The 144,179-nt window shown below is 44.2% G+C and overlaps 6 protein-coding genes and 1 long non-coding RNA gene across 7 annotated transcripts; 2 read left to right on the forward strand and 5 right to left on the reverse strand.

Moving 5' to 3' along the window:
• Nucleotides 1-20,527: 20,527 nt before the first annotated feature.
• On the forward strand, nt 20,528-21,547 carry LOC123170437 (ervatamin-B-like). Its single transcript, XM_044588303.1, has one exon. It carries the CDS (start codon nt 20,528-20,530, stop codon nt 21,545-21,547), a length of 1,020 nt encoding a protein of 339 aa, XP_044444238.1.
• A 4,776-nt stretch (nt 21,548-26,323) lies between these two features.
• Nucleotides 26,324-29,793, forward strand: LOC123169226 (acyl transferase 1-like). The gene is made up of 2 exons (XM_044587063.1): nt 26,324-26,849; nt 28,695-29,793. The coding sequence occupies exons 1-2, from the start codon at nt 26,397-26,399 to the stop codon at nt 29,622-29,624; spliced, it is 1,383 nt and encodes a 460-aa protein (XP_044442998.1). The 5' UTR covers nt 26,324-26,396; the 3' UTR covers nt 29,625-29,793.
• Nucleotides 29,794-58,098: 28,305 nt separating this feature from the next.
• On the reverse strand, nt 58,099-59,178 carry LOC123164239 (uncharacterized). Its single transcript, XR_006482244.1, has 3 exons — nt 58,899-59,178; nt 58,590-58,685; nt 58,099-58,477 (listed from the first exon to the last, which is right to left on the reverse strand). It is a non-coding gene; the product is annotated as an uncharacterized lncRNA (long non-coding RNA).
• Nucleotides 59,179-63,145: 3,967 nt separating this feature from the next.
• Nucleotides 63,146-65,596, reverse strand: LOC123166866 (SKP1-like protein 1). The gene is made up of 2 exons (XM_044584675.1): nt 65,324-65,596; nt 63,146-63,457 (listed from the first exon to the last, which is right to left on the reverse strand). The coding sequence occupies exons 1-2, from the start codon at nt 65,594-65,596 to the stop codon at nt 63,299-63,301; spliced, it is 432 nt and encodes a 143-aa protein (XP_044440610.1). The 3' UTR covers nt 63,146-63,298.
• Nucleotides 65,597-71,485: 5,889 nt separating this feature from the next.
• Nucleotides 71,486-74,163, reverse strand: LOC123164114 (SKP1-like protein 1). Its single transcript, XM_044581534.1, has 2 exons — nt 73,714-74,163; nt 71,486-71,848 (listed from the first exon to the last, which is right to left on the reverse strand). The coding sequence occupies exons 1-2, from the start codon at nt 73,984-73,986 to the stop codon at nt 71,690-71,692; spliced, it is 432 nt and encodes a 143-aa protein (XP_044437469.1). The 5' UTR covers nt 73,987-74,163; the 3' UTR covers nt 71,486-71,689.
• Nucleotides 74,164-87,494: 13,331 nt separating this feature from the next.
• LOC123165399 (AT-hook motif nuclear-localized protein 9) lies at nt 87,495-91,034 on the reverse strand. Its single transcript, XM_044583034.1, has 5 exons — nt 90,359-91,034; nt 90,201-90,268; nt 88,944-89,075; nt 88,194-88,355; nt 87,495-88,083 (listed from the first exon to the last, which is right to left on the reverse strand). The coding sequence occupies exons 1-5, from the start codon at nt 90,804-90,806 to the stop codon at nt 87,790-87,792; spliced, it is 1,104 nt and encodes a 367-aa protein (XP_044438969.1). The 5' UTR covers nt 90,807-91,034; the 3' UTR covers nt 87,495-87,789.
• A 1,238-nt stretch (nt 91,035-92,272) lies between these two features.
• Nucleotides 92,273-106,486, reverse strand: LOC123165398 (lysine-specific demethylase 5B). Its single transcript, XM_044583033.1, has 32 exons — nt 104,938-106,486; nt 104,640-104,697; nt 104,116-104,238; nt 103,953-104,010; nt 103,736-103,872; nt 103,204-103,362; nt 102,637-102,804; nt 102,202-102,354; nt 101,917-102,108; nt 101,767-101,832; nt 101,552-101,647; nt 101,338-101,424; nt 101,099-101,215; nt 100,799-101,006; nt 100,648-100,712; nt 100,062-100,120; nt 99,847-99,978; nt 99,621-99,777; nt 99,202-99,531; nt 97,999-98,181; nt 97,843-97,904; nt 95,697-95,772; nt 95,251-95,400; nt 95,033-95,160; nt 94,594-94,714; nt 94,446-94,519; nt 94,223-94,367; nt 93,937-94,086; nt 93,679-93,774; nt 93,497-93,592; nt 93,203-93,414; nt 92,273-92,903 (listed from the first exon to the last, which is right to left on the reverse strand). The coding sequence occupies exons 1-32, from the start codon at nt 106,449-106,451 to the stop codon at nt 92,639-92,641; spliced, it is 5,637 nt and encodes a 1,878-aa protein (XP_044438968.1). The 5' UTR covers nt 106,452-106,486; the 3' UTR covers nt 92,273-92,638.
• Between the last annotated feature and the right edge of the window lie 37,693 nt (nt 106,487-144,179).

Below are 144,179 nucleotides of genomic sequence, written 5' to 3' on the forward strand. Positions count from 1 at the left end.
GTTTGTAAAACTCTAAATGAATTATGAAAATAAATACAGACGGCAATACACCGATGGAAGGTATAGTAACATTTACTATGTTCCCTGTGTATACCTTAACCTCATTTCTGGCTAGTCTTTTTAGGCCACAGTAGCTCTTACAGTGATTCGCAATTGAATGCAATCGAGCGGGTATCTTTGTGATTAACTCACAATACCCAAGAATTAGTGATTAACATGTTTAACCATAATTCCCAAGAACTATATCTTTGAACAGCCTACTATACATCAAAAACTTGTATGACATTCATACATGAGCTGGATATTCCAGTCATCTTTCTTTCTGCCTTTATACTTCTAACAGTTTAACTTTTAGTATTTCTCCTACTCGCAAAAGAAGCACCCAACTTAAGAGTGGCGTTAGCCCCGAACTTCCTAGGCGTGTAAGTCATACTAACACCCTTTGGACACTTCCTTTCTCTTTAAGTTGTTGTTTTATTCACCTTTCATTATATGACAGGCGTTCTTCTGGATCCCTTTCCCAACAGTCAAATGCATAGTAAACACTTTTACTAATACTTGCAAACAAACATTGCTTTGTTTGTATCTGAAAATAATTTTCAGTTCCATGAATATCATATAACTATCCCAACTTTCGAAGTTTGGGTTTCATGGAAGCAAACATATTGCACTTGACTGAAACGGAATTATAGCTTTTGGATCGAAGGACGAGAGTCACATGATCCATAGCATTAGCGGGAGGATACGGAAAGCATGCGATAGGACAAAGTCCTTCTCGGCACTTTTGAGGACAATCCTCATATTACGTTACCAATCGTAAAGTTTTAACCAGATATTTAACAGCTATTCAATTTTAATAGGGAAGGTGGAAACGCGAGCCATTATTCTACAACTATTTTGCAAGAAACACTTAGACAGTGTTCATAATTAATTGCACTAAGAATTAAACATGTTAATTCAACAGTGCGCTCCCACTCAAATCAATATCTCTCAAAATTGATTGTGAGTGATACAAGACCCACATTTCAATTGTTCGCCATTGGTGTAACACCACTGATGATGAAAAATCTCAACCGGTAGGCCAACTTGCCAATCACATCTCTATGTGACTCTTGTTCATCTTTCGATGCGTGTGTTCCGAGCTCATGACGGTCATGCCTGAACGTCAAGACAACCAAGTGATCTCGCTGCGAGGTCTCAACTCACCCGCCTCACACTTCTCTAATCGTTCGTACCCGTGTGACACGGCGCACCTCGAAAAGATAGGTGCCGTGACGGTGCTACACTTGGGAGAACACTAACTACTTGGTATTTTTGTGAGAGATCACCCTAATAAAAAGCGACTACCGCGCAATCAAGAAGGGTGCAACATAAGGGATAAACATCTCAGGCAATTCATAATAGCATGATATGGTATAGCCCTTTCTGACGGAGAAGTATTTCATTTCTTCGTCTTCGGCATTCGTGTTGGTGTTCACCTTCGCGAAGATTGCCACCACCTTGTCGATGCACCAGATAATATTGCTATCTCCATAGCGTATAAAATTAATGCATTACTTAAGGTTGACACGCAGGTCATTAAAGTGCAATCATATGGCTCCAGCCATCATGCCGAACCATGACACGCAGGTCATGTTAATCAAATTACATCATATAGTCATCTCATACATAATCGAATTAGTATGAGCACTGCTATACCACATCACATGCACATCCTGCAAAACCAAGTTAGACACCTCTAATCGGTTTATGCAAAATTTTATTTTACGTGGCTTCTAAGGTTTTGACTTAAACCGCAGCTACCAACGTTTTATCATCAAGTATGATTATTCAAGTTGCTAGATTAACATCTCGGGGTGTATGAAACACGAGATAATTAAATCTCGAGCCCCATACTAAACTTCGTCATACGCATGACCCCCGTGCAGATAATATCTGCAATGCCCTTTCATCTGCGAATTTCATCTTTCTTTTGACTACGGCAGAACCCAAAGAACTGATAGCACTTCCATGATCAATCAGGATCACGGATTGCCAGAACTTTGTCAAATTCCACCATGCTGTCTCGAGATTGAGCAAACGCAAATTCTAGGGAAGCAACAAGAACGTCGGGTAACAGATTTCATCTGTCACCCGCATAAATAATTTTCAGCAATAGATCTCATCTACTACCTAATTATATTATGCAATACCCATACATCTCCATGTATTCTAGATCGAAACCTGCATCTACGCATAGCACGGCTCTTGATGCCACTGTAGGGTAACGTAGCAGAAAACAAAAAATTTCTGACCTACGCACCAGCCCAGGACCACTATGGAGACTGCATACAAGGTTTGATCTTTTTCGTTACCGACTCGTAGCGCAGCGGGAAGTAGAGTCGATGACGATCGGCGGTGCAGATCCCCGCAGCTAGGATTTACAACCTCCCAACCGCGAGGATGAATACCCTCATCCGCCATACGGACAGCCCTCCGGGAGGCGGTCGAACAGTCCCCCGGACGGTGTCGCGGACAGCCCTTCGGGAGGACCTTCGAAACTCGAACGGTCACTCGGACAGCCCTCCGGGAGGACCCACAGAACTCGGACCGTCACTTGGACAGCCCTTCGGGAGGCACTCTCGAACAGCCCCTCAGGGCACTAAGATCGAAACTACGACCTCTCTACAGAGTTGCACACATACGGTGTCAGCTATCCGGCAGGGCTTCGCCGTCCAGAACTAGTTCCTGCCGGAACCCAGACAGCCTTTCGGCTCTACGAAACTATTTCGCTGGGAGGGAGAGAAGAAGCCAGATCATTGCAATGGCATGTATGTGAGAAGGGATGATCCTTTAGGCAGCCCCCTCCACCCCTATTTATAGGCCAAGCCCAAGGGTGGCTTCTCCAAGAAGCCAAGGGGGGAAATACCAAAAAGGCCCTCAAGGTGGCTTCTCCAAGAAGCCAAGCAAAAAGCACTTTCACTATTCATGACGACATTTTTCAGCGTCCGTTCGAATTGAAAATATTTATGTGGGCTCAGAACATTTCCAGTACCCACTAAAATAATTTTCAACGCGTTCCGAAACAATTTCGGTTTAGTGATTTTCATCTGCGAAAAGCAAACAAGAATGCGTTTTCACTATTCATGAAGACAATTTTTCGCGTCCACTAAATCCGAAAATATTTCTGTGGGTCTTAGAATAATTCCAGTACCCACTAAAATGATTTTGGATTCGTTCTGAAACAATTTCAGATTAGTGAATTTCATCTGCGAAAAACAGCCAAAGCGGTACCGGCAGCTCCGAAACATTTTCGGTTTTTATTTCTGAAAATTCCAAAAAGTTTCCAGAATGATTCTGGCACCCTCCAAGAATTATCAGGCATGTGCCGAAACCATTTTGACTTAATGGCATACCCCGAAACAACTTTTTCGGTTTCACCGAAACTCATCCGGTGACCTCTCTCTGCGGTACGATTCCGCTGTCCGAAACTTTTCGGTGTCCGAAACTTTTTCGGTGATTTTCTCTCAGACTCCCTGTCTAGTATTCAGCAGATAGATGACCCTTAAGCGTGTGACCCTATAGGTTCGGTGAAGTATAGACATGACCTGGAACCCCTTCCGATCAATGATCAACATCGGAGCCGTGGACACCCATATTGACCCCTATACCCACACGAATGAATATTCGAGTGAACCTCCAGTTGAGGTGAGCTATTCCTGTTGCTTCACGATATATCACAAACACCTGAGGTGAGATTTATTGCATCCCCGTGGGCCAACACTTTGTCCACTATGCAAGTTACCTCGTTACCGGTTTTGTTCTCTTTTCTCGTTTCGTGTTCCGGCATCCCCGTGATCGAATCACAAAGTGTCTGGCCAGACGATGATGGACACCGTAACACCGAGTGGGCCCGAGTATATCTCTCCATCGTCGGAGGAGCAAATCCCAATCTCGAGCTATCAAGTTACTTAACATACTTTCCCATGAACCCGTAAGCCGCCGTAATAGCCATCCAGTTACGGATGACGTTTAACAAACCCCAAAGTTCATGAAGCAAGCATGAAGAAACTCGATACTCTCATGGTCTAAGGAATTATGCAAACATTAACTATCTCTGTGTTATAAACCATTAACTTGTGACGAATGTATCTCATAGCATAACATCAATTCGGGTCAATTCAACACAAATGTCCTTCCTGACATTGTGCCCTCAAAGTTGCTTGGCATAGACATGCCCATGATTGGGAAAACATAATCATCATGCAACACTTGAGCTAGTCTTAGAGGCACGACTAGGAATACATTTTACCGTTTATTATTCCACACGTGCATATGGGTTCTCCCCAGAGCCTTTATGGATATACGGGCTCGGGAACCACAGCAGTTATAGCATGGAACATAAACATAATTATGAACAAGGAGATAATCAATAACATTTATTATTGCCTCTAGGGCATATCTCCTATAACAGCTAGATGTTAAGAACGCGTTCTTGCATTGTGTTCTGGAAGAGGAGGTTTACATAAGGCAACCACCTGGGTATGTAAACAAGAAGGTACCTCATTATGTATGCAAGCTTGATAAGGCGTTTTATGGTTTGAAACAAGCACCAAGGGCATGGTACTCAAGGTTAAGCTCTCAGTTAAGGCGCCTTGGTTTTGTTGCATCTAAGGCTGACACTTCACTGTTCATCTACAACAAGGCAAACATAACTATATTTGTATTAGTATATGTTGATGATATCATAGTTGCAAGCTCTTTACAAAGTGCTACTAATGCTCTTCTGCATGATTTAAGTTCAGAGTTTGCTTTGAAGGATCTTGGTGATCTACATTTCTTCTTGGGCATTGAGGTGAAGAATATTCAAGATGGCATAATATTGAACCAAGAAATATATGCCACTGAACTTCTAGCTTGCATGGGGATGAAAGATTGTAAGCCTTGACCCACACCATTATCCTCTTCAGAAAAGCTTTCAGCCTTTGAAGGTGAGCCACTCAAAGAAGAAGAGTTCACAAAATACAGGAGTGCAGTAGGAGCCCTACAGTACTTGACACTAACAAGACCTGATATTTCCTTTGCTGTTAACAAGGTTTGTCAGTATCTTCATGCACCTACTACTGTACACCGGACAGCTGTTAAGAGGATTGTACGGTACATAAGATATACTGTGAACTTAGGCCTTCAAGTTAAACGTTCTAACTCCACCCTTGTTAGTGCCTTCTCCGATGCTGACTGGGTAGGATGCAGTGACGACAGGAAGTCAACTGGAGGATTTGCAGTATTCTTTGGTTCTAATCTCATCTCTTGGAGTGCCAGAAAACAAGCCACAGTATCCAGGTCAAGTACTGATGCTGAATACAAGTCACTAGCTAATGCAACTGCCGAAATCATTTGGGTTGAATCATTGCTAAATGAGTTGGGAATTAAGCAGAGTCGTGTCATGTTTGTGGTGTGACAACTTAGGAGCCACATATCTTTCTGCAAATCCAGTGTTTCATGGCAGAACCAAGCATATAGAAATTGACTTTCACTTTGTAAGAGAAAGGGTTGCAGAAAAGAAGTTAGACATACGATTCATCCCTTCCAGAGATCAAGTTGCAGATGGATTCACTAAAGCTTTGCCAGTTAAGCCTTTCGAGGAATTCAAGAGGAATCTTAATATATAATAGTTGAGATTAACGGAGGGTGTTAGACTTAGAGATATATTTCTATTGTAATCTCAAACTAACTCTATCTCTTCCTCTCCTGTAGCTCTTTCTATCTCCTATGTAACTACCGAATCCGCAAGAGATCGGTACAACCTTGTAAGCCACGGCAGGGGCGTTTTCTACCTCAATCAATATATACACGCGGCTCCCTTACTAGGGAGTAGGAACGCTTCTATCTAATATTGACAACCACATCCTGGAGTTCCATGGTAAGCTGCTATGGGCATCGGTCCATGCTGATCTTAACTGGATTTTGTTTTGATTTTTGCGTTGGACGAAGAAGCAGGTGTCGAGATGCGTTGGGTGGCTATGGACAGCCGGAGCTTATGTGACAGTGTCCTGTTTCTCGGTTTCCGCACCAACTCCGGCATGGATGCCGCTCAGCTAGCACTAGTAGAAAAAGAGGCTTCCATACGCCCCCATTAGTCCCCAAAACAATCGAACCGCGACAAAAGGGGCCTTTAGTCGCGGTTCGGGAGGAGACCCGCGACCAACTATCTGGGCCCAGCGCGCTCGGTCGACAGCTGGCGGACGGGAGGGGCTTTAGTCCCGGTTGGCCTGGCCAACCGGGACTAAAGGTCCCCGAAGGCCTTTAGTCGCGGTTGGCCAGGCCAACCGGGACTAAAGGCCCATCCAGCTGGCGGACGGGAGGGGCTTTAGTCCCGGTTGGCCTGGCCAACCAGGACTAAAGGTCCCCGAAGGCCTTTAGTCGCGGTTGGCCAGGCCAACCGGGACTAAAGGCCCATCCCTATATATAGGACTCAGCTCACTTCACTTCACTCAGCTCACTTCACAATTTTCAGAAGGGGGTGGTGGGTTTGCTTTTGATTCCTCCTATGCACACAAGGTGTTCGATGAAATGCCCAAGAGCCTGAAACAAACATGATATGAAGTGTCCGAGCCACACTTGAGCTTTCTCATTTATTTTTCCTCCGCGATCGCGGTTAGCAACTTGAACCTTTCATGTGTCATTGATAAAATACGCATGTGTGTAGTTCATTGTTTAATTTGTATTATTTCTAGCTAGTTAGTTTAAAAAATGCATGATGGTTAATTATATACTTTATATAATAATAATGCAGATGAATCGGCAATGGATGTACGGTCCCCGACTCTCCGGCGAGTTCACTACGGGTTTGAAAGATTTCCTCGTAGTGGCAAATGCGAACAAGCAGCAAGGTTTTATTATCTGTCCATGTGCTGTCTGTAAGAATCAGAAGGGTTACTCCTCCTCAAGCGACGTTCACATGCACCTGCTTCGGCACGGTTTCATGCCAAGCTATAATTGTTGGACCAAGCATGGAGAAAGAGGGGTTAGAATGGAAGAAGATGAAGAAGGGGATGATATCGATGACAACTATCATGATCATTTCGGTGATACTTTCATGGAGGATGATGCTGAAGGTGGGGAAGGGTTAGGTGAAGGTGAAGAAGAGGCACATGATGAGCCCGCTGATGATCTTGGTCGGACCATTGCTGATGCACGGAGACGCTGCGAAACTGACAAGGATAGGGAGAATTTGGATCGCATGTTAGAGGATCACAAAAAGTCGTTGTATCCAGGATGCGATAATAGTCTGAAAAAGCTGGGCTGCACACTGGATTTGCTAAAATGGAAGGCACAGGAAGGTGTACGTGACTCATCATTTGAAAATTTGCTGAAAATGTTGAAGAATATGTTTCCGAAGAATAACGAGTTGCCCGCCAGTACGTACGAAGCAAAGAAGGTTGTCTGCCCTCTAGGTTTAGAGGTTCTGAAGATACATGCATGCATTAACGACTCCATCCTCTACCGCGGTGAATACGAGAATTTGAATGAATGCCCTGTATGCACTGCATTGCGTTATAAGATCAGAGGCGATGACCCTGGTGACGATGTTGAGGGCGAGAAACCCAGGAAGAGGGTTCCCGCCAAGGTGATGTGGTATGCTCCTATAATACCACGGTTGAAACGTCTGTTCATGAACAAAAAGCATGCCAAGTCGTTGCGATGGCACAAAGAGTACCGTAAGTCCGACGGGGAGTTGAGACACCCCGCTGATGGAACGCAATGGAGAAAGATCGACAGAGTGTTCAAAGATTTTGCAGCTGACGCAAGGAACATAAGATTTGGTCTAAGTACTGATGGCATGAATCCTTTTGGCGAGCAGAGCTCCAGCCATAGCACCTGGCCCGTGACTCTATGCATCTACAACCTTCCTCCTTGGTTGTGCATGAAGCGGAAGTTCATTATGATGCCAGTGCTCATCCAAGGTCCAAAGCAACCCGGGAACGACATCGATGTGTACCTAAGGCCATTAGTTGATGAACTTTTACAGTTGTGGGCCAGACCTGGTGTACGTGTCTGGGATGAGCACAAAGGAGAGGAATTTGACCTACGAGCGTTGCTTTTTGTAACCATCAACGATTGGCCTGCTCTCAGTAACCTTTCGGGACAGACAAATAAGGGATACAATGCATGCACGCACTGCTTACATGAGACTGAAAGTGTACGTTTGGTTAATTGTAAGAAGAACGTGTACCTGGGTCATCGTCGATTTCTTCCCCGAAATCATAACGTAAGAAAGAAAGGCAAGCATTTCAACGGCAAGGCAAATCACCGGCCGAAGCCTGCGGAACGTACTGGTGCTGAGATATTTGATATGGTCAAGGATTTGAAAGTCATCTTTGGAAAGGGTCCTGGCGGACAATCAGTTCCGCGGGGAGTTGACGGGCACGCACCCATGTGGAAGAAGAAATCTATATTTTGGGAGCTAGAATATTGGAAAGTCCTAGATGTCCACTCTGCAATCGACGTGATGCATGTTACGACGAATATTTGCGTGAACCTGCTAAGCTTCTTGGGCGTGTATGGGAAGACAAATGATACAAAGGAAGCACGGCACGACCAGCAACTTTTGAAAGACCCAGATGACCGGCATCCGGAATGGTTTCAAGGTCGTGCCAGCTACGCTCTTACCAAAGAAGAGAAGGTCATTTTTTTTGAATGCCTGAGCAGTATGAAGGTCCCGTCTGGCTTCTCGTCGAATATAAAGGGAATAATAAACATGGCGGAGAAAAAGTTCCAAAACCTGAAGTCTCACGACTGCCACGTGATTATGACGCAATTGCTTCCGATTGCTTTGAGGGGGCTCCTACCGGAAAATGTTCGAGTAGCCATTGTGAAGCTATGTGCATTCCTCAATGCAATCTCTCAGAAGGTAATCAATCCAGAAGATCTACCACGGTTACAGAACGATGTGGTCCAATGCCTTGTCAGTTTCGAGTTGGTGTTCCCACCATCCTTCTTCGATATTATGACGCACCTCCTGCTCCACCTAGTCGAAGAGATTTCCATTCTCGGTCCTGTATTTCTACACAATATGTTCCCCTTTGAGAGGTTCATGGGAGTATTAAAGAAAAATGTTCGTAACCGTGCTAGGCCAGAAGGAAGCATCGTCAAGGGCTATGGAAATGAGGAGGTAATTGAGTTCTGTATTGACTATGTTCCTGACCTTAAGCCGATTGGTATTCCTCAATCGCGGCACGAGGGGAGACTAAGTGGAAAAGGAAAGATCAGAAGGAAATCCACGATATGTATGGACGGTCATTCTATGACTGAAGCACACCACACAGTTCTGCAAAATTCCAGCTTTGTGGCTCCGTACTTCGAGCAACACAAGAATATTTTACGCTCGGACAACCCGGGGAAGCCTGAATCCTGGATTAGAAAGGCCCACATGGAGACTTTCGGCAGTTGGTTGCGAAAACATTTAATGAATGACAATGATGTTGGAGATCAGTTGTACATGTTGGCCAAGAAACCATCTTCGACTATAATGATTTTCCAAGGGTACGAGATAAATGGGAATACATTTTACACCATCGCCCAAGATAAAAAGAGCACCAACCAAAACAGTGGTGTCCACTTTGATGCAGCAACCGAGAATGGGCGAAAGGTCACATATTATGGTTACATAGAGGAGATATGGGAACTTGACTATGGACCCTCCTTTAAGGTCCCTTTGTTCCGGTGCAAATGGTTCAAGCTAACAGGAGGTGGGGTAAAGGTGGACGAGCAATACGGAATGACAATGGTGGATTTCAACAATCTTGGTTACCTTGACGAACCATTCGTCCTTGCCAAAGATGTCGCTCAGGTTTTTTATTTGAAGGACATGAGTAGCAAACCGAGGAAACGGAAAGATAAGAAAACGATCAGTACATCATGCGATGATCCAAAGCGCCACATTGTTCTTTCAGGGAAAAGAAACATCGTGGGAGTGGAGGACAAGACAGACATGTCAGAAGATTATAATATGTATGGTGAAATTCCGCCCTTCAAAGTGAACACTGACCCAAGCATTAAGTTAAATGATGAGGATGCTCCATGGATACGGCACAATCGTAAGCAAGCGGGGACACAAGGGAAGAATTGATGTGTAATAATTTATTGTACCAAACTTTGTATTTGGTCGATGAACTGAATGATGTATCAAACCTTTTGTCAAACCTTCAAGGGATTTTAAAATGAATTAGTTTTATTTTTATGATTTTTTTGATATATAATTGTATTTTTTAGATTTTAAAATGAATTAGTTTTATTTTTCTGATTTTTTTGATATATTATTTGTATTTTTAAAATCATTGAAAGCTAAAAGAATTTTCATAAAGAACTTTTTTGTTAGAAACTTTAATAGCAAAAATAATTATCATAAAGTAAAATAAATAAGTAATTAGAAACAAAACAAAATAAAATAAAATAAATAAGTTTTTTGTTGTAAGTAGAAACAAAACAAAATAAATAAAGCAAAAAAGAAAACAAAAAACAGGCAAAAATAAAAAATATGCCACCTACTGGGCCACCACGGCCTGAATACGACTAGAAACCCATCGATGGGCCAGGATTCAGGCCCGCAGAAGGCCCAGTAGGCCCATCAGGCATAGCAGTGACAATTAGGCCCGTAAGCCTGCAATGGAGAGGAGCTCAAGAGGGGAGCGGCAGTGGGGCTTATAAACCACTGCGCGCCCCTCTCAACTAGCGAGGTGGGACTAAACTAGCGAGGGGAGCGGCAGTGGTAGCAGCACAATGACTTTAGTCCCGGTTGGGGAGGCGGACCGCGACTAAAGGGTACCCTTTAGTCGCGGTTGTTGTCCCCAACCGCGACTAAAGGGTCTTTCTGCGCGGGAACGAAAGCGGCGCCAAAACCCTTTAGTCCCGGTTGGGGAGGCGGACCGCGACTAAAGGTACCCTTTAGTCGCGGTTGGTGTGGCCAACCGCGACTAAAGGGTACCTTTAGTCGCGGTCCGCCTCCCCAACCGGGACTAAAGGTACGTCTATATATACTGCACTTAGCAGTTTCCGCCACTTCCCATTCTCCTCTCTCGACGCCGAAGCCCTGCCCCGACGCCGAAGCCCTGCCCCGACGCCGACGCCGACGCCGAAGCCCTGCCCCGACGCCGACGCCGACGCCGAAGCCCTGCGCGCCGCCGTCCCCGTCCCCAGTGAGCGCCGCCGCCGCCCGTGCCCTGCCCTTGCTCGCCGCAGCCCCTGCCCTTGCCCGCCGCCCGCCGCCCGCCGCCCGCCGCCCGCTGCCCCTGCCTGCCGTCTTCCGCGCGCCTCCCGCCGCCGGAAAAGGAAGAAGCTAGAAGAAAGAAAAAGGAAGAAGAAAAAAGAAAAAGGAAGAAGAAGAAGAAAAAAGGAAGAAGAAAACAAAAGAAAAACAGAAGAAAAACAAGAAAAAGGAAGAAAAAAGGAAAAAGGAAGAAAAAAGAAAACAAAGAAAAGGAAGAAGAAAGAAAAAAGAAAACAAAAGAAAACACAAGAAAAACAAACAGAAGAAAAAAAACAGAAGAAAAAAACAGAAGAAAAAAGGAAAAAGGAAAAAAGGAAGAAAAAAACAGAAGAAAAACAAAAGAAAACAAAAGAAAACAGAAGAAAAAGGAAGAAGAAAAAAAGAAGAAAGAAAAAGGAAGAAGAAAAAAAGAAGAAAGAAAAAGGAAGAAGAAAAAAATGAAAACCAAATGAAAACCAAAAGAAAGAAGAAAGAAAAAGGAAGAAGAAAAAAAGAAGAAGAAAGGAAGAAGAAAGGAAGAAGAAGAAAGAAAAAGGAAGAAGAAGAAAGAAAGAAGAAAGAAACCATTTGAAAAAAGAAGAAAAGAAAGAAGAAAGAAAGAAGAAAGAAAAAGGAAGAAGAAAGAAAAAGGAAGAAGAAAAAAAAACAAAACAAAAGAAACCAAATGAAAACCAAAAAGAAAGAAGAAAGAAAACCAAATGAAAACCAAAAGAAAGAAGAAAAAAAAAGGAAGAAGAAAAAAAGAAAGAAGAAAGAAAGAAGAAAAAGGAAGAAGAAAAAAAGAAAGAAGAAAGAAAGAAGAAAGAAAAAGGAAGAAGAAAAAAAGAAGAAAGAAAAAGGAAGAAGAAAAAAAGAAGAAAGAAAAAGGAAGAAGAAAAAAAAATGAAAACCAAATGAAAACCAAAAGAAAGAAGAAAGAAAAAGGAAGAAGAAAAAAGGAAGAAGAAAGGAAGAAGAAGAAAGAAAGAAGAAAGAAAAAGGAAGAAGAAGAAAGAAAGAAGAAAGAGGAAGAAGAAAGGAAGAAGAAGAAAAAAAGAAGAAAAAAGGAAGAAGAAAGAAACCAAATGAAAACCAAAAAGAAAAAAAAAGAAAACAAAATACTTGGCAGTGCTCAATAATCTTATTTTTTATTTCCTCCTCCTCTATGTCCCCTTAATCTTATTTTTGAATTCCTTTATACTTAAAGAATTTTTACTACATGCAGGAGTGACATATGGCGGACGATAGAGCCAAGCCGCTTAGGGATCCGGAGGCTGAACGTTATTTAATGGGCATCATCATCAACGAGATTCCTTATGTGCCGGGCTCAGAATATGAGCAACAAGAGGATGTAGTCTCTTCTTTTCTGAACCTTGACGGTGGAACAGAGATTGTCGATGATCAAGAAGGTGAAGGAACGGACATTGTCGACGGAGGTCAACCGTCAACAAACGACGATCTCGAATTGCAAGTAGCAACCACCTCCGGCGAGGTATATATATACATTGAGCCTCTCGTGATACAAACTTACTGAAATGTGAATACATATATATTAACGCGCGCGACTCTCTTTCTTTTTTTAGCCCTCCAGATCGAGTACGACAAAGCGTGGCAAATCCAAGGCGATGAAAACAGGAGAAACATATGCCATTGAGTTTGTCAGTGAAACCGGCAAGCCCCTACAGCACACCTCAAAGTTTATCAACCAATGCAGAGTCGTTGTTAGAGACAACATCCCGATCACCGTCCAGGAATGGAAGCAGCCAAAGAAGGCACGTCTTGGTTTCAGTTTTGTCGACAAGAGAACGAAAAAGGATTGCTGGAGAAAGCTTATGGATCATTTCATTCTACCTCCGGAATACAACAAAGTCGATGAATTCGGTAACGAGGTTCCGGGTGGACGTCAGAGGAGGAGGCTAGTTAAAGAGTTCGCTCTTCAGAAGATGGGCGAAGCATTCCGGAACTTCAAGAAAAATTTAACCCGTGACTATGTCAACAAGGGCAAGACTCCGGATTTCAATGGACAACATGAGAAACTGAAAGATGATTGGCCAGAATTTGTGAGGCAAAAGCAATCGGAGCATTTCAAGGAAATATCAAAAAAAATAAGGATAATGCGAGTAAGAAAAAGTTCCATCATATTATGGGGCCAGGAGGATACCGCCTTTCGGAGCCTAGGTGGCAGAAGATGGAGGAGGACCTGAGGGTGCGAGGAATCCCTCTAGGTACAGAGGGATGGGACCCAAGGGCCAAAAGCTGGTGGTACGGGCTTGGGGGATCGCTAGACCCAGAGACAGGGGTGTGTGTTCACCGGCAGAGACAGTTTGCTCCCACCCAAGCCCTTATTGACGCAATGACCCAAGCTCAAGAGGGCTTGATCAAGTTCAACAGAGAGAAAGACGCACTGACAACAGCCCTCGGGAATGATGAACACGGAGGACGTGTACGAGGCAAAGGCAAAGTTCCGTGGAAAGTAGGGTTTTCCCAGGACAATGACCCGTACTGTTACAGAAGCCGTAAGAGAAAGACGGACCGGGATGCAGATCTTATGACGAAGTTTGCATCGGAACTCCATGAGTTGAAGCAGACCGTGCATGAACTAGTAAAAGAAAAATCGGCTGCAGAGCCGCATGAAGATCATGAAGCGGATCGCGGAAGCCAGCAGCGGAGAAGCAGCGTGGCTTCCACGGATGCCCCGCCTGGTGCTAGTGCACCGATGATCGAGATTCGTGCACCGGAGCCTCACTACCCCGTGGATGATGTAAAGGAGATGAAAGAATGTGATCTGCATTATCCCGTGGGGAACGTTTCCACGAAGGTAGCTAGCGGCAGTGCTTTACCCTGTACACCTGGAGCACTCCACCACAACAACCCCATTGCATATGGCTATGCTCGTGTCACGGTGGAAGACATAGTCCAAGGGTTTGAGGACCTGGAGATTGACAAACCTACACCCGAAGGGGAGAGAAGACTTGGAGATGTCAAGCGCCAGTTCATTCTATGGAAAAAGAAGTACATAGTGTTTCCAGGCGAGGCGCCAAGGCTAGCAAGTCCACCCCCCTCCGATGGTGGTGGTGGTGGTGGTGGCGGTGGTGGCGGTGGTGGTGGTCGTGGTGGTTCACCTACACCTCCTTCACGCCATTCGACGTCGTCCCCCGATCCACAACCTCCGGCGGGTACGACGCCCCCCAATCCTCCTCCGGCGGGTACGACGCCCCCCAATCCACCTCCGGCGAAGAAGCAGAAGCAGGCGGACAGCAAGGAAACCCGCTCCTGGACTATTAACCCGGACCCTTATGTACCTAAGACCACAAGGGTACCGGAGCCATCACTAAAGCCTCTCCTCCCAAGGCCTGGGGAACTTAGTGAAGCTGAAACCAAATTGGCCGCGTCTGCTGATTATGAGAAATGGAAGGCGGATATGAAGGCGAAAAAAGAGCCTGAGCCCAAGCAAGTATTCACTGAGAAGCAAAAGAAGTGGGCTAAGGATTTTTTGACGACACCGTCCCAAGCCGAGCTGAATATGCCTGACGACTATGGACATGAACTTCGTAGGCAAGCAAAAATATTGAAGGAGGAGAAAGAAGAAACTAAAAAAGCGGGAAACAAGTTGACCAGCTCGGGATGCAGAAGAAACAATCGATCCCCCCGCTCATAGTGAAAGCCGGTCCGGAAGAGGACCCCGAGATCATAGCAGCTGCGGCAGCACTTGGATTGACTGTAGCGAGTGCCATGAAACAAGCGTCTGAGATGGGTTTGACTCTTCGTGCCTTCTTAGGCCTTGAGGATGCGCTAGTATGTGAGATAGCATTACAATATGTGCGGAATGGGCCTCTCGTCGAGCCTGCGCGGGAAAATAGTCTACCACCACAAATGCGAAATCTACTACGTTGGTACAAGCAATTCATAACATGGGCCGACAAAGAATATGTTTATGCGGATGTTACAGAGGAGCATCACACCAAACGGTACTCTGTAGAAGTTCATATGAGTGAGTTGTTCCAGCTGTTCAATCTGCGCGACCTCGACAAATCTATGCTGAGTTGCTACGTTCTGTAAGTGATTTATTTCTACCTCATCTCGTTCTTCATTGCCTGCACTATATATATATATTGTCCTAACTATATTGTTGCGTACGCTATTATGCAGATTGAAGATTTGGGAATGCAAAATAAGAAACATCCATGATGTTGGGTTCATTGACCCACATATCGTTAATGGACATGTGTTACAACATCACCCCGAAGACGTGGAGAAAGACTTGTACAAGTTTCTTAGAAAGCATCAACTCAAAAGTCATATTCTATTTTCTTACCATTTTGAGTGAGTGTTTCTCTCTTGTGCCCATTCTCTTTTGTTTACTCCATGCATGGTATGTCTAATCGATGAGTTATGCATGACTATGCATGTAACGTGTCCGCAGGTTCCACTGGATTCTGCTAAATATTGAACTTCACACCTCCAGAGTTCTAATCATGGACTCTATGGATTCGGATCCAAAGCGTTGGGCCGACATGAGAAAAATGCTGCAAAAGTAATTATTTTCAATCATTTGAGCTCTATATCGATCGGTCTCTTTCGTTCATTTCCTAATATCAAGTAACTAATAACTCCCTTGTTCATTTAATTTTCTTTGCCCTGTAGGGTTTGGAGACGGTTCTCAGAAGAAATTGTCGGTGAATTCAAACATGAGCTAGATTTCAGAAGGTTAGTTAATGTGGATAAGCAGCCACCGGGGATCAATCTATGTGGATACTATGTTTGTGAGAACATCCGGAGACACACCTTTGAGCGGAAGGCATCGGATAGCGTGCGGAACGCGACGGATAACTTGCGGAGGAGGCTTAGTCCAGAAGCTCGCTTCCGACCAATTCAAGAAGAATTAGCAGGATTTTTCATGAGGGAAGTCATCAATCCTAAAGGAGAACACTATACCGAGGACGAAGAAATTTATATGCATACCCGAGATTGAAACTTGTTCGAAGTTGTATATGGTCATCCATCCTAATTGTGTATGGAAACTTGTTCGAAGTTGTATATGGTCACCCGAGATTGAATATATATTATATATTCCTCTTGAATTCTTCTTGTTTGAAATTTCATATGCATGTGTATAGTAGCGTAGAATATGTGTACTGAAACTTCATCAAAATTAAAATAAAACACAAAATAAAATATAAAAGAAATAAAACACTCCAAACTAAAAAGAAACCAGGTTTGGGGGGCTAAAACCCTAAACCTGCGGAGGAGGCCTTTAGTCCCGGTTGGCCACGAGAACCGGGACTAAAGGTCCTCTGCCCCGACGGACCACTGGCGCCCACGTGGACGGGCCTTTAGTCCCGGTCAGCCACAAGAACCAGGACTAAAGCCTTTAGTCGCGGTCCGTAAGAGGCGCGACTAAAGGGGGGGTCTTTAGTCGCGCATATTTAGTCCCGGTTGCACAGCCGGGACTAAAGGGCTTTTTTCTACCAGTGTAGGCATGGACATCGAACACTGCCTTCGATGGTGGTTGTGCCTACTTAGTTTTCCAACACTGCCTGTTGAGGTATAGCTTCATCAGTGGCAAGACCGAGGCTGTGGAGCATCATCTTCTTAGACCGACCCACTATGTGCCACGTGTGTGGCTCCAACCCCAACCTTCCATTGCCCCAATCCGCGATATTCAAGAGAGACTCGAGGCTCGATCCAAACAAGGTGAACCAACAAGTTTTATTTAGTCTCACGGGATTTGTGTGGTCAAAAGTAGAATTTATTCATTTCGGTGCGGTTTTGTAGTGAAATTATTTTGAAGCACGACATCCTTTTGTCACTAAAGCAAAAATTTATGCATAATATAGCATCTACCACTGCGTGGTCATTTTAACACTAATTTATCTATCACTTAATAGGAACGTGACGCTCTAAAGTTTATGTGCACGATTAGCTAGCAACAGACCGTGCTAAGCTTTTCTTTTTCTTTTTTGAGGGGTCAGATTTTGCGAAGCTACTAGTTGAGAGTTGTGAGGGAGGTAAAAAAGGCTGCAGCAACAGCGTCATTGTTAGGCTTTAAAATTTTCCAACCCTCACGTCCTATGCGTTCCTGGCCGCCTGGCCGTTCCATCTATTTAATACTACAATTACAATGGTACCTATAAACTGGGTCAGTTCTCAGTTGTCCCAAAGGCTGCTACTCCCCGTAGTTGATTGGGTTGGCCCGCAGTAATGGGCCCAATATGCTAGAAGTCCTCCATTCGCCACTCTATCTCTCCTGGGCCCAATATGCTAGAAGTCCTCCATTCGCCACTCTATCTCGCACAGCCTTCCATCACCCAAGTGTAGGCCGGCCCATGGTCACTTTGTTGTTTCTTTGTTTTTCAATTTTTTTGTCTTTCCTTTTTTTCCTTTTTATGTTCTTGTTTCTATTTCTTTCCTTTTTCTTTTTCCTTTTTTTCATTTATTTACCTTATCGTGTATTATAGAAATTTCACAGCGTCTTACAAAAATGTTCATCGTATATTAAGAAAATATTCATGGTATCCTACAAAAATCATCCGTTATAAAAATGTTCATCGTATCTTAGAAATTATTCATCGAATATAAAAATGTTCATTGTGTTTCTGAAATGGTTCACCGTTTATTACCGATGTTCAATGTGTATTCAAAAATTGCGAAACAAATAATAGAAAATGTTCAATGCGTATTCAAAAATTGTTCACGTATATATTCATATTTTTTTAAAAATGTTCATCGTATAATACAAAATATTTCTTCATGTATTATTGAAATGTTCATTATATCTTAAGAAAATCTTCAAGATATACTACAAATGTTCAACGGATATTACGAAATATTTAATTAGTATTCTTCAAAATGATCAAAGTAAAAACCGACCCAAAAACCTGTCTGATATAGTAAACTGGATGCTATAGTCTAGACTGCTAGAATAAAACCTAACGCTACAGTAAAACCAACGAAAAACGAAGAGCCAAAAAAATAAAAAATAGCTTGCAAGCAGAGTGATCCAGCTCAGCAGGCGCGTGCCTAGGCAAGGCTATCTCCTGTTGATGCACGCGGGCGTCACACAGGGGTCTCGTGTTGCCATGGTTGTTGCCCTCCCATCAGAGCAACTCTAGCAGACCCCACAAAAAGCCCCGACCCGCAAAATAACCGTCAAAATGCGGTCAGCGCGGAAAATCCCGCCCAAACAGACCCCACAAACGTGACCGGCCCGTAAACATTTTTGTGGCGCGCGGCAAAATCTCGGCCCCAATCCGCGAATACGCAGGTTTCCGCCTCGCCCCTACGGTGCCCCGTGTCTCCGTGAAGCGGTTGGCGGAATCACGCCGCGGGGGCGTCCCCCACCCTCCACCATCGATATGCTGCATCCCCCCCCCCCTCCCCCCCGCACGCGGATCCGGCGAGACGAGCCACCCCTCGTCGTTGTCGCCGCCGGGGATCGACCGCCTTCGAGCCGCCCCTAGTCGCCGCCCGGGATCGCCCGCCCCACGAGCTGCCGGTTAGTGTTTGCTTGTGCTTTGTGTCGAGCGCTATGCATAGTTGGTTGACGCGGCGTGCGATTTTTGTTCATGTAGATGAATTCAGCCGGTGCGAGAAGTTTTTGCTCGATGATTCGTCCCATTCGGACGACTCGAATGTTGAGACGCTGCATGCAAACTATCGGCAGCAGACGTTGGTGATGGCTCTTGCCGTGAAGGAGCACGAAGACGAGAACCGAAAGAGGCGGCGAGGATCGACCGTCGGGCGTCTTTGCATTCCTCGGAATCGCCATCTGGGGAACGAGATGTTGATGCAAGACTACTTCGCGGAGAATCCAACATTGGCAAAGGGCTGGACAGTAACAAACTCATTTTTATATTCATTTTTTATTTAATTCATGTGTTATTTGTATTCGGGACAAGTTTTATATTGCATTATTTAGTTTGCTTCGGCGATTTGAATAATTATTTGTAATGTGGATGATTGTTGTATTGTGTTGGTATTGATAATTCTTCTGAATAATTATTTTGTAGTGTGAATGATTGTTTTATTTTTGTGGTGAGGTATTGATATTTGCGAACCGGCGGCAGCGGCACAAGAGCAGACCCCATAAAGCCGGCCCTTAAAAGAGTATATTCCACGAATATCCTTTTATATGGGTCCGTTTTGCGGGGTCTGTCTTTGCGGCTGGCCGCGCCGGCCCGCAATGCCGTTTTTCCGCGAACTGCAAACGCATTTTACGGGCGGCGGGATACGGGGTCTATTAGAGATGCTCTCACTACCAGACCTTGACCTCAACCAGCGGCGCCGCCGCCCCAAATCCTGACGTCCACCGCAACATGCAAGCTTGCTCGACGCCGGTGCCAATTGAACCAGCGTCCACAAGCGGCTGCCATCCATAGGAAAGGTGGACGCACTCCCTCGATGTCGACATACCCCACGGACCGAGGGTGAATGATGATGTCTTGTCAGTGCACAGAGCGATAACGGTCTATCACATCTGAAAGCACCGTTTACGGAGGAAGAGATGGAACGAGTCATCAAATCCGTTATTGGATTTGATCAATTACAAATGAGTCTAGATTTTGCATTTATACCTTCATTGGCAAGGAAATTACTTTCCATATGGTTGGTTTTGGTATATGCTGATGTATGTCAATTGACGACTTTCCAAAAATAGTTGACGCATGGAAATGCAATACCTTCCAAACAATTTTGCATGGCATGGCTAATATGGAAAGAGTAAAATCTTCTTAAAATTAAATGTGTGCCATCCATATCTAGTGCCATGTATGGTAGGGTGGACGTTAAAATAGGATGTTTTTTAGCATTATGAAAAATTAATAAATTCATTGACTAGAAGGAATCTTTGTATTTCTTACTCGTGAGCGGATACCTGTGATTCAACATCTTTCCAAATATAAAGGTGGCAAGTTAGTTGTTTATGATTTCATTTGGATAATTTTGAATACATGCTCCACAACTTGTGCGTCTAAAGGTATGACAGAAGGAAAGCGTTAAAAGGAGAAGTATGAATTGGAAAAAAGTTAAAACTTGTTTGATTCTATCTCATACATGGAAAGTCATGCATGCAGATAAATTAGGAAACTACTTCAGCATTTCCTAGTTAATTCAGGGGATATGCGAAAGCTACATGTGCACCACAAGGATATCTACTATATATAAGGAGGACCAAAGCTACCTAGGACACTCCAAGCGACGCCGATAGATACCTAGGACACTCGAAGCAACCACTTAGTGTTTACAATGGCAAGAGCAATTGCAACGTTATGTATACTTATGGCCATCGTGCTTGTTGCCGCTATGCCGGCAGTGAGCTCGATAGACATCACAGATAGGGACCTGGGGTCAGAGGAGTCCATGTGGGCACTATATGAGCGTTGGTGTGAGCATCTCAATGTGGATTGTGACCACGGTGACAAGGCTCGGCGATTTAACGTGTTCAAAGAAAATGCTCGCATGATCCACGAATTCAACCAAGGTGATGCACCCTACAAGCTGAGCCTAAACCTCTTCGGTGACATGACCGATGAAGAGGTTGACCACGTGTACGGTCACTGCTCTAACCTCACGTCAGATGGTGGGAACCGGCACCAAGGCAAGTTCACACATGGCGTTGTTGTTGCGCGCGACGACCTCCCAATGTATGTGGACTGGCGCATGATGGGTTATGATCAACGCCCATCAGCGGTGACAAGCGTGAAGCGGAAAATTGGCTGTCGGGCCTGTTGGGCCTTTGCAGCAACGGCGGCCGTGGAGGGCATCAACTCTATTAGGACCAGGAAGCTGATTCCATTGTCCGCGCAACAACTTGTAGACTGCGACAAGAAAAATTTCGGCTGTCGTGGCGGCAACGCACAATTGGCCTTCAAGTACATAAAAGAAAACGGAGGCATCACCAGTGATGCTAACTATCCGTATGTTGCCTTTGAGCAGGGTCGTTGCTTGGTGCCAAAAAAGAACCCCATCATCACCATCGACGGCTTCAAACGGGTGCCGCCAAATGATGAGCTGGCCTTGATGCAGGCGGTGGCATCCCAACCGGTCGTTGTGGTAGTTGACCCGAATGGCTTCCGGCGATACGGGGGAGGCGTATTTGTGGGGCCGTGTGGGACGAATCTGACCCATGAAATGATAGTGGTGGGCTATGGCACCACCGATGAGCATGACCTCAAGAGACGTGTAGACTACTGGATCATAAAGAACTCATGGGGGGCAAAATGGGGTGAAGACGGCTACATCCGCATGGCACGCGGCGTGAGCGGTCTCACCGAGGGATTATGTGGCATCCTGATGGAAGCGTCATACCCAGTGAAAAATTAAGAAGGATGGTGGCAATGATATCGAGATGGATTGTTGGGACTCGATGCTATATGTTTCTGGAATTTGATCCTTCATGTCCTCCATCATGATTCGGGCACAAAGTAGCATTTTGTTTAATACGAAGAGCAATAAATTCCTAACATATAGCTATAAGTATATTGAAATGGCCTAGCATGTTCACAGACATGATCTATATAGTTGGATGATGTGTCCCCCTGGTGAGGACTTATGTGATTGCTTGTTCATAGACATCAAAATTTGGCTAGTCCCAATGCAATACTCCCTCCATTCCTTTTTATAAGTCGTATTTGCTTTTCGCAAAATTGCACAATGTAAGGTGGATTTATTCTAATTTCTCATTGGGGACATTAAAACTGAGTACTAATGCACTCCTCTCAGGCAAAACGCTATGTTGCGACCACTATCGGTCACTAGCATTCATAAGGATTGCATCATTTGCATGGTGGTAACCTACACTAGGGCTCATGGCATACGAAACATACAAAAACAAAATGAGAATTTAATACTAGTGAGGGGCCAGTACCCCCTCCCTGTCAGGAATCTTATAATTTGGAAATGTTACCACCATCCAAATAATGGTATTTTGTACAGTACATTGCACAGTGAGATAGGTTTGAACTGGGTGAGGTTCTTGTATTTGATACTCCCTCCGTAAAGAAATATAAGAGCATTTAGATCACTAAAGTAGTGATCTAAACGCTCTTATATTTCTTGACAGAGGGAGTACAAATCATATATGAATTCTCTCCATCTGTCTATTAGTTACTAATAGATGGCAGTTGTCTGTAAGTTGCCCTTTTCCATCGCTCCTTCAAATTATCCTGAAGTACTACTGTTTTTGTCGACCTCTGGATCAAAACCACCCGAGGCACATTAATGCCAGTAACCAAGCGTAATGGAACGTGCCACATATATATACCGTGGATAATACGATCGGACTGCCATGACCTATCCCAGCAGCCTTAAGAAGGTTAACCTTTCAGATTCCACATGATGGAAAATGAAATGAGAGGCTATGAAATCTCTATTATTTAAAAAGAATAAGTTTCCCGTTTCACCTTACTTCCCACCACCTCTTTGTCAAAAATTCCCTTATGATAATCAATCTCCTTAATTTACTCACCTTTTAAACCAATTTCATTTTAATTTACTTACCAAACTTCTCATCAAGATATAAGGTAAATCACAAGCAAACGTAAATTACAGCGCAGGAGCATTGTCCTAGTGAAAAATAAAAGCAAATGTTGGCTATTTGATATATGACGATACATACATGACACTCTGCTCATGTAACTGAGCCTTCATTCCACACAAAATTAGAACGCACCTTTGATACATGCTAGTCTGCTTATATAATTGCTGGGAGAAGCTGGAATTTTATTGCAGTTACTATTGTTAGCCAACTAATTCCATTCTACCAAGCCGCCAAATGAGTTCTATGTGTTACGAAAATGTTCTAAAACTGATGTTTTTCTTTTTATGATTTTCTAGAAGGGTGGTGGTATTGTGATAGCCTAGCCGTTTTTTGTGTGAGAAACTTTCAATCTATTCATCTTCAATCATTGTAATACAAAAAACACCACAGGTAACAAAAATTACAATCAAGTCAGTGGACCACCTAGCGACGAGTACAAGCACTTGAGGAGCCGGCCACGAAGGGCATCCAGGACTTGAGGTTTTCGGTGTGGAACACCAAGGAGAGGATGTGGTGGTCGCCAACGGGCGCAAAGAGGAGGGCCACAATTTTAAAAAAATGGAGGTGAGGGGGTGGGGTTTGCGAAAAAAGCTTTCACACGGTAGTGGTCAACCTGCCACATGTGCAAGCCAAAGCTGGATGCAACGTGGATATGACTAGGGTGACACACTTACCAAACTTTTATGATCCAACTATGCATTTTCATAGTATTAAAACTAACTTGACAGTCCTCAAATAGTTTTAATACTTGCGTATTCTACTCTTTTAAAATGTATACTGACAAGAGCCTTAAATTTTTCCATTGATTTTCACTTGTTTTGAAGTAATTGTTTTAGTTGGTTGCTTTCAAGTACCTATTTGTATTTTAACATGCTGGGCATTATCTAATTTAGCAAAGTACTTTAAAATGGGCTTATGGGCCGTGGGCTGTGGAAAGAAAGCGTTTACGTACTGTGGCCTTTCCTTGACCCAGGTTATCTACATGTGCAGTGCTGTTACGAAAAAAACATGTGCAGTGCCTTCCTGGCTCTCAATCGGCCTTCCTGGCATCAAATGCCCCCCTGCCTTTGCCAACAGCCTTCTATCAAATTTTGCATCAAAACACTTCATTCCGTCATTCAGAAGAATTGGCATTTCCATGATCTCACAAGAAAGAATAGAGCAGAGTTGAAGCTACACATACACCCATGTTGATTAATCTAAGGATCGGAGTTGCCGATCCTGTTGCTAGTGTTTGCAAAATCAAACAGGGATTGAGTAAACAAGGAAGAGATTCAGTTGATTAATCAAAGGATTTGCCGACCCTGCAGCCACAACTGTTAATTAATTCAGCGAGGTGAGACTAGCAAGCTCATCACTAAGTTAGCTCTGCTCTCTAGTAGTCTAGTATGTACAACACTAATTATTTTCAGACCATCCACGCCAATTGCGACTAACAGGTCCACGGCAGTAAGCTCGTGTGGTGTCACCTGGATGGATGTGTGCTGCATTTTGCATATCATATTGATCTGTAAAATTCTGTATTTTCTGAAGTCCTCTGCGTCCCACATATCCAGGTTCATCCTTTCATTTCAGCCTCCGCCTGCGCTGCTCATTTCAGCCTCTCTTGCGCTTGTGTCGTCTGCCTCGTTTTCTTCTCTCCGCGCACAACCGACAGAAAAACTTCTCTGCAAGGCGCGTGTATCGCTCTAGTACCTGCTACTAGACCACGTAGAACTAACCCCTGCCAACTCTAGCATCATATATATATAACCTAACTAATTAACCTTCCTACCTACACCCACCATAGCAAACTAGCTTGGAGCCGACAGATGCTCCTGGATAAACGAATAATCTTAGTTGGTGCCTGGCCCAAGGTGATAAACTAGACCTAGCGGCAAGCAAGTAGATCTCAAGGTAAGTACACTGCATAATCACATCCAAAGCAATCCATTCTAAATTTTCCACACATGGACATGCACATAATATATAGTGCTTAATTAATTTGGGTTTTGGTGATCCTATGCATCTTGAGACTCACTATCATCGGAAAAGGAAATATTCGATCGTCACCCTTGACCAGAGGTATCTTTGGACAGACGGGTCGATCTCACAAACTCTCGTAAATAGTGCAGCTAGTTGACCTGAACGAATCACGATGATCAGGGGAGAAAAACTACCATTAAAGAATGGGCAATCAGATCCAAATCTTGGGTAACCGCACTTCACAAACTGTATTCATTTGTTGCATGTGGCTGCCACGTACCTGGATGGATCAATCGGCCATATGCATGGAAAGCAAACTAGTAAGCAAGATCAGCAACCTCATGACACTTAGCCAATGTTGTTGCTTCATGGCAGCGGAGTCCTCTGTGCCACTACCCCACTAGAGATGAAGGTGTTGCCCGATGGATGACAGCCACATTGCCCTACCAACACATCAATGTATTAGCGCCTAATGATGGCCATTGCTAAAGAACCAGGTCCATATGCAATCAAAAACTGGTATTACTTTAAAAAAACTGGTATATGTTTTTCCTTCTAAAAAACTGATGTATGTATCTTCATCGATCTACTTGTTAACAATACTACCTACTTAATTACAATACCACATAGTTAATTAATAGAAAATTTTACCTCTTGGAAGGTAAGAGACCATCAGCAATTTTGCAGGGCTAATATTAACTCTTCTCTTCTACAATGTACATACTGCCCCTATACCGGCGGGCTAACCATGCATTTACCCTCTACCGCTACTGACTTAAGCTCTGCTAGTTAGAGTGGATGTAGGGGCTGTTTGGATCGCTATCCTGAGCTGCCCAGCCAAATATTTGGCGTTGACCGCAACGTTGGTGTCCGTTTGGCTGGGCTCCAAAATTTTGGCTTGCCAAGGCCCAGAGGCTCTTTCCAGTGCATTCGATAGCCAACTCCTGGGGGAGACGTTGGCGGCCGAATCAATCGCCAATATTTTGGCTGCCGATGGGTTGGCAGGGCTGCTGTGGGCAGCAACCAAACAGCCCCGTAGTTACCCTAACTAGTACACTTGCCCACACCATGTCTTGTGAAATAGTTAATACAAATAATTTAAAAATATATTATTGATATGGCCAATGCTTTATATGGTGCCCATAGCACCTCAGACACTGTCAAGTGTCAGCAATGTCATCGGACTCTCCACTATGGAAGGGCTTGATGACAGTTAAGGTTGAATTTTTTAGCAGAGGTTCCTTCTCAGCGGGCAATGGTCTGGACACAAGATTTGGGGAAGATATATACGTGGCTAGGGGATCCTTCAATACCCGAGCCTATATAATATCATGTGGCGAGAAGACGTTTTCGTTGCCTGCTAGGTGTTAGGGACGTGTCCGTTGAATATCGAGTTTCAATGTTCGCTTACTGGGTTAAATGAATGGCATGTGGATCAACTTACTGCACCGTTCTGTTGGAAGTAGCATACTTGCGATATCTTGTCTTTTAAGCTCATATGTGTGGACCTGGGATAATCGTGCAACACATGAAAGCTGAAGCCTATAAATTGAGGGTCCTTACGCCATATCCACATGACAAGCTGCCCTGTGTCCATTACACAAGTAGAAGAACAAACCAGCTACTCAGGTACGCACTACACTAGACGCTCCTCCCTATTTAGCAAATATGCCATCCTTTGTGGCGCGTCGGAAAAAACCAGAGCTCGTGCTACCGGCGCAAGCAACACCGCACGAGACTCTGGCTCTCTCCGACGTTGACGACGCCATAGACCTGCGATTTCTGCAGCCTGCCATCGAGTTCTTTCGTGCTGTCGACATCGACATTGATGACCACGGGCTGGGGCGGCCTGCCACAGCTGCCAAGGTAGTCAAGGCGGCCCTCGCGAAGGCTCTGGTGCACTACTACCCGCTGGCAGGCCGTCTCCGGGAGGCTGCTGGGGGAAAACTAGCCGTCGAGTGCACAGGGGAAGGCGTCGTGTTCGTGGAGGCGGAGGCAGACGTGTCCATGGATGAGCTCGGCAAGCCGTCGCCTCTGCCACCATACCCGTGCGTGGAAGAACTGTTGTGCGAGGTGGGCGACCCTAGGGTTGTTCTTGGAGTTCCCTTGTTCTTCATGCAGGTAGCTACTTAGCTAGCCTTCAACTCTTCACGTCATTATTTCACACTATTGTCTATCTATATACTACTTTCACTAGTGTAAAAAACGCTCTTATATTATGGGATGAAGGAAGTATATTATTAAAACAAGAGCCAAACAAGTTACTCCCTCCGTTCCTAAATATAAGACCTTTTAGATATTCCACAATAAACTACATACGGATGTATATAGACATACTTTATAGTGTAGATTTAATCATTTTGCTTCATATGAAGTCTATAGTGAAATCCCTAAATGTCTTATATTTAGGAATGGAGGGAGTACTACGTACATCCATATTAACTATATTAACTATTTGCAATGGTTATGGTTCAAAGTCAAAAATGCACACAATATTTATCATGTGCAAAAACATTTTCTAAAAGGGTCACGTATGCACCCACTGGGCGACACATGGCCAATCAGATTCTACATGCATTAGGTACGTAATTATAAATTATATTTCCATAAGGACACGCACAGGCATTAACTAAACAACAAGGGTCTCCCGAAAAAAACAGGCATAACTAACTATATCCATTTCAATTACCTTCACATATTAGTATTGTCTTATGTTAAACTTTATGAACTTTGGCAGTTTGTAATTTTTTTACCAACATCTACAATACCAAAGAAAACCATATAAGATTCATCATTGAATATATTTTCATATATATATATATATATATATATATATATATATATATATATATATATATATATATATATAGGACGCCAGTTTGGGACACCTAGGTGCCTGGGCACCTTGCCTCTTCATCGTTGGATCGTGTTCAGCGATTGATTTGGAAACCAATAAAAATGCATCAATTGCTAGTTAATTTGGCAGGCTTTAATTCGTGGACCGTCCCATGCATGCATGTCACGTGATAAAAAGGCAGGGTATTAATACGTAGGTCGACATTTATTGCATTCTTATATAACATGTATTTTGCCCTTGTATAACAGATCAAATTAGGAATGGGTACGTATGACGCAAGATTTCATTGGATATATACGCACCCTGAGAATGCACATAATTTTGGTAGTAGGTATTGCATACCCGTATTAGATAGTTAGAAAATAAAATAAAACATAAATAGTTCTAAAAATAAATTATTGGGTATATACGTACCCGCATGTGTACATAATTACATGAGTAGGTATTAGATACCCGTATTTGTACATAATATTGTTAGTAGGTATTTTTGTATGGTATCGTTAGTAGGTATTAAATACCCATATATTTACATAAATTATTGGGTATATACATACCCGATATGTACATAATTTCGTTAATAGGTATTAAATACTCATATTAAATAGTTAAAAAAATAGAACGTAATAGCTCAGAGAATAATTTACTGGGTATATATACCCGTGTATGCACATAATTTTATTACTAAGTATTAGATACCCGTATTAGATAGTTAGGAAACAAAAATACGCGTATTAGATACTCATAGTAGTTCAGAAGAAAATAAAATATTACTTTGATTTATTGTATGGCAAGTCTTGCATGCCTAATAGTTAAAAATGAACATAAAATGTAAACACGGAAAGTCTTGCATGAAGAATAATTAGGAAACAAATCAAACATTCATTGTGCGGCTGTACATACCTAAAACAATCAAGGTGCCCGGGCACCTAGGTGTCCCAGTTAATTTACCTATATATATATTTACAGTAAATGTTTTTATTTTTTTATATAAATTTGGTCAAACTTTATAAAGTTTGTCTTAGGATAATATATAAAATCGACACGGAGGAAGCCATGGCTTAACAACATTATTAACATTTCTTATTTTCTGTATTAAATAATGTAAATAGGTAACCCAGCTGAGATGTGGAGGATTTGTGATTGGTCTTCACATATGCCACAACATCGCCGACGGCTACGGCACCACTCAATTCCTGAAATGCATCGCCGACTTGGCTCGTACCGGTGGTGATGCCTCCCAAATCGTATTGCCCGTGTGGAATAGAGAGATCCTGACCGCACGCATCCCACCGCACATAAACCCAGAATTCGTGGGATTCCTCCAAAGATTAGGCAGCAAAGGCGATGATGTTATGTTGTCAACACCGCCGGAAGAAATGGTCGTCCGCTTCTTCCTCTTCGGCCCAGAAGACATCGCAGCACTACGTAGCCACCATGCCCCCGCACATCTTTCGCCACCAGCGACAAGCTTCGAGCTTCTGACCGCGGTCATGTGGCGTTGCCGCACGGTGGCGCTCGGCTATGAGCACCACCAGCGGGTGGGCCTAATTTTCTCTATGAATGTGCGCGGGGGTGGGAAGCGCCATGGACTCGTCCCGCATGGGTTTTACGGCAACGCACTATTCTACCCTGTGGCAGACACGACCGCCGGAGAGCTATCTGGCAACCCGCTTGGCTACACACTCGGACTCATCCGTGAGGCCAAGCGCAACATGACAGACGACAACATGGAGTCCATGGTGGATTTCATGGCATCTCTACATGGGCGGCCACCTCTCACCATTGACAAAATGTATGAGGTCTCTGACATGAAATGGATTGGACAGGAGGCACTGGACTTCCGATGGGCGAAGCGAGTTGGCGGCGGCTTACCCATGGTGGGGGACATCTCCTTCGACTCTGTGAGTTGCCACATGAGGTGTAAGAATGGCAAGGGTCAGGACGTGATCGTGATAAACATGATATTGCCAGGACCTGCAATGGACAAGTTTGAGAAGGAGATTGCTGTTTGGGTGTGCAATGGACAAGACGAAAAGTAGTGGTCCGGCTCAATTCGATCAGCCTCATACACCCCTACTAAAATAAACCCCAGCGAGCAAGTGCTTAATCACCATGTCGTTTTGAGTTTGCGACTATGTAGGTGAGGTCGTCGTAAATTTGTAAACTTCTAAATAAAGTGCCCCCTCTCAATAAATTATGTTTAAATAATGCAAGGTTGCTTGCATTAATTTGCACTTGCTTTTGGGTATCTCCAACTGCTTCTCCGCTAACCTTTAAAAAATCTGCTTTAAGGAAGGAAGGAAAGAAGTAGAGTGTTTTTTCTGTGAGAGTTGATCAACTGATTGGGCAGAGTCAATGGCAGTGAGTGAGTTCTGTATGTTTTGGCATGATTTGTTCATTTGATTCGCTGGAACAGCCTTCGAACCGCAACTCAGATCAATCGATCTAGAACGGGATTCGGATTCGCTCAGATCAGTAGCGATTCCGTGCACGATTCACCGAACTCAAAATGAATCCAAATAATGAGACCATTGCTAACCTGATATGGGCATGAGTGCAGCAGCTCGACCCAGCCAGTGGCTACACAACAGCTATGCAGACACGAATGGCCTATGGCCCTAAGTGAATATTAGTTGCTCATTATCCAACATGGTATTAGATGCTAGGTAGCCTCTCCCCGCACGATGCAACTCCGTGCATGCTCCATCCTAGCCGCCGCCGCCGCTGAGCTCTGCTCCTAGTCTTCCTCCGGCTGCCCCCTGCTTGGCTTCAGCCACCCCTGCTCGTTTTTCAGCTCGCCGCTGCTGTGCTCGGCCGCATCCGGCCGCGCTGCCGGCCGCACTAGGCCCGTCCCAATCTGCAGCCTCTCGAGCAGGTCGTCTTTCTCTTGCGCCCAGCCGCCCCTACCTCCTCGTCTGACCGACGTCGCTGGCCCTCTCCGCCTGGCCGCCGCCGTTCCTTTCCCCTCCAGTCGCGGGCCCCCTCTCTGTCCGACCGCCGCCGGTCCTCTCCGACCGGCCGCCGCCATACCGTCTCAGTCCAGTCGCCGGAGCTCCTCTTGCCGCTCGGTTCCCCACCTCGAGGATTTGGCTGGTCCTCGCTCGGTTCCCCACCTCGAGGGAGCCTCAGCTCAATCTAGGCGTTTCTGTGCCCATTGACTTCAAGTCAAAAGAAGAGAGAGACAGAGCCAAAGATCTCATCATGTCTTTTTCGGGCTATGTCGCTGTTCCTCGGTGCTCGGTGATCTTCGATGGCACCAACTATACTGAGTTTGTGGGTTTCATGCGTATCCACATGCGCGGACTTCTGCTGTGGGGCGTTCTCTCTGGCGAGGTCCCCTGTCCGCCATGCCCTGTTGCTCCAGTGGCTCCTGTCCCGCCGGCACCACCGGTTCTTGCTGCTGATGCTTCTCAGGCTGATCGAGATGCAGCCAAAGCTCTCGATGATGCCGCGGTTGATGCTTATGATCAGCAGATGTCAGCTTATTCAGATGCTCTTTCTGCCTACCGGGATGATCTGTCTGCTTGCACTCAGTGGTGCAATGACGATGCTCGTGTTGCTGCTGTTCTTACCGCAAGTGTTCTCCCTCAGTTTGCTTCGGAATTCATGGGCCTCAGCACCGTTGCAGCAATGTGGTCTTATTTATGTCAGCGCTATCAGCCCTCTGGTGATGCTCTCTACTTATCTGTGGTGCGTCAGGAGCATGCTCTTCAGCAGGGTGACTCCTCTGTTGACGAGTTCTACACACAGAGTTCTGCCATCTGGCGCCAGCTTGACTCTCTTCGGACAGTTGTTTGTGGATCTTGCTACTGCTGTCCGACTATGCGGTCTGACATGGAGTTTCAACATGTCCATGAGTTCTTATCTCGCCTCCGCCCCGAGTTTGAGCCTCGGCGTGCTCACTTACTTGCTCGTGGTCGTGTTCCTATCTCGGAGGTACTTGCTGAGCTTCGTGCTGAGGAGACTCGCCTTCGTTCTGCATGGTTGCTTGCGGTTCCTTCTGTGTTGGCGGCCCGAGCTCCTGTGTCGTCTGCTCTTCCCACTGCTCCACCGCTCCTGCCCACACCTTCAGGGGGTGGGTCGCCCTCCTTATGTTGAGAAGGGTCGGTCGTGCCGTGACACCTTCTGTGACTACTGCTCCAGGCTAGGTCACCCAGAGTCTGATTGTCGCCAAAAGCAGCGAAACCAGAGGCGCTCCTCTTCAAGTGGGACTCCGGTGTCGTCATCGACTCCGTCACTCACTGACCAGGACATTGTGCGGCTCAAGCGCCTTCTGGCTTCCCCCGGTTCTTCATCGACAGGCTCTGCTGCTGCTGTGACTGCTTTCACCACTTCATCATCGCAGGCATCCACACCGTTAGGTACATCTTCGTGGGTTCTGGACTCTGGAGCTTCCTTTCGTATGTCCTCTGATTCTTCAGCGTTGTCTTCTCTTCGCCCTCTTGATTCTCCTTTTAATGTTCTTACTGCCGATGGCACCTCTCTTTCTATTGCTAGTCGTGGTATTCTTTCCACTCCGTCCTTTTCTGTTCCTAGTGTTTCTCATGTTCCTCGGCTTACCATGAATCTTTTTTCCGCTGCCCAACTTACTGATTCTGGTTGTCGTATCATTCTTGATACCGACTCTTGCTCCATTCAGGATCATCGCCCCAAGGTTTTGGTTGGTGCTAGCCCCCGGCGCCATGAGTCAGAGGGCCTTTGGGAGGTTGACTGGCTTTGTGTTCCTTCCGCTGCCACCACTTCTGCCAGCTCTCATGCTCTTGCTACCTCTTCGTCTGCGTCCTTCCAGCAGTGGCATCATCGCCTTGGTCACATCTGTGGCTCTCGCTTGTCATCATTAGTGCGTCAGGACCTCTTAGGGTCTGTATCTGGAGATGTTTCTTTACATTGTAATAGTTGTAGACTTGTCAAACAGACCTAGTTACCTTATCCTACCTGTGAGTCTGTATCTCAGCGTCTGTTTGACTTAGTTCATTCTGATGTCTGGGGTCCTGCTCCCTTTGATTCGAAAGGTGGTCATCGCTACTATGTTTTGTTTATTGATGATTTCTCTCGCTACACTTGGCTCTACTTTATGAAATCTCGTAGTGAGGTTCTCTCTATATACAAACGATTTGCTGCCATGGTTCACACCCAGTTTTCCACGCATGTTCGTATTTTTCGTGCTGACTCCACTGGAGAGTATATCTCCCAGCTATTGCGTGGTTTTCTCGCAGAACAGAGTACTCTTGCCCAGTTCTCATGTCCTGGTGCTCATGCTCAGAATGGCGTTGCAGAACGTAAGCATCGTCATCTACTTGAGACAGCTCGTGCGCTGATGATTGCTGCTTCTCTTCCACCTCATCTTTGGGCTGAGGCTATTTCTGCATCCACCTATCTCATCAACATTCAGCCATCGACTGCACTGCAGGGTGGTATTCCTATGGAGTGTCTCACTGGTCGTTCTCCTGACTACTCAGCTCTTCGTATGTTTGGACGTGTGTGCTATGTCCTTCTTGCCCCCCGAGAACGCACCAAACTGACTGCTCAGTCGGTTGAGTGTGTCTTTCTTGGCTATAGTAATGAGCACAAGGGCTATCGCTGTTGGGATCCTGTTGGTCGTCGATTGCGTATCTCGCGTGATGTGACTTTTGACGAGTCCTGTTCTTACTACCCACGTCCTTCTTCCTCGAGCTTCTCTGTGGACGATCTTTTCTTCTCCTTCTCGATACACCCTGCTATGTGCCTCCTGTTTCCCCTCTTCCTCCGGCACCTCTCACTCATTCTCATTCACCACCGACACCCTCTTCACCATCCTCCTCCTCCACCTCTCCACCATCATCTCCAGTTCATCGGCCTCTCTCACCGTTTCCTCTCCACTATACTCGCCGCCCTCGTACTGAGGATGCTTCCCCTGACACGCCTTCCACCTCTGGTGCACCTCCCTTCACGCCTCCCCCAGTTCATAACCTCCATGCTTGGCCTCGCCCCCCGCCTGATCGCTATTCTCCTGATCGGTACGGCCTCTCTGTTATTGCTGAGCCCACTTCCTATCGGACTGCCATGACTCAGCCTGAATGGCAGCTTGCGATGGCCGAAGAGCTTGCTGCCCTTGAGCGCTCCGGCACATGGGATCTAGTTCCCCTCCCTTCCGGTGTTCGTCCCATCACCTGCAAGTGGGTCTACAAGATTAAGACTCACTCTGATGATTCTCTTGAGCGCTAGAAAGCTCGTCTTGTGCCCCGTGATTTTCAGCAGGAGCAGGGACGCGGTTATGATGAGACATTCGCTCCTATGGCACACATGACCACTGTCCGCACTCTCCTTACTGTGGCTTATGTTCGTCATTGGTCTATCTCTCAACCTGATGTCGAGAACGCTTTTCTCAATGGCGAGTTGCGTGAGGAGGTTTATATGCAGCCACCACCGGGGTACTATGCTCCTGATGGCATGGTCTGTAGACTTCGCCGCCCCCTCTATGGTCTTAAACAGGACCCTCGCGCCTGGTTCGAGCGCTTCGCCTCTGTAGTAACTGCCGCTGGTTTCTTGCCCACTGATCATGATCGCGCGTTGTTTGTTCACACGTCTCCTCGTGGTCGGACTCTTCTCCTTCTCTATCTTGATGACATGATCATCACTGGTGATGACTCTGACTACATTGCCTTTGTTAAGGCACGCCTTCGCGACCAGTTCCTCATCAATGATCTTGGTCCACTTCGATATTTTCTTGGGATTGAGATCTCCTCGACCTCGGATGGCTTCTACATCTCCCAGGAAAAATATATTCAGGATCTTCTTGCTCGTCCTTCTCTTGGTGATGAGCGCACTGTTGTGACTCCTATGGAGCTCAACGTTCAGCTTCGTTCCTCTGACGGTGACCCTCTTCCTAATCCCACTAGCTATCGTCACCTCGTTGGCAGCCTTGTCTACCTTGCCGTTACACGTCCCGACATATCCTATCATGTCCACATTCTGAGTTAGTTTGTTTCAGCACCCACCTCTGTCCATGGTAACCCACAAGTATAGGGGATCGCAACAGTTTTCGAGGGTAGAGTATTCAACCCAAATTTATTAATTCGACACAAGGGGAGCCAACGAATATTCTCAAGTATTAGCAGTTGAGTTGTCAATTCAACCACACATGGATAACTTAATATCTGCAGCAAAGTATTTAGTAGCAAAGTAATATGGAAGTAACGGTAACAGTAGCAAAAGTAATATTTTTGGGTTTTGTAGTGATTGTAATAGTAGCAACGGAAAAGTAAATAAGCGAAGAACAATATGTGAAAAGCTCATAGGCATTCGATCGGTGATGGAGAATTATGCCGGATGCGGTTCATCATGTAACAGTCATAACATAGGGTGACACAGAACTAGCTCCAATTCATCAATGTAATGTAGGCATGTATTCCGAACATAGTCATGTGTGCTTATGGAAAAGAACTTGCATGACATCTTTTGTCCTACCCTCCCGTGGCAGCGGGGTCCTAATGGAAACTAAGGGATATTAAGGCCTCCTTTTAATAGAGTACCGGACCAAAGCATTAACACATAGTGAATACATGAACTCCTCAAACTATGGTCATCACCGGGAGTGGTCCCGATTATTGTCACTTCGGGGTTGCTGGATCATAACACATAGTAGGTGACTATAGACTTGCAAGATAGGATCAAGAACTCACATATATTCATGAAAACATAACAGGTTCAGATCTGAAATCATGGCACTCGGGCCCTAGTGACAAGCATTAAGCATAGCAAAGTCATAGCAACATCAATCTCAGAACATAGTGGATATTAGGGATCAAACCCTAACAAAACTAACTCGATTACATGATAAATCTCATCCAACCCATCACCGTCCAGCAAGTCTACGATGGAATTACTCACGCACGGAGGTGAGCGTCATGAAATTGGTGATGGAGGATGGTTGATGATGACGACGGTGACGAATCCCCCTCTCCAGAACCCCGAACGGACTCCAGATCAGCCCTCCCCAGAGGTTTTCGGGCTTGGTGGCGGCTCCGTATCGTAAAACGCGATGAATCTTTCTCTCTGATTTTTTTCTCCCCGAACACGAATATATGGAGTTGGAGTTGAGGTCGGTGGAGCGTCAGGGGGCCAACGAGGCAGGGGGCGCGCCCAGGGGGGCAGGCGCGGGCGCGCCCCCCACCCTCGTGGACAGGGTGTGGGCCCCCTGACGTGGATTCTTCTTCCAGTATTTTTAATATTTTCCAAAAATATGTTCCATGGAGTTTCAGGTCATTCCGAGAACTTTTGTTTCTGCACATAAATAACACCATGGCAATTCTGCTGAAAAGAGCATCAGTCCGGGTTAGTTCCATTCAAATCATGCAAGTTAGAGTCCAAAACAAGGGCAAAAGTGTTTGGAAAAGTAGATATGACGGAGACGTATCAACTCCCCCAAGCTTAAACCCTTGCTTGTCCTCAAGCAATTCAGTTGATAAACTGAAAGTGATAAAGAAAAACTTTTACAAACTCTGTTTGCTCTTGTTGTTGTAAATATGTAAAGCCAGCATTCAAGTTTTTAGCAAAGATTATGACTAACCATATTCACAATAACTCTTAGGTCTCGTATTTACTCATGTCAATGGCATAATCAACTAGCGAGCAATAATAATAAATCTCGGATGACAACACTTTCTCAAAACAATCATGATATGACATAACAAGATGGTATCTCGCTAGCCCTTTCTGAGACCGCAAAACATAAATGCAGAGCACCTTTTAAAGATCAAGGACTGACTAGACATTGTAATTCATGGTAAAAGAGATCCAGTCATAGTCATACCCAATATAAATTAATAGTAATGAATGCAAATGACAGCAGTGCTCTCCAGCTAGTGCTTTTTAATAAGAGGGTGATGACTCGACATAAAAGTAAATAGATAGGCCCTTCGCAGAGGGAAGCAGGGATTTGTAGAGGTGCGAGAGCTCGGTTTTTAAAGCAGAGATAAATAATATTTTGAGCGGCATACTTTCATTGTCAACATAACAACCAAGAGATGGCAATATCTTCCATGCTACACACATTATAGGCGGTTCCCAAACATAATGGTAAAGTTTATACTCCCCCTCCACCAACAAGCATCAATCCATGGCTTGCTCGAAACAACGAGTGCCTCCAACTAGCAACTGTCCCAGGGGGAGTTTTGTTTGCAATTATTTTGATTTAGTTTGCATAAAGCATGGGACTGGGCATCCCGGTGACCAGCCATTTTCTCGTGAGTGAGGAGCGGAGTCCACTCCTCTTGATAATAACCTGCCTAGCATGGAAGATACGGACAGCCCTAGTTGATACATGAGCTATTCGAGTATACAAAACAGAATTGAAGGTTTAGAGTTTGGCACATACAAATTTACTTGGAACGGCAGGTAGATACCGCATATAGGAAGGTATGGTGGACTCATATGGCATAACTTTGGGGTTTAAGGGATTGGATGCACAAGCAGTATTCCCGCTTAGTACAAGTGTAGGCTAGCAAAAGACTGGGAAGCGACCAACTAGAGAGCGACAACAGTCATGAACATGCATTAAAATTAATAAACATTGAGTACAAGCCTGAGTAGGATATAATCCACCATGAACATAAATATCGTGAAGGCTATGTTGATTTTGTTTCAACTACATGCGTGAACATGTGCCAAGTCGAGTCACTTAAATCATTCAAAGGAGGATACCAGCCCACTATACCACATCACAAGCATTTTAATAGCATGTTGGCACGCAAGGTAAACCATTATAATTCATAGCTAATCAAGCATGGCACGAGCAATTATAATCTCTAATTGTCATTGCAAACATGTTTATTCATAATAAGCTGAATCAGGAACGATGAACTAATTATATTTACAAAAACAAGAGAGGTCGAGTTCATACCAGCTTTTCTCATCTCAGTCAGTCCATCATATATCGTCATAATTGCCTTTCACTTGCACGACCAACGATGTGAATGATAATAAGAGTGCACGTGCATTGGACTAAGCTGGAATCTGTGAGCATTCAATAAACAGGAGAAGACAAGGCAATATGGGCTCTTGGTTAAATCAACAATAATGCATATAAGAGCCACTTTAACAATTTAATCACGGTCTTCTCCTATCGATGCCCAAAGAAAAGAAAAGAAATAAAAACTATTTACACGGGAAAGCTCCCAACAAGCAAAAGAAGAACAGGAAATCTTTTTGGGTTTTCTTTTTAATTATTACTACTACAGCAAGAAAAGTAAACCAGCTAAAGCTTTTACCAATTTTTTTGGTTTTTCTTAAGGTTTATCAAACACATAAGAAGAAAGCAAGAAAAAGAAAATAAACTAGCATGGATATTACAGTGAAAAAGTATGAGCACCGACATCTAGCAATGAGTGTCTGTGAACATAAATGTAATGTCAGTGGGAAATACGTACTCCCCCAAGCTTAGGCTTTTGGCCTAAGTTGGTTTATTGCCACGGATGGCCTGGCGGATACCCATAGTTGTAGCCGGGGTCGTACTGAGATGCGGCGGCTATTGCCTCCTGGGCTGCAGCGTGGCGGCGTGCTGCCTCCGCCCTCCTCTCGTACTCATCTGCCTCCTCCCTGGTTATAAAATGTCTTCCTTTTGCCTGAAAGTCAAAGAGAGCAGGAGCAGGGAGAATAATATTGACAGGGCGACGCCTGTCAAAGATTAGTCGGTACTGGAGAGGTGATTCATTCCTCTCGACAAACTGGTGGTGAACCATAGCATTAAAGTCTAGGTAAGTAGGAGGCAATTCAATATCATCATCACGTATGGTTACACCAAGAAAATCAGCTAAGCGGGTTGCATAAATTCCACCAAAGAAATCTCCATTAAATCTATTATGATGCAACCTACGTGCAACAATGGCTCCCAAATTATAAGATTTGTCTCCTAACACAGCACTCCTAAGAATACTGAGGTCAGGGACACACATGTGACATGCTTCATCCTTGCCATTAATGCACCTACCTATGAAGAGAGCAAAATAATGTATAGCAGGAAAAATGAATACTCCCTATGGTAGCTTGTGTTATGTCTCTGGATTCCCCCACAGTTATACTGGCAAGAAAATCTCTAAATTCAGATTTGCGAGGCTCAAGAGGACTACCCCATTGTGGAAGTTTGCAAGCAGTGGTAAAATCCTCTAAGTCCATGGTATAAGAATTTTCATAAAGATCAAACAGGACAGTTTGAGAATTACGTGAAGATGAATATTCAAACCTCCTCACAAAGGAACTAGTGAGATAGTGGTACTGGGGGCACTTTTCTGCCTCGAAGCTCACAAGATCAGCACTGCGCAAATATGCGTTAAATTCTTCCTTGATTTCTGCTCGATCCATAAATTCTTCTGAAGGCCATTCACAAGGCCGCACTGGGGCATCCCTTGGTGATTCATCATCAACATCACGCATTGCAGGCCTGGGTCCTTGCTTCCTTGAAGAACCACCTTGGTACATTTTCCTAAGCATATTTCTTCCTCTGAAAAATTTCTGAAATTTTTAGTAACTTCAAATAAAAGTGAACCAAGCTCAACAAAATTGAAAGCAACTACTCCTACAAGTGCCTAGAGGCTATATCATGCATTAGTACTACTTGGAACCATATAAATTTGACATGCAAGCTCAAGAACATGGTCACCTAGGCAGCACAAATTTGCAATGAATAAAGCACTAGAACAAAAACTAATTGGACCAATGGAGGAGTCACATACCAAGGAACAATCCCCCCAAGCAGTTTTGTGAGAGGTGCTTTGAGCAAGGAGATCGAAAATCGCAGCAAAATGAGCTAGAACTCGTGCTTGAGCTGGATGGTGATTTTTTTGGGAGGAAGAAGAAGTGTGTGGGTGCAGGAATAAGTGGAGGGGAGCCACCATGGGCCCACAAGGCAGGGGCGCGCCCTGTAGGGGTGGGAGCGCCCTGGACCCTCGTGGCCAGGTGTTTGCTCCCCCTGCTGTGTTCTCAGTTCCAGATATTCTCAAATATTCGAGAAAAAATCATATTAAATTGGCAGGGCATTTGGAGAACTTTTATTTTCGGGGTATTTTTATATTGCACGGATAAATCAGAAAACAGACCAAAAAATACTATTTTTACTTTATTCCAACTAAATAACAGAAAGTAGGAGGTACAGAAGGTTGTGCCTTCTAACTTCATCCATCTCATGCTCATCAAAAGGAATCCACTAACAAGGTTGATCAGGTCTTGTTAACAAACTCATTCCGAATAACATGAAATAGGAGAAATTTCGAATAACACTATGTTACCTCAACGGGGATATGCACATCCCCAATAATAAGAATATCATATTTCTTCTTGACAGTAGGTAGAGGAAATTCAAAACCTCCAATAATAATCGATGGAATTTTTCCAATAGAATTGATACTATGAACTTGAGGTTGTTTCCTCGGAAAGTGTACCGTATGCTCATTACCATTGACATGAAAAGTGACATTGCCTTTGTTGCAATCAATAACAGCCCCTGCAGTATTCAAAAAGGGTCGTCCAAGAATAATAGACATACTATCGTCCTCGAGAATATCAAGAATAACAAAGTCCGTTAAAATAGTAACGTTTGCAACCACAACAGGCACACCCTCACAAATACCGACAGGTATAGCAGTTGATTTATCAGCCATTTGCAAAGATATTTCAGTAGGTGTCAACTTATTCAAATCAAGTCTACGATATAAAGAGAGAGGCATAACACTAACACCGGCTCCAAGATCACATAAAGCAGTTCTAACATAATTTCTTTTAATGGAGCATGGTATAGTAGGTACTCCTGGATCTCCAAGTTTCTTTGGTATTCCACCCTTAAAAGTATAATTAGCAAGCCTGGTGGAGATTTCAGCTTCCGGTATCTTTCTTTTATTAGTAACAATTTCTTTCATGTACTTAGCATAACGATTCATTTTGAGCATATCAGTTAATCGCATACGTAAAAAGATAGGTCTAATCATTTCAGCAAAGCGCTCAAAATCCTCATCATCCTTTTTCTTGGATGGTTTGGGAGGAAAAGGCATGGGTTTCTGAACCCATGGTTCTCTTTCTTTACCATGTTTCCTAGCAACAAAGTCTCTCTTATCATAACGTTGACTTTTTGATTGTGGGTTATCAAGATCAATAGCAGGTTCAATTTCTACATCATTATCATCTAGGTTGAGCATCATCATGAACACCATCATTAACATTTTCATTAGGTTCATGTTCATTACCAGATTGTGTTTCAGCATTTGAAATAGAGATATCATTTGGATTCTCAAGTGGTTCAGCAATAGGTTCACTAGGAGCATGCAAAGTCCTATCATTTTTCTTTTTCTTCTTTTTAGAAGGACTAGGTGCATCAATATTATTTCTCTGAGAATCTTGTTCAATTCTCTTAGGGTGGCCTTCAGGATACAAAGGTTCCTGAGTCATTTTACCGGTTCTAGTAGCCACTCTAACAGCATAATCATTATTCTTATTATTTAATTCATTGAGCAAATCATTTTGAGCTTTAAGTACTTGTTCTACTTGAGTGGTAACCATAGAAGCATGTTTACTAATGAGTTTAAGTTCACCTTTAACTCTAGACATATAATCACCCAAGTGTTCAGGCATATCGGAATTGTATTTCAATTGTCTACCAAAATAAGCATTGAAGTTTTCTTGTTTGACAATAAAATTATCAAACTCTTCTAAGCATTGTCTAGCAGACTTATTAGGAGGGATTTCAGCTTTAACATATCTATAGAGAGAATTTACCTTTACTACCTGTGTCGGGTTATCAAGACCATGAGTATCTTCAATGGGTGATGAATTAAGATCATATGTTTATTCAACAGGCGGTAAATTAAGACCATGTATCTCTTCAATAGGAGGTAAATTCTTAACATCTTCAGCTTTAATACCTTTTTCTTTCATAGATTTCTTTGCCTCTTGCATATCTTCAGGACTGAGAAATAGAACACCTCTTTTCTTCGGAGTTGGTTTAGGAATAGGCTCAGGAATTGGCTCAGGAGCTGGCTCAGGAAGTTTCCAATTATTTTCATTTGTCAACATATTATTCAATAGAATTTCAGCTTCATCCGGCGTTCTTTCCCTGAAAACAGAACCAGCACAACTATCCAGGTAATCTCTGGAAGCATCGGTTAGTCCATTATAAAAGATATCAAGTATTTCATTTTTCTTAAGAGGATGATCAGGCAAAGCATTAAGTAATTGGAGAAGCCTCCCCCAAGCTTGTGGGAGACTCTCTTCTTCAATTTGCACAAAATTGTATATATCCCTTAGAGCAACTTGTTTCTTATGAGCATGTAAATATTTAGCAGAGAAGTAATAAATCATATCCTGGGGACTACGCACACAACCAGGATCAAGAGAATTAAACCATATCTTAGCATCACCCTTTAATGAGAATGGGAATATTTTAAGGATATAAAGGTAGCGAGATTTCTCATCATTAGTGAACAGGGTGGCTATATCATTTAATTTAGTAAGATGTGCCACAACAGTTTCAAATTCATAGCCATAAAAAGGATCAGATTCAACCAAAGTAATTATATCAGGATCAATAGAGAATTCATAATCCTTATCAGTAACACAGATCGGTGAAGTAGCAAAAACAGGGTCAGGTTTCATTCTAGCATTAAGAGATTGCTGCTTCCATTTAGCTAATAACCTCTTTAGATCATATTGATACGTCTCCAACGTATCTATAATTTTTTATTGCTCCATGCTATATTATCTTCTATTTTGGACATTATTGGGCTTTATTATTCAATTTTACATTATTTTTGGGACTAACCTATTAGCCCAGAATTGTTGTTTTTTGCCTATTTCAGAGTTTCGCAGAAAAAGAATATCAAACGGAGTCCAAACGGAATGAAACCTTCGGGAACGTGATTTTCGGAACGAACATGATCCAGAGGACTTGGACCCTATGTCAAGAAATCAAACAGGAAACCACGAGGTAGGGGGGCGCGCCTATCCCCCCCCCCAGGCATGCCCTCCACCCTCGTGGGCCCCACGTTGGTCCACCGACGTACTCCTTCCTCCTATATATACCTACATACCCCCAAACAATCAGATATGGAGCCAAAAACCTAATTCCACCGCCGCAACCTTCTGTACCCACGAGATCCCATCTTGGGGCCTGTTCCGGAGCTCTGCCGGAGGGGGCATCGATCACGGAGGGCTTCTACATCAACACCATAGCCTCTCCGATGAAGTGTGAGTAGTTTACCTCAGACCTTCAGGTCCATAGTTATTACCTAGATGGCTTCCTCTCTCTTTTTGGATCTCAATACAATGTTCTCCCCCTCTCTCGTGGAGATCTATTTGATGTAATCTTGTTTTGCGGTGTGTTTGTTGAGACCGATGAATTGTGGGTTTATGATCAAGTTTATCTATGAACAATATTTGAATCTTCTGAATTCTTTTATGTATGATTGGTTATCTTTGCAAGTCTCTTCAAATTATCAGTTTGGTTTGGCCTACTAGATTGATCTTTCTTGCAATGGGAGAAGTGCTTAGCTTTGGGTTCAATCTTGCGGTGTCCTTTCCCAGTGACAGTAGGGGCAGCAAGGCACGTATTGTATTGTTGCCATCGAGGATAACAAGATGGGGTTTTTATCATATTGCATGAATTTATCCCTCTACATCATGTCATCTTGCTTAAAGCGTTACTTTGTTCTTATGAACTTAATACTCTAGATGCATGCTGGATAGCGGTCGATGTGTGGAGTAATAGTAGTAGATGCAGGCAGGAGTCGGTCTACTTGTCTCGGACGTGATGCCTATATACATGATCATACCTAGATATTCTCATAACTATGCTCAATTCTGTCAATTGCTCAACAGTAATTTGTTCACCCACCGTAAAATACTTATGCTCTTGAGGGAAGCCACTAGTGAAACCTATGGCCCCCCGGGTCTATCTTCCATCATATTAATCTTCCAACACTTAGTTATTTCCGTTGCTTTTTATTTTGCTTTTACTTTACTTTGCATCTTTATCATAAAAATACCAAAAATATTATCTTATCATATCTATCAGATCTCACTCTCGTAAGTGACCGTGTAGGGATTGACAACCCCTTATCGCGTTGGTTGTGAGGATTTATTTGTTTGTGTAGGTGCAAGGGACTCGCGCGTAGCCTCCTACTGGATTGATACCTTGGTTCTCAAAAACTGAGGGAAATACTTACGCTACTTTGCTGCATCACCCTTTCCTCTTCAAGGGAAAACCAACGCAGTGCTCAAGAGGTAGCACATATCTATCATTGCAAGCTAAAATAGCTCTAGCAGCTTCTTCATCCATAACATAACCCTCAGGAACAACAGGCAATTCATATTTATTAGGGGGAGAGTCTTCATCATCACTATCTTCAATATTATCAGTTTCAATAATTTCATTCTCCCTAACCCTAGCAAGTTGTTCATCAAGAAATTCACCAGGTGGAACAGTAGTATCAAGCATAGAAGTAGTTTCATCATAAGTATCATGCATAGCAGAAGTGGCATCATCAATAACATGCGACATATCAGAATGAATAGCAGAAACAGGTTTAGGTGTCGCAAGCTTACTCAAAACAGAAGGTGAATCAAGTGCAGAGCTAGATGGCAGTTCCTTACCTCCCCTCGTAGTTGAGGGATAAATTTTTATTTTCTCGTCTTTCAAGTTCTTCATAGTGACCAGCAGATATAAATCCCAAATGACTCAAAGAATAGAGCTATGCTCCCCGGCAACGGCGCCAGAAAATAGTCTTGATAACCCACAAGTATAGGGGATCGCAACAGTTTTCGAGGGTAGATTATTCAACCCAAATTTATTGATTCGACACAAGGGGAGCCAAAGAATATTCTCAAGTATTAGCAGTTGAGTTGTCAATTCAACCACACCTGGATAACTTAGTATCTGCACCAAAGTATTTAGTAGCAAAGTAATATGGAAGTAACGGTAACAGTAGCAAAAGTAATATTTTTGGGTTTTGTAATGATTGTAACAGTAGCAACGGAAAAGTAAATAAGCGAAGAACAATATGTGAAAAGCTCGTAGGCATTGGATCGGTGATGGAGAATTATGCCGAATGCGGTTCATCATGTAACAGTCATAACATAGGGTGACACAGAACTAGCTCCAATTCATCAATGTAATGTAGGCATGTATTCCGAACATAGTCATGTGTGCTTATGGAAAAGAACTTGCATGACATCTTTTGTCCTACCCTCCCGTGGCAGGGGTGTCCTAATGGAAACTAAGGGATATTAAGGCCTCCTTTTAATAGCGTACCAGATCAAAGCATTAACACATAGGGAATACATGAACTCCTCAAACTATGGTCATCACTGGGAGTGGTCCCAATTATTGTCACTTCGGGGTTGCCGGATTATAACACATAGTAGGTGACTATAGACTTGCAAGATAGGATCAAGAACTCACATATATTCATGAAAACATAACAGGTTCAGATCTGAAATCATGGCACTCGGGCCCTAGTGACAAGCATTAAGCATAGCAAAGTCATAGCAACATCAATCTCAGAACATAGTGGATAGTAGGGATCAAACCCCTAACAAAACTAACTCGATTACGTGATAAATCTCATCCAACCCATAATCGTCCAGCAAGCCTACGATGGAATTACTCACGCACGGCGGTGAGCATCATGAAATTGGTGATGGAGGATGGTTGATGATGACGACGGCGATGAATGCCCCTCTCCGGAGCCCCGAACGGACTCCAGATCAGCCCTCCCGAGAGGTTTTAGGGCTTGGCGGCGGCTCCGTATCGTAAAACGCGATGAATCTTTCTCTCTGATTTTTTTCTCCCCGAACACGAATATATGGAGTTGGAGTTGAGGTCGGTGGAGCGTCAGGGGGCCCACGAGGCAGGGGGGCGTGCCCCCCACCCTCGTGTACAGGGTGTGGGCCCCTGACGTGGATTCTTCTTCCAGTATTTTTAATATTTTCCAAAAATATGTTCCGTGGAGTTTCAGGTCATTCCGAGAACTTTTGTTTCTGAACATAAATAACACCATGGCAATTCTGCTGAAAACAGCGTCAGTCCGGGTTAGTTCCATTCAAATCATGCAAGTTAGAGTCCAAAACAAGGGCAAAAGTGTTTGGAAAAGTAGATACGATGGAGACGTATCAGTCCACTATAGTCATCTCCTCCGTGTTCTTCGATATCTTTGTGGCACGATCTCTCATCGTCTTTTCTTTCCCCGCTCCAGCTCTCTTGAGCTCCAGGCCTACTCTGATGCTATATGGGCTAGTGATCCCTCTGATCGATGCCCGTTGTCTGCTTACTGTGTCTTTCTTGGTGGCTCTCTTATTGCCTAGAAGACCAAGAAACACACTGTCGTTTCTCGCTTGAGTACAGAGACTGAGTTGCGAGCCATGGCTATGTTGACAGCTGAGGTGATTTGGTTATGGTGGTTACTCGAGGATTTTGGTGTGTCTACTACTACCTCGATTCCCTTACTGTCAGACAGTACCGGTGCTATCAGCATTGCGCGTGACCCGGTGAAGCATGAGCTCACCAAGCACATCGGTGTGGATGCCCACTTTGTGTGTGCTGCTGTGCAGGATCAGACTCTCGCTCTACACTATGTGCCATCTGAGTTACAGTTGGCGGACTTCTTCACGAAGGCACAGACTCGAGCGCAGCATGGTTTTCTTCTCTCCAAACTTAGTGTTGTTGATCCACCATGAGTTTGAGGGAGGGTGTTAGATGTGTATAGTCCCTTTTCGGTACATCCCCATTGTATAAGGGGTTTCCTGCACTTTACCACACATGTATATGTAATGGCCTATGGCCCTCAGTGAATACTAGTTGCTCATTATCCAACAGGAGTGACGACGACGAAGATGTCATGTCTGACGATTCGGCTCAGTCCAGCAGCACATAATTTCAGATGCGTGCATCGCCTCCCTCACGGATCGTCTCCGTTCTCCCCTAATCCTACGTGATAGTCGATTGGCAATCTGGATTTGCATTTAGGAGTTGTAGAATTTGGAGAAGACGATGGGGGTGGAGAGAGCTCGGGCTTCGTGGGGAAGACGCTGAATCCGATTTGGTAAGAAGCACTACCACATGTGGGCCTCTAACTGAAATTCTTTTTTTATTTTGACATGTCCACATGAAAAGATTTTTTTTAATGTCCAGCAATTGCTAGCTATTTCATTGATTCATAGCAGGGAGAAACATGGTGAAAAACAAAGAGATGTGGGGTGGTCAGGGACCAAGGATGAAAAGAAAAGAACGTAAAAAAGGTATTTTAGAAGCCAAAAATCTCACGGTGGTTCCCCGAACGGGCTCTCAATACAGTTCGCTCCAGTGAGTCTCCATAACTCCATCGAGTTTCTCAATTCCCTCAAAATGCCAGAGGTGGAGGCTGCCTTGTTTTGGAAGGTGCATCTATTCCGTTCATGCCAGATCTCCCAGCATGCTGCCAGCTGTATGGTTTTTGTTCCTTTCCTTTCCCTTGGCGCTGTCTTATTGATGATTTCTCTGATGGTCAGCACCGGTTGCTTCTGGCGCCACTCATCCTTCGGTGGAAGGTGGAACAACCGCGCCATGATGCCACCAGTTGCGACACGCTCCATGCCTTGGGGAATTCCCAGAATATGTGCTTGCTTGTTTCAAGATTTCTGTGGCAGAGCTGGCAGAAGTAGCCATTCGGCTAGCCCCAACGCTGGAGCCTATTGTTTGACCAGACTCGGTCCTGCAGTAGCAGCCAAAAAAACATCTTGATCTTCCCTGGAGCTCAAGTTTTCCATATGATGCTATCGAACTCGGACAAGTGCCGGCCCTGGAACTGCATTTTGTAAGCAGAGTTTGCTGTGTATCCTCCTTTCGCCTCAAGGTTCCACCGAATTTGGTCCCTTTCTTCTCCATTGAGTATGATGTTTGCCTCTCGAATTCTTTGGTGCAGCTGCAGGAAATCCGGCAGTAGCTGGTTGACATCACCATGCTCAAGGTCGCTGATCCAAGTGTGGTTGTGCAGCGCTTCATAGACAGTCATGTTTTTGCATCGGGAGTGGTGGAACAGGTTTGGGTACCTCTGAGCAAGGGTTCCTGGTCCCAGCCAGGTTGATTGCCAGAAGATCATTGTTCTGCCATCGCCAACAGTCACCGTTGTTGCTGCGGCAAATAATGCTCTGTCATCCTCGTCGCATGGCGGTGGTGTGCCAACCCATGATCTGTCCGGGTCCTTCCATGCAATCCATAGCCAACGTAGCCGGAGGGCTCGGCTGAAACTTTGAAGGTCCAGGATCCCGAGTCCACCCCTCTCGGTTGGAGTACACACCGTTGGACAATTTACCTTGCAGCTCGCCCCTGATATCGCCTCCTCCTGCTTCCAAAGGAATCTACTCCTGCACTTGTCAATCTCCTTGAGCAGCTTTGGTGGCACTTGCAGCACTGAGAGGGCAAAGGTGGTCATCGCGCTGAGGACGCTCCGGACCAGCTCTCTTCTGCTGACAAAAGGGAGCAGCCGGTCTTTCCATCCTGCTAACCTAGCCCTAATTCTATCGATGAGGAACTACATGTGCACTAATCTAAGCCATGCGGTCTTCATGGGGAGGCCTAAGTACTTTATAGGGAAGGAGGTAATGGAGCCGCCAAAACTACTGAGGATCTCAGCGAGATCAAAATTCTCGCATCTGATCGGTGTTGCTATTGATTTCGCCGGGTTGACATGCAAGCCAGTGGCTTTTCCGAACTCAATTAGGATCTCCATGATGGTGTCTATTTCATGCCGGTCCGGGTTTGCGAAGATGACCGCGTCATCCGCATAGAGGCTGACTCTGAGCTTGCTCTCTCGGCCTGGCAATGGTGATATCAGGTCTTGCTCCACCGCCGCTTTGAGCACTCTATGTGCCGGATCAATGGCTAGGATAAATAAGAGTGGCGAGAGAGGGTCACCCTGCCGCAGCCCCTTGCGGTGTCTAATCATTGGCCCTGCGATGCCGTTGAGCAGGAAGGTCGACGAGGAGGTGGAGAGGAGGAGAGCAATCCAATCTCGCCATCGCGCGCTAAAACCTAGTTGTTGAAGCAGCTCAAGCAGATAATCCCAAGAAACATTATCGAAGGCCTTTGAGATGTCTAATTTGAGTAGCAGGGCCAGCGTCTTCTTGGCGTGGAGGGACTTGACGCAGTTTTGCACGTAGAGGAAGCTGTCATCTATGCATTTGGTTCAGAGGAAAGCCGTCTGCGCCAGGGAGATCAAGTTCTGAATCACCGTTGCTAAGCGGAGGGAGAGAACTTTCGAGATCAGTTTTGCTATGGAGTGTATCAAACTAATGGGCCTGTAGCCGGTGATTGTAGCGGCGCCGTCTTTCTTTGGAAGGAGCACTACAGCAGTTGTGTTGAGCATCTGGAAATTTCCTCCGGCGAGGTGGTAGAACTGATGAAAAACCTCCATGATATCCCTCTTTATGGTTTGCCAGCAAATTCTGAAGAAAACGCCGGAGAACCCGTCCGGGCCAGGTGATTTCTCCGCCGGCCATTGTTTGATTGCTTGCCACACTTCGTGCTCGGTGAAAGGGTTGTCTAGGCCGCCGCCTTGCACCCTTGGCATGTCGATGTAGCTCCAATCAATTGTGCTGGCTCGGCCCTGTCTAGTCCCTAAAGATCTATCGAAATGGCTGTGGACTAGTTCCTCCTTTTCATCATGAGTTGTGGCAACTCCAGCCGGTCCTTGCAATGAGTGGATGAAGTTTTTTCGGTGCCTGCCATTGATCTAGGCCTGGAAGAAGGCTGTTTGGGCATCGCCTGCTTGCAGCCATGTTATCCTAGATGCCTGGCGTTTCCGGGCCCTCTCCACCGCCGCTAGCCCTAGAATTCACAGTTTCAAAAGCTTTCGCAGGTGGAATTCTCCCTCTGTGAGCGGCCGACATTCTTGTGCGATGTCCAAGCGTAGCACAACCAGCGTGGCCAGCTGCAGTTGTACCTTTGCATCACTAAACAGCGATTTACTCCAAATTTTTAGTTCTCTGGCTACCCTATGCATCTTAATGTTCAGGCGAGCAAAAGCGCAAGTTGTTGGGGCTGGGTGTTGCCATGCTCTTTCTACAGTCTCGTGAAAACGAGGGAACCTTGGCCAGAAGGACTCAAAACGGAACCGCGGCGCCTAACGAGGGGCTGCAGCTGCCGCGAGGAGCAGCGGGCAGTGATCCGAGCACGAGGTGGAAGCCGCGTGCAACATGAAATTGGGGAACATGCCCTCCCATTCGACCGTGCAGAAAAACTTATCTATGCTCGCAAGAGTTGGGTCTTGGCGTTCGCTACTCCATGTAAAACGCCTATTTTTGCATTTAATCTCTCGTAGCCCATCAGCGTCGATTGCCGCTCTAAATTTTCCCATGATCCTCCTATTTATGTTGCTATTGTTTTTGTCGCGGGCCTCGTAGATAATGTTGAAATCTCCATTGAGGAGCCAGGCCTCGCCTTGGGGAGGGGCGCTCCTCACTAGTTCAGCCAGAAAACTATCCTTTCGCGCCCCCTCCGATGGACCGTAGACCGTTGTCAGCCAAAAACTACACCCTGAGGAGAGGACTGAAACTTTGGTCATGATGGAGAGCTCGCCGATCGCATGGGACTGGATTCGGACCGAGGTTGAATCCCAGAAGATGGCAGCGCCTCCTGTTGTGCCATTAGCTGGCAAGACGATGCAGTCGTCAAGTCTCTGCCCCCCTACTTCCTGAATGCAAAGAATGGCGAGGCGGTGCGTGTTTGTAGTGCCTTGCACTACGGAGCGTCGGGCAGGGTTGTTTAGGCCCCGGACATTTCAGCTCAAGATCGGGCAGGTTGTGCTACTCATTTGGAACCAAGATCATCCGCAAGAGGCTGGCCATGGAGACGAGCCCGGCATGGACGACGACGGCTACGTTTTACTGAAAATAGAGACGAGTACACAATCCTACCATCTGGGGGTTGCCGGCGGCCACCAATAGGCCCAAAACCCCGCCGGCAAACAACTAGCAACCATGCCCAACTACTGTTACAACTCGCGAGCCCTAAGGCAAACATACTACAACCTAACTTCATCCAGCGCATGGCTGGTCGTCGTCGACTACAGTGGTGAACTAACATGTGGAGCCTGGGTGGCCGGAGGCCTCTCCATCAGGGCCAAGCATGCCAGCAGCTGCCTTGAGGGCCTGGGCGTCCAGGCAGATCAGCCGCGCGATCGCGGTGATGTAATCGTCTGCCAGAGGCTCGTCGAAATGGCGGATGAGCGCCTCAGCCACAACCGCCGTCATCTTCTCCCTCGGTCCCAGGATCCCGAGGCCATGCACGAGGCGGAGCGTTGCTCTTTGCGCGGGGGGTACTAACGACGGGTTACTTGCTTGGCGAGCGATGGTAGTCTTGCGGGGGGGCTTGTCTCTTGCTGGAGGCTTGCCGACCACCGGAGTAGGCACGCTGGTGAAGAAAGGGAGGGTTGGTGGCCGCGAACCTTGCTTCCACCGCCCCCTCCAAGCTGCAGCTCGGTCACCTGCCTGGTCACGGCCCCCAGCTGGAGCGCGTGTGAGGTCGTGGTGGTGGGGGTGTGGCGTGCCAGGGACAGCGCCAGCCCCATGTCCAGAGACTCTCTGCTGGCTCTGTCTTCGTCGCCGAAATTGAGAGGCTTTTTCAACTTGGCCGTGATCACCTCGTCCAGCACCGAAGCCACGGCGTCGGGGTGCTTGGGTGGAGCTAGCTGCTTCTTGTCCCCCTCAAAGAATTCAGCCACTGGGTAATCCGCCGGCGTGGTTGAGGAGGAAGCAGCGTCACGGTGCAGCTTGCGTGGCGGGGTGAGAAGGAACACAGGCGCCCCCCTGCCCCGGCGGCAGCAACCTCTCCTTGGCAGGCTCCTTGCCCCGGGAGGCCGATGGGCGGGCGTCCTCCCTGCTCTTGCCCCTCGATCCGCCAGGGGCGCGCTCTTGGGCAGGCTGTTTGCATGCACCGACGTCGAGCTGCCAGTCCCCAGGTGCACAATGGCGGTGCCTCGACACCGGGGTGCGACTGCGGTGCCTGGTACTGGCCGCGGACGTCTTGCCGTGGTCGCCCGCGCGCCCCCTCCTCAGCAGCGTGTCCTTCCATGAGCGCCGGTGGTAGCCCGGGTCATCTCTGTCGTGTCCTCTGAGTGCGCCACCCGACGGCATCCCCTTGCAGCCAGAGGAGGCGACGCGCGGCGGCGGGTGCAGCAGGGGCGCCAGGGCCTGCGCGGGCCGCCCATCCTCGACGCGCACGGTCCAGACCCCGGGGTCGATGCGGGGGTATGGGCGGTCATCCTCATCATCGTCGTCGGAGGGGAGGCCGCTCTGCGGCGAGTGCGAGGAGCGCGGCGAGAGCGGCGTCCAGTCTTCAACACGGTCGACATGCAGCAGCAGGTCGTACTGCCGCAGCTCCGGCGGGGGAGCGACCGCGCGGCTCAGTGGAGAGTAGCCTTGCATCTCCTCCACGCGGCCCGCCCCCCTCGCATGCTTCCAGATCGTGCGCTTGGTCGGGATGAAGGAGAGGCTCCAGACCCAGACCCAGCACACGAAAAGCTTGGTGTCGGCGCGCTCAAAGGTCCGGCTGTCGAGGCGGTCGACAATCACCTTGTCTCCAATGGCCTCCACGGCGCCCTCGAGCAGCCAGAGCTGCATGGGCAGCTTCTCGATCACCACCTGGACGTGCAGCATCCACTTCTGGTGCACAGCATGGGCGTCCTCCCGCCACGGCTCGAGCAGGAATGGCACCCCATCGACGGTGAGCGAGTCGTGCCGCACCGCCAGGTCCTTGTGCGCCGGCAGGTTGAAGAAGACGAAGAAGTCTTCGGGATCTTGAGCTCCCTCTCCAGCGCCCTCCCGATGGACAGGGGGCTAGCAGCGTGCACCTTGGTGCCCACCGCAGTGATGATGACGGCGTGCTGGTTCAGCAGGAACACCTGGTGCTCCATTACAGGGGTGGAGGCGATGACCTTGTCGCTGTTGCGCGGGCGGCGGGCGTGGTCCATGGCCGGTGCGAGCTCCATGGCCGCAGGGGGGTGGTGAGGGGCGGGCGGCGGAGGTGGAGGTGGCGGTGGTGATGAGGAGCCGTGGGCAGGGGAGACCGGGCGCCCAAGATCACCCAGCCGCTCTCTAGCAGAGCCCCCCCCCCCCTCTCTTGTTGCGTTGATTTTGCGGGCATTCCCAGCCGTAGTGCCCCTGCCGCTTGCAGATGATGGAGCGCAAGGGGTCTCTACAATCTATCCTACGATGGCGAGTGCTCAGGCATCGGAAACAGAGACCTTTGAACCTGCTTAAAAAGGCCTCGCGGCCGGAGTTGTGGCGATGGCGACCGGGGGGGGGGGTGCTGTTTCCGGATCCGGCCGGAGCCCGCTGGATCAGAGCACGCGCGCCGGTTCTTGCGGGATTGATGGAGCGTCCAGCCATCTTCAATGCCTCCGTCCACCGGCCGAGCTTGGGGGGACGGCACCACCACAATGGATTTGAGGCGATTGCCCCCAAACTGGGGAGGCACGGAGTTGTCCGCTGGGGCAGAGGCTGCAGCATGCCAATCCGCGCAGGGAGAACGAGGCCGAGGCGCAGATCCGCGACGACGGGGCGGCAGGGGTCTCCAGCACCTGGGACGGACCGCTGGACGCAGCCCAGATCTCCCCCTTCTCCGGGGTGCTCCAGGCGAGGTTGGCGGTCGGCGAGGCCGGGGCCCCCGCGTGGGAGCAGCGCGGCATGCCCAGGGGCGGAATCCCCGGCGGTCGGTGGTGGAGGCTAGGGTGTGGGTGGCCGCCGGCCAGCGACGCGGGGGGGGGGGGGGGGGGGTAGGGATTAAACATAGTGAGTTTAAGCACTTCGTAGGGATGTATGTAACAAAATAATGGGTACATCATTTATTCTAAATCTCCTCCACGGTAAAGAAACATACTTGCTGTTGCAATCTGCGCTGTCAAATAAGTCAACAGATGATATCTGCCATGCCCAACATGGGAACATTATGCAGTCATCAATATGATGAATGTTAAAAAATATACTATTCATAAAACATGACACTCTGAGTGATGAGCACCAAGTTCAGCATTGTAGCCACTAAGCACTAATCTGCCAATCGATGCAGCACCGAAGGCACTGATCCATTGCTTGGTCGAATCCCAAAACCTCAATGTTGTGGACTTGACACCTACTTTGAGGTCATCTTCTTTTTTTGTTTTTTGTTTTTTTTGAGGGAACTACGGCGGGCAAGGCCAGCCTGAACTCATTTTATTGAAATAGTTTTACATAGTATTTACAGAGAGGCGAGAGAGGGGGGGGGGGGTGTTAAGGAGAAAAATAAAAGCTAGGGACTAAGCTACATTCAGACGGGACAACATAATTCCCCAGTCGATCAGAATTTGTTTCCGGGTCTCATTAGCACATCTGTTTGACCAAAGGAAGATTTATTGAGCAGCACGACGGAGAACAGTTCCCAAGGATTCGACCTCATTCTGGAAAATTTTGGCCTTTCTTCTCTTCCAGATACTCCAGAGGATAGCCAAGATGACAGTGTTGCGGGCCTTGCAAGTAAGCTGTGGATTTTGCAGGTCGTGTATAGTCTCGCAATCAGCAGGAGCAATGTTTAGGGAGTCGACGACCGTCCAGACCTCAGAGGCCGTTGGGCAGTGTAGCAGCAAGTGGGAAGTTGACTCAGTTTCCGAGCAGAACGGGCAGGAGTCAGAGTCTGAGAGACTTCTTCGGAATCGACGCTCGTTGGTGAACAATCGCCCTTTGTGTGCGAGCCAGAGAAACAACCTGCATCGGTTAGTCGCATAGTTCTTCCCCCAGATGAAGTCTGCGAACAGATCCTCTGGCCGAGAGGCAAAAGCCACTTCATATGCATAAGCAACAGTGAGGGGTTTGACGTTAATCCTGCATATACGTGAATCTGGCACCTGCGGCATTAAGATAACAGTGGCTAATAGGGATCGCAAGGATTGATGTTCGGAGTTAGCAGCGTTGGATAAACGTGGCTGTAGTGAAAGGCGCAGGTCCACATCGGCTAGCACGGACGCAACTGAGACATTCGGTTTGGTGGTGTGTGAGAAGAGATTTGGATAGTGGGAAGCTAGAGGAACAGCGCTGATCCAGAGATCCAGCCAGAAGGCGCTAGAGATACCGTTGCCAATTTTGACCCGGGTGATGGAGCGAAGAAAGGAAAGGCCGGAAGTTAGATCTTTCCAGACGTTCGTGTGCAACCTATGGGTGTCCCCAATGTAGTGCCCACCGGCCCAGCCGTAGGTGTTAGCAAGCCACGTCTCCCAGGAGGCGTTGCCTGGGCAGTGGATTTTACTTAGCGATTTGAGGAGGCAAATATTGTGGGTGCGCAGGCAACGGAAACCGAGACCACCTTTGCGAATCGGTGCACAAACCTCATCCCAAGCAACCTTACACTGTCCCCCATTGACAGTGTCGTCACCGGCCCAGAAGAAAGCGCGACAACGTTTGTCGATCTCTAGAGTAGTGCCAGCAGGAAGAAGCATAGCGCTCATGGCGTAGGTGGGGAGGGCACGAATAACGGACTTGACGAGGACCGCCCTACCGGCTGCAGAGAGAAGGTGTCCTCGCCAACCGGCCAACCGCTTGTCTACCTTGGCAATCATAGGGTGGAAATCTAGCAGCCGTAATTTATGCGTGGACAAAGGGAGGCCGAGGTAATTTTGAGGGAAAGAAGCAACTGTGCAACCTAGAGAGGATGCCATAAGCGTAGCAGAGTGAGGGTCTACGTGGATCGGAGCGAACGTGCTTTTTTCAAAGTTGATCGTAAGCCCAGTAGCCAATGGGAAGTTATGTAAAATAAGTTTAAGGTGGGCTAGATGGTCGGGGTCGGCCTTGATGATAATGAGAGTGTCATCGGCATATTGAAGCACCGGACAGGGGGAGTTTGTGGTGATTGGATGTTGCAGAAGGCCTTGGTTGGAGGCATGAAGAATCATACGTTGCAGGACGTCGGCAACAATAATAAATAGGTATGGGGAGATTGAATCGCCTTGCCTAAGGCCATTTTTGCATTGGATCCAATTCCCGGGGACACCGTCGAGCAGGATGGCTGATTGACTGGAGTTATTTAACATCATAATCCAACGTATCCAAGTATCTGGGAAACCTTTCACCTTGAGAATCTTGCACAGACAGTCCCAGGAGACTGAGTCGAAGGCTTCCTTAAAGTCTAATTTTAGAACTAAAGCCGGACAATTCCGCTTGTGGCAAGCTTGGACAATATCCGCGGCAAGGATGAAGTTTTCCACAATGTTACGTCCTTTAATGAACCCAGATTGGTCAGGGTGGACGAGGTCCGGAATACGCGGTTGAACTCGATTAGTTAGGCATTTGGAGCAGAGTTTTACGGAACAGTTCTGAAGCGAGATCAGCCTGAGATGATCTGGTTCGGAAGTTGCTAGTTTTTTAGGAATGAGAACGATAAAGGACTTGTTAATGCGTGTAAGGTCGGCGGTGCAAGAGTGAAAAGAAAATAAAAGATGCATCAGATCGTTTTTAACAAGGTCCCAGTTTGCTTTGTAAAAAGCCGGCCCAAAGCCGTCTGGGCCTGGACTTGCGTTGTCGTTCATGGAGAGCAAAGCCTTCTTGAGTTCATCTAGGGTGAAAGGCACGCATAGAGCGTTGGACTGAGACGAATTGAGACGAGACGTTGAAACCAACTCATCAAGGTTGGGGGGCATGTGACAGGCGGTTGGAGAGCCGATGATTTTTTTTTGAAGTACTCGCGTAGAGGCTGATGCTTGCCTGAGTGAGAGGAAACATCGACGCCGTTTACGGTGAGAGCCTTTATCTGGTTTTTACGCATACGAATGGTGGTGCAAAGGTGGAAATACTCAGAGTTCTCATCTCCGAGGGAACAGTCCTTAATTTTGGCACGTTGACGCCAGTAAAGCGCGGAGAGAGCATTGTGTTGATGTAGCGAGAGAGCCACCTGGGTGCGCAAGGAGCGTTCGAGGGTGGACAGAGTACGCGATTCTTCTATCTTGTCAAGGAAGGTGATGACAGTTTTACAGTTTTTGGTGATCACCAGAGGAGACCTAGCCTTCCTAGCCCAAGTATTGGCTGCGGCCCGCACCCGTTTTAGTTTTAGGCACAGAGAGGCTAAGTTCTGAGAGGGAGGAACACTGTTCCAATTTTGCGTGATAAGATTTTTGAAAGGCTGGAAACGCAGGAGACCATTGTTGAAGCGAAGGATGGATGGTTTAGGAATTTTGGAGGATGCAGAGAGGACTAACGGAACGTGGTCTGACGTCGTACGGCAAGAGGATGTGAGAGAAGAGTCTGGTAGAAGAAAGCTCCAGTCGGTGTTAACGAAAGCCCTATCTAAACGAACGAGGATAGGAGGGGTCTGCTGATTGGACCAGGTATATAACCTGTCGAGCAGGGGAAGCTCCTGAAGCTTAATTTGGTTAAGTATTCGAGATTGAGAAGGTATCGTTATTAGCCTTGGCCGCCAAGTGTAACGTTAAGGAGAACGTGAGTGAAGTAACAGAAGAGACCGAGAAGTCCTGATCGTTCCAGGCAGTAAGGATCCCGCCGGCAGATCCAATTGAGGGAAGAAAGTGAAAGGAGCGCAGGTTAAGGGGAAGAGTTTGGTTTCCTGGAGACAAATGAAGGAGGTCATCTTCTTGGTCCTGACATGTATTGGGATGCGTCCATAAGTAATCAAGACAATCATGATAAGATGTTTTTGCTGACTTTAGATATATGAAAGAACACCACTAGTCAAATACCCGATGTGCATCTATGGTATCGTACACCAATGTCCAACATATACCAGAAGTGTACAATGGGAGGATGACTACAGGATCTAAGCACTCTTTGATAGCAGCCAATCCTAACAAAGCTCCTACCTGAGGCTGTTAAAATATTCATCGTTGTGGTCACTTGGTCAATGAGATCAAATCGTTGAGTGCATCGATAGTTGAGTTTTGCGTTGTTTTGGCTAAAAGATTAGTAAATAGTGCTGCTGATTTGTTGGCTAGGGAGGGTTGCTTGAATAAGCTTTGTATAAGACATTAAGACTTGGTTCCTGACTTCCTGGTACCACTGGAGAGTCCTCACCGTTGTAGCCTCGGAGATTCCGCCATATGAATAAACTGCAACTTTTCCCCGCTCAAAGAAAAGCCCAAGTTATTCAAGGTGCTGGTGTAGCCAAGCCAGCTACTGCGCTGCTCGCTGCCCCCAAGTGCAAGCCTGGCGGCCTCTTCACCATCCGCCGCTCGCGCAGACAGCAGGGTTATACGAATATTAGTAGCTCTGCCGTATTTCAAGACATAGAAAAAAGTTGGATTCAAATATTGGTATGGAATATCAAGCATATCAAGGGGCATGTCTCCTCCTCCTAAAACCTTGCAACACTTTGATCTCCATCTGCGCGCGAGCGATCCATGCAGAGCCCTGGAATTATCTTTGCTTAAAAAATCTAGGCGCTTCGGGAGTCTTTCCCAGTACTATTTTACTTTTGACATGTTCCATTTCACCACTTAAAATCCAGGCACAAGATGTTATGGCAATATACGGGAATCATCTTCGTTCTCTTATAAAATGTAGCATAAAGGAAACATTTGTAGACAAAAAGTTCACATGGTTTACAGTCCGACGAATTAAACTGGGAAAAACTTGCTAAGAATCACAGGAGTATCTAGCAGGTAGCTAGTCTCCCGAGAATCCCCCTCCTCCGGACCACGAGTCCCCTCCACCCGAGCCCGACGACGAAGAGCTTCCCCAGTCCCAGAAGCCCCCTGACGACGGCGGGGACACGTCCGACTCTGCCGCCGCAGAGGAGGAGGAGGAGTCCTTAGTAGAGTCTGGTCCAGTGGAAGATCCTCGGGGAGGCTTGTCATCGTCCAAAAGCGCCGCCATCTCCCAGTCAGAATCATCAAACTCATCAAGCAGGCTTCGGGAGATGCCATGTCTGAGAAAGGCACGCGCGACGAAGCAAATAAATTAACAAAACAAGATGCCGGCACGATTTTTACTTGCTTAACGAGCTTAGACATAGGAGCTTAATTAATAAGTTTGCTAACCCTTTTTGTTTGCGTCGCCTCCGTGCTCCAGGTGACTTGTCGCCGTTCTTATCGGTACGACGCTTCTCAGACTGCATGTACCAATTAATTTTGATGCTGCCAATATGTATGCAGTTAATCAAGCTACAGAAGATTAGTCCCCGCAAAAGTAAAATGTGCATAAGATCTACTTATATACCCCATAAATATAAACATGAGAGGGCATATCAAAACTATCACAACTACCTCCTTCGCAAGGCCAGATCGAAATCGATCGACAGCGCGACCATGCATGCATGCAGCTAATCATTTCGGATGCATGTTACGTACCCGGCCGCCGGCGTCCTCACTCTTGCCGGAAGAGGCGGTGTTGCTGCTGAAGGATACAGCCGACGCAGGGCTCAAAGGGATGCGAGCCGGAAGCCTCGGGCTAGCTTGCCGATCGCCGGAGCGCGAGGGTAGCAACGGCAGATCGCCGCATGGACGTCGCCATGGCCGATCCCGATCGGATCGGATCTCTCCTCGATTTGTTTCGTTTGATGCAGCCGCCAGACCGTCGACGCCTTCTATATGTGGTGACGAGTACGGATCGTTCAAACCCTATCCCGAGCTTATACTAGTATGTTTCTTTATTCACGAGAACGAAAACAAAAAACTTCACATCATGTTTCAGGAAGAAAGGCTTATTGATCAAGAAAGAAACTTGAACTACCGAGAGGGATGGAGATGCGTAAGAGCATCTCCAACAGCCGCGCTAAATAAGCGCCGCGCCGCAAATTTGCCCTTTTTAGTGCGCGCGCAATCGATAGAGGGGCTCCAGCGGACGCGCAATAAGCGCGCGCGCGGCATATAGAGTTGGGCGCACGGTCCGAATCGCCACCGCGCGCTGTGTATTTGGTGCGCCCGCTTCCGCGGGCGGCACACTCGAGTGCTCGCGTTGCACTCTCTCCGCCGCTCCACCTTTGCCCCGCACGCGCCGCTGCCGGCGATTTGACCCGATAGACGCCCACGATCTAGATTGGGAGAAGCACTTTTTCTTTTTGGACACATCAATCCTCAATGAGGCGCAAAAGGAGTATGTCAATCTTGCCCGTGAAAAAGTCTTGATCCAAAAAAAGCCATAATTCGCGCCATGGGTGGCTTCGGAGCTACCATGGGCGGCATGGGTGCCATGGGTGGCTTTGGAGCTACCATGAAGACCAAGGGAGGCATGAGTGGCTTCGGAGCACCTCCGGGCGGCATGGCCGGCATGGGAGGCATGATTTTTGTTATTCACCAGAAAGAAAAGAAAAAACTTCACATCATGTTTCAGAAAGGAAGGCTTATTGATCAAGAAAGAAACTTGAACGACCGGGAGGGATGGAGATGTGTAAATAACAGCGACGCATGAAATCTGAAGCTGCACTGTCGATTCCTGAAGCAGGGAAAGATTCGGTCTACCAACGGCCCAAATCAGACGAGGAGGTTAAGTGTGAATCTTAAAGCTATATGCAGGTGTGTAGATGTGATTTTTTTTGTAAACACCTTTCTCGCGATATCAATCTCTGCTCGAAGAAATACTCCAAAGACTTCGATAAAGAGGCTGCAATTAGACTGGAGCAATGATGTTGTCACTCTTTCACCCACACGAACATTACCAATAATGGTTTTCTAAAGCGCCTTCAGTCGCCCATCTAAAAAGATGGGAAGCCTTGATCGATGAACGTATTTGAGCTAGGAATGATCCCCTAGAAGTACTGGCAGTAGAATCACCCTATCTTCACCATGGTGTCGAAGAAAGATTTCACCACCACAAAGAATCAAAGCAAAAAAAAAGCTTGACACAACAACATAAATTCATCAAATCCGAATAATCAGAACTACGAGGACAGAAAACTCTCTAACCTCATGGCACCGCCAAAAGAATGAGAGAAAATTTATTCTCACAAAACTACAATGCTCACTAGACGTTGACGAAAACACATGGAAACACAAGCAAACAAGAGATCTAACAAAAAAAGGCAAACGAAAAAGAAGGCAAATATTTGTGTGGTTTTCGCAAAAACGTTTTACAAGTGGGGGAGATGAAAACGAGAGGCAAATGGCAAATAATGTAAATTGCAAGGAGATGAGATTTGTCATTAGGAACCTGATAGATGTTGATGATGTCTCCCCGGCAACGGCGCTAGAAATTCTTTGACGGTAGCTTGAATCTGTGTTGGTAATTCCCCAAAGAGGAAGGGATGATGCAGCACAGCTATGGCAAGTATTTTCCTCAGTTATGAAACCAAGGTTATCAATCCACTAGGAGAACCAAGCAACACTATGTAGACGGTACCTGCACACAAAGAACAAATACTTGCAACCCAACGCATATGAGGGGTTGTCAATCCCTCTACGTTAAAAAGATAGATTAAATTGTATGAGATTGGATAAATATATCTGACTAAAACACAAAATAAAATAAGTAAAGAAAAAGTGGAGCAAGGTATTTTTGGGTTTTTGGAATAAGAGAACTGAAAACAATATGATTAAAGATAGACACGGGGGTCGTAGATTTCACTAGTGGCTTCTCTCGAGAAAATATCATACAGTGGGTAAACAGATTACAGTTGGGCAATTGATAGAAAAGCAAATAATTATGACAACATCCAAGGCAATGATCATGTATATAGGCATCACGTCCAAGATTAGAAGACCGACTCCTGCCTGCATCTACTACTATTCCTCCACACATCGACCGCTATCCAGCATGCATCTAGTGTATTAAGTTCATGGAGAAACGGAGTAATGCAATAAGAACGATGACATGATGTAGACAAGATCTATTCATGTAGGAATAGACCCCATATTTTTATCCTTAATAGCAATGATACATGCGCGCTCGCTACCCCTTCTGTCATTTTGTGAGGACACCGCAAGATCAAACCCACCACAAAGCACCTCTTCCCATTTCAAGAAAAAACAATGTAGTTGGCCTAGCTAAACCAAAGATTCGGAGAAGAAATATGAGGCTATAACAGTCATGCATATAAGATATCAAAGAAAATTCAAATAATATTCATAGATAGATCTGTTCATAAACTCGCACTTCACTGGATCCCAACAAACACACCACAAAAAGTCATTACATCAAATAGATATCCAAGAACATCGAGGAGAACATTGTATTAAGAATCAAAAAGAGAGAAGAAGCCACTGCCTACAGACCCGTAGGTCTATGGTGCATTACTCACGCATCATCGGAGGAGCACCAATGATGATGATGAACCCATCTGTGATCGTGTTCCCCTCCGGCAGAGTGCCGGAATAGGGCTCTAGATTGGATCTCGTGGTTCTGGAACTTGCGGTGGCTGGAATTGTGCTTTGTCGACTCCCCTAGGGTTTCTGAAATATTGGGAATTTATAGAGCTGAGAGGCAGTGGAAAGGACTCCCATGGTCCCCACCACCCACTTGGGCGCGCCAGGGGTCCTCTGGCGCGCCCTGGTGGGTTGTGGGTCCCATGGGCCTCCCCTCTGGTGCTTCCTTGGCTCCCAAGTTGTCTTCTGATCCCAAAAAAATCTCCAAAAAGTTTCGTGGCATTTCGACTCTGTTTGGTACTGATATTCTGCAAAGTAAAAAAGAAGCAAAAAACAGCAACTGGCACTCAGCACTATGTCAATAGGTTAGTCCCAAAAAATGATATAAAGTTGCTATAAAATGAATCTAAAACATCGAAGAATGATAATATAACAGCATGGAACAATCAAAAATTATAGATATGTTGCAGACGTATCACCCAACAATAAATTTTATTTGCAAACGTTTAATTATTTTAACCGGCTACTAGTGCCACAATATTTGGACGTTTGGATAGCAAACGGACTATGTTTCTCATGAAATTTGAAAGGTACCCTCACTAGCCAGTTCGGAGACCAGACAAATAATATCAACTATATCGGAGACCTCCTAGGTTTGGCCCAAACTTGGTCCCTTTTAATTTGCTAAGTCCATGGAACTCCATTACACCTACAAACACAATAAAACAAAGGAAAACTAAAAAAACTAATCAAGGCTAAAAGCTATGCAATGAACTCCGTAAAATGCATAAATATCAATAATCATGCATTGTGAGCATGAAAAATTGCTAGATGGAATTATATGAGGGATTCTTATACTAGCGTAAACTTTAAAGGGTGATGGAAAAATCCACACATCACCCGTTTATTCATTTAAATGGATTTTTTGTAAACAAATTATAAATATAATTCTAAAACCCTATATGTTTCAGGGTGGCCTTGCCATGGTCGTAAGTGGCTACCATAAAAATTTCAGGTCTTTTGAAATTAGTTTGATCCCTCAAATAATTTAAGCAACAATTTTTATTTTTATTTTTATTAGAATTGTAGAGAGAGGGGGGAAGAACATGGACCGTCTCTTAAGTAACAAGAGCATCCATCTTGATCGATGAACAAAACACACATGAATAACCAACGAAGAAGCCCAAATCACATGGTGGAAATCAGTGAAACAATGATGATAAGCAAGCAAAACATCCACTTGACAATAACGATTCATTTGACAAATGATAATTATGACCACCATTTTTTGCAAACATAACCACTGAATAAGTTCACCAACACCACCTTATAGATTCTTGGTTCCTTACAACCCATTATGACATAAACAAGCACACTAAAATGTAGACATTGGTAATACTAAGCGTTCATTACTTCAGCGCGGCCTAGATGTTCCTCTACTCAAAGGCCCACTAGTTCTCCCTGCGGATCTCCTCCTCCTCCTCAGGTTTTAATTTCTCATTGATGTTGAAGATCTTGCGGATCTCCTCTGGCGTCTTTCCCGTCATCATGTCAGCGACGGTCTGGCAAGTCAGGTCTAGGAGCCCCTTGATGTTGAGGTGGTTTGCAGCCTGAGAGGGGGCAAAAGTGCAAAAGGAATAATGGTGTGTCAGAGGGAAGCATGGGTTTACGAAAACATGGTTAATTACATATACCACCTACATAGATGTTTTGGCGACAAACTAAAACACAAACCAAGACATGCATTAATCAAAAGACATTGATTCAAAGACCATAACATGGGTTAACATAATTGGATCGATAGTCAAGAAAAGTTAACATAACTGTAACAAAATAGAGTGAGGTCATACACAGCTACATACATTCCTGCATGATAAATGATAATTTTGTAAGTGCATAAGCTACATGGGTTTAGATGACAAGTGCCACTTCTCAAAATGCATTGGCAATTGCATTCATCATCCGGTAATTTGGACATCAACATGTATGGCTAGTACACCACAATCATCAGTCAAGCAATGATACGCAGACGAACACATTCATAGTCAATATGGATCAATACAGTGGCATCTAAAAGATTAGCTCAGATGATAAAGGCAACGATAACAATAAAGTTAGAAACATAGTTATCTATCATAGCAAAATCAAACCACAACACAAAACTTGTGTTTAGGGCTCAGTAATATATGAAATTGGAATATGTATTGCTAGTGAAGATGACACATGTGAGATATAAATCTTATCTATGATAAAAATAAGATAACTATAAGAAAAGAAATTCAAAGTAAATAGTGCTAAACTCTTGCAAACAAGATCAGGATTTTATAGTCGCCATGGGAAGTCATGCATGGTTTCACTTCAAATGATGGAAAGCATCATCACTTCTCACATGGACATGCATATATAATGTATCATCTGGTGATTTAGCTACAAGGATGTAATGTTAATAGAACCACAATCAATACTCAACCAATGCTAGATAGAAGAAGGCATCTGTATATGACATGGATCAGTAGTGGTATCTAAAAGACTAGTTGAGATCGTAAATATTGGATAAAAAGTTAGAAACATTAGCATGATCATGTGATTTAGCTATCACTATGTATATAGCAAAAAAATAGTAAACCGATGCTAGATAGAAGAAGGCATTCATTGTTGACATATGGACCAATTATGGAATCTATAAGATTATATAAGGTAATAAAGACATAGATAGCAAATTTAGAAATAAGTGTGTGATCTACAAAGCATAATTACAAATACCAAAGTAGTAATGTACGATATTGGATTTATGTATTATAACTAAGGATGACACGTGCAACATACCACCCTATCTATGATAAACCAACATAACTATAACAAAAAAAATTCAGAGCAGATACAAATAAAGTCTAGCATACAAGATCATAATTTTACACTACATATGGACATTCATGCAAGGTTCAAATATAGAAACAACAGTGACATATGTAGCATAATCACAAAGACCATATATTGCTCTGCGTAGTCTGATGTTTCCGCAAGTTATCAAAGAGAAACCACTCGCTCTTCATCCCATATATGTAATTTACAAACACAATGATAGTGAATCTAATAATTTAAAATGTTTATATGTTATTCATATATAGTGAAGCATATTAGACCAGATGAACATGGAACTGTAAATTAATATAGCTCCCCAGATAATGCCCGAACCTAGCTATTAGGGTGAGTATGTATGGTCGACCGCTTTCTACATTGCCAATGACAACTCTTTATAACCTAAACATAATCCATTGTGTACCTAACCTAATCCAACCGAGTCAAATCTACCTTGATGAAGGTACAAGGACAGATTCCAATCTATCTAAATCTCAATCAGACACAAGTAACAAGCCACACAAACAAAAACAATCTTGATTCCAACCATGGGGAATAGTAAAAAATAGATCTAGAGAAAGTCAAGGAACAAATCGAAGAACGGAAAGTAATCACACCAGCATGAGGTCGAATATGGTGTCCTTATCGACCTTGATGAAATTGGCGTCCCAGTTTTTGAGGTCCTCCGCGAGCGCCGCAGGCACAGCCGATGTAGCATCTGACGCCCTAGCTCCTCCTCCAAAATCAGATGTGTTGGTGGCCTTTGCTTGGACGTGTTTGTTGTAGTACTCAATGACCTTGGAGAGGATCTTTGAGTTGACATTGCGGAGCAACAAGCCGTTGTCAGTATAGTCATCCTCGATCATGTGCCGGATCATTTGCGACTCCATGGCCACTACCTGCTCCACCTCAAACTCCTTACCGTCCGAACTCTTGAGCTTGATGATCTTCTTCTTGCCCTCTGCAGCCGCCATCGGGTGGATCGGAGCTAGGGTTGGGGTGGGAAAATTGGGGATCAGGGAAGCCCTAACTACAAGAGGAAACTCTCGCGGCGGCGGAAGAAAGGGGGAAAGATGGGGTGTTTTATTGCAGGGTGGATTGGGCTTTTGGGGAATTTATTTTGGGCCAATTGAGCAACGTTTGGATGGGTAGATAAGTAGGGTACGGGCCTTAGAAAAAATGAAGCCAAATAATACAAAACCAGATGAAATCAAACCAAATTTGTTACGAGTTCAAAGGGGTCAAACTAGAAAATTTCTATTTTCCGATTTGATGAGGACAACGTTGGTATCTTCGGATGGAACTACTTTACCACCTTCCCAAGATGTGGGCTCACCTTATAAGTTGGCCCACGTGACGAAGGTTTCATTTTTATTTATTGTTTTGCGAATCGACGGGCTTAACACATGCCGAATGTTTTTCTGTCAAACCAAAAACATGCAGAAAAGAGTAATTGGCTCTAGGCATTGAATTTACAGTTTAGTTCAGAAAAATAATATAAATTGCTATAGATGGTATTAAAATAGCATGAATCAATCAAAAATTGTAGGTCAGTTTGAGACGTATGAGTCACCGAGCAGAACATAGTACATATGCATATACCTTCACCCCTATGAATGATGCAAGATTCGTTCGGTACTTTCTGCCAGCTCACGGGGTACATATTTAATTTGTACACTTATATTGTTTTTGCGGCTGGATCGAGCCGCGGAAAATTTGTGTTAGGGAAAGTTGCATGGAGAACAAAAAAAATTCTACACACACGAGATCTATCCATGAAGATGTATAGCTACGAGAGAGGGAGAGCATCTTCATACCCTTGAATATCGCTAAGCGGAAGCATTTATCAACGCGGTTGATGTAGTCGTACACCTTCACGATCTGTCCCGATCAAGTACCGAACGTACGGCACCTCCGCGTTCAACACACGTTTAGCTCGATAACGTCCTCACCTTCTTGATCCAGCAAGAGGAGCGAAGTAGTAGATGAGTTCCCGTAGCACGGCGGTGTGGTGACGGTGGTGGTGAAGAACAATCTTCGCAGGGCTTCGCCAAGCACAATGGAAATTATAATGGAGGATAAACTAGAGGGGGCGGGGTTGCCGGCACACGGCTTGGTGAGTCTTGATGTGTTTCGGGTGTCAGCCCTGCCCCTCTATTTATATGTTGAGCCCTGAGGTTGTTTCTTGGAGAAAGAGCCTCCTCAAAGTTTGTTTTGCCCGCAAGGCAAGATTCCTTCTCGGACTCCAGGACCAGACGCCATAGTTCTCGGCATCTGGCCCAGACGCCATGGGCTTCGGTATCTGGCCTAGGGCCAGATGCCAGGATCCCTGGCGTGTGGTCCCTGACCTCCGCAAAACTTCCTTTTGCAGTGACCTAAAGCCCCGTGGGCCTTACTCCCTGGCCTAACCATATCATCCTATATATCAATCTTTACCTCCGAACCATTCTGGAACTCCTGGTCATGTCCGTGATCTCATCCGGGACTCGGAACAACATTCGGTCACCAACATACATAACTCATATAATATTATATCATCAACGAACGTTAAGCGTGCGGACCCTATGATACGTCTCCAACGTATCTATAATTTTTTATCGTTCCATGCTATTATATTATCTATTTTGGATGTTTTATATGCATTAATATGCTATTTTATATTATTTTTTGGACTAACCTATTAACCTAGAGCCCAGTGCCAGTTCCTGTTTTTTTCCTTGTTTTAGAGTTTCGCAGAAAAGGAATACCAAACGGAGTCCAAACGGAATAAAACTTTCACGATGATTTTTCTTGGACCAGAAGTCATCCAGAGGAGTTGGAGTGCAAGTTAGAGAAGCCATGAGGCGGCCACAAGGACGGAGGGCGCGCCCCCCACCCTTGTGGGCCCCTCGTGACTCCATCGACCTAGTTTCTTCGCCTATATATTCTCATATATCCCAAAACCAATAGAGAGAGCAACGAAAACACTTTTCCACCGCCGCAACCTTTTGTAACCGTGAGATCCCATCTAGGGGCCTTTTCCGGCGTCCTGCCGGAGGGGGATTCGATCACGGAGGGCTTCTACATCAACACCATTGCCCTTCCGATGAAGCGTGAGTAGTTTGCCTCAGACCTACGGGTCCATAGCTAGTAGCTAGATGGCTTCTTCTTCTCTCTTTGATTCTCAACACCATGTTCTCCTCAATGTTCTTGGAGATCTATTTGATGTAATACTTTTTTGCGGTGTGTTTGCCGAGATCCGATGAATTGTGGATTTATGATCAGCTTATCTATGAATATTATTTGAATCTTCCCTAAATTCTTTTGTGCATGATTTCATATCTTTGTAATTCTCTTCGAACTATCGATTTGGTTTGGCCAACTAGATTGGTTTTTCTTGCAATGGGAGAAGTGCTTAGCTTTGGGTTCAATCTTGCGGTGTTCTTTCAAAGTGACAATAGGGCAGCAAGGCACGTATTATATTGTTGCCATCGAGGATAAAAAGATGGGGTTTTCATCATATTGCTTGAGTTAATTCCTCTACATCATGTCATCTTGCTTAATGCGTTACTCTGTTCTTTATGAACTTAATACTCTAGATGCATGCTGGATAGCGGTCGATGTGTGGAGTAATAGTAGTAGATGCAGAATCGTTTCGGTCTACTTGACACGGACGTGATGCCTATATTCATGATCATTGCCTTAGATATCGTCATAACTTTGCGCTTTTCAATCAATTGCTCGGCAGTAATTTGTTCACAAACCTTATTATTTTCTATCTTGAGAGAAGCCTCTAGTGAAACCTATGGCCCCAGGGTCTATTTTCCATCATATAAGTTTCCGATCTATAATTTTAGTTTCCGATTTACTTCCTTTGCGATCTTTTACTTTCCAATCTATAAAACAAAAATACCAAATATATTTACTTTACTGTTTATCTATCTCTATTAGATCTCACTTTTGCAACTAACCGTGAAGGGATTGACAACCCCTTTATCGCGTTGGGTGCAAGTTGTTTGATTGTTTGTGCAAGTATCCGGTGACTTGTGTGTTGTCTCCTACTGGATTGATACCTTGGTTCTCAAACTGAGGGAAATACTTACTCTACTTTGTTGCATCACCCTTTCCTCTTCAAGGGAAAAACCAACGCGAGCTCAAGAGGTAGCACCCTACGGGTTCGAGAATGATGTAGACATGACCGAGACGCTTCTCCGGTCAATAGCCAATAGCGGGACCTGGATGCCCATATTGGTTCCTTTATATTCTACGAAGATCTTTGCCGGTCGAACCTTTATGACAACACATGTAGTTCCCTTTGTCTATCGGTATGTTACTTGCCCGAGATTCGATCGTCAGTATTTCCATACCTAGTTCAATCTCGTTACCGACAAGTCTCTTTACTCGTTCCGTAATACATCATCCTATAACTAACTCCTTAGTCACTTTGCTTGCAAGCTTATTGTAATGTTGTATTACCGAGAGGGCCCAGAGATACCTCTCCGTCATATGAAGTGACAAATCCCAATCTTGATCCATGCCAACTCAACAGACACCTTTGGAGATACCTGTAGAGCATCTTTATGATCAGCCAGTTATGTTGTGACGTTTGATAGCACACAAGGTATTCCTCCGATATCAATAAACTGAACGATCATATGCCAAGCTAACGGATTGGTCTTGTCCATCACATCATTCTCCTAATGATGTGATCCCGTTATCAAATGACAACACATGTCCATGGTTAGGAAACCTTGAACATCTTTGATCAACGAGCTAGTCTAGTAGAGGCTTACTAGGGACACGGTATTTGTTTATGTATCCACACATGTATTTAAGTTTCTGATCAATACAATTCTAGCATGAATAATAAACCTTTATCATGAACAAGGAAATATAACAATAAAAACTTTATTATTGCCTCTAGGGCATATTTCCCGTCAGTCTCCCACTTTCACTAGAGTCAATAATCTAGATTGCAGTGTAATGAATCTAACACACATGGAGTCTTGGTGTTGATCATGTTTTGCCCGCGGAAGAGGTTTAGTCAACGGATCTGCCACATTCAGATTCGTATGTGCTTTGCAAATTTCTATGTCTCCATCCTTGACATTTTCACGAATAGAGTTGAAGAGTCCCTTGATGTGTTTGGTTCTCTTGTGAAACCTGGATTCCTTCGCTAATGCAAGTGCTCCAGTGTTGTCACAAAAGATTGTCATTGGACCCGATGCACAGGGTATTACATCCAGATCGGGTATGAACTCCTACATCCAAACTCCTTCATGCGCTGCTTCCAAAGCAGCTATGTACTCCACTTCACACGTAGTTCCCGCCACGATGCTCTGCTTGGAAGTGCACCAACTGACAGCTCCACCATTCAATATAAATACTTATCTGGTTTGTGACTTAGAGTCATCTGGATCTGTGTTGAAGCTAGCATCGATGTAACCTTTTACGACGAGCTCTTCGTCACCTCCATAAACGAGAAACATACCATGGGTCCTTTTCAGGTACTTCTGCAGGATGTTCTTGACCGTTGTCTAGTGATCCACTCCTGGATTACTTTGGTACCTCCCTGCCAAACTTATGGCAAGGCACACATCAGGTCTGGTACACAGCAAGGCATACATAATAGAACCTATGGTTGAGGCATAGGGAATGACTTTCATTTTCTCTCTATCTTCTGTCGTGGTCGAACTTTGAGTCTGACTCAATTTAACACCTTGCAACACAGGCAAGAACCCTTTCTTTGACTGGTCCATTTTGAACTTCTTCAGAACTTTGTCAAGGTATGTGCTTTGTGAAAGTAATATTAAGCGTCTCGATCTATCCCTATAGATCTTGATGCCCAATATATAAGCAGCTTCACAGAGGTCTTTCATTGGAAAATTCTTATTCAAGTATCCTTTTATGCTATCCAGAAATTCTATATCATTTTCAATCAACAATATGTCATCCACACATAATATCAGAAATGCTATAGAGCTCCCACACACTTTCTTATAAATACAGGCTTCACCATCAGTCTGTATAAAACCATATGCTTTTATCACATCATCAAAGCGTATATTCCAACTCCGAGATGCTTGCACCAGTCCATAGATGGATCGCTGGAGCTTCAACACTTTGTTAGCACCTTTAGGATCGACAAAACCTTCTGGTTGCACCATATACAACTCTTCTTCAAGAAACCTGTTAAGGAATGCAGTTTTGGCATCCATTTGCCAGATTTCAAAATCATAAAATGCGGCAATTGGTAACATGATTCGGATAGACTTAAGACTCGCTACGGGTGAGAAAGTCTCATCGTAGTCAAGCCATTGAACATGTCGAAAACCTTTCGCGACATGTCAATAATCATGCATTGTGAACATGAAAAATTGCTAAATGGAATTATATGAGGGATTCTTATACTAGCGTAAACTTTAAAGAGTGATGAAAAATCCACACATCACCCGTTTATTCATTTAAATGGATTTTTTGTAAACAAATTATAAATATAATTCTAAAACCCTATATGTTTTAGTGTGGCCTTGTCATGGTCGTAAGTGGCTACCCTAAAAATTTCAGGTCTTTTGAAATTAGTTTGATCCCTCAAATAATTTAAGGAACAATTTTTATTTTTATTTTTATTAGAATTGTAGAGAGAGAGGGGAAGAACATGGACCGTCTCTTAAGTAACAAGAGCATCCATCTTGATCGATGAACAAAACACACCTGAATAACCAACGAAGAAGCCCAAATCACATGGTGGAAATCAGTGAAACAATGATGATAAGCAAGCAAAACATCCACTTGACAATAACGATTCATTTGACAAATGATAATTATGACCACCATTTTTTTGCAAACATAACCACTGAATAAGTTCACCAACACCACCTTATAGATTCTTGGTTCCTTACAACCCATTATGACATAAACAAGCACACTAAAATGTAGACATTGGTAATACTAAGCGTTCATTACTTCAGCGCGGCCTAGATGTTCCTCTACTCAAAGGCCCACTAGTTCTCCCTGCGGATCTCCTCCTCCTCCTCAGGTTTTAATTTCTCATTGATGTTGAAGATCTTGCGGATCTCCTCTGGCGTCTTTCCCGTCATCATGTCAGCGACGGCCTGGCAAGTCAGGTCTAGGAGCCCCTTGATGTTGAGGTGGTTTGCAGCCTGAGAGGGGGCAAAAGTGCAAAAGGAATAATGGTGTGTCAGATGGAAGCATCGGTTTCTAAAAACATGGTTAATTACATATACCACCTACATAGATGTTCTTGCGACAAACTAGAACACAAAACAAGGCATGCATTAATCAAAAGACATTGATTCAAAGACCATAACATGGGTTAACATAATTGGATCGATAGTCAAGAAAAGTTAAAATAACTGTAACAAAATAGAGTGAGGTCATACACAGCTACATACATTCCTGCATGATAAATGATAATTTTGTAAGTGCATAAGCTACATGGGTTCAGATAACAAGCACCACGTCTCAAAATGCATTGGCAATTGCATTCATCATCCGGTAATTTGGATATCAACATGTATGGCTAGTACACCACAATCATCAGTCAAGCAATGATACGCAGATGAACACATTCATAGTCAATATGGATCAATATAGTGGCATCTAAAAGATTAGCTCAGATGATAAAGGCAGCGATAACAATAAAGTTAGAAACATAGTTATCCATCATAGCAAAATCAAACCACAACACAAAACTTGTATTTAGGGGTTAGTAATATATGAAATTGGAATATATACTGCAAGTGAAGATGACACATGTGAGATATAAATCTTATATATGATAAAATAAGATAACCATAAGAAAAGAAATTCAAAGTAAATAGCGCTAAACTCTTGCAAACAAGATCAGGATTTTATAGTGGCAATGGGAAGTCATGCATGGTTTCACTTCAAATGATGGAAAGCATCATCACTTCTCACATGGACATGCATAATGTATCATCTGGTGATTTAGCTACAAGGATGTAATGTTAATAGAACCACAATCAATACTCAACCAATGCTAGATAGAAGAAGGCATTCGTAGATGACATGGATCAATAGTGGTATCTAAAAGATTAGTTGAGATCATAAATATTGGATACAAAGTTAGAAACATTAGCATGATCATGTGATTTAGCTATCACTATGTATACAGTAAAATAAATAGTAAATCAATGCTAGATAGAAGAAGGCATTCATTGTTGACATATGGACCAGTAGTGGAATCTATAAGATTATATAAGATAATAAAGACAAAGATAGCAAATTTAGAAATAAGTGTGTGATCTACAAAGCATAATTACAAATACCAAAGTAGTAATGTGCGATATTGGATTTATGTATTATAACTAAGGATGACACATGCAACATACCACCCTATCTATGATAAACTAATATAACTATAACAAAACAAATTCAGAGCAAATACTACTAAAGTCTAGCATACAAGATCATAATTTTACACTAGATATGGACATTCATGCAAGGTTCAAATATAGAAATAACGGTGACATATGTAGCATAATCACAAAGACCATATATTGCTCTGCGTGGTCTGATGTTTCCGCAAGTTATTCAAAGAGAAACGACTCACTCTTCATCCCATATATGTAATTTACAAACACAATGATAGTGAATCTAATAATTTAAAATGTTTCTATGTTATTCATATATAGTGAAGCATATTAGACCAGATGAACATGGAACTGTAAATTAATATAGCTCCCCAGATAATGCCCGAACCTAGCTATTAGGGTGAGTCTGTATAGTCGGCCACTTTCTACATCGCCAATAACAACTCTTTATAACCTAAACATAATCCATTGTGTAACCTAACCTAATCCAATCGAGTCAAATCTACTTTGATGAAGGTACGAGGACAAATTCCAATCTATCTAAATCTCAATCAGACACAAGTAACAAGCCAGACAAAACAAAAACAATCTTGATTCCAACCATGGGGAATAGTATAAAATAGATCTAGAGAAAGTCAAGGAACAAATCGAAGGACGGAAAGTAATCACACCAGCATGATGTCGAATATGGTGTCCTTGTCGACCTTGACGAAATCTGCATCCCAGGTTTTTAGGTCCTCCACGAGCGCCGCAGGCACAGCCGATGTAGCATCTGACACCCTAGCTCCTCCTCCAAAATCAGATATGTCGGTGGCCTTTGCTTGGACGTGTTTGTTGCAGTACTCAATGACCTTGGAGAGGATCTTTGAGTTGACATTGCGGAGCAACAAGCCGTTGTCAGTATAGCCGTCCTCGATCATGTGCCGGATCATTTGCGACTCCATGGCCACCGCTTGCTCCACCTCAAACTCCTTACCGTCCGAACTCTTAAGCTTGATGATCTTCTTCTTGCCCTCTGCAGCCGCCACCGGGTGGATCGGAGCTAGGGTTGGGGTGGGAAAATTGGGGATCGAGGAAACCCTAACTAGAAGAGGAAACTCTGGCGGCGGCGGAAGAAAGGAGGAACGATGGTGTGTTTTGTTGCAGCGTGGATTGGGCTTTTGGGGAATTTATTTTGGGCCGATTGAGCAACGTTTGGATGAGTAGATATGTAGTGTATGGGCCTTAGAAAGAAATGAAGCAAAATAATACAAAACTAGATGAAATCAAACCAAATTTGTTACGAGTTCAAAGGGGTCAAACTAGAAAATTTGTATTTTCCGATTTGATGAGGACAACGTTGGTATCTTCGGTTGGAACTACTTTACCACCTTCCCAGGATGTGGGCTCACCTTATAAGTTGGCCCACATGACGAAGGTTTAATTTTTATTTACTATTTTACGAATCGACGGCTTAACACATGCCGAATGTTTTTCTGTCAAACCAAAAACATGCAGAAAAGAGTAACTGGCTCTAGGCATTGAATTTATAGTTTAGTTCGGAAAAATAATATAAATTGCTATAGATGGTATTATAATAGCATGAATCAATCAAAAACTCTACGTAAGTTTGAGACGTATGAGTCAACGAGCAGAACATAGTACATATGCATATACCTTCACACCTATGAATGATGCAAGATTCGTTGGGTACTTTCTGCCAGCTCACGGGGTACATATTTAATTTGTACACTTGTATTGATTGTGCGGCTGCATCGAGCTGCCGAAAATTTGTGTTGGGGAACGTTGCATTGAAAACTAAAATTTCTACACACACGCAAGATCTATCCATGGAGATGTATAGCTACGAGAGGGGGAGAGCATCTTCATACCCTTGAAGATCGCTAAGCGGAAGCATTTATCAACGTGGTTGATGTAGTCGTACACCTTCTGTTGGGGATCGTAGCAGAAATTAAAAAAATTCTACGCATCACCAAGATCAATCTATGGAGTCATCTAGCAACGAGAGAGATGAGTGCATCTACATACCCTTGTAGATCGCGAGCGGAAGCGTTCAAGTGAACGGGGTTGATGGAGTCGTACTCGTCGTGATCCAAATCACCGATGACCGAGCGCCGAACGGACGGCACCTCCGCGTTCAACACACGTACGGAGCAGCGACGTCTCCTCCTTCTTGATCCAGCAAGGGGGAAGGAGAGGTTGATGGAGATCCAGCAGCACGACGGCGTGGTGGTGGAAGTAGCGGGATTCCGACAGGGCTTTGCCAAGCGCTGCAGGAGGAGGGAGATGTGTCACGGGAGGGAGAGGGAGGCGCCAGGGGCTGTGGTACTGCTGCCCTCCCTCCCCCCCTTCTATATATAGGGCCCCTGGGGGGTCGCCGGCCCTGGAGATCCCATCTACAGGGGGGCGGCGGCCAATGGGGGAAACTTGCCCCCCAAGTCAGGTGGGGCGCCCCCACCCCCAGGGTTTCCAACCCTAGGCGCAGGGGGAGGCCCATGGGGGGCGCACCAGCCCACCAGGGGCTGGTTCCCTTCCCACTTCAGCCCATGGGGCCCTCCGGGATAGGTGGCCCCACCCGGTGGACCCCCGGGACCCTTCCGGTGGTCCCGGTACAATACCGGTGACCCCCGAAACTTTCCCGGTGGCCGAAACTAGACTTCCTATATATAATTCTTCACCTCCGGACCATTCCGGAACTCCTCGTGACGTCCGGGATCTCATCCGGGACTCCGAAAAACTTTCGGGTTTCCGCATACTAATATCTCTACAACCCTAGCGTCACCGAACCTTAAGTGTGTAGACCCTACGGGTTCGGGAGACATGCAGACATGGCCGAGACGACTCTCCGGTCAATAACCAATAGCGGGATCTGGATACCCATGTTGGCTCCCACATGTTCCACGATGATCTCATTGGATGAACCACGATGTCGAGGATTCAATCAATCCCGTATACAATTCCCTTTGTCAATCGGTACGTTACTTGCCCGAGATTCGATCGTCGGTATCCCAATACCTTGTTCAATCTCGTTACCGACAAGTCACTTTACTCATACCGTAATGCATGATCCCGTGCCCAAACACTTGGTCACATTGAGCTCATTATGATGATGCATTACCGAGTGGGCCCAGAGATACCTCTCCGTCATACGGAGTGACAAATCCCAGTCTCGATTCATGCCAACCCAACAGACACTTTCGGAGATACCCGTAGTGCACCTTTATAGCCACCCAGTTACGTTGTGACGTTTGGCACACCCAAAGCACTCCTACGGTATCCGGGAGTTGCACAATCTCATGGTCTAAGGAAATGATACTTGACATTTGGAAAAGCTCTAGCAAACGAACTACACGATCTTTGTGCTATGCTTAGGATTGGGTCTTGTCCATCACATCATTCTCCTAATGATGTGATCCCGTTATCAATGACATCTAATGTCCATAGTCAGGAAACCATGACCATCTATTGATCAACGAGCTAGTCAACTAGAGGCTCACTAGGGACATGTTGTGGTCTATGTATTCACACATGTATTACGATTTCCGGATAACACAATTATAGCATGAATAATAGACAATTATCATGAACAAGGAAATATAATAATAACCATTTTATTATTGCCTCTAGGGCATATTTCCAACAGTCTCCCACTTGCACTAGAGTCAATAATCTAGTTACATTGTGATGAATCGAACACCCATAGAGTTCTGGTGCTGATCATGTTTTGCTCTAGGGAGAGGTTTAGTCAACGGATCTGCTACATTCAGGTCTGTATGTACTTTACAAATATCTATGTCTCCATTTTGAACACTTTCACGAATGGAGTTGAAGCGACGCTTGATATGCCTGGTTTTCCTGTGAAACCTGGGCTCCTTGGCAAGGGCAATAGCTCCAGTGTTGTCACAGAAGAGAGTCATCGGGCCCGACGCATTGGGAATCACCCCTAGGTCGGTAATGAACTCCTTTATCCAGATTGCTTCTTGTGCTGCCTCTGAGGCCGCCATGTACTCCGCTTCACATGTAGATCCCGCCATAACGCTTTGCTTGCAACTGCACCAGCTTACTGCCCCACCATTCAAAATATACACGTATCCGGTTTGTGACTTAGAGTCATCCAGATCTGTGTCGAAGCTAGCATCGATGTAACCCTTTACGACGAGCTCTTCATCACCTCCATAAACGAGAAACATATCCTTAGTCCTCTTCAGGTACTTCAGGATATTCTTGACCGCTGTCCAGTGTTCCATGCCGGGATTACTTTGGTACCTTCCTACCAAACTTACGGCAAGGTTTACATCAGGTCTGGTACACAGCATGGCATACATAATAGACCCTATGGCCGAGGCATAGGAGATGACACTCATCTTTTCTCTATCTTCTGCCGTGGTCGGGCATTGAGCCGTGCTCAAATGCACACCTTGCAATACAGGCAAGAACCCCTTCTTGGACTGATCCATATTGAACTTCTTCAATATCTTGTCAAGGTACGTACTTTGTGAAAGACCAATGAGGCGTCTTGATCTATCTCTATAGATCTTGATGCCTAATATATAAGCCGCTTCTCCAAGGTCCTTCATTGAAAAACACTTGTTCAAGTAGGCCTTTATGCTTTCCAAGAATTCTATATCATTTCCCATCAATAGTATGTCATCCACATATAATATGAGAAATGCTACAGAGCTCCCACTCACTTTCTTGTAAACACAGGCTTCTCCATAAGTCTGTGTAAACCCAAACGCTTTGATCATCTCATCAAATCGAATGTTCCAACTCCGAGATGCTTGCACCAGCCCATAGATTGAGCGCTGGAGCTTGCATACTTTGTCAGCATTCTTAGGATCGACAAAACCTTCCGGCTGCATCATATACAATTCTTCCTTAAGGAAGCCGTTAAGGAATGCCGTTTTGACGTCCATTTGCCATATCTCATAATCATAGTATGCGGCAATTGCTAACATGATTCGGACGGACTTCAGCTTCGCTACGGGTGAGAAAGTCTCATAGTAGTCAACCCCTTGAACTTGTCGATAACCCTTAGCGACAAGTCGAGCCTTATAGATGGTCACATTACCATCCGCGTCTGTCTTCTTCTTAAAGATCCATTTATTTTCTATGGCTCGCCGATCATCGGGCAAGTCAGTCAAAGTCCATACTTTGTTTTCATACATGGATCCTATCTCGGATTGCATGGCTTCAAGCCATTTGTTGGAATCCGGGCCCGCCATCGCTTCTTCATAGTTCGAAGGTTCACCGTTGTCAAACAACATGATTTCCATGACAGGGTTGCCGTACCACTCTGGTGCGGAACGTGTCCTTGTGGACCTACGAAGTTCAGCAGTAACTTGATCTGAAGCTTCATGATCATCATCATTAACTTCCTCCCCAGTCGGTGCAGGCACCACAGGAACATCTTCCCGCGCTGCGCTACTTTCCGGTTTGGAAGGGGTGACTATCACCTCATCAAGTTCCACTTTCCTCCCACTCACTTCTTTCGAGAGAAACTCTTTCTCCAGAAAGGACCCGTTCTTGGCAACAAAGATCTTGCCTTCGGATCTGAGGTAGAAGGTATACCCAATGGTTTCCTTAGGGTATCCTATGAAGACGCATTTTTCCGACTTGGGTTCGAGCTTTTCAGGTTGAAGTTTCTTGACATAAGCATCGCATCCCCAAACTTTTAGAAACGACAGCTTAGGTTTCTTCCCAAACCATAATTCATACGGTGTCGTCTCAATGGATTTCGACGGAGCCCTATTTAAAGTGAATGCGGCAGTCTCTAAAGCATAGCCCCAGAATGATAGCGGTAGATCGGTAAGAGACATCATAGATCGCACCATATCCAATAGAGTGCGATTACGACGTTCGGACACACCATTACGCTGAGGTGTTCCAGGCGGCATGAGTTGTGAAACAATTCCACATTTCCTTAAGTGTGTGCCAAATTCGTGACTCAAATATTCCCCTCCACGATCTGATCGTAAGAACTTTATTTTCCTGTCACGTTGATTCTCAACCTCACTCTGAAATTCCTTGAACTTTTCAAAGGTCTCAGACTTGTGTTTCATTAGGTAGACATACCCATATCTACTCAAGTCATCAGTGAGAGTGAGAACATAACGATAGCCACCGCGAGCCTCAACACTCATTGGACCGCACACATCAGTATGTATGATTTCCAATAAGTTGGTTGCTCGCTCCATTGTTCCGGAGAACGGAGTCTTGGTCATCTTACCCATGAGGCATGGTTCGCACGTGTCAAATGATTCGTAATCAAGAGACTCTAAAAGTCCATCAGCATGGAGCTTCTTCATGCGCTTGACACCAATGTGACCAAGGCGGCAGTGCCACAAGTATGTGGGACTATCGTTATCAACTTTACATCTTTTGGTATTCACACTATGAATATGTGTAACATCACGTTCGAGATTCATTAAGAATAAACCATTGACCAGCGGGGCATGACCATAAAACATATCTCTCATATAAATAGAACAACCATTATTCTTGGATTTAAATGAGTAGCCATCTCGAAATAAACGAGATCCAGATACAATGTTCATGCTCAAAGCTGGCACTAAATAACAATTATTGAGGTTTAAAACTAATCCCGTAGGTAAATGCAGAGGTAGCGTGCCGACGGCGATCACATCGACCTTGGAACCATTCCCAACGCGCATCGTCACCTCGTCCTTCGCCAGTCTCCGCTTATTCCGCAGCTCCTGCTTTGAGTTACAAATATGAGCAAACGCACCGGTATCAAATACCCAGGAGCTACTACGAGTACTGGTAAGGTACACACCAATTACAAGTATATCACATATACCTTTGGTATTGCCGGCCTTCTTGTCCGCTAAGTATTTGGGGCAGTTCCGCTTCCAGTGACCACTTCCCTTGCAATAAAAGCACTCAGTCTCAGGCTTGGGTCCATTCTTTGGCTTCTTCCCGGCAACTGGCTTACCGGGCGCGGCAACTCCCTTGCCGTCCTTCTTGAAGTTCTTCTTACCCTTGCCTTTCTTGAACTTAGTGGTTTTATTCACCATCAACACTTGATGTTCCTTTCTGATCTCCACCTCCACTGATTTCAGCATTGAATATACCTCAGGAATGGTCTTTTCCATCCCCTGCATATTGAAGTTCGTCACAAAGCTCTTGTAGCTCGGTGGAAGCGACTGAAGGATTCTGTCAATGACCGCGTCATCCGAGAGATTAACTCCCAGCTGAGTCAAGCGGTTGTGTAACCCAGACATTTTGAGTATGTGCTCACTGACAGAACTATTTTCCTCCATCTTACAACTGAAGAACTTGTCGGAGACTTCATATCTCTCGACCCGGGCGTGAGCTTGGAAAACCATTTTCAGCTCTTCGAACATCTCATATGCTCCGTGTTGCTCAAAACGCTTTTGGAGCCCCGGTTCTAAGCTGTAAAGCATGCCGCACTGAACGAGGGAGTAATCATCAGCACGTGACTGCCAAGCATTCATAACGTCTTGGTTCTCTGGGATGGGTACATCACCTAGCGGTGCTTCCAGGACATAATCTTTCTTGGCAGCTATGAGGATGATCCTCAGGTTCCGGACCCAGTCCGTATAGTTGCTGCCATCATCTTTCAGTTTGGTTTTCTCTAGGAACGCGTTGAAGTTGAGGGCAACATTAGCGTGGGCCATTTGATCTACAAGACATATTGTAAAGATTTTAGACTAAGTTCATGATAATTAAGTTCATCTAATCAAATTATTCAATGAACTCCCACTCAGATAGACATCCCTCTAGTCATCTAAGTGAAACATGATCCGAGTCAACTAGGCCGTGTCCGATCATCACGTGAGACGGACTAGTCAACATCGGTGAACATCTTCATGTTGATCGTATCTTCTATACGACTCATGCTCGACCTTTCGGTCTTCCGTGTTCCAAGGCCATGTCTGTACATGCTAGGCTCGTCAAGTCAACCTAAGTGTATTGCGTGTGTAAATCTGGCTTACACCCGTTGTATTCGAACGTTAGAATCTATCAAACCCGATCATCACGTGGTGCTTCGAAACAACGAACCTTCGCAACGGTGCACAGTTAGGGGGAACACTTTCTTGAAATTTTAGTGAGGGATCATCTTATTTAAGCTACAGTCATTCAAAGCAAATAAGATGTAAAACATGATAAACATCACATGCAATCAAATAGTGACATGATATGGCCAATATCATTTTGCTCCTTTGATCTCCATCTTCGGGGCGCCATGATCATCTTCGTCACCGGCATGACACCATGATCTCCATCATCATGATCTCCATCATCGTGTCTTCATGAAGTTGTCACACCAACGATTACTTCTACTTCTATGGCTAACGTGTTTAGCAATAAAGTAAAGTAATTTACATGGCGTTATTCAATGACACGCAGGTCATACAAAAAATAAAGACAACTCCTATGGCTCCTGCCGGTTGTCATACTCATCGACATGCAAGTCGTGATTCCAATTACAAGAACATGATCAATCTCATACATCACATATATCATTCATCACATCCTTTTGGCCATATCACATCACACAGCATATGCTGCAAAAACAAGTTAGACGTCCTCTAATTGTTGTTGCATGTTTTTACGTGGCTTCTATAGGTTTCTAGCAAGAACGTTTCTTACCTACGTAAAACCACAACGTGATATGCCAATTTCTATTTACCCTTCATAAGGACCCTTTTCATCAAATCTGTTCCGACTAAAGTGGGAGAGACAGACACCCGCTAGCCACCTTATGCAACTAGTGCATGTCAGTCGGTGGAACCTGTCTCACGTAAGCGTACGTGTAAGGTCGGTCCGGGCCGCTTCATCCCACGATGCCGCCGAAACAAGATAAGACTAGTAGTGGCAAGAAAAATTGACAACATCTACGCCCACAACAAGTTTGTGTTCTACTCGTGCATAGAAACTACGCATAGACCTAGCTCATGATGCCACTGTTGGGGATCGTAGCAGAAATTAAAAAATTTCTACGCATCACCAAGATCAATCTATGGAGTCATCTAGCAACGAGAGAGATGAGTGCATCTACATACCCTCGTAGATCGCGAGCGGAAGCGTTCAAGTGAACGGGGTTGATGGAGTCGTACTCGTCGTGATCCAAATCACCGATGACCGAGCGCCGAACGGACGGCACCTCTGCGTTCAACACACGTACGGAGCAGCGACGTCTCCTCCTTCTTGATCCAGCAAGGGGGAAGGAGAGGTTGATGGAGATCCAGCAGCACGACGGCGTGGTGGTGGAAGTAGCGGGATTCCGACAGGGCTTCGCCAGGCGCTGCGGGAGGAGGGAGATGTGTCACGGGAGGGAGAGGGAGGCGCCAGGGGCTGTGGTACTGCTGCCCTCCCTCCCCCCTTCTATATATAGGGCCCCTGGGGGGCGCCGGCCCTGGAGATCCCATCTACAGGGGGGGCGGCCAAGGGGGGAAACTTGCCCCCCGAGTCAGGTGGGGCGCCCCCCACCCCCAGGGTTTCCAACCCTAGGCGCAAGGGGAGGCCCATGGGGGCGCACCAGCCCACCAGGGGCTGGTTCCCTTCCCACTTCAGCCCATGGGGCCCTCCGGGATAGGTGGCCCCACCCGGTAGACCCCCGGGACCCTTCCGGTGGTCCCGGTACAATACCGGTGACCCCCGAAACTTTCCCGGTGGCCGAAACTGGACTTCCTATATATAATTCTTCACCTCCGGACCATTCCGTAACTCCTCGTGACGTCCGGGATCTCATACGGGACTCCGAACAACTTTCGGGTTTCCGCATACTAATATCTCTACAACCCTAGCGTCACCGAACCTTAAGTGTGTAGACCCTACGGGTTCGGGAGACATGCAGACATGACCGAGACGACTCTACGGTCAATAACCAACAGCGGGATCTGGATACCCATGTTGGCTCCCACATGTTCCACGATGATTTCATCGGATGAACCACGATGTCGAGGATTCAATCAATCCCGTATACAATTCCCTTTGTCAATCGGTACGTTACTTGCCCGAGATTCGATCGTCGGTATCCCAATACCTTGTTCAATCTCGTTACCGACAAGTCACTTTACTCGTACCGTAATGCATGATCCCGTGACCAAACACTTGGTCACATTGAGCTCATTATGATGATGCATTACCGAGTGGGCCCAGAGATACCTCTCCATCATACGGAGTGACAAATCCCAGTCTCGATTCATGCCAACCCAACAGACACTTTCGGAGATACCCGTAGTGCACCTTTATAGCCACCCAGTTACGTTGTGACGTTTGGCACACCCAAAGCACTCCTATGGTATCCGGGAGTTGCACAATCTCATGGTCTAAGGAAATGATACTTGACATTTGGAAAAGCTCTAGCAAACGAACTACACGATCTTTGTGCTATGCTTAGGGCTGGGTCTTGTCCATCACATCATTCTCCTAATGATGTGATCCCGTTATCAATGACATCCAATGTCCATAGTCAGGAAACCATGACCATCTGTTGATCAACGAGCTAGTCAACTAGAGGCTCACTAGGGACATGTTGTGGTCTATGTATTCACACATGTATTACGATTTCCGGATAACACAATTATAGCATGAATAATAGACAATTATCATGAACAAGGAAATATAATAATAACCATTTTATTATTGCCTCTAGGGCATATTTCCAACACCTTCACGATCCGTCCCGATCAAGTACCGAACGCACGGCACCTCCGCATTCAGCACACGTTCAGCTCGATGACGTCCTCACCTTCTTGATCCATCAAGAGGGGCGAAGTAGTAGATGAGTTCCGTCAGCACGGTGGCGTGGTGACGGTGGTGATGAAGAACAATCTCCGTAGGGCTTCGCCAAGCACAACAGAAACTATGACGGAGGATAAACTAGAGGGGGCGGGGTTGCCGGCACACGGCTTGGTGAATCTTGATGTGTTCCGGGTGCTAGCCCTGCCCCTCTATTTATATGTTGAGCCCTGGGGTCATTTCTTGGATAAAGAGCCTCCTAAAACTCGGTTTTACCCGCAAGGCAAGAGTCCTTCTCGGACTCCAGGACCAGACGCCACAGTTCTTGGCGTTTGGCCCAGGGCCAGACGCCAGGGTCCCTGCATCTGGTCCCTAACCTTCGCAAAACTTCCTTTTGCACCGACCTAAAGCCCTGTGGGCCTTACCCCTTCGCCTAACCATATCATCCTATATATCAATCTTTACCTCCGAGCCATTCCGGAGCTCCTTGTCATGTTAGTGATCTCATCCGGGACTACGAACAACATTCGGTCACCAACATACATAACTCATATAATATTATATCGTTAACGAACGTTAAGCGTGTGGACCCTACGGATTCGAGAATGATGTAGACATGACCGAGACGCTTCTCCAGTCAATAGCCAATAGCGGGACCTGGATGCCCATATTAGTTCCTACATATTCTACGAAGATGTTTATCGGTCGAACCCTTATGACAACATACGTAGTTCCCTTTGTCTGTCAGTATGTTACTTGCCTGAGATTCGATCGTCAGTATCTCCATACCTAGTTAAATCTCGTTACCGGCAAGTCTCTTTACTCGTTATGTAATACATCATCCTGTAACTAACTCCTTAGTCACTTTGCTTGCAAGCTTCTTATGGTGTTGTATTACCGAGAGGGCCCAGAGATACTTCTTCATTATACGGAGTGACAAATCTCACTCTTGATCCATGCCAACTCAACAGACACCTTCGGAGATACCTGTAGAGCATCTTTATAATCACCCAGTTACGTTGTGACGTTTGACAGCACACATGGTATTCCTCCGGTATCCGGGGTTGCATGATCTCATGGTCGAAGGAATATGTATTTGACATTAAGAAAGCAGTAGCAATAAACTAAACGATCATCTGCTGAGCTAACGGATGGGTCTTGTCCATCACATCATTCTCCTGATATGATCCTGTTATCAAATGACAACACATGTCCGTGGTTAGGAAACCTTAACCATCTTTGATCAACGAGCTAGTCTAGTAGAGGCTTACTAGGGACACGGTATTCGTTTATGTATCCACACATGTATTTAAGTTTCCGATCAATACAATTCTAGCATTAATAATAACCTTTATCATGAATAAGGAAATACAATAATAACAACTTTATTATTACCTCTAGGGCATATTTCCATCAATTTGTGGATATTACATGTTGATACATCGACCATCACCGAATTACTCTTATAAAGGATGCAATTACTCTTATAAAGGATGATGGAGTACCGCCTCCGCACACCATCCGCCGCCTCGCGCGCCCTCCGCGTCGTCCAATGGAATAGTGGCGCCCCCTTCTGCCTGCCTCACGGCCACTCCACCGTCCAGCCATGTTGGGTCGTTCCTCACCCCTATGAGCGTGGGGAGCCTCTGGTCTGGCACCTTTTCTTCGCCACTACGTGCACATTTCTTGCAATGAGGGTGGTGTCTAAGACCAACTCCAATGCACCGACGCATTCTGTCCGTGCACATCTGTTTGGGTTGAAAGGAACACAAACCGCGGCCCAATGTGCCGACAAAAGTGGGCGTGTGTCCGCTTTTTGTCTGCATGCGACTCATTTCAGGCCCAGATTTGAGTCGGGTTTGCATCAGCACGGACATGAGGCGGACGCACGCGACGCCCGCCCTTGTCCTCCCCCTAGCCCGTCATTCGGTGGTACATTGGAAGTTACCCTCCTCTCTCGTCCAAAGCTAAGACACCCGGGCACCCCGCCTTCACCCGGTTCGGTCGGTTGTACATTGCCCAGGCCGCCGCCCGCACCCACAAACCTCCCCCGGCAACAGGCCGCTCCCGACGGGTACCCTTGCCAGCGAGCCAGGCCTAGTTTCACCGTTGTCGTAGCGCGCCCCCCCCCCCAACCCCCCACGACCATGCCACCACCCTCACCTCCGGCGCCGTCGGCAACGCTCCAATCCTGGCTTCCTCGATCGATGTTCGCCTCCACGGTCGCCACCATGCCGACAGGTCTGCTGCCTGGTCTGGAAGAGGCGCGGGGCTCTTCGCCGGTCGGCTTCTTCAACCACGCCCGCAAGGTGTTCGACGTTTCGTCCGCAAGGTACAAATGGATAGTGGAGACGAATACTTTTTCGACTACTTCATTTGTGATTCAGATGATTCATCGTTGGACGATGAGGAGTTTGTGGTTGCTACTTTGGCCGTCAATGACCACATTGCTAGGCAGTGGTCGATGTTTAGGGGCTCGATCCCGGGCCATGCTCCGGCGTTGAATCACAACAGAGAGAACGGCCTTTGCCTACTCTCAGAAGACTACTTCAAGTCTCTTCCCCACTCTTCAAACACAAGCTATTCCGGTGCCGCTTCCGGATGGGTAGACATGTGTTCTCGTATTCGCGAGGGGGTTGTGGCATACGATGATTATTTTGTATGCAAGGAGGATGTCCTTGGGAGAGGTTGGCTTCTCCTCTTATCAGAAATACACTGCAGCTATTCGAGTGCTTGCATACAAAATACCATGTGATCTGATTGATGAGTATGTCCGCATGAGTGAGTCCACGTGCCTAGAATCCATGTACAGGTTCTGGAAGATTGTGCTAGTAGTGTTTGGTCGGGAGTACTTGAGAGAGCCAACTGTTGCACCAGGTTGTTGGTGATCAATGCAGATAGGGGCTTTTCGGGGATGCTTGGTAGCACACAGATTGTAAGCACTACAAGTGGAAGAATTGTCTATCTGCTTGGCAGGGGTAGTATAGAGGTCATGTGAAAGTTTGCAATGTCATACTTGAGGCCGTGCTTCACAAGATCTTTGGATTTGGTACTCTTTTTTCGGCACGGCCGGCTCTCACAATGACACGACGTGCTTCAGCGTTCTTCGGTGTTTGGAAGGCTTGCAAAAGGCAATTGCCCAGAGGTCAATATTGACATCAACTACTACCACTATAACAAAGGATACTACCTTGCTGATGGTATTTATCCTCAGTGCGTTACTCTTGTGAAAACAATCCCCAACCTGATAGGAGAGAAGAGGCAGTGATTTGCCCAAACACAAAAGAGTGCTAGAAAGAATGTGGAGCGTGCTTTTGGTGCTCTTCAATCTCGATGAGGCATCATTCAATATCCTGCTAGAACTTAAGAGCACCAAAAAGTTTTGGGAAGCGATGAGTGCTAGTGTGATCATGCACAACATGATTATAGAGGATGAGCATGAGGATGAAATCTTCGACCATGGGTTTCAATATTAAGGTGAAAATGGTGTGCCTGAGCATGAAGGAGCGACAATTTTTACATAGTTCACTGAATTTTGTCATGAAATGCATGATTGGCATCTCACAATTATGTAAGAACCCAAATCACAACGGATATCAGTGAATCAACTTCTCCGCAAGCAACTCAAACAGAAGAAAAAGAAAAAGAAGACAACGAGGAGGAAGAGGCAAACACAAGAAGAGAAAGGAAAACAAAACTGTCAAAGTCTGCAACCAAGAAAGAGACTAGCTACAAGTTGCTCATTGCTGCTGCCTATAACTACATCATTCCATACCATACCAGACCATCAACCAACAACCGAATCCACTATTTCTATCATAGATCCGCCCGACCGGCGCCAACATCTTCGGTTAAATTGATCATACTCGACGACATTAATTATACTAACTAGACTTCTTTTTAAACTCACCCAGGAGAGACACGCAACCAACCAAACCAAACCCTAGAATCATCCATCATCCGCTAGCTAGCCTAGGCTCAACTTCCGCCGTACCAAACTAAACAGTCTACATCGTTCACTCCCGGATCGAGTTGATGTCGATGCCGCAGGACCGCGACTCCATCTGCCGCATCATGCCCGTCCATCCGCTCATCATCGCGTCCGACGGCAGCTTCTCCTCTCCGCGGGGCATCGGCATCAGCGGCGAAGGGCCCTCTTCCTCCGCCTCGCCTCCAACTCCGACTCCGTCTCCGCCCCTGCCCCCGTTGGCATCGCCGGTCTGTTCTTCCTCTGCTGCAGCAGGCTCCTGCCCGGCCTTGCCCTTCCTGCTCTTCTTCGACCCCGCGTACATGAAGCTCCCCACGATCACCTGCACCAACACACACAATCACCTGATCATTTATTTCTGGAACACAGCAGACCAAGGGCAAATTAATGAAATGCTGATGTTTCAGTAAAAAAAAAAAAGCGAGTGATCACCTGAACTGTCCCGGCTGCTGTCAGGACTCCACCAACGCTTCCTCCAATAACCCTGTGATCAGCGCCACACAGCGCTATGCATAGCCCTCCGTTTCGTGTGCGCGTAACACCGTCATCTATAACTAGGTATGATCCAGAGAGGCACAGGATTTCGAATCGACCCTGTCAAAGGTAATAGTGTGCATGCAAAAATTGTTACGGTGTTGTCCGTGACTGGTGTTATAACTTATAAGTGTAGCATTTCTTGGCAAAATAGAATAAATATTAATGATTCCATATTCATCAGCAATGGATCTAGGAACTGCAAACTTGAACAAATACCTCCTGTCCTAGGTTGCTAACAACATATCATGACTTCATTTGACGACAAAGGACAGAAGTAGTCAGGTTTACTTCTACCAAGACAACACATCAACAACGTATACATCAAGATGCAGCTACAAAATATGGAACAACAGGAAGGAGAGCACTGCGATGACAAATACTAGAGAACAACTGACATTACTGCCGATAACAGAGCATAAGAGACCATGCTACATATATAGAGAATAGGATCACAGACACTCCCATAACCCAGCCCAGCAGCCTTACTGTTAAACCAAATTCTGTAAGTAACTGGTAAAAGTTTGTGGGTAGGAAAACAGATAACTTGGAATATCTTGAGCACAGCTTCTGTTAAACAAGAATAGAATACAAGGCACATAGATATCAGTCTCTGGGCCACTGGTACTAACAACCATGAGAACATACCTCATATTTAACTACACTGCCGGAACCTGCATCCTGATGAAGGGTTGCTGTGGAGACAGCCCCTGATGCTGACATGATGCAGACCGCCCTTGGGCCCTGTTGCGAGAAGGACATTATCCTGGCTGCGACATCCTGCACAGATAGGCACAGACACACTATAACTATAAGCCCTGCAACAGAATGTGCATAATGCATAGAAGAAAACTACATTATTTAACAGTTTGCTTTGCTGTACTTTCGAAAGACAACTGAAGGTTTCACTCTATGCCTTCTTGGACTATAAGGCGAAGAAGGCAATCAAAGAATAGTTAACATCTGGTAACCAGATAGCAAGAGGGAAAAAGGAACCTAGGGATCAACAATGCACAGATAATGATATTCTAGTACATTAAAGCCAGCATGGACCATGTGGAACCAGATTCATGGGTTACTAGCCTAGCAAACAAAAACCATATCTAACTTGGGCTTTAGAAACCAAACATAACATGCTTTTTCCCTTGCTCAACAAAAGCTTTAGAAACCAAACATAACATGCTTATACATGGAGCCAGGCCCTAGCCCAAGTTATGGGCAGAGTTACTGCTTTCACACACCCTGTGGCATGTGGTTCCTGCCCGCATCCAATCGAATAAAAAGGCAAGGATCTTATTTATAGGAAGTGAAACCTGGAGATAGGAATAGCTTGGGAAACAGAGCAAGAGATGATATTAGTTTCCTTCCAATTAAAGATTGTCTCATTCAGTTCAACATCAGCATGTGGTGTGTTTTTTAAATAATACTCCCTCAAGTTTACTTGAGTGGCCAAAACCAAAAGCTGCGCTTAACATGTGCCAGTATAAAAACCGAAAGTTGTTGTGCAGAACAAGAAGGGGAAAGCAATGCAACACCCATTTCTAAAGCATAGAAAGTAAACATAATTGGCTGTAAGCATCATTGTCACATCACAATAAGTGATCAATATGCCTTGTCAGCGCAAACAAAAAAGGCATCCTTCTCAGAAAGATTTGCATCTATTATTTATCGGTTTATTTCAGGCAGGAAACAGCCGGAACTTTAGAAACCCGCGTCTTTTTGATCCACGGGTCCAAATCTAGCGAATTCTGCTAGAAAGGCGATGCGCTTTTTGCAAAAGTGCAGAGCAAGTAAGCACGTAAAGAAGAAACTGTGTTGGACTTTGGCAGGAAACTGGAGCAATTAATCTAATTCTGTGGGCAACCAACCACATTATCAGTACATATAAATGTGGGGGATACGGACCTCTCCTGATGGGATGATGATGACATGGGGCGTGAACCCGGTGCCGACGGTGCCGAGGAACGATTTCCCTGAAAAGAAGAACACAAAGGAACTGTCTTTCAATCTGGAAAATGCTCTGTTTTCCTTTCCATGTGAGTGGCGGAAGATTGGTTAGTTACCGAGGGAGGCGAGCTGCTGCATCTTGCCGGAGCCGGGGGGCCGGCCGCGGCGCTTCTCGGAGGAGGGCCCGCCGCCGGAGCCGGGCGTGACGGGGACGATGGCGGTGCAGGGGGAGGGGGCGGGGCCGGAGCCGGAGGCGTCGGGCTTGTACTTGCGGGGCCGGCCGCGCTTCTTCCTGCCGAGGTCGTCGTGCGCGGCGGCGGCGGAGACGGAGGCCCCCATCTGGCCCTGGGGAATGTGGGGGTGGGGGTGGGGGTCGGGGCCCATGGGGAAGGAGAAGACGTCGAGCGGGTGGTGGGTGCGGGGGTAGGCGTCAGGCGGCGGAGGGGAGGGAAAGGCAGGGGCTTGGGTGGCGGTGGAGGGGGTGGGGGAGGGGGAGGGGCGGTGGTGGACGTAGTAGGGGGAGGAGGAGGCCGCCAGGGAGGAGGAGTCGTCGGTGGAGTCCATTCATCCGACGGCGGGGGGGCGAGGGAGAGGAGGAGGAGGAGGGCGGCGGCAGCGGAAACCCTAGCTAGATTCGCCGGCGAGGCATGGGTGGATGGATTCCGGCGAGAGAGAAGGGGGAGGGGAGACGAGTGGAGGCCCAAACTCTTCTTTGCTAAAACCCTAGAAAAACAAGAGATGAGAGAGTGGGGTTGGTTTTGGTTTTGGTTTTGGTTCCATTCCAACCAACAACATGACTCACCACAACCTCAAACACATGTTTGGTGTTTCACCTCCCCTCCCCTCCCTCTCTCTCTCTCTCTCTCTCTCACGCACAAGCGTCGCCTCTTCAAAAAGGAAGTTGTCTTTTCTGCGATTTCTACTACTCTCTCAGTCGTAAGACGTTTTCTTTCTTGACTTTAATGTCAGACAGCCTCCGAGCCACCTTGCACCAATGTGAACCCAGGCAGGAACGATCCTCTACGGCCATTCGATGCACCCATCAGATGAATCAAGGCCGTTAATCACGCCCTGGCCAAAAGCGTCGGAATGCATAATGCAGTGTCAAAAACCGTCTTACATTATGAAACAGGGGGAGTAGTTTCTACTGGCATACAAAGGCTTATTATGTGAGTGGCATACCAGGCTTCTTATGCTAGGTATATGTTAATACTATATTATTGTGTTGCACTGGCATCTCATCTCCCGCTACATGGTCCACGGAATCGTATTGAAGAGCGCTAGTTTTACAGCTAGAGGGTGATATCGGTGTGATGGAATCCGGGAAAGAAGCAATCGGTGGGACGTGTGCACGAACAGTCAATTCAGTACAGCTACTACTTACCTATGAGAAACAATTGTGCAAAAAGTTACATACATGAATGCTCATGTTTACCCGTACTTGTAAATTTCCGTATTATGAGGGTTGGGTGGGGGGAGGTCGTTTGGTGCCAAGAGAGAACAATAAACTTCGGCGCTCTAAAAGAGCAAGAAATCCAAAAGCAAGTTTTACAAGCAAATGTACATGCCTAAATTTTAAACATTTGGAAAGAAAAAAAATGTGATCTTCCAATGGGCCTTTGAATTTTCATTGAATCTATGATATGTTCCTTGTACAAGCGATGCAGGTAAATGTACCAATCAATATAAAAGCGCATGTTCTATAAATTTTAAACGCGCCTGGAATTAGTTAACAATTCTATCAAAAAACTGAACTGCATTCCTGATATATAGTTTACTCATAGAAAGAAAGATACAACAATTATTTCCAACAACACACAAGAGAATTGCATGCCAGTATAGCTGAGATACAGAACAGAGGTCAACATGCCTTCCATGGAAACCACAAAGCTCTCTTGAAAACAACCAAGTAACATCTTTTTCATAATTTGTACAGAAAAAGAAATACTCAACAGTATCTTTGGAGAAGTCCTAAGTTACAGTGGACAGTCATCTTGACTACAACATCACAACCTGCAATATAGACACCAAATGCAAATCCAACTTGATCTTCTATTAAGAAATTAACTTTTCTTCCAAGGGAATGAGTACACTTTGCTTTTACAGGAATGCTAATAACAAATGTCCTACAGCTCGAACCTTTACACATCATACACAATGGATGTACCGTCGAGCCCTAACAGGAATCATGTATTGGTTACTGGGGTAAAAAGAAAACCAGTGCGGCGCTAGTCACGCTACCACTAACCAGCACAGGCTATTTCTGGCAAGCTACAACTGATGGCAGGATCAAAACTGGTGGCACAAACCCGCCGTTTTCAGAAGTTGATCAGCCATAAGCACATGAAAGAATTGGAAAGGGAAAAAAAGCTAGCCTGAAGAAGATTTTGTACACGCTACAAATTAGGGCCTTTAAAAGGGGAAGAAATGTCTTGGGAATGTCCCATGAAATCGCTACGTCTTCTGGCTGTTCTGTGGGGAATCCTTTTGCTGTCCCGCCACGTGTTGTCTATTTCGCTATCTTGACGCAGAAGCTTTACCAAATCTACCCTAACCTGGGATTTCTCCCGTGTGTTGCTGCTGTTACACTTATTATCCTCCACAGTTTCTGGTTCGTCACCAGATGCTGGAGGAGTGTGAGGTCCTGCTTCGGCGCTTGATCTGAGACATGGGGAAAACGAGTCAGCTGAAAGAACGCGCAATGAAATGCACAGGATAAGCATGAGCGATTAAATCAACACTACCAGCGCCTTGCCATGCTAATGGGGTATTTTTACGGATCATAACTAAAAACAGTTGTCATATTGACATTCTTAATTCCACTAAGCAACAGATTCTGGTTCATGCTATCCTAGCATATAAAGTTATCAATGCGTTACTCCAAGCAAGGACATCATGCAGTGCAAACATCTAGACCAAGCTAACATATCCAAGGACATGGTTAAAATGAGTATACATACCTATCCTCCTCCCTGGCTGACCGGGGAAGCGATATAAACCCTTCGCCATTATTAGGACTGCAAGCAGGACAATAGAATGTTTTTGGAGGGGGGCCACACAAGTTGATACAATCAAAATGATACCACTCATCACACTGATCGCATGCTATCATGGCCCTGTTATCATATGGCTTGCGGCAAATGCAATAAAGAATGCTCCGATCTCTGAGTAACTGCAATGGAACTAGGCTGGTGAGAAAATAACCAACACACAGCTCAATGAATAATTAATGAGATCTAGAATTCGGCATGTACCTTCAGTTCCTTCTCGACGTGTACAGATAGATTCTCCCCTTGAACAATAAGTCCATAAACAAGATCAAGTGGAAGCTCGCCACAATCAAACGCAGCCTGCATCACAGCATGCATGGTCTTAAGGTTTGCAGGGTTTCATTCCTATCTTACAGAGCAAATAGCAAAAGAAACAGGCATCTCACCTTTCCTGCTTTGGCTAGCCACTGCTGACTGGTTTCCTTTATTTCCCAAATCTGCGACTTGAAGAAATCTTCACCAGATATCTCTAAATTTGAACCCTAATAGAATCAGTGCATTAAAGAATACATCAGGCCGAATGAATTTAAAATGTGATTGCCATTGAAATAAATCTTCACCTATATTTGGGAAGAATGCTCTATCCATCACCAAGCACCGAAATAAATGATCCAACAGGAGACGTATAGTTTAAATCATATTACCTCTTTATCAAGGCGCATCACGTGTTGGATCGATGCCTTTTTTCCACCGTACAAGATTTTATGAATTCGTTTCTTCCATATATATCTGTTCAATACCAACTCAATGTTACGGTTGATCTGCTGATCATATAAGCCAGCAGCTGATGTTGCCTACAAAAATGACCAAAAAGGTAAATAGCAATGGCATACTTAATTATATCTTCTAACAGATCCATCACTTCAGAGTCGAGAGCATCTAACGTTCATAAAATTGTTAAAAATAAGGGATAAGATTGCCAAGAATCACCTTTAGAGCAACCAGAAGAGGTTTGCACATCACACTAAGATCATTCCCGTTGCAAGAATCCACGTCATGCAAAATTTGCACCAAAGAGGACTTAAAGTCACAACCCTTCTTGATAATTTCCTCCAACAAATGCAACTCCTCAATTCTGTTAAAGGTCAGGTGAACCTTTGTAAGCCCAAATGAGGAATCTAAGTTTAAATTAAATAGTTATTTTTAAAATTACCCTGTGTAGAAACCCTTTGTAGAACTGAGGAGTTCACTAAGTGCACTAAGAGCAGGACGGTTCCCTTTAGAGATCTGTAACATTTGCATCGGTATCAGAATATAACATCAATCACAGACTTAATCAGATTTATCAAACTGATAAGTACCTTCTCTTGTATTCCTTTCTCTAATGGATCCCCGCTTTCTAAACAGAAGCAAAATGGACAAATATATTCAGTGGTTGTTCGTTTAGAAGCAAGCAGTGGTTCGGCACAAGAGCTGTGGTACCTGCATAATAGATCATTCAGTCAACAGACTGAGAAAATGCACAGAAAAATAAAACATGACAAACAGTATCGAGAAGGCATAGTTTGACCGAACTAGCTAGTTCCCTTCACTCAATACTCGCAGAAAAAAAATCATTTTTAATGCATTTACTTGAGCAGAAAAATAGCGTGTTCTTGTGTTGGATTCAGAGAATCCCATCTCATGTACACTACTGATCTATGTGCATACAAACAAGCATAGCATTCTAGCAGAAGCATAATATTATTTGATTGACACCTCAACGAACATGAAAAACCAATCCAAGCACATGTAATTTACCAGTCTTGACATATTACACATCTGGAGGCTACATCATCTCCCACGTCACATGAACAGATGACACAGAACCCTTTCCTCTTACAATCCTCAGCATATAACATAGAAGCGTTGTCCAATGATCCTCTGATCTGAAAACAGGAAGTGAAAAGCTCAAAGCGCTTGCCAATAAATAAATACAAGAAAGCAACAAACCGTCCTCATTTCAAACAGAAACCAACCTTCAGGAGAATGGAGAGTAAAGAACCATTATCATTGACATCAGGAGAAAGAGTACAGCGGCACTGATTGAACCACCCATCAATCTTTTTAATATCAAGAACAACCCTATCCATTTCACAACAATCAAGTGCAACAGACCGGCCACTGTCCTGTAAAGGTTCACATATCATGGATGTTGCAGAAGATATTCAACACAAAAGAATACAATCACTACTCAATATTTTCATGAAAATGTAAGGAAGTGTGGTGAAGTAAGTTAAAGCTTGCTATGGTGCATATCTCGTGAATCTAAATTTTAGCAAGAATTACACAAATAAACATGAATACAAGAAATAGCCATATTGCAAAAATATTTACAATGCTCTCATAAAAATGTTACAGAATTAACAGAAACAAAATGAATAAGAAATTCAGCACCTAGATATTGATAATATGAATGACTTACTCTGAGCCTTAGTAGTTCAGTCCAGGATTGGTGATCACGCGACATAAAGAAGGCATTACATTGCTCTGTCCATGACCTGAGAGGAAGGAAGAATTGTTGAATGATAAAATGATGGGCCTCAAATGTAACTTGATGGCTTGCACTATTACTCAAGTGCACTAAAGTAAAGTAAAAGGACTGGGAGCGCACGATGCAGCTTTCGAAAAAAGTGCACAAGGCAGAAAAAGGAGATAGTCTTGTACAGTGGTACTCCAGTATAATCTGTTAAATCATTTCAAAGATATTCCAGCTTCAATATGGAAGCGAGATCTGGCTATTCATATCTACCAAATTGCTTCCTAGTGCAGCTGCACTATCTCGAGTGATCAAGCGCACCGTCCATCCACCCTCTGATGCGTTTTTTGGCGTGATACGCCGAGTAGAGTATGTAGTCCATAACAAGCGGCGGTTATCAACATTAATCACAGGTTGTGGGCCATAAGACAATTAATGCGTTCACACAAAGTTGTGGGCAAATCTATGTGTCTTTGTGCATTTCGTTTCACAAAATTTCAAAAAGTTGTATATTTTGAAATCGACAATTAATGCGTTCACACAAGGTTCTTTGCGGCGGCATCTTAGAAACTACGTAGATCCCATTTGCATATGTTCTACAATTTTTTTTCTTTCAGAAAGCAACTTTGGTATTATATGAGGCCACTTTTAGTGCTACATTTGACAACTGCCTATTATGTACCATACCATAACTGCCAATTAGTCTGATGCTCCCCTAAGTTGGCTACTATAGTTATCCTACCACGACGGCCAAATTGCTTATTATGTCCCAAGTTGCCATTTGTGACCAACGAGCATCCTAACACTATCCTAAGTTGTCCTGCAATATTTGCCGGTACCGTATGCAAATTAGGAACCATGAGAGGGAGAACCATGGCTTAGAGCAGTGGTGAGCAGGTGCTGAAACCTGCCCACCCGCCCGAGTTCGAGTGACCCTACTCGCATTCTCAGTGTGTACTCAACTTTCGCCTTAATGAAACGGAATGGGCTGTCTAACCCATGATCTGAATTTTTTCATAGAAACCATGATAGGCAACTTTCATAGGACAACCATGGTTCCTAAGTTGTCTACATCACTACAAAGTTGCCTATGGGTGACACTGTTTTGTCGTCAAGTCGACGAGTCGCACTGGGAGGGTTGACTCAACCCCCTCGACTAGTCGATCGGCCAGGCTCGACTCGTCACGAGTCGCTACCCCAGAACGACTCATCGACTCAAAAACCTTGATTGGTGATGCTCTATTGCCTACAATACCATGTTAGTTGCTTATCATGGTTGCTAAGTTGCCCACCAAGGGACCAAAGTTGCCTACGATATCAGAAAGTTTTTGTGGGGCAACTTGGAATAATGTTAGAATACTTGCCAATCATGGTAGACAATTTAGAGATGATGGTATGCACCTTGGCAAACATGGTAGTCAACTTAAGGGGGCATTGAGTTGGTAGGCAGTTATGATAGGCAACTTTAAAGGTGATATTACACAACTTGATAGGCATGGTAGCCAACTTATAAGAGCTTGGGTAGATATGTAGTCATAGTATGCAACCTAACCGGAAAGTTGCCTTCCTGTAGCACCGAAGTTTCCCCAAGTAGCACCAAAATTGTTCATGCAAAAAAGTTTGTTGAAACATACCCACATGGGATCTAGTTTTGAAGAACTTGTCACGAGAAACCCAACGGTAAAAACAGATCTCAGTTCGGTTCAAAAGTTAGCTTTTTAAAAAACGGTAAAAACATACCCTTTTACATGGTTGTCACGATAAACACAACGGTAAAAACAGATCTTAATTCGGTTCAGAAGTTGTAGCATTTTAAAAAACGGTAAAAACATTCCCTTTTACATGGTTGTCACGATAAACACAACGGTAAGAACAGATCTTAATTCGGTTCAGAAGTTGTAGCTTTTTAAGAAACGGTAAAAACGTTCCCTTTTACATGGGGTTTCCTAATGTGTGTTACAGTAAGGAATCGCACAGATGGGACCAAGGGTGGGGGACCAGGTGATTCCATATCTGGTGCTTTCCTTTTTGGAGGGTCTGCTCGTCCACACTAATCCCATGAACAACACTGAGATTCTTACATGTGACTTACTTATGTTTGTTTATAGCATCCTCGAGCTTGGCAGTCATCATAGAATAAGGGACAGCAATTTCCTGCGACAAGCAAAAAGATAATGCTGCTGAAACCCAAGAACAGCTGAAGAAGTGAATGGAAAATGTGAAAAGTACGTCAGTTCTGAAAACTTGCCTGATGTTCTGCCAAAACATTTTCGACATCTTCCAGTCTATATTTTACAGAGTTTTCAGAACCAGGAAGCAAAACAAGTGCTTTCCTTAGCCAAGATAATCCGCTCATCAACAATGTAGCTAAAGGGCAGCTTGACAATGATGCAGGAAGGTGGACAGCTTCTTCAATTGCTCGATCAACAGCCTGCAAGGTTACATTTACATGGCTCTAGCAACTTCAGCTACGCAATTAAGACATATGTAGTGCAACGGATAACTATCTTTAGACAGTAACAAACAAGTTTCACTCTTCAGCTAAATAATACTCCCTCCGTCCCAAAATAAGTGTCTTAACTTTGTACTAACTTTAGTACAAAGTTGTACTAAACTTGAGACACTTATTTTGGGACAGAGGTAGTATGATTCAGTTTGGATGAGCAAGGACATGCATATCAAAAGACAACTAACTACTGTGGTGCACTGGTATACTATCAGTGGCAGTCCTAAAATGAAGATGACCCACACAAATCACACAGGTCCCTCATGAGTCATGATAAGTTGGATGTCACACAACGTGCATGGGCTATATCAAGGAATTTTTATTTTTTTGGAAATGGTGGCTGTGCACCATGGTGACCTGGGTACTACGGCAATAAGGGTGGACCAGTGGCCTTAAGATGGACCATGATGGCCTCTACTATTGCCGGCACAACCCTACCTCACAGACATGCTCTCTCTCATATAATGCAAGTGAATTTCAATGATTTTAAGAATTTGAGCTTTGGCAAGTTTGAGGGGGTACAGTGTTTGGATCTAGAAGACTGAGAAAGACAGAGGTGAATGAGGAAAAGTGCACGTGGTGAGACCTGCAGTGGAGATACAATCGCCCTGCACTCCTGCTACAAGAAAACGGATGGTGGACCCTTCTTTTGGTGCTGGAGCGATGTGACTGTTACTGTATTAATGTTCCATAGTATTCCGAAAACAAATAGCACACAACAATACTTGATAGTACTATAAGCATAATTATCTTCATCCATTAATGGAACCAAAAATGCAGGTGAAAAATATGAGCTCGGAAATTAAATTGGATTTAGGAGTGTCACTAAAACAATAAAAGCAAATATCTAAGATGGAGAGCATACTAAACAGCCTTGCTTTCTATACATGAACCAATCAAAATGACAGATGCAGTGAGTAACAGTTATGACAGTGAACATGTTACCTCTAACAAGGGAATCCTGCAGCAGAAAGATAGTGCTGTCAACATCCATCCAAGTGTCACCAAAGAATCTTTCATTTCATTAAGAACCTTTAACTCAAAACCAAGAGATAATCCACTTTCTATTTCTGCACTAATTTTACTTTGCAGCTCCTCCAAATCTCTTTCAAGTGGGTCAACTGTAGAGCCGATCACATTCAAATGCACTAGGGTTCTTAAACTGCTTAGCAGACTTTGTGAATTCTTTTCCCACTCTTCAATATTACTGAGAACAGAATTAAGTGCAGAAGTGTCGAGAATGACTTTCATAGTTGCAGGCTGACAGACTAAATCCTGTGATATGAAGAACCATGGTTATCAAAAATATTATAAATAAGTATACTTTCTGAAAATAATTATCATGAAAGCCATATTAAATGAACCTTCAAGTCATCAACTTTAAGACAAACTCCAAATCCAAGTCTATCACATCTAGGTCTCAGATAGGCCTGACATTTGTCCATCCACAACCTAGCAGCAATAATCTCTGCTTTCATAACTTGTTCAGATGGAAGTATAGCTTTTATATCCTCTGACCACCTGAAATAGGATAGTATAAAAAATAGTCTGTAGCATAAGAATAATATAGATCTCTATGATGACTAGTACCGGATATGATCCTCAAACTCAGAGAGAGAAGCTGACTGCTCAAGCATACGTCGAGCCTTCTCTTCCCAAGCAGTGGCATTTTTTAGCACCTCCGACAGACCAACAAATGGTTGCTCCTCTTCAATAGTTAATCTGGCAGACAGGTAATAATAGTGAGGCAGAGCAAAAGAATTATCCTATACAAGATTAGAAACTGGTGAATTGATTACACTTACATGGAGGCTTGTATCAGAATTTCTTTAATAAACTGCAGGGACATTTGTGTTGCAAGAGCCTGTTACATACTTGAATGTTAATGTAATCAATCTACTTAAGCATTAACGAAATAATATCTAAGCTCTGACTTGAATAAGGGATGGCTTATATAACACTTCTTTAGAATCAGATATCACAATGAAAGTTCATGCTTCCTGTGACAGGAATATAAAGATGTTATCGGAGGATCTGACCAAGTTCCAAAGACAGATTCATGACAAAGTTGACAGTTGCCAGCTTTCACAAACAATGTTAAAAATAAGAAGAAGTTAACGGGATTCAAGTTTCAACTCGGGTAAAAAGATATATGTTGGGTTCAATTCTAACATTTCGTCATGAAGTTTTAATCAACGTCTATTTTTCAGTTGATATAGTGAAAAACAAACTAGTGTCCGCTCATTTTATCAGCAAGAGCTACATGATCCAAATTTTGTAGGGGTCAATTGGTTTAATAGCATGATAAGTAGGTGTCTGCCAAAGTGAAACTAGGAAACAAATTCATATTACATGAGTTCTTACTCTCAGTACCACGGTTTAGAAAAATACCTCGGATGCTTGCTTCCTGCAGAAGGACCTCTTTAGTTCTTTCTCAACAAATGGCAGTTCGTCCACTGAGTAGAACAATATCTCTTGTGAGTTAGAAAATATAGCATTTCACTTACAACAATCGCCATGGATACAAGTATTAAAAATGTACCTTTTACTCTCAGTGATTTGCCGTCCTTTAGAATGGCTGTTAACTCCTCAACAATGTTGTGGTAATCATTCCTTTCAAAAAGTTTTGTGAGCATGCTATTAACATGACTTGCCCAGGAGCAAGCACCTGAATAACGTTGCTTAAGAAGGTTCAGCTCTGGAATGTTGAACTTGGTACCATCCAACGCAAGGAGGAAACTCTCCAGTTCCTGGAGTATTTACAACAAAAGAGTAACAAATCTGCATTCCTTCAAATTTGAATAGTTGAGAAAAGGAATAGAGGAGTAGGATGATTGCTAACCTTTAGACCAGGTGAGTCTTGGAGATATGATTGACACTGCATTCTCAATGATTCAGCTTCTTTCCACAGTTTTGAAACAAGATCAACTTCTGGAACTAGAGCTCGAAGTTGTGTCATCTATCAAGGTTTAGACATTGTCAAATGCCTGACGATCCAGAATAATGCACAAACATATGAACAGCACATGAATCAGAATTAACTTTGAAGGAGAAGCTGACAGCCAAAAAATTTGGACACACCTCTAATTTCAGAGTATTCAGGCAATCTATGTCAATGACGCCCAGTTTATTCACTTCAAGTAAATCACGTGCTTTCTTCAACCAAGACTACAGCACAAGTGAAATGCAAACATTCCAGAAGTTAAGAAACTCAATATGTTAAGAAACGAATGCATGGGAAAAGAAAATACCCCTAGCATATCAAATTAACGCATTACACTAATAAAGCGCATACCTTTGCAGAAGAAATCTCACAAGACAACATTGATGTTTCAGTTAGCTCGACAGGGAATTCAGAAGCCCGAGAGTACAGCGCTTCCAAGTGGTCAACCTAAGAAAACATGACAACGAGAAAACATTGTCACCACAATCTATGAAACGGTAGGTGGAAGAATTCAAGGATGCAATGTGAATCTAGTTTGTGTCCCGCAAAAGTTGATTCATGATTACCGTTGAGCAGGATGATAATGCAATGTTTATTTCACTAATCAGCATTTTTCCTCTCTCTGCATAGTCCTGCAACAGGGGGAAATTATAACAACTGAGTAAATCATAGGGACTTGTGATAAGAACTATACTACAGTACCTGATTTTACATACCTGCAGCTGTGCAAGACCAGGTTCACTGGATGCTTCACATCTCACAGCAACTAATTCTTCGATATCCACATACTTTACTTTCTCAGAACACTTGTCTTTACGAAGCAAACATTCATCGATTTTGGAAAGGCAATTTCTAACACTCAGACCCCATCTTTTAGCCTCGGTTAATTTTAGTGCCATGTTCCGAACCTAAGAAATCGATAGCATCACAGTAAATACAAGTCACTCAATTGTTGAAGAATTCTACACAAACCATAGCATGTTCAGCAGAAAAAGACGTACAGAGTCCATGTCATGGTCACCCCACAGAAATTGTTCAGCAGCTTCCAAGGCAGTGGAATATGCAGTATCCAAGAATGGCATATGGAGAATATGATCAGATTTTGAAAGCCAGTCCTTAGCAAGTTGTGCATATGACATATGCTGATCTTTGCCCTGCAGACAGGTCGACAAGGACCCATCAGAAGTAAGAAAAGAAACGAAACAAACATAATCGAGGTGGTCTTCCATTGCACAAAATTATGGTACATGGTGCAGCATAATTTCTTATTCACTGTATCAGATGTCATGGAATCATGAGAAGAGGAACCACCGAGAGATTGACAATACCATCGTAAAAAAGCAAGCAAATTACTCCATGCATACTCTTGTTTAATGGAATGCAAATATTCAAAACAGAGAACTCGACAGAATGGTGCATTGTAGTCCATATCAAACCTTTTTAGATGGCGTGGGGATGTCATTAAGCAACAAGGGGCTCTGCTTAACATTCTCCCCTGAGAGACTAGCCTTGACCTCGGAAGCTAAATCACCCAACTCTGCAAGGGTGTGGCGGTAAAGTAAGCGACGCTTCTCTGGACTGCATTCACAAAGGTGCTTCCAGTGCTGGGAAAGAAAGGAATTGTTTTTAACAAACTTGTTAAATCTTTTTTTACGAAAGCGCTATTCAGTGCCACTGCATAAGATGAACATCCTCATTGAAAGATCTTTTGCTACCGTAGAGCAGCTAAAATATGATGTTCATACCCATGTTTGGCAATAAATGGAACAAGACATAAAGATGACATGGAGTTAACAAATGAGTAAGCAAAATAATGCCATAACAAAAACGAAGGCAAACATGAGAAGTCCTACAGCTACAGGAAACTGCTGATAGATACAGGTACTGTTGGCATATGATGCACTTCTTATCCTGCATAGTGAAATTTCGAAATGGTTATAATAGCACATTATACAGAGGGAAAATTACCATGACAGGGGATGAAGGTATATTGATAGAAATACCTCTTCATTTCCAATAAAGTTTGGGTTACTCCTTGGTTGCATTGGACTGGATTTGATAATCCCATTAATCCATAGCTCCTCTCGACATTTTTTCTCTTTAACAAATACCCTCTCAACTTCTTCTTTTAAGTAGGAAAGTGATTTATTGTCCACACCGTTCTGCAAATAAAAGGATTAGGGAATGTAAATATTTGCCAGCACTGTGCACATAAACATCTACAATAGACCATCTGATTCTACAGGTTACGTTTTGGGGCAAACATAAACAAGAAAATAAAGTGCATTAAAATAAATGTATGTGAGATTGTTAATATTTGTCACTTACGACAACAAAATACTGAACTCTCAAAGCTAACTAGTAGACAAACAAAAAAACTGATGATGAAATTCAATAAGCAAACCAGTATAACAGCAGATAAATTTACAAAAAAGGAGGTTTGCTGACCACAACTAAAAGAGCTAAGCTAGCATAACAATGACTCAAAATTAATACAGAAGATAAGCAGCAAATAATCAATAGTTATTCTCTAACCTTTGCGACCACATACAAAAGCTCTTCATGGGACAAAACAGGTGCCTTTCGGTACATACGGTACAGTTCAGCTCCAATTCCACCATGAGGCAGCCAGTCAGCAGGAGCAAAATTAACAGCCTCGGCGCAATTTAAACCTGAATTGAATGGTGCGTCTCAAATTTGAAATAACATCATAGCTGAAAGAAAAATGACTATGGAGTATGGCATGTATTACCTAAATTGAAACCACCATGGTAAGACCTTGGAAAAGTAATCACGAAGTTGCCAGGCTCCTAGAGAAAGATAGCAACAAACAAGTTTTATCTACTAGATGTTGTAAAGAACATCAGTACATATGGTAGAATCCTTGTCTGTTTGCAAAAGAAGTCTGTACTAACCTGCATGACACTGTAAACAGGAACACCATTTGCTTGTAAAACTGACGGATTCAGCATTGTGACGAGGTGAAATAGTAGGTCAGGTTGTGCATCAAATAGATCAGGTAAAGCCTTGCGCATGACCTGTAGGAGTTTAAAATGTTAAACATTTAAGTTACACATAAAAAGCTCAAATGTTACCAAACCAGAATAGCACTGATAAACAGAAATTGTTGCTAAGGAGCATTTTGCTTTGTTTTCTAGACAGTTGCTACAGATAAGAGAATAACAAATACAAAAAGATCTATTGTAATTCCGCTGTAGCTCAAAAGGTACAACAACAGTTGCTACAGGTAGTAATAATAAGAGAATAACTTTACTTTCCAGTTCCCAGTACAGAAGAAAAAATGTTTATCGAGGTGTAAAGAAAAGAAGCCAATGTGTTAGTACAAGTGCAATCAGTATTTGCACACTACTCAATATCACATTTGTATGAACTGGAGATACTAATATCATATTATTCTGTTTAGAAAAACATAACATACCCGCTCAAAAGCATTAGCCTCCGCTCCAGGTACCCCATACCAACATTTTGGTTCGCCCCTGAAATACGTCAGATAACCACAATTTACTTCGGGATGAACAACTCTAGGCCAAAAAATTAACAAAACAAAATGAATGCAGAACGTAAAAAAATTTGCTAGCATCCCTCACAAAACAACAAAAGAAAATTCTCGCCCCACTAATCAACAATCCATAAAACAAAAGTAAGAAAAACAATGTGGGTAAGCAAAGATAAAAAGATAACATGTCCAACATGCTATTCAGGCAGGATTTGCTTACCAATGTAAATAATTAATTGAATAAAAGCAATGGTCCTCAACATGCCAACAAAATGATGAAAACAGCATCCCCATGTAGAGCCACGGGACCATTACACCAGGAATTTTATCCTTGACGGTCCGAAGAACTGAACCTGGCAGGTTGGGAAAATTGTTGAGATTCCAAGGGCTGGAGCAGTACTTCTGCCACGCCTCTGGATCCACTGATGCTGGCACCGGATCGCCAAGGCGAGGAAACCCACTTCCGTAATCCGAAGTGTCAATGTCACTCCCATACATAACCTCCAGCTCCCCTGCCTTGCCCTCCACAATCTCCCAGAACAGCTTCTCGACCTGAACACGGCTAGGAGGTCTTGGCCCAAACCACTTTCTTCTCACCTTGTCATCAAATCGCTTGAAAGCATCAAGCTGACAGGTGTTCCTCCTTTCGACGAATCCGAAACAATCACTGTCAGGGTTCTTGCAGTCCGAGCAGTACCAGTTCCCCGGAGGCACACTCTCGAGCGGAGGTGATAAACAGTACATATGCCACCCTTTATCACAACGGTCGCACAGCAGCATGGCGTCCCCATGCAACCCACTGTCACACCGCTCGCAGACCTGATCGTCTTGGCTGACCTCTGCATCAAGCTTTCTCTTCTTCGGCTTGCGAGCCCCGGCAGACCCTGCATTTTTCCCGGGAGTGCCGTTGTTGTTACCATGGCGCTCATTAGAAGCCACTCCGGCGGCCTTCTGATTTCTCCTCTTCCGGCCGCTGCTGCTGCTAACGCCGGAAGCCTCCTCCTCATCCATCTCTTCATCCCGCGAACCAGAAACCGACGGCTGGTTGTCAAGCTCGACCTTTGCATCCGCCTGCTTCCCGCCCTGCGACGACGCGGATCTGTCCTTGGTGAACTTCTCGTAGTCGTAGAGATGCTCGTAGTAGAGCTGCGCGAGGACGTGCTTGGCGCACTCGGGCACGTGACGGGGCGGCGCCTTGTCGTCGACGAGGCGGACGACGTCGTCCCAGCGCCGGCCCTCGCAGGCGCCGTCGTAGCCGCCGAAGCGCTTGACGGCATGGAAGAGGCGGCAGAGGTCGAGCGGGCGGCCGTCGGAGAGGGCGGGCGGCCTGGGCGGGGCGGTCCGCTTGCGGCCCCGGCGCGGCGGCCCGGCGTCGGCCCTGGCGCGGAGGAACAGGGTGTAGTCGAGGAGGAAGGTGTCCCGGTCGGCCGGGGCGGGGCGGGCGAGGAGGCGGTGGATGGGCTGGCGCTTGGCGGGGAAGTTGAGGGCGGAGGCGTCGAGCGCCCTCGGCGGCGACCAGGACAGCGGCGGCACGATGCGGCAGACGCCGTAGGGCTCGGCGGCCGGGCGGATGCGCGCGACGTAGGCCAGCGGGTCCGCGAACTCCTCCTCCGTCGGGCGGAAGACGGGGGCCTCCGGGACGGAGGCGTATCCCGTGTCCGGGGCGGAGGCGCAGCCGGAGGGGGAGGGGGAGGGGGAGGTGGTGGTGGCCGGGAGGGGGCGGCCCTTCCCCATCGGCGGCGGAGCTAGGGTTTCGGCGAGATGGGACGGGACGGGGGTGGGGAATTGCGGTGCGGGGTGGGGTGTGTGTTTTCTTTTTCCGGAACGGTCCACGCAGAAGTTGGGACACGGCGAGAGGGCCGGGCCAAACAGGCCAGCCCGCGAGCACGCCGGCCCGGCACAGGCTAAACGGGTCATGCCTAGGACTGGAGCCTGGGCACGCGGGCCGGCACGGCACGGCCCGTTTATTTTTTATATATAATTTTAAAAATAAAATTATATATGTATACCTAAAATATAGCCCAATAGGCCTAAAAATCAGCCCAACTGGCTGAAAATGTGCAGCCCGGCGTTCTAAATGGGCCAACGGGCCGGCCCGTTTACTAATCAGGCAATGCCTGGGCCAAGGAGCAACGCCCGTGGGCCGGCACGGCATGGCCCGGCTATTAAACGTGCCACGGCGGGCCGTGCCGGGCCAGGCACAATTAGCACGGGTTGTGTCCTGTCGTGCCGTGCCGGGCCCGCCCGTTTGGCCAGATCTGCTCATGGGCGGTGCGATGCTGGGCCTTCAAGGGCCTGTTTAAGAAATTGAGAAGAAAAAAGGCCACTTCTGTCCTCTCAACTTTGGCTGAGGTCCAAATTTGTGGTCCTAAAACTTTGAAACCATTCATTTAAAAAAAAACTCAAAAAAAAGACATTGAAACCATTCTTTCCCTCAAGAGAGAATATCGAAACTGTATACATTTTTTCTTGGCCGTCGGATGACTTTTCGAATGTTTTTTCATTGGCATTGCATAAAATGAAGCGAATTTTGCAAATCTGTAAGGCTCCGCCGTGACTCCCTATGAGGTAAGATCACTCCACCTGAAGTTCCGTCGCCGCAAACCTCTGTAGCCATGAAAAACCAGTCTAGACCCTGTTCCGGCATCCTGCCGGAGGGGGAAATCATCACCGAAGGCCATCTTCATCATCCTGACTGCCACCATGATGATGAAGGAGTAGTTCACCCTCAGGGCTAAGGGTTTGTACTAGTAGCTATGTATTTGATCCCTCTCTCTCTCTCTCTTGTTCTTGATTTGGCACGATCTTGATGTATCGCTAGCTTTGTTAATATAGTTGGATCATATGGTGTTTCTCCCTCTCTATCTTGTTGTGATGAATTGAGTTTTCCCTTTGAGTTTTCGTTATTATCGGATTGGATACTTTTATAGATTTGAGAGCACTTTATGTATGTTTTGGCACTCAACTCGCGGATTCCTGAGGTGGCATTGGGGTAATCTATGCATAGGGGTTGATGCACGTTTTCGTCCTTGTTTCTTCGGTCGAAATCTTGGGGCACTGTTTGAAGTTCTTTGTGTTGGATTGAGTATTATGGATCTGAAGTTGTTTGATGTATATCGTATAATCAACTCACGGATACTCATGATGACATTGGAGTATCTAGATGACATTAGAGTTGGTTGAATGTGTATCGTATGGTGTTATTTTAGTACAAACTCTTGGTTTTTTTGTGATACTTATAGGAATAGCTCGATAGGTCGATCGAAGAGGATAACTTTGAGGTGGTTTCGTACCGTACAAACAATTTTGTCTTATGTTCTCCGCTAGATAAGAACTTTGGAGTGATTCTTCATCGCACGTTCACTACTGGAAATCCACATTTTACCTAGAGTCATATACCCTAGGGGAAATAGGAAAAACCATAGGGAAAGACTTCACCTTGGGCTTGCCCTAGGTAAAGAACCCTAGGTATAGTATAGTCGGTAAAGACCCCTTCCCCTAGGGTGTATCTAGCAAGCTCTAGGGAAAATTTCTTTACCTAGAGGCACAAGCCCTAGGGAAAGATTTCCATATGTATGTTGCAATCCACATGGATAGGTTGTTTACCTACAGCCAGGCCCTAGGGAAAGATTGTGGGGCCCTTTTGCGCCACATCACCATACTTTCCCTAGAGTTACATACTGTAGGGAAACACATTCCCCATATGTAGACATAATTCAAACGTGTAATTTAAATTTGAATTCATAACCAATAATTCAAATAATTCAAAATGGAGCCATAATTATGAAATGAAAATAACATCAAATAATTAGTGTGTGTGTGTGTATATATATAGATACCAATCGTCACATGCATACAGTAGATGCCAAGGCATCACCAGCCACCACATGTTTGACCAAAAAATAGGCGTGCTAGCTAGAGTTTGCTACATCTAACTGATTAAGCATCTCAATTAGCACGTACATACTGATGTAGGTCAACTAGAGTTTCCTACATTACAGAACATGTACTAGCATGTTAACTATACATGCACCAAAATATTACTCCACGCACTGTACATCCAAGAACATCAAGGAACCAACTGACTGCTCAATAGCGATAGGCTTAGTGCACCGGTTCCAGACTGACTAAAAAATCCCCCAAACATCCCTTCATCGTCTACAGCAGGAACACTTGCAGCAGTAACATGTTCCTGAAAAGAAAGATTCGCAAAATCTCAAAAGCTGGAACATGACAATAAGAACTTATTAGAGGAACTACAGGCAACTCTGTGTTCCAATGAAAATTAGTGAGTTACATCAAGTCGACAAAGTCTAAACAGAATTTCCTATTTCCAGTAATTAGAACAAAGGCATGCAAAATCTGGTATAAATTTTGGCAGCATAACAACTATAAACTGGACAATTGGACAAAAAATATATTATGATCCCTCCAACATCCTCACACAGCCCCATTAATCAACATTAATCCCAAATGATCCAGCACCACACAGGCTAGCATCACACATCACATAAGCATGCATATTGTCACAAGTATGTGAATAGGTATCTCTCAACTTATCCATACACACATAAGTAATGCAACTACACACGCTGCATCGTTCTGAATCAGTTCACTGGTTGTTTTGGTACAAATAAATGAGACCAAAGACTATACTGAAGGAAGGATAAACATTTACTACCAACAATAGCCATGTGAAACTATTATTTGCACACAGAAACAACAATATGTACTACTATGTTTGAAGCACCCTATGGTGCATTGCATTCGTGTTTTATCCCAATCAAGAAATTATACTACAAACAGCTCTAACATTCTCTTCTGAAAAGGAAAGAAGGCAAACATGCATTGTTCAATATACCCCTCTTACTAAGTTATTTAACCCTGGAAGGTCACAACGAACAGACCATTACTATTTGTATCATTTGAGATCAGTTTGAGAAATACATACATTATTAGAGCTAGGATTTGTTTCTTTTTGAGAACACAAAGCTGGCGATTCTTTGCTATTTTCTAGAATCTGCAAAAGAAGAGCCAGGTTTTAGAAGTAACCCTTATCATGCTTTAAATGTATTAATGTGTGTGTGTGTGTGTTTGCTTGAGATGGATGATTACATACTTGGATGGTAGATCGTTGCGGAGATCCAGGAGGAGAAAGCGAACGAAAAGGAGGTGGAACCGGCGGCGGTGGTCATCAATTGTTTTGTTCTCCTACTACCATTGCAACATTTTGAGCAAGGACAAGAAAATCCAAACTTGGCACTACGGACACCCTCAAAAACATGGTTCACAAAAGCATTTGTATTGCGTATCCACTCATCAGAATGCCTTCCATTATCCTTCCACCCACTATACATCCAGCTACGTTGAGCATCCAAAGACATGGTTTGGTTTTGTACTTAAATCTGAAATAAAAATGAATTGCTACGATCACGAGTCGCATCCCAACAAAAAATGAATGCATCATACACACTAATATAGAAAACCACTCATCACCAACAAAAAATAACCCCACATCCCCACATCATACAAGTGAACAATGCATTAATCAACATAGTTTTCATGGAAAGAAGAAATCATAATACCTACTTGATTTAGCAATGCCTTTCTTCTCTGTTGCTTTGATGCCACGAGCAGGGAACTTTTCTTCAAGCAAACAACACCCGACACTTGTTAGTTTCTGAAAAAATGTAGAAAACCAATGAAGAATGTTAGAGGACTTCCATTTATTCATAACATAAAACAGAGACTCAGGTGGAAAAGCCCAACAATTGCGGCTACTAGCTTTCATATGGATAACTAAACAACAATGGTAAAACGCACACGCAATTTTGTCTACATAACTACAGCAATCGTAAAATGCAGTAATCTGACCACTGTTAACACGAGCATATATAGTAATCAATGAAGCTATTGTTTTTGTCATTCATGCAATTGCAGTAGCTATGAACAAATTCAACAGATAAACTACATGAAACATTTCCTGTTCACTGTGTTTAGTGTCTGCATTCTGACCACAATTTACATGGTTGAATGGCTCATTCATGTGTTCGTGCATCTCCATATCAATTAGTTCTTCTATTTCTTATTTTGCTAGAAATTTCTTTTATTCCTATGACCTTCCATACACCTTTTAACCAAGATGTTTAAACTGAAAACCCCACCTGCTGGAGAAGATACTGAACAACGTCCACATGTACTAAATAGTGCACCACCTACTACTTCCTTCGGATGCTAAAACCAAAACAACAGTTTCAGAATTTTACTAGAAATACACAAGTACAACTATCTAAGCCTACAATCAAACATCTTTCTAAACTAGAGGGGAAGAGAGATAGGGACAACCTTTTGGACAGAAGCGGCTGCGTACAACAGAGCAGATCGGGTGCTCGTCCAATCAGCGGGGGCGGCACCGTCTCCACATTCAAAGAGCGACGCGGTCAGCAGAGTTAAGGGCGTCGCGGATGCGGTCACCACGGGTGGCACGACGCCGTCACCCCGGCCGTCGTGGCCATTGCCACCACGCCCGTCGCGACTGTCACCGGTGCAGTACAGGGGGAAGAAGGGGCGCGACGGAGGGGGGCGGGCCGGGGCGCAGCGGAGCGTGGCGGCACGGGGCGAAGCAGGTCGCGGTGGCGCAGGGCGAAGCAGGTCGCGGCGACACGGGGCGGAGCAGGTCGCGGCGGTGCAGGGCGGGCGGGGATAGAAGATTCGTGAGAGAGGGGATTTTTTAGTCTGGCAGCGCAGCGCTTGGGGTTTGGGTGAAGCGTGAAGGAGGGACCTAGCCAAAAAAATTCCTCTACGCGCCCTTTTTCCCTTCGTTTTCTCACTGATCAGTGGGCCCAACTTGTGCGAGGGGAAATAATTGGCGCGCAGTGTCGATAAAGGAGCGCGGGAGGCAATCTACGTGGCCACATCGAGGGCTTCTCTTTGGTCTTTTTTGGCTTCGATGGTATGTACGTGGCACCACCCTAGGGAAAGTTTAGTTTCTAATTTTTTTTGGCTGGAAAGACATGTTTCCCTAGAGGGTCCTGTTCATTTCTTTTCTATCCCTTGAGTTAGCTAATGAGCTCTAGGTAAAGAGGTTGACTCTAGGTAAAATGTGGATTTCTAGTAGTGGTTGAGGGATGGTTATATGATCCAATTATATTAGCATTGTTGAGAGATTGCACTAGTGAAAGTATGAACCCTAGGCCTCATTTTCAAGCATTGCAATGTCGTTTGTGCTCACTTTTGTTACTTGCTACCTTGCTGTTTTTATTGTTCCTATTACAAAAATCAATATCTACTATCATTACTACACTTGTATCATCATCTCTTCGCCGAACTAGTGCACCTATACAATTTACCATTTGTATTTCGTGTGTTGGGGACACAAGAGAGTGTTTGTTATTTGGTTGTAGGGTTGTTTGAGAGAGACCATCTTCATCCTATGCCTCCCACAGATTGATAAACCTTAGGTCATCCATTTGAGGGAAATTTGCTACTATCATACAAAACTCTGCGCTTGGAGGCCCAACACGAGTCTACAAGAACAAGTTGTGTAGTAGACATCAATAAGGCGTCCAATCTAGATTTACTTATACTAGGTAGAGAAAACATGATTAAACATATGCCTAAGCGGCGGCATCAGGGCCAGCGAGGACCGCCATTATGCGGAGTGCCTTCATGTCTAGACGCGTGAGCTTTGCGATGCCGCAATGTCCTCGGAAATGGCACGCCAGAGCCTTCGCTGCCTTGGTAGTCATCTTATCCTTTGGGCCCAGCAACCCGAGTGGCTGGACAAGGGCCATGAAAGCTCTCGCGGCAACAGACACTAGTGCTTGGTTCACGGTCTGTGTGCGTTGTACCTCGCACGAAATGGACGTGGCCTTTGTCTTCATGGGCACGGACGGGTGGCATGGCGGCGAAGCAGAGATGATGGGTGGGGCGGGGTGGGGCAGTGCTGGGGCTGATATCCTTGGGTTGGGCCCAACGCATTGAGCGGCTGATGACTCACAAGTATAGGGGATCAATCGTAGTCTTTTTAATAAGTAAGAGTGTCAAACCCAACGAGAAGCAAAAGGAATCAACAAGCGGTTTCCAGTAAGGTATTCTCTACAAGTGATGTAAGACAGTTGTGGCAGATAGTTTGATAGTAATATAATTTGCAGCAAATAACAAGTAACCAAACTACCAAAGTGCAGCAAGGTGGCCTAATCCTTATTGTTGCTAAGGATAAGCCGGAAGAACTTCTTATAGTGATTTAAGTGCTCTTGAGGACACACGGGAATTTCATCTAGTTACTTTCACCACGATTCACTGACTCACGTTCATTGCTTTAATAAGTTATGTGGGTGGACCGGTGATACGTCCATTTTGCATCATGTTTTCCTACTATTATTTATTATGTTTTGGGTCATTATTTCACTCTATGATGCAATTCTTATGCCTTTTCTCTCATATTTTGCAAGTTTCACATGAAGAGGGAGATTGCCGGCAGCTGGAATTAGACAAACTAGCAATACCAATGTTACGTTTGGTTGCTATACTACGGAATTTCCAGGACGCGCTTAAAGTTGATGCGGTGCACCCGACGGCCAGTCGTCCCGATGGCTAGCCAACCATCCACGAGGGCGAGCGTGATGGGTCAAGTCCGTGCTGGCGCAGCTCCTCGTGTACGGGAAAGTCCAATGGCCGAGAGATCCAGAGCAGAGTTTGTTCACGCCGGCCAGCACGAGGGTGAAACCATGGCCGGCTGCCTCGCCGTCATACACCTCCATAGAGAGTCGAAGCCTATTCAGTGGGAAAAAAGCGAGGGACACGCAATTCAATCTGGAGCCTAGTGGTTTGATGGAAGCGTGGAACTCGTCATCGGTCGGTGATGATCGGTGGTACTCTACAGTGGGGGTTGAGTGGTGTGGGTTCGTGACCCTTGAGACTCGACCGGGACAGCGGAGGCTTGACGCGGTAATAGCGGCGAGGCGTGCGATATGCACGGGGCATGGAGACGGGCCAGGGCTCTGGTGGTCATACATGTGGTGAGACAACTGCGAATTTGACTCGGGATGACTACAAGCAATGGTGAAATTCCTTCAAGTTTCAGACAGGCGGTCAATAAAGGAGCGGTGATGTTGAGTTCAGGTAACTTTTATGTGTGACACCCAATATGTGAGTTGTTCATTTTCACGCAGGTCAGTGATCAGTGTGTGATTGCGTTGGACGGATACTCTGGAAGTTGGGAGCACAAACTAGAGTAATAAGGAACTTAATTTTGCTCGAGTGTTGACTGTGGTAAACAAAAGGAGGGACTACAAGTTGCAGGTGGAGTCATATGGAGTCTTTGGAGTAGCACTCATGCTCATGGGATAAACTCAAGTCCAATGTGGAGTTTGTTAGAGTTGTGTCGAATATTGTCTACAAGGTAGGTTACTGTTGCACTCTGAGTAGTATTGTGTTTACATAGGATATGGAGTCGTGTCCTAGTAGGTGATGTCTACTACGCAACTTTATTCCTGTAGACACGTGTTGGGCCTCCAAGTGCAGAGTTTTGTAGGATAGTAGCAATTTTCCCTCAAGTGGATAACCTAAGGTTTATCAATCCGTGAGAGGTGTAGGATGAAGATGGTATCTCTCAAACGACCCTGCAACCAAATACAAGAAAATTCTTGTGTCCCCAACACACCCAATACAATGGCAAATTGTATAGGTGCACTAGTTCGGCGAAGAGATGGTGATAAAAGTGTAATATGGATGGTAGAAATATATTTTTACAATCTGAATAAATAAAAACAACAAGGTAGCAAATAGTAAACGGGCACAAAAACGGTGTTGCAATGCTTAAAAATGAGGCATAGGGTCCGTACTTTCGCTAGTGAAACCTCTCAACAATGCTAACATTGTTGGATCATATGGTTATCCCTCAAAGTGCAATAAAGAATAACTCCCGAGTTCCTATTAGTGGAGAACAAAAGATAGGAATTGTTTGTAGGTCACGAAACCACCTCAAATCTATTCTTTCCGTTCGATCTATTCAAGAGTTCGTACTAAAATAACACAAAGCTATTTTTTTCCGTTCGATCTATCCTAGAGTTCGTACTAGAATAACATCAAAGCAAATTCATATTCATAATACTCAATCCACACAAAGAACTATAAAGAGACCCCAAAGTTTCCGTCGGAGAAAAACATGCATCAACCCCTATGCATAGATTACCCCAATATCACCGCGCGAATCCGCGAGTTGAATGCCATAACACATATCAAGTGAATCAATAAGCTACGTCATTGTCACGCCAAGTATTCATATTGCAAGACATATATCATGTGTTCTCATCTCTGACTATTCAATCCGACAAGACAAAACTTTGAAGGGCAAATATTCAATTCATCATAACAAGAGTACAGAGTGGAGAAAGATCATATGATCCAACTATATTAACAAAGCCCATGATATAGATCACGAGAGAGAGAGAGAGAGATCAAACACATAGCTACTAGTACAAAACCTCAGCCCCGAGGATGGACTACTCCTTCCTCATCGTGGTGGCCGCCAGGATGATGAAGATGGCCACCGGAGATGATTCCCCCCTCCGGCAGGGTGCCAGAACGGGGTCTAGATTGGATCTCGTGGATACAGAGGCCTTGCGGCGGCGGAAGTTCTCGTCTAGGGCTATCCCGAAGGGTTTCGGAATGTTTGGGAATTTATAGTGCAAAGAGGGGGTGAGGGAGGTCACTAAGGTGGGCACAACCCACCTGGGCGTGCCAGGGGGCCCTGGCGCGCCCTGGTGGGTTGTGCCCCCCCTCGGGGCACCCCCCAGGTGTAGGTCAGGCCTAGTGGGTTCCTTCTGGTCCATAAAAAATCTCCAAAAAATTACGCGGTGTTTGGACTCTGTTTGATATTGATTTCTTGCGATGTAAAAAACAAGCAAAAAATAGCAACTGGCACTAGGCACTGGGTCAATAGGTTAGTCCCAAAAATGATATAAAGTTGCCATTAAATGATTGTAAACACCCAAGAATGATAAAATAACAACATGAATACTTCATAAATTATAGATACGTTGGAGACGTATCAGCATCCCCAAGCTTAATTCCTACTCGTCCTCGAGTAGGTAAATGATAAAAGAAATAATTTATGAAGTGTGAATGCTAGCAAAGTGCATAAGTTTGATCAATGATAATTTCAATCACTTTTCCTAGCATCATAACAACAATTCTTTCTTATAAAACTTCTCATGTTATAGTAGCAACCAATTCACATGTTAAGGTTCAAACAATAAACTCTCTTGAAACTCAACAACCTATGTTCTCAGTCACCAAGCAATTGCAATTCAACTTATCAACAGAGTCTAAGTAAGAGCTCCACATACTCAACCATCATATAGTCTTCTATGATTGCTAACACTCACCGCATACATATGAGCAAAACGTTTCAACCAGATACATAGAAAGATAGGGGCTTATAATTTCGCCTCACAACGTATTCACCTTTGGGTGATGTCAACAATAATAACTCATGCTACCAATATTCAACTCGACATATGTGCCTAGACCTTTCCTCACCATATGATGCTTGCCAAAGGAGAAAAATAAAAAGGAATAGAGAGAAAAACTTTGACTCTTTGCATAAAAGTAAATACATAAAAGTAAAAGATAGGCCCTTCGTAGAGGGAAGCAGAGGTTGCCTTGCGCTTATTTGTTTGTATGCTCAACCCCTTAGTGCAAAAGAACGTCACGTTATATTGCCCCTTATGATATCAACCTTTATTATGCAGTCTGTCGCTTTTATTCTTTGCCATCACAAGTTCGTACAACGCTCAATTTTCTCTTACACTAAATGATCTAACACTTTTAGAAGCAATTTTTATTGCCTTATTGCACCGATGACAACTTACTTGAAGGATCTTGCTCAATGCTTAGGTAGGTATGGTGGACTCTAAAAAAGATTTGGGTTTAAGGGTTTTTGGATGCACAAGTAGTATCTCTACTTGGTGCGGAATTTTTGGCTAGCAAAGATAGGGGGCAAGCACCCCATGTTGAAGGATATATGACAATATGATGTCTACTACGCAGCCTTCTTCTTGTAGACGTTGTTGGGCCTCCAAGTGCAGAGGTTTGTAGGACAGTAGCAAATTTCCCTCAAGTGGATGACCTAAGGTTTATCAATCCGTGGGAGGCGTAGGATGAAGATGGTCTCTCTCAAGCAACCCTGCAACCAAATAACAAAGAGTCTCTTGTGTCCCCAACACACCCAATACAATGGTAAATTGTATAGGTGCACTAGTTCGGCGAAGAGATGGTGATACAAGTGCAATATGGATAGTAGATATAGGTTTTTGTAATCTGAAAATATAAAAACAGCAAGGTAACTATTGATAAAAATGAGCACAAACGGTATTGCAATGCTAGGAAATAAGGCCTAAGGTTCATACTTTCACTAGTGCAAGTTCTCTCAACAATAATAACATAATTGGATCATATAACTATCCCTCAACATGCAACAAAGAGTCACTCCAAAGGCACTAATAGCGGAGAACAAACGAAGAGAGTATGGTAGGGTACGAAACCACCTCAAAGTTATCCTTTCTGCTCGATCTATTCAAGAGCCTGTAGTAAAATAACATGAAGCTATTCTTTCCGTTCAATCTATCATAGAGTTCATACTAGAATAACACCTTAAGACACAAATCAACCAAAACCCTAATGTCACCTAGATACTCCATTGTCACCTCAAGTATCCGTGGGCATGATTATACGATATGCATCACACAATCTCAGATTCATCTATTCAACCAACACAAAGTACTTCAAAGAGTGCCCCAAAGTTTCTACCGGAGAGTCAAGACGAAAACGTGTGCCAACCCCTATGCATAGGTTCATGGGCGGAACCCGCAATTTGATCACCAAAACATACATCAAGTGGATCACGTGATATCCCATTGTCACCACAGATAAGCACGGCAAGACATACATCAAGTGTTCTCAAATCCTTAAAGACTCAATCCGATAAGATAACTTCAAAGGGAAAACTCAATCCATTACAAGAGAGTAGAGGGGGAGAAACATCATAAGATCCAACTGTAATAGCAAAGCTCGCGATACATCAAGATCGTACCACCTCAAGAACACGAGAGAGAGAGAGAGAGAGATCAAACACATAGCTACTGGTACATACCCTCAGCCCCGAGGGTGAACTACTCCCTCCTCGTCATGGAGAGTGCCGGGATGATGAAGATGGCCACCGGTGAGGGTTCCCCCTCCGGCAGGGTGCCGGAACGGGCTCCCGAGAGGTTTTTGGTGGCTACAGAGGCTTGCGGCGGCGGAACTCCCGATCTATTGTTCGCCCCGATGTTTTTAGGGTATATGGGAATATATAGGCGAAAGAAGTCGGTTGGGGGAGCCACGAGGGGCCCAGGAGATAGGGGGGCGCGCCCAGTAGGGGGGGCGCACCCTCCACCCTCCTAGCTTCCTCGTTGCTTCCTTTACGTGTACTTCAAGTTCCCTGGATTGCTTCCGTTCCAAAAATAACGCTCCCGAAGGTTTCATTCCGTTTGGACTCCGTTTGATATTCCTTTTTTTCGAAATACTGAAATAGGCAAGAAAACATCAATATGGGCTGGGACTCCGGTTAATAGGTTAGTCCCAAAAATAATATAAAAGTGTATAATAAAGCTCGTAAACATCCAAAACAGATAATAAAATAGCATGAATGCTTCATAAATTATAGATACGTTGGAGACGTATCAGCATCCCCAAGCTTAATTCCTGCTCGTCCTCGAGTAGGTAAATGATAAAAGAAATAATTTATGAAGTGTGAATACTAGCAGGTGCATAAGTTTAATCAATGATAATTTCAATCAGCTTCTCTAGCATGATTATATGTCATAACAGTAGTTCATCTCATAAAACTTCTCACGATCAAGTAACAAACTATTCACATGTTAAAGCATAAACCATAAACTTTCTTGAAAACTAGCAAACTTCATTCTCAGTCATCAAACAATTACAATTCATCTTATTTTCAGGAAGGGTCTATGTCAGAGCTTTGATTTAGCAAACTTCATATACTCAACCATCATATAGTCTTCTACAATTGCTAACACTCACGCAATACTTATGGTTATGGAGTTTTAATCGGACACTGAGAAAGATAGGGGCTTATAATTTCGCCTCCCAACGTATTCACCTTTGGGTGATGTCAACAATAATAGTTCATGCTAACTTACATCCAATCAGGATCTTTCCAACACGAGGTGCTTGCCAAAGGATAAAATGAAAAAGGGAAAGGTGAAGATCACCTTGACTCTTGCATAAAAGTAAAAGATAGGCCCTTCGCAAAGGGAAGCAGGGATTTGCAGAGGTGCCAGAGCTCGATTTTGAAATAGAGATAAATAATTTTGAGAGGTATGATCTCATTGTCAACATAACAACCAAGAGTTCCCAATATCTTCCATACTACATACATTATAGGCGGTTCCCAAACAGAATGGTAAAAGTTTTTACTCCCCCTCCACCAGCAATCATCAATCCATGGCTTGCCCGAAACAACGGGTGCCTCCAACTAACATCAATCCTGGGGGAGTTTTGTTTGCAATTATTTTTGATTTGATTTTGATCTTTTGATCATGGGACTGGGCATCCCGATTACCAGCCATTTTCTCGTGAATGATGAGCGGAGTCCACTCATCTTGAGAATAACCCACCTAGCATGGAAGATACTGACATCCCCTAGTCGCTACATGAGCGATTCGGGCATACAAAACATATTATTATTTGAAGGTTTAGAGTTTGGCACATGCAAATTTACTTGGAATGGCAGGTAAATACCGCATATAAGTAGGTATGGTGGACACTCATGGCAAAAACTGGGTTTAAGGATATTTGGAAGCACAAGTAGTATCTCTACTTGGTGCAAGGAATTTTGGCTAGAATGAGGGGGGAAGGCAAGCTCAACATGTTTGAATGATCCATGACAATATACTTTAACTGAGATGTGGGAAAACATAACCCATTACGTTGTCTTCCTTGTCCAACATCAACTCTTTAGCATGTCATACTTAATGAGTGCTCACAATTATAAAAGATATCTAGGATAGTATATTTATATGTGAAATCTCTCTTCCTTCAATATTCTTTCATGAATTGTTCAAGTGACCAATACAATGCTTGCTAACCTTCAATAAATTTACTACCTCTACTTCTTAGATGTAAAGTCATTACTCCTAACGGGGTAAGCATATGAAACATATATAATTTCATATTTATGACATTCAACTCATTCAACCATTTACTCATAGGATATAAGTGAAGCACATGAGTAAATGACAAACTACTCCAAAAAGATATAAGTGAAGATCAATGGGTAGTTAAATAATTATGTAACTATGTGAAGACTCTCTCTCATTTAAGAATTTCAGATCTTGGTATTTTATTCAAACAGCAAGTAAAGCAAAATAAAATGACATTGCAAGGATAGCACAACTCATGTGAAGAAGCAAAAACTTAGGTTCAACCGATACTAACCGATAATTGTTGAAGAAGAAAGGCGGGATGCCTAACGGGGCATCCCCAAGCTTACATGCTTGAGACTTCTTGAAATATTATCTAGGGATGCCTTGGGCATCCCCAAGCTTGAGCTTTTGTGTCTCCTTAATTCCTTTTATATCACGATCTCCCTAAATCTCAAAAGCTTCATCCGCACAAAACTCAACAAGGACTCGTGAGATAAGTTAGTGTAAACCAATGCGAAACCTTATCATTTTCTACTGTGAAAAAACACTAAAATTATTATTCAACATTGCATACTAAATGTCTATGCATATTTAATACTCCTATCCTCAAATAGAATCATTAAACAAGCAAACATATGCGAACAATGCAAACATAACAGCAATCTGCCAAAACAGTACAGTCTGTAAAGAATGCAAGATTCATCATACTTCCCTACCTCGAAAAATTATGAAAGAAAACTCCCACTGTAGTAAATTTATCAGAGCTTATTATGCAAAAGGTTTCAACATTTTATCACATTTTGACTTTTCTAAGGAATTTTTGCAACAGCGGCAAACTTTCTGTTTTGAAACAGCAACATGTATACTTGCAAAATAAGCATGGTAAAAGCTATCCTTGACATTTTTACTGAAACTAAAGATGCAAAACATTATTCTAAATAACAGCAAGCAAATACTAGCAAAATAAAATGATGCTCCAAGCAAAACACATATCATGTGGTGAATAAAAATATAGCTCCAAGTAAAGTTACCGATGAACGAAGACGAAAGAGGGGATGCCATCCGGGGCATCCCCAAGATTAGGCTCTTGGTTGTCCTTGAATATCTTGGGGTGCCTTGGGCATCCCCAAGCTTAGGCTCTTGGCACTCCTTATTCCATAGTCCATCAAATCTTTACCCAAAACTTGAAAACTTCACAACACAAAACTCAACAGAAATCTCGTAAGCTCCATTAGCAAAAGGAAACAAAACACCATCTCAAGGTACTGTAATGAACTCATTATTTATTTATATTGGTGTTAAACCTACTGTATTCCAACTTCTCTATGGTTTATAAACTATTTTACTAGCCATAGATTCATCAAAATAAGCAAACAACACACGAAAAACAGAATCTGTCAAAAACAGAACAGTCTGTAGTAATCTGTAACTAACACAAACTTCTGGAACTCCAAAAATTCTACCAAAATAGGAAGTCTTGGGCAATTTGATTATTGATCTGCTGCAATTGTAATCAGTATCTTATCACGTTCTGGTGATTTTTAACAGTTGTTTTCGTGAACAGAAAGTTTCTGGGATTTTCAGCAAGATCAAATAACTATCATCCAAGAAGATCCTATAGGTCTTACTTGGCACAAACACTAATTAAAACATAAAACCACATCTAACCAGAGGCTATATCGAATATTTATTACTAAAGAGAACCAAAAAGCAAGAAACAAAAATAAAATTGGGTTGCCTCGCAACAAGCGCTATCGTTTAACGCCCCTAGCTAGGCATGATGATTTCAATGATGCTCACATAAAAGATAAGAATTGAAACATAAAGAGAGCATCATGAAGCATATTACTAACACATTTAAGTCTAACCCACTTCCTATGCCTAGGGATTTTGTGAGCAAACTACTTATGGGACAATAATCAGCTAGCATAGGAAGGCAAAACAAGCATAACTTCAAGATTTTAAGCACATAGAGATGAAACTTGATATTATTGCAATTCCTACAAGCATATGTTCCTCCCTCATAATAATTTTCAGTAGCATCATGAATGAATTCAACAATATAAACAGCACCTAAAGCATTCTTTCCATGATCTACTTGCATAGAAAATTTAGTACTCTCCACATAAGCAAATTTATTCTCATCAATAGTAGTGGGAGCAAACTCAACAAAATAACTATCATGTGATTGAAAATTAAGATCAAGATGACATGTTTCATGGTTATCATTATTCTTTATAGCATACGTGTCATCACAATAATCATCATAGATAGGAGGCATACTTTCATCATAGTAAATTTGCTCATCAAAGCTTGGGGGACAAAAAATATCATCTTCATCAAACATAGCTTCCCCAAGCTTGTGGCTTTGCATATCATTAGCATCATGGATATTCAAGGAGTTCATACTAACAACATTGCAATCATGCTCATCATTCAAAGATTTAGTATCAAACATTTTATAGACTTCTTCTTCTAGCACTTGAGCACAATTTTCCTTTTCATCATACTTACGAAAGATATTAAAAATATGAAGTGTATGAGACAAACTCAATTCCATTTTTTTGTAATTTTATTTTATAAACTAAACTAGTGATAAAACAAGAAACAAAAAGATTTGATTGCAAGATCTAAAGATATACCTTCAAGCACTCACCTCCTCGGCAACGGCGCCAGAAACTGCTTGATGTCTACTACGCAACCTTCTTCTTGTAGACGTTGTTGGGCCTCCAAGTGCAGAGGTTTGTAGGACAGTAGCAAATTTCCCTCAAGTGGATGACCTAAGGTTTATCAATCCGTGGGAGGCGTAGGATGAAGATGGTCTCTCTCAAGCAACCCTGCAACCAAATAACAAAGAGTCTCTTGTGTCCCCAACACACCCAATACAATGGTAAATTGTATAGGTGCACTAGTTCGGCGAAGAGATGGTGATACAAGTGCAATATGGATAGTAGATATAGGTTTTTGTAATCTGAAAATATAAAAACAGCAAGGTAACTATTGATAAAAGTGAGCACAAACGGTATTGCAATGCTAGGAAATAAGGCCTAAGGTTCATACTTTCACTAGTGCAAGTTCTCTCAACAATAATAACATAATTGGATCATATAACTATCCCTCAACATGCAACAAAGAGTCACTCCAAAGGCACTAATAGCGGAGAACAAACGAAGAGAGTATGGTAGGGTACGAAACCACCTCAAAGTTATCCTTTCTGCTCGACCTATTCAAGAGCCTGTAGTAAAATAACATGAAGCTATTCTTTCCGTTCAATCTATCATAGAGTTCATACTAGAATAACACCTTAAGACACAAATCAATCAAAACCCTAATGTCACCTAGATACTCCATTGTCACCTCAAGTATCCGTGGGCATGATTATACGATATGCATCACACAATCTCAGATTCATCTATTCGACCAACACAAAGTACTTCAAAGAGTGCCCCAAAGTTTCTACCGGAGAGTCAAGACGAAAACGTGTGCCAACCCCTATGCATAGGTTCATGGGCGGAACCCGCAAGTTGATCACCAAAACATACATCAAGTGGATCACGTGATATCCCATTGTCACCACAGATAAGCACGACAAGACATACATCAAGTGTTCTCAAATCCTTAAAGACTCAATCTGATAAGATAACTTCAAAGGGAAAACTCAATCCATTACAAGAGAGTAGAGGGGGAGAAATATCATAAGATCCAACTATAATAGCAAAGCTCGCGACACATCAAGATCGTACCACCTCAAGAACACGAGAGAGAGAGAGAGAGAGAGAGAGAGAGAGATCAAACACATAGCTACTGGTACATACCCTCAGCCCTGAGGGTGAACTACTCCCTCCTCGTCATGGAGAGCGCCAGGATGATGAAGATGGCCACCGGTGAGGGTTCCCCCTCTGGCAGGGTGCCGGAACGGGCTCCCGAGAGGTTTTGGTGGCTACTGAGGCTTGCAGCGGCGGAACTCCCGATCTATTGTTCGCCCCGATGTTTTTAGGGTATATGGGAATATATAGGCGAAAGAAGTCGATCGGGGGAGCCACGAGGGGCCCAGGAGACAGGGGGCGCGCCTAGTAGGGGGGCGCCCTCCACCCTCCTGGCTTCCTCGTTGCTTCCTTTACGTGTACTCCAAGTTCCCTGGATTGCTTCCGTTCCAAAAATAACGCTCCCGAAGGTTTCATTCCGTTTGGACTCCATTTGATATTCCTTTTTTTCGAAATACTGAAATAGGCAAGAAAACAGCAATATGGGCTGGGCCTCCGGTTAATAGGTTAGTCCCAAAAATAATATAAAAGTGTATAATAAAGCCCGTAAACATCCAAAACAGATAATAAAATAGCATGAATGCTTCATAAATTATAGATACGTTGGAGACGGATCACAATATAACTTCTATGTGAATATGAACAAACATAAATCATTACGTTGTCTTCCTTGTCCAACATCAACAATTTTGGCATATAATATTTTGATGGGGGCTCACAATCACAAAAGATTTCCATGGTAGTGTATTTGCATGTGAAATTTCTCTTCCTTATACTAATTATTCGTGAATTGCTTGTATGACTAATATTGTGATTGTCAAGCCTCAAAAGATTTCACTTTCTAAACCCAATGTGAAGCTACCACTAGGCATGATATAATTTCAACTTCATGTCATTCAATTTATTCAACAATTTACTCATATGATATAAGTGAAGCACAAGAGTAAATGACAAACCACTCCAAAAAGATATAAGTGAAGATCATGCGAGTAGTTAAGTAAATAGGCAGCTATTTGAGGACTCTCTCTTATTCAAAAACTTTCAAATCTAAGTATTTTATTACAAACAGAAAACAAGATGAAAATAAAATGACATTTCAAGAGTAGCACAACTCATGTGAAGAAGCAAAAACTTAGGCTCAACCGATACTAACCGATAATTGTTGAAGAAGAAAGGTGGGATGCCCACCGGGGCATCCCCAAGCTTAGATGCTTGAGACTTCTTGGAATATTAACTTGGGATGCCTTGGGCATCCCCAAGCTTGAACTTTTGTGTCTCCTTAATTCCTCTCATATCACGGTTTCCCTAAATCTCAAAAACCCACACAAAACTCAACAAGAACTCGTGAGATAAGTTAGTATAAATCAATGCAAAACCTTATCATTCTCTATTGTAGCAAATCACAAAAATTATTATTCAACATTGCATACTAAAATGCCTCTGCATATTTAATACTTATATCCTCAAATAGAATCATTAAACAAGCAAACATATGCAAATAATGCAAACATAACAGCAATCTGCCAAAACAGTACAGTCTGTAAAGAATGCAATATTCATCATACTTCCCTAACTCCAAAAATTATGAGAAAAATAATACACTTTAGAAAATTTATCAGAGCTATTTTGCAAAAAGTTTCAGCATTTTATCACATTCTGACTTTTCTAGGGAATTTTTGCAACATCGATAAACTTTCTGTTTTGAAACAGCAACTCATATACTTGCAAGATAAGCATGGCAAAGGCTATACTTGACATTTTTATTGAAAAGAAAGATGAAAAACATTATTCTAAATAACAGCAAGCACATACTAGCAAAATAAAATGACGCTCCAAGAAAAACACATATCATGTGACGAATGAAAACATAGCTCCAAGTGAGGTTACCGATAATGTTGAAGACGAAAGAGGGGATGCCATCCGGGGCATCCCCAAGCTTAGTTGCTTGGATCTCCCTTGAATATTACCTTGGGGGTGCCTTGGGCATCCCCAAGCTTAGGGTATTGTCACTCCTTATTCTCCTCATATCAACTTCTCACCCAAAACTTGAAAACTTCAATCACACAAAACTTAACGGAACCTTGTGAGATAGGTTAGTATGATAAAGAGCAAACCATTTCAATTTTGGTACTGTCAAAGACAAGATTCATAATTGTTTCCACACAATTCCTACTGTAGCATATCATTTCCACAATTTATATTGAGCAATATAAGCCATAGAAACAGGGAAACAAGCAAACTATGCATTGAAAACAGAATCTGTCAAAAACAGAATAGTCTGTAGTAATTTGTACTCAAACCATACTTCTGCTACTCCACAAATTATGAAAAAAACTGGACCACATGAGAAATTTGTATATTAATCTTCTTCAAAAAGAATCAACTCAAAATCACTCTTCTGTTAAAAATGAGAGCTATTTTCGTGAGCGCAAGAGTTTCTGTTTTTCAGCAAGATCAAATCAACTATCACCCAACATGATCCCAAAGGCTTTACTTGGCACTTTATTGAAACAAAGACAATAAAACATGATTAATACAGTAGCCTAATCATGTGAACACACAAAAACAGTAGGTAAAAGTGTTGGGTTGTCTCCCAACAAGCGCTTTTCTTTAATGCCTTTTAGCTAGGCATGATGAGTTCAATGATGCTCGCATAAAAGATAAGAACTGAAACATAAAGAGAGCATCATGAAGCATATGACTAGCACATTTAAGTCTAACCCACTTCCTATGCATAGGGATTTTGTGAGCAAATAACTTTTGGGAGCAAGAATCAATTAGCATAGGAGGGCAAAACAAGTGCAATTTCAAAACGTTCAACACATAGAGAGGAAACTTGATATTGTTGCAACACCTACAGGCATATGTTCCTCTCTCATAGTAATTTTCAGTAGCATCATGAATGAATTCAACAATATAGCCATCACATAAAGCATTCTTTTCATGATCCACAAGCATAGAAATTTTACTACTCTCCACATAAGCAAATTTATTCTCATGAATAGTAGTGGGAGTAAACTCAACAAAATAACTATCATGGGATTGAAAATTAAAATAATGATGACAAGTTTCATGGTTATTATTATTCTTTATAGCATACATGTCATCACCATAATCATCATAGATTGGAACTTTGTTCTCATAATAAATTGGAACCTCTTCCAAAATAGTGGAATAATCACTAAATAAAGTCATGACCTCTCCAAATCCACTTTCATCATTATAATCATCATAAATAGGAGGCATGCTATCATAATAATAATTTATCTCATCAAAACTTGGGGGAGTAAAAATATCATCTTCATCGATCATAGCATCCCCAAGCTTAGCTTGTAGCTTTGCATATCGTTAACATCATGGATATTCAAAGAATTGATGCCAACAACATTGCAATCATGCTCATCATTCATGCCAATCATTTTATTAAATTCTTCTTCTAACAATTGAGCACAATTTTCCGAACCATCATTTTCAAGAAAGATATTATAAAGATGATCAATAATATGATGCAACCTCAACTCCATTTTTTGTAGTTTTCTTTTATGAACCAAACTAGTGATAAACAAGAAACTAAAAGATTCGATTGCAAGATCTAAAGATATACCTTCAAGCACTCACCTCCCCAGCAACGACGCCAGAAAAGAGCTTAATGTCTACTACGCAACTTTATTCTTGTAGACACGTGTCGGGCCTCCAAGCGCAGAGTTTTGTAGGATAGTAGCAATTTTCCCTCAAGTGGATGACCTAAGGTCTATAAATCCGTGAGAGGTGTTGGATGAAGATGGTCTCTCTCAAACGACCCTGCAACCAAATACAAGAAATCTCTTGTGTCCCCAACACACCCAATACAATGGCAAATTGTATAGGTGCACTAGTTCGGCGAAGAGATGGTGATAAAAGTGTAATATGGATGGTAGAAATATATTTTTATAATCTGAATAAATAAAAACAGCATGGTAGCAAATAGTAAACGGGCACAAAACGGTGTTGCAATGCTTAAAAATGAGGCCTAGGGTTCGTACTTCCGCTAGTGCAACCTCTCAACGATGCTAACATAGTTGGATCATATGATTATCCCTCAAAGTGCAATAAAGAATAACTCCCGAGTTCCTATTAGTGGAGAACAAAAGATAGGAATTGTTTGTAGGTCACGAAACCACCTCAAAGCTATTCTTTCCGTTCGATCTATTCAAGAGTTCGTACTAAAATAACACAAAGCTATTTTTTCCGTTCGATCTATCCTAGAGTTCGTACTAGAATAACACCAAAGCAAATTCATATTCATAATACTCAATCCACACAAAGAACTATAAAGAGACCCCAAAGTTTCCGTCGGAGAAAAATGTGCATCAACCCCTATGCATAGATTACCCCAATATCACCGCGGGAATCCGCGAGTTGAATGCCATAACACATATCAAGTGAATCAATAAGATACCTCAAAGTCACGTCAAGTATTCATATTGCAAGACATATATCATGTGTTCTCATCTCTGAATATTCAATCCGACAAGACAAAACTTTGAAGGGTAAAGATTCAATTCATCATAACAAGAGTATAGAGGGGAGAAACATCATATGATCCGACTATATTAACAAAGCCCATGATATAGATCACGAGAGAGAGAGAGATCAAACACATAGCTACTGGTACAAACCCTCAGCCCCGAGGGTGGACTACTCCCTCCTCATCGTGGTGGCTGCCGGGATGATGAAGATGGCCACCGGAGATGATTCCCCCCGCCGGCAAGGTGCCGGAACGGGGTCTAGATTGGATCTCGTGGAGAGGCCTTGCGGCGGCGGAACTTCTCGTCTAGGGCTACCCCAAAGGGTTTCGGAATATTTGGGAATTTATAGTACAAAGAGGGGGTGCGGGAGGCCACCAAGGTGGGCAAAACCCACCTGGGCGTGCCAGGGGGCCCTGGCGCGCCCTGGTGGGTTGTGCCCCCCTCGGGGCACCCCCAGGTGCAGCTCAGGCCCAGTGGGTTCCTTCTGGTCCATCAAAAATTTCCAAAAAGTTACGCGGTGTTTGGACTCCGTTTGATATATATTTCCTGCGATGTAAAAAACAAGCAAAAAACAGCAACTGGCACTAGGCACTGGGTCAATAGGTTAGTCCCAAAAATGATATGAAGTTGCCATTAAATGATTGTAAACACCCAAGAATGATAAAATAACAGCATGAATACTTCATAAATTATAGATACGTTGGAGACGTATCAGTAGGACACTTGTATCCTAGGCCTCTCATATATAGCGGGGGTAGATACACGATGTAGCCTATGCCAACATAATAGCACAGGCGCGCAAGGGGGAGCCGGCGGCGTGTGCCGGCGCCTGGGTGGCCGGTGTGCGGTATTGTGACGGTGCCACGGGGAGGAGCGCCCGTAGTCAGGCCCCGGGGATGTAGCCATATGATACGTCTCCAACGTATCTATAATTTATGAAGTATTCATGCTATTTTATTATCTGTTTTGAATGATTACGGGCTTTATTATACACTTTTATATTACTTTTGGGACTAACCTACTAACCGGAGGCCCAGCCCATATTGCTGTTTTATTGCCTGTTTCAGTATTTCGAAGAAAAGGAATATCAAACGGAGTCCAAACGGAATGAAACCTTCGGGAGCGTGATTTTTGGAACGAACATGATCCGGGAGACTTGGAGTACATGTAAGGGAAGCAACGAGGAAGCCAGGAGGGTGGAGGGCGCGCCCCCTGTCTTCTGGGCCCCTCGAGCATCCCCCGACCGACTTCTTTTGCCTATATATTCCCATATACCCTAAAACCATCGAATACGAAGATAGATCGGGTGTTCCGCCACCGCAAGCCTCTGTAGCCACCAAAAACCTCTCGGGAGCCCGTTTCGGCACCTTGCCGGAGGGGGAACCCCTCACCGGTGGCCATCTTCATCATCCTGGCGCTCTCCATGATGAGGAGGGAGTAGTTCACCCTCGGGGCTGAGGGTATGTACCAGTAGCTATGTGTTTGATCTCTCTCTCTCTCTCTCGTGTTCTTGATTTGGCACGATCTTGATGTATCGCGAGCTTTGCTATTATAGTTGGATCTTATGATGTTTCTTCCCCCCTCTACTCTCTTGTAATGGATTGAGTTTTCCCTTTGAAGTTATCTTATTGGATTGGGTCTTTAAGGATTTGAGAACACTTGATGTATGTCTTGCCGTGCTTATCTGTGGTGACAATGGGATATCACGTGATCCACTTGATGTATGTTTTGGTGATCAACTTGCGGGTTCCCCCCATGAACCTATGCATAGGGGTTGGCACACGTTTTTGTCTTGACTCTCCGGTAGAAACTTTGGGGCACTCTTTGAAGTACTTTGTGTTGGTTGAATAGATGAATCTGAGATTGTGTGATGCATATCATATAATCATGCCCACGGATACTTGAGGTGACAATGGAGTATCTAGGTGACATTAGGGTTTTGGTTGATTTGTGTCCTAAGGTGTTATTCTAGTACGAACTCTTGAATAGATTGATCCGAAAGAATAACTTTGAGGTGGTTTCGTACCCTACCATAATCTCTTCGTTTGTTCTCCGCTATTAGTGGCTTTGGAGTGACTCTTTGTTGCATGTTGAGGGATAGTTATATGGTCCAATTATGTTATTATTGTTGAGAGAACTTGCACTAGTGAAAGTATGATCCGTAGGCCTTGTTTCCTAGCATTGCAATACCGTTTATGCTCACTTTTATCACTTGTTACCTTGCTGTTTTTATATTTTCAGATTACAAAAACCTATATCTACTATCCATATTGCACTTGTATCACCATCTCTTTGCCGAACTAGTGTACCTATACAATTTACCATTGTATTGGGTGTGTTGGGGACACAAGAGACTTTCTGTTATTTGGTTGCAGGGTTGTTCGAGAGAGACCATCTTCATCCTACGCCTCCCACGGATTGATAAACCTTAGGTCATCCACTTGAGGGAAATTTGTTACTGTCCGACAAACCTGTGCACTTGCAGGCCCAACAACGTCTACAAGAAGAAGGTTGTGTAGTAGACATCAAGCTCTTTTCTGGCGCCGTTGCCGGGGAGGCTAGGTAAGCGGCACTCACACCCCGTCAACTAAGCTCTTTTCTGGCGCCGTTGCCGGGGAGGTGAGTGCTTGAAGGTATATCTTTAGATCTTGCAATCGAATCTTTTTGTTTCTTGTTTTATCACTAGTTTAGTCTATAAAAGAAAACTATAAAAAAATGGAATTGAGTTTGTCTCATACGCTTCATCTTTTTAATATCTTTCGTAAGTATGATGAAAAGGAAAAGTGTGCTCATGTGCTAGAAGAAGAAGTCTATAAAATGTTTGTCACTAAATCTTTGAATGATGAGCATGATTGCAATGTTGTTAGTATGAATTCCTTGAATATCCATGATGCTAATGATATGCAAAGCCACAAGCTTGGGGAAGCTATGTTTGATGAAGATGATATTTTTTGTCCCCCAAGTTTTGATGAGAAAATTTATTATGATGAAAGCATGCCTCCTATTTATGATGATTATATTGATGAAAGTGGATTTGGAGAGGTCATGACTTTATTTAGTGATGAATCCACTATTTCGGAAGAGGTTCCAATTGATTATGAGAACAAAAATGCTATTTATGATGATTATTGTGATGACTTGTATGCTATAAAGAATAATGATAACCATGAAACTTGTCATCAAGATTTTAGTTTTCAATTGGATTATGCTTCACATGATAGTTATTTTGTTGAGTTTGCTCCCACTACTATTGATGAGAAGAATTTTGCTTATGAGTAGTAAATTTTCTATGCAAGTAGATCATGAAAAGAATGCTTTAGGTGCTGTTTATATTGTTGAATTTATTCATGATGCTACTGAACATTATTATGAGGGAGGAATCTATGCTTGTAGGAATTGCAATGATGTCAAGTTTCCTCTCTATGTGCTTAAAATCTTGAAGTTATGCTTGTTTTACCTTCCTATGCAAGTTGATTCTTGTTCCCATAAGTTGTTTGCTCACAAAATCCCTATGCATAGGAAGTGGGTTAGGCTTAAATGTGCTAGTCATGTGCTTCATGATGCTCCCGTTGTGTTTCAATTCTTATCTTTTATGTGAGCATCATTTTCATCATCATGCCTAGCTAGAAAGGCATTAAAGAAAAGCGCTTGTTGGGAGACAAAACAATATTTATCCTTACTGTTTTTGTGTGTCCACATGATTATTCTACTGTAGTAATCATGTTTTATAGCTTTTGTTTCAATAAAGTGCCAAGTAAGACCTATAGGATAACCTATGGTGATAGTTAATTTGATTCTGCTGAAAAATAGAAACTTTGCGCGCACGAGAAAAAATTTAGTAAATCACAGAAAAGTGTTTTTGCGTTGATTCTTTTTGCTGTAGATCAATAATCAAATTATCTAGGTCTTCCTATTTTGATAGAATTTTTGGAGTTCCAGAAATTTGCGTTAGTTACAGATTACTACAGACTGTTCTGTTTTTGACAGATTCTGTTTTTCGTGTGTTGTTTGCTTATTTTGATGAATCTATGGCTAGTAAAATAGTTTATAAACCATAGATAAGTTGGAATACAGTAGGTTTAACACCAACATAAATAAATAATGAGTTAATTACAGTACCTTGAAGTGGTGTTTTGTTTTCTTTCGCTAACGGAGCTTACGAGTTTTCTATTGAGTTTTGTGTTGTGAAGTTTTCAAGTTTTGGGTAAAGATTCGATGGACTATGGAATAAGGAGTGGCAAGAGCCTAAGCTTGGGGATGCCCAAGGCACCCCAAGGTAATATTCAAGGATGACCAAGAGCCTAAGCCTGGGGATGCCCCGGAAGGCATCCCCTCTTTCGTCTTCGTTCATCGGTAACTTTACTTGGAGCTATATTTTTATTCACCACATGATATGTGGAGCGTCATTTTATTTTGTTAGTATTTGCTTGCTGTTATTTATAATAATGTTTTGCATCTATATTTTCAATAAAAATGTCAAGGATAGCCTTTACCATGCTTATTTTGCTAGTATACATGTTGCTGTTTGAAAACAGAAAGTTTACCGCTGTTGCAAAAATTCCTTAGAAAAGTCAGAGTGTGATAAAATGTTGAAACCTTTTGCATTATAAGCTCTGATAAATTTACTACAGTGGGAATTTTCTTTCATAATTTTTGGAGTTAGGGAAGTATGATGAATCTTGCATGCTTTACAGACTATACTGTTTGGCAGATTGCTGTTATGGTTGCATTGTTTGCATATGTTTGCTTGTTTAATGATTCTATTTGAGGATAGAAGTGTTAAATATGCAGAAGCATTTAGTATGCAATGTTGAATAATAATAATTTTAGTGATTTGCTACAGTAGAGTATGATAAGGTTTTTGCATTGGTTTATACTAACTTATCTCACGAGTCCTTGTTGAGTTTTGTGTGGATGAAGCTTTTGAGATTTAGGGAGACCGTGATATAAAAGGAATTAAGGAGACACAAAAGTTCAAGCTTGGGGATGCCCAAGGCACCCCAAGATAATATTTCAAGAAGTCTCAAGCATCTAAGCTTGGGGATGCCCCGGTAGGCATCCCACCTTTCTTCAACAATTATCGGTTAGTATCGGTTGAGCCTAAGTTTTTGCTTCTTCACATGAGTTGTGCTATCCTTGCAATGTCATTTTATTTTGTTTTGCTTGCTGTTTGTATACAATACCAAGATCTGAAATTCTTTATTGAGAGAGAGTCTTCACATAAGTTATATAATTATTTAGCTACTCATTGATCTTCACTTATATCTTTTTGGAGTAGCTTGTCATTTACTCGTGTGCTTCACTTATATTCTATGAGTAAATGGTTGAATGAGTTGGATGTCATAAATCTGAAATTATATATGTTTCATTTGCTTACCCCATGGGGAGTAATGACTTCACATCTAAGAAGTAGAGGTTGTAAATTTATTGAAGGTTAGCAAGTATTGTATTGGTCATTTGAACAATTTATGAAAGAATATTGAAGGAAGAGAGATTTCACATATAAATATACTATCCTAGACATCTTTTATAATTGTGGGCACTCATTAAGTATGACATGCTAAAGAGTCGATGTTGGACAAGGAAGACAACGTAATGGGTTATGTTTTCTCACATCTCAGTTAAAGTATATTGTCATGGATCATTCAAACATGTTGAGCTTGCCTTTCCCCCTCAGGCTAGCCAAATTCCTTGCACCAAGTAGAGATACTACTTGTGCTTCCAAATATCCTTAAACCCAGTTTTGCCATGAGAGTCCACCATACCTACCTATATGCGGTATTTACCTGCCGTTCCAAGTAAATTTGCATGTGCCAAACTCTAAACCTTCAAATAATAATCTGTTTTGTATGCCCGAATCGCTCATGTAGCGACTAGGGGCTGTCAGTATCTTCCATGCTTGGTGGGTTATTCTCACGATGAGTGGACTCCGCTCATCATTCATGAGAAAATGGCTGGCAACCGGGATGCCCAGTCCCATGATCAAAAGATCAAAATCAAATAAAAAATAATTGCAAACAAAACTCCCCCAGGATTGATGTTAGTTGGAGGCACCCGTTGTTTCGGGCAAGCCATGGATTGATGATTGCTGGTGGAGGGGGAGTAAAAACTTTACCATTCTGTTTGGGAACCGCCTATAATGTATGTAGTATGGAAGATATTGGGAACTCTTGGTTGTTATGTTGACAATGAGATCATACCTCTCAAAATTATTTTCATCTCTATTTCAAAATCGAGCCCTGGCACCTCTGCAAATCCCTGCTTTCCTCTGTGAAGGGCCTATCTTTTACTTTATGTCTTTTACTTTATGCAAGAGTCAAGGTGATCTTCACCTTTCCCTTTTTCATTTTATCCTTTGGCAAGCACCTCGTGTTGGAGAGATCCTGATATATATATCCAATTGGATGTAAGTTAGCATGGACTATTGTTGACATCACCCAAAGGTGAATACGTTGGGAGGCAACACTATAAGCCCCTATCTTTCTCAGTGTCCGATTAAGACTCCATAACCATTAGTATTGCGTGAGTGTTAGCAATTGTGGAAGACTATATGATAGTTGAGTATGTGGAGTTTGCTAAATTAAAGCTCTGACATAGACCCTTCCTGAAAATAAGATGAATTGTAATTGTTTGATGACTAAGAATGAAGTTTGCTAGTTTTCAAGAAAGTTTATGGTCCATGCTTTAACATGTGAATTGCTTGTTACTTGTTCGTGAGAAGTTTTATGAGATGAACTACTGTTATGACATATAATCATGCTAGAAAAGGTGATTGAAATTATCATTGATCAAACTTGTGCACCTGCTAGCATTCACACTTCATAAATTCTTTCTTTTATCATTTACCTACTCGAGGACGAGTAGGAATTAAGCTTGGGGATGCTGATACGTCTCCAACCTATCTATAATTTATGAAGTATTCATGCTATTTTATTATCTGTTTTGAATGATTATGGGCTTTATTATACACTTTTATATTACTTTTGGGACTAACCTACTAACCGGAGCCCCAGCCCATATTGTTGTTTTATTGCCTGTTTCAGTATTTCAAAGAAAAGGAATATCAAACGGAGTCCAAATGGAATGAAACCTTCGGGAGCGTGATTTTTGGAACGAACATGATCCGGGAGACTTGGAGTACACGTAAGGGAAGCAACGAGGAAGCCAGGAGGGTGGAGGGTGCGCCCTTCCTTCCTGGGCGCCCCCTGTCTCCTGGGCCCCTCGAGCGTCCCCCGACCGACTTCTTTCGCCTATATATTCCCATATACCCTAAAACCATCGAATACGAAGATAGATCGGGAGTTCTGCCGCCGCAAGCCTCTGTAGCCACCAAAAACCTCTCGGGAGCCCGTTCCGGCACCCTGCCGGAGGGGGAACGCATCACTGGTAGCCATCTTCATCATCCCGGCGCTCTCCATGACGAGGAGGGAGTAGTTCACCCTCGGGGCTGAGGGTATGTACCAGTAGCTATGTGTTTGATCTCTCTCTCTCTCTCTCTCTCTCTCTCGTGTTCTTGATTTGGCACGATCTTGATGTATCGCGAGCTTTGCTATTATAGTTGGATCTTATGATGTTTCTTCCCCCTCTACTCTCTTGTAATGGATTGAGTTTTCCCTTTGAAGTTATCTTATTGGATTGGGTCTTTAAGGATTTGAGAACACTTGATGTATGTCTTGCCGTGCTTATCTGTGGTGACAATGGGATATCACGTGATCCACTTGATGTATGTTTTGGTGATCAACTTGCGGGTTCCGCCCATGAACCTATGCATAGGGGTTGGCACATGTTTTCGTCTTGACTCTCCGGTAGAAACTTTGGGGCACTCTTTGAAGTACTTTGTGTTGGTTGAATAGATGAATCTGAGATTGTGTGATGCATATCGTATAATCATGGCCAAGGATACTTGAGATGACAATGGAGTATCTAGGTGACATTAGGGTTTTGGTTGATTTGTGTCTTAAGCTGTTATTCTAGTACGAACTCTTGAATAGAATGATCCGAAAGAATAACTTTGAGGTGGTTTTGTACCCTACCATAATCTCTTCGTTTGTTCTCCGCTATTAGTGGCTTTGGAGTGACTCTTTGTTGCATGTTGAGGGATAGTTATATGATCCAATTATGTTATTATTGTTGAGAGAACTTGCACTAGTGAAAGTATGATCCCTAGGCTTTGTTTCCTAGCATTGCAATACCGTTTACACTCACTTTTATCACTTGTTACCTTGCTGTTTTTATATTTTCAGATTACAAAAACCTATATCTACTATCCATATTGCACTTGTATCACCATCTCTTTGCCGAACTAGTGCACCTATACAATTTACCATTGTATTGGGTGTGTTGGGGACACAAGAGACTTTCTGTTATTTGGTTGTAGGGTTGTTCGAGAGAGACCATCTTCAACCTACGCCTCCCACGGATTGATAAACCTTAGGTCATCCACTTGAGGGAAATTTGCTACTGTCCTACAAACCTGTGCACTTGCAGGCCCAACAACGTCTACAAGAAGATGGTTGTGTAGTAGACATCACCATATCGGTGAACCTCGTTAACAAATCTCGGTGTCGTGCTCGTGTGATTGCTTGATCCTCGAATGATCGACGGTATGCCTCGGATTTATTCTAACATTTTCATGACTGAAAACCAAACTTGTAGATCCATAGTTCAGACCTAATAGCTAGCACAGTTCACAATACCACCACATAGATCTAATAATGCTAAACATACAATGAGTTACACGTAATTACATGCTCACTAGGATTCTTTGTTCCTAACTAACCACTCCCCCCCGATTTTCACGGGGGTGGGCCCCTCCTCCCCCTTAATCTCCAATCAAAACCCACCTGTTTGTAAAACCCGTGTAAACCTATTTATGTGTAGCATTACTCGTGTTAGCGGCGCCGTCAAGGCCAGCGAGGCCCGACGCGATGTGGAGTGCCCTCATGTCGGTGTGCGGGAGTCTGAGTACTTGCGAGGACTTAGAGAAAGAGACAAGACACAAATTTGTGGCGAAAACACATACGAATAACGTTCAATTATGTAAAGTCGATACTAATGATCATATGCACAAGTACATAGGTCTGCAAAGCTATGCCTCGACCCATGGCCCGAGGGGATTACTCATACATCGCAATCAGATCACAGATGAAAACATTATAGATGGGATTGATAGATGGAGGATTATAAAGATCTTACAATGTCGCCATATGTGATGTGTCCATTACAAGTATGACAAACTATGGGGAGAATGGTTATGAAGATGGCGGTGGCTAGGGTTTTGTCCTTGAAATGGCTTTCTGGTGGCTCTTTTAGCCATCGTGGGAATTTCTGGCTTCTGGTGACTCCTCTATTTCTTCCATCAAATGGACCATTTGGGATTTACAATCTTTTGCACTTATTAGTCGTTATTGAAAGAATCAGAGTGATTTTCTTGAAATATCCGGGATTATCCGCAAGTGACGTGGAAGTATAAACCATGGTATCCAATATCTTTTTGTCGCAGGCTCGCGATGGGTGATCAACACACAAGCAATACATTTATCAATTTAAAACTGGATTCGCCATCGGAAACGCTCTAGTGTAATTGATTTTTCATAAAGATTTTACCAGGAACTCGTATAAGTGCTAGTCATATAGTCCTTGAAGCATTATCCCATTTATCAGCGCGAATGACGATGACAAACATTAAAAGGCAGATGCCCACCAGTGAAAAATTCTCAAAGATGCTTGCCCTGGTTGATGAACTAGTCTCCGCCTATGACACGTCTCAAACATTGAAATGATCGGTATGGTTGACTAGAGGGGGGTTGAATAGGCAACTAACAATTTTGAACTTCTTTTAACAAATTAGGCTAAACAAGGAAGTAAGTTGTCTAGATATGCAACTAGGTCGACAACCTATATGACAAGCACACTAACAACAACAAAAGCAAGCACAAAATAGAAACACAATAAAATTTTGCACAAAGTAATGGTAAGATGTAACCGCAAGTAGAGTCGATGGAGACGAGGATGTGTTGCCGAAGTTCCCTCCTTTTGGGGGAGGTACGTCTCTGTTGAAGCGGTGTGAAGGCACAATGCTCCAAGAAGCCACTAGAGCCATCGTATTCTCCTCACGCCCTCGCACAATGCAAGATGTCGTGATTCCACTAGGGGTGCACTTGAAGGCGGCGTTCAAACCTTTACAAACAAGGTTGGGGCTCTCTCCACAACTTAATTGGAGGCTCCTAACACCACCACGAAGCTTCGCCACAACGGAATGTGGCTCCGAGGTAACCTCTTCCATCTAGAGTGCCCAAAGACCCCAAGAGTAACAGGATCCACAATGGATTAAGGGGAATCAAACTGAAGGAAATATGCCCTAGAGGCAATAATAAAGTTATTATTTATTTCCTTATTTCATGATAAATGTTTATTATTCATGCTAGAATTCACTACACCACAACACTTGATTGGGGGTAGTTAACTGCCGGGAGAAAAACCTATCTACACTACAAAAAAAAGACACATCCGTGACATTTTGGGCCGAACGAATTTTTTCCTGTCATACTTATGACACTTCTATGACGATAATTGTGACAAAACCGGTATCATCATAGATGTGGTGGGCTCCTACTTCTATGACAAAAAATCATGACAGAAAATGGGCTTTTCGTCCTGGGCGGGCCGGAGATGCAGCTGCATGACATTCTTTGGGCCGTCCATGACAGAAAAAACCGGGGTAGAAGAAAGGGCGAGGAAAATTTCGGCGAGTTCCCGGTTACGGTGGGTGGTCGGGGGCCGAGCGATGCGTGTTTCTCTCGTACACGTACGCGCGTGTGTGCGAGGCGTTGGGATCTAACTGAACCCGAGCGATTGCACTGCAGGCTACGCGTTACTGAACCCGAGCGATCGATCGATGTGACACCCAAAAATTTTATCTTGATTTTTCCAAAATCTTTATTTGATTTGAAGGAGGGTATTTAAATTTTTTTCTTCTAAAGAACTCTCCCTCTCAAAAAATTTCTTTTATGACAAGTATTTTGTTGGGATTTACCCAAGGCTTGATCTTTGGTCTTGGAGGTTTTTCCATCTTTTGTTGACCCAACACAAGTGTTTTTCAATTGGGAAAGTTTTTGAAAATCTTTTTAAAAATAAGCTATGGCATTTGGAGTGATCCTTTTCCCTTTTAAAAAAAAAACTCCTCTTGCCATGACATGAGTAGAAATCCCCTCCCAAAAGCCATCTCCCATCTTTGTGCCAAGATATACTTCAAATCCAGCAAGTTGAACCTCCCCATGTTTTTCCTTACATTTATTTCTTATCAAAAATATTTTCTGCCTTCTACTTTGGCTCTTGGAGATTTACAAAGGAACTACCTTTTCTCCTTTGAGTTTTGCCTCCAAACCATTTTCCCTGGCTAGTCCTTAGAGCCCTCAACCAAGATCCATGAAGATCTACCGGTCTCCAGTTCAAAATTTTCAAATTGTGCTTGCTGCAAGTTTGGACCATATTTGCCAAATTTGATGAAATCCATTTGTTTTCTCCTCCTAAAAATCTGAGAAAATTCAGGCAGCGTCTGGATGCATTGAGAGGTCACCTCACCAAGCCCCAGCTCCAGAAATTTTTTTCTTCATGCCAAATCATTTCGTCGAGCACCTGAAGGGCACTGTTACTATCAAGTTCAGAAAGTTCAGTAAACAGTTTCAGAGCCGCCGTCGTTTTCTTCAGAAACCTACCTCGATCTCGACAGTAGCTGCAGTGGCGCCTTGCGCCCTGTGCCTCCTTCTTATCCCTACGCCGCACGATCGCCTGGAAGCTTGCGGGCGTCGGCGACGAGCAGGACGAGGTGCGCCACCCCGTGAGCGACGGCAACAGCGCCCTTTGCGGCTGCCAGAGAGGCTCAGCGTTGGACGGCGCCGTCCAGCGCCGCCCAAGCCACCAGAGGCCACCGCGTGGCCATCCACTCACCCGTGCACGCCGCCGGTCCGTCGTCGTGAACTGGTAGGCGCGGAGCGCGCTCCCTGCCGCCGCCGTGCCCGTACGGCCGTTCCGTCGAGGACCGGCGTATTACACCAAGCCCGACCGAGGTTTAGCGGAGGAATGGCGCCAGTGATCCTCCCTGATGGTGCCTAGCCACCTAAACCCCCTGCCCAACCTCTGCCTCGCCGTAATTGCTCGCCGGAGCTATCCCGTTCACGACCACCCCCTCGGATCGCCTATAAAAGGAAGCCCCGAGCTCGAACTCGAACCCGCACCACCTCTACAAACCACCAGTACCACGCCAAGCCACTGGGAGAGCCCCGAGGGAGTCTTCTTCCCCAACTCCGGCCGCCTCGACCCGCTTCGGGACCCAGCTCGATTCACCCCCGTGCGTGCACCCCCACCTCTCAGCTCACGCCAGTAGTCTCCTAGTGCAACCACATCTCTGACCCGCGCATCAATTTGAAGCTTGCAGCACCCACCGGAGCATTCCAGCATTGCCCGAACCACCGTCCGCCGGAGATAGTGTCGCCGTCGACGTGGTGCTCTCCGACGGCCAAGTCCACCACCCACCGACGCGGAAGAACGCCCTGAACCCGTAGGTAACCTCCGATCGCTCTGCCTCGCCGTGGTTCGACGCCGGCGACCACCGCAGCCTTCGGGCACCGGTGAGCTCCGTTGGGAGTTTTGAACCTGACGGGTGGGACCCCCCCGTCAGCCGCTCTTCTTTCCCCCTTCGAACCGTTTTCTGAAAGCGCCTTCGAGCAAAACGTGTTTTCTCTCTGGGCTGGCGTATTTCCTTCCGAACCGTTTTCTGTTTTCTCAAACAAGTCCCTGGTTCTTTTCTGTTTCATCACAGATCAGTCCTTGGACTAAAACCCTGATAGCTTTTAAACAAAAGATGCTTTTTGATTGATTCTTTTTCTATCAGTCTTGTATTTTTGTCTAGTTTTTTATAGTATTTATTTGGAAAATTTTGGAACAATTTTTATGCACGCAACGATTTTCACGTTAGTATACGGTTTCGTTATACCGTAGGTTCCGGAGGAGGTGACGGAGCCGCGAACTTCGCCGAGCTAGACTCCGACTTCTCCGAACCAGGCAAGCATGTTTGAACCTTTGATATGATAGGTGTTTTGCATGTTTGCTTGAATGGTTTGTGCATGGCATATGAGCATCGGTGAGTATTACGTTGCATGCAAGGCAACTAACCGTGTGTTTCGAAGTTACTGTGATCTTTGATGAGAGATGACCTGATCATGTGGTGACATGAAAGGTAGTAAGATGGTATTGTTGTAGCATGCCAGTCTTACGTCATCCGATAAACTCCGACGTTAACGTGGACTGAGCCACGTTACCGTTCTTCCCCTTTCGTGCTGCCACATGTTTTCTGCAAAGAATACGGTTAGTAAGTTGTTAACCTCTTTCCTTGTACACACCAAATAGAGGGGCCGGGATGAGGGTTCCATGGCCCTGGATTAAAGCCAGTCATCCGGTCAGGGGGCATGGGTGTTTCCGGTTGGGACCGAGAGGGGGGCACCCCTTAGAGCGCGCGGTATAAATTTGATCCCATGCTATGCGAGGTTGTAGCCTCCCCGTCTCAAAGTTTTTCTTGAACGTTGCCGAGGGTGATTCCTGGCATCGGAATGTTGAATGGGTGTGTACTGGTTAGATGTGTTTCTCCTAAAACACCGTAAACGGAACTAGTCCCTTGTGACTACTGAAATCCGTTGGCTGTGGTTAAATAGTACAAACTCTGCAGAGTCAAATCCTTCCGAGTCATCGTGTCCATGGTCAAGGACCATGGCCAGCATATCCATATCCATGTCAGTCCCTGTGTCAGTTTCCGTGGAAATCTCGGTGAGCAAGCTTGAGCGGTAAACCCGGTTGAGTGTTATTTCCTGTGGATGGACTAACCCGTTTATTATTTTGTACCTGAATATTCCCTGGAAATGATTTAAATTCATGAGCTACTGAAATGTCGAGTTATGAAATATAAGCCCTTTATGTGATGTCGCCCAGACGTCCGACTGTGGCACTCTTGTCTTTTACTTTCAATATAAGCCCTTTATGTGATGTCGCTCAGACATCCGACTGTGGCACGCTCGTTATTTACTTTTGATGTAAGCCCTTTATGTGATGTCGCTCAGACGTCCGACTGTGGCACGCTCGTTATTTACTTTTGATATAAGCCCTTTACGTGATGTCGCTCAGACGTCCGACTGTGGCACGCACTGTCATTTATATTCCATTATAAGCCCTTTATGTGGTGTCGCCTTGACGCCCGACTGCGGCATTGTTATTTCATTTGTATCCTTTCGAGGAGTCATTCAGACACTCGATTGGCCTTCAGTATTACTTTGGGATTTCGGGAGGACTACCGCCCGACTTCCCTTTTATTTCCCATGCATTGCTATCTCATTGTCTGAGTGCGCTCTATTAATCTGTTCATATGCATCATGTTTACATTTGTTATATCTTATGTCCGAACTGTCTTGCGAGTACTTTCATAGTACTCACCTGGCTTGTTGATTTGGCCAGATGTTGACGAAGGCGATCTCATGGATGAAGAGTTTGATAGTGAGTCCGACGCCTAGAGGAGTCCCAGTCAGTCCCGTGCGATCCTGGATTTTGGTCACTTGTATTATATACGCTTCCGCCACCCACAATAAGAATCCTCGAGCCTCACTCCGACGCTCGATGAGCTGTTAGATTAGGAGTCATGTCACCCACTTCACTGTGACATATCCACCACCGCTTTTATTGTGAGTCAGTAGTTATGCCACCCTATCCGCCTTTATGTGTAATATCGGCGTGCTTGTAATAAATTGTTGAGCAGTCTCCGCTCAACCTTGTATTATATTTAGTACTCCTGGTTTTTCTTCTGTGATCAAGAAATTGTCTACCAGTGAGAAGGATTCTTCTCTACTGGTCCGTAAAAGGGATCGGTTTCTCAATAAATATTTTTATTGGAAAACCGGTCGTGACAAGCTTGGTACCAGAGCCAGGCTGACTGTAGGAAGCCACTAGGTGCGATCGCTAATCGGTTATTAGCGTTTTTAGTGCTTTTTCAGCATTTTGCAAATGTAGCTATTTTCTGTTGGTCATCATAAATTTATGATTTGACTACTCAGAATTTTTGCCTACTTTTGTAGATGGCTGGCAGCGACTGCGAGACTCGGGTGTTCACTAATGTGCCCGAGGGGTTTGTCAAACTCCTCGTCTCCATCACCAAGCTCACGATCGGGCCAGCGACTCGTCCGGAGTTCACGCTTTACCAGCACAAGCTCAGCGACGACGTGTCTATGCACCAGGCCGTGGTGCAATTCAAGGGAGGACGTTCTGCGTCTCGCCACTTCCGTTTTGTGGGAAGGGCCATGCCTACGGAGAGGCATGCCATGCAGATGGCCGCCCGTGAGGCGATAGCTCGCCTTCGGGATATTCTTCCTTCAATGAAGACTCGTCGCTACCGCTACCTCCCATGCCACGTGCCATATACTTGCCACTATGCATTCGCCTGCCATAGGGGAGAGCGAGATGAAGCTATCGAGATGCTTGTTGAGTATCTCAAAGCTCTGGAGGAGCTTTCGACAACCTCGTGGACGATCTTGTGGCTGCCCGCATGGACTTAGTTCGGGGCGGTTCTGCCAACAGGAGGGAGCTTCTCCACATGGCACCGCCACTGACTTTCGTCTCGTCCTCAGCATCCTATTCACCCGCCATTTTGGCCACCGCTCGCCGTCTGCCTACCACTGAGGAGTTCGACCAGGTCATTGCTCCTACTCCAGTCAGAGCTGCACCGCCTGCCGCACCCACACTACCGCCTGTCGCACCCGCGCCATCTCCTCAGCGCAGTGCTACGCGCCTGGAGCCCATTAGGGAGGAGGTGGAGGTTGAGTCTCCTGCACCGCTGGGTCTTACCCTCGGCAAGGGGAAGGACATCTTCACCATCTCCGACTGAGTGCGCCTAGTAGCCGCGCGATGTGTCTGTTTGTATGATATGTTTTTTATGTACTT

Source organism: Triticum aestivum, chromosome 7D (genome assembly GCF_018294505.1).
Source record: "Triticum aestivum cultivar Chinese Spring chromosome 7D, IWGSC CS RefSeq v2.1, whole genome shotgun sequence".
NCBI lineage: Eukaryota > Viridiplantae > Streptophyta > Magnoliopsida > Poales > Poaceae > Triticum > Triticum aestivum.

Coding starts and splice junctions, on each gene's coding strand:
- LOC123165399 (XM_044583034.1), bottom strand. CDS start 90,806: ATGGACTCCACCGACGACTCCTCCTCCCTGGCGGCCTCCTCCTCCCCC. Junction 90,269..90,358: donor GCAGCAGCTCGCCTCCCTCG/GTAACTAACCAA, acceptor TCTTCTTTTCAG/GGAAATCGTTCCTCGGCACC. Junction 88,084..88,193: donor CAGCAGCCGGGACAGTTCAG/GTGATCACTCGC, acceptor GTGTTGGTGCAG/GTGATCGTGGGGAGCTTCAT.
- LOC123169226 (XM_044587063.1), top strand. CDS start 26,397: ATGCCATCCTTTGTGGCGCGTCGGAAAAAACCAGAGCTCGTGCTACCG. Junction 26,850..28,694: donor TTCCCTTGTTCTTCATGCAG/GTAGCTACTTAG, acceptor TAATGTAAATAG/GTAACCCAGCTGAGATGTGG.
- LOC123164114 (XM_044581534.1), bottom strand. CDS start 73,986: ATGGAGTCGCAAATGATCCGGCACATGATCGAGGACGGCTATACTGAC. Junction 71,849..73,713: donor CCATATTCGACATCATGCTG/GTGTGATTACTT, acceptor GCCCCCTCTCAG/GCTGCAAACCACCTCAACAT.
- LOC123170437 (XM_044588303.1), top strand. CDS start 20,528: ATGCCGGCAGTGAGCTCGATAGACATCACAGATAGGGACCTGGGGTCA.
- LOC123166866 (XM_044584675.1), bottom strand. CDS start 65,596: ATGGAGTCGCAAATGATCCGGCACATGATCGAGGATGACTATACTGAC. Junction 63,458..65,323: donor CCATATTCGACCTCATGCTG/GTGTGATTACTT, acceptor GCCCCCTCTCAG/GCTGCAAACCACCTCAACAT.
- LOC123165398 (XM_044583033.1), bottom strand. CDS start 106,451: ATGGGGAAGGGCCGCCCCCTCCCGGCCACCACCACCTCCCCCTCCCCC. Junction 100,121..100,647: donor GCAGGAAGCAAGCATCCGAG/GTATTTTTCTAA, acceptor AGTATGTAACAG/GCTCTTGCAACACAAATGTC. Junction 99,979..100,061: donor ATTCTGATACAAGCCTCCAT/GTAAGTGTAATC, acceptor CCTGTCTGCCAG/ATTAACTATTGAAGAGGAGC.